Source organism: Capra hircus, chromosome 19 (genome assembly GCF_001704415.2).
Source record: "Capra hircus breed San Clemente chromosome 19, ASM170441v1, whole genome shotgun sequence".
Classification (NCBI taxonomy): Eukaryota; Metazoa; Chordata; class Mammalia; order Artiodactyla; family Bovidae; genus Capra; species Capra hircus.
Window position 1 is genome coordinate 32,623,922 of NC_030826.1, and position 114,463 is coordinate 32,738,384.

General features: G+C 46.9%; 3 protein-coding genes across 3 annotated transcripts; all 3 read right to left on the reverse strand.

Annotated features, from left to right (window-relative positions):
- On the reverse strand, positions 37,386 to 46,900 carry LOC102177467 (Golgi apparatus membrane protein TVP23 homolog B). Its single transcript, XM_018064683.1, has 7 exons — positions 46,750 to 46,900; positions 46,034 to 46,116; positions 44,701 to 44,845; positions 42,513 to 42,602; positions 41,223 to 41,354; positions 39,895 to 40,023; positions 37,386 to 38,550 (listed from the first exon to the last, which is right to left on the reverse strand). The coding sequence occupies exons 1-7, from the start codon at positions 46,759 to 46,761 to the stop codon at positions 38,515 to 38,517; spliced, it is 627 nt and encodes a 208-aa protein (XP_017920172.1). The 5' UTR covers positions 46,762 to 46,900; the 3' UTR covers positions 37,386 to 38,514.
- On the reverse strand, positions 49,573 to 80,263 carry CDRT1 (CMT1A duplicated region transcript 1). The gene is made up of 14 exons (XM_013972619.2): positions 79,587 to 80,263; positions 76,750 to 76,926; positions 74,736 to 74,930; positions 74,514 to 74,641; positions 73,591 to 73,713; positions 72,417 to 72,526; positions 70,417 to 70,617; positions 66,590 to 66,711; positions 63,681 to 63,829; positions 62,544 to 62,686; positions 54,948 to 55,106; positions 52,911 to 53,176; positions 51,662 to 51,814; positions 49,573 to 50,427 (listed from the first exon to the last, which is right to left on the reverse strand). Exons 1-14 carry the CDS (start codon positions 80,086 to 80,088, stop codon positions 49,613 to 49,615), a joined length of 3,243 nt encoding a protein of 1,080 aa, XP_013828073.2. The 5' UTR covers positions 80,089 to 80,263; the 3' UTR covers positions 49,573 to 49,612.
- Positions 86,829 to 102,801, reverse strand: TRIM16 (tripartite motif containing 16). The gene is made up of 6 exons (XM_005693592.3): positions 102,081 to 102,801; positions 95,572 to 95,667; positions 92,647 to 92,880; positions 92,153 to 92,318; positions 91,591 to 91,686; positions 86,829 to 88,433 (listed from the first exon to the last, which is right to left on the reverse strand). The coding sequence occupies exons 1-6, from the start codon at positions 102,582 to 102,584 to the stop codon at positions 87,850 to 87,852; spliced, it is 1,680 nt and encodes a 559-aa protein (XP_005693649.2). The 5' UTR covers positions 102,585 to 102,801; the 3' UTR covers positions 86,829 to 87,849.

Here is a 114,463-nt window from a genome sequence, read left to right on the forward strand (position 1 = left end):
TCCTTGGGAGTCTAGGGAGACTGTGGACACTTGTGTGCAAAGGCCTGGGGTGGTGGCTGGTTTGCAGCGTGGAGGGTGGGCAGGTAAGCACAGATTCACAAGAACCTCCAAAGAACCAGTCCGTAAAGCCGTCTGCAGCTTAAGGTGGCCCTCACAGGCCTAGCACTGCAGGTGACAGGGACCAGGCCCTTGGACCAACCAGCTAAGGAGCCTTTTGGGAGTGACCTCAGCCCTACAGCCTGCCAGCACACAGGGGGCCATGATGCTAGTGACGCTGTGTCTGTGTTGTTTGTGGCGAGGCTGCAAGCCCTACAGAGGAAACCTACAGCCCGAGTTCTCTTCCTCCCACTGGGCCTGCCTGGCCTCTGATTGTCCCCTCTTAGAGAGGTGCATTTTTCCCTCCTCTGTGGGCAGAAAATTCCCCGAGAGTCAGCACGCTGTGCCTCTGCAGTCACCCACTGCTGTCACCTCAAGAGGGACCCCTAAGGGAACGTGCAGGGTGAGCCATGGGCCTCCCGGTGCCCCAAGGCTTGCAGCGTGCCCCCATGGGGGAGGGCCAGCCTCATCCCTGGCTCCGCTGTGATCGCCCTGCAGCACATGCTCAGCCCCACCCTCCCTTCACTGGGCGCACAATGAGTTAGGACACCCAGGGGTCAAGCGCCAGCTCCGGGTACATGCCTCCCATGCCAGGGACTGTCCTCAACTCACCAGGGCCTCCCCAATCCACCATTCAAAATCTTCTCCACGTGCTAACAGGCAGGTTTCACTACTTCAATCCCCATTTTACAAGTGAACACAATGAGGCACAGAGCTGGTAAATAAGTTGTCTATGGACACACAGTCTATAAGAAGAATCAACTACAGAACATACATGGATAAAGGCTATGTGATAGTCATAAAGACAGCATATGCTGATTCCATTTATACGAAACATCCAGAATAGATAAATCCATAAAGACAGAAAGTAAAGTGGGGTTGCCCTGGGCAGGGGCTGGGCAGGATGGAGAAGTTGGGGGCATGACAGCTAAAAACTATGGGGTTTCTTGTTAGGGTGATGACAATGCCCCCCAAAAATTGACTGTGGAGATGGTTTCACAACTCTGTTAATTACACTGAAAAAAACCATTGAACTGTACAATTTAGACTGATGAATTCTATAGCATATGAATCATATTTCAATAAAGCTATTTTTAAAAAAGAAGAAAACCACCTTCTGAGTTATTTTTCCAAGTATATGCCAAAGATTAGATAAGAAGGAGAATACATGAAAGTTACAGTTAATAAAAAAAAAAAAACAGGCAATGATAGATTAGCTAGCAAGCCACCTAGACAGACACCTAGATAGGTATATAATAGACATGTTTCCTGGCTATGTTCTCCCTCCTGTCCTACCTTTCGAGATCATCAGTGTAAGAAAATGGAAGGCTCATCAATAAATCATGAGAGTCGCTAAGTTATTAAGAAGATAGCAAACAGCAGAGAGTACATTAGACACCAAGCCACATACACACAACGCTTTCGGACCCGTCCCGGCACCCAGCGTGGTCCGGGTAGACTGCTGCTCTGTGCTTCGCTGCCCCCAGCTCGGAATCGTGTTATCAGGTCAGAGAACAAGACGGATTTCCCCCAGTCAGCCCTCACTCTCAACTCAGGACAAAGTGCTGTGTACAGTGCTCCAGACCCCGGCAAGCCCACAGGAATTTTTCTCTTTGGAACACTGCATAATTTATTTCACAAGAGATCCACACACCTAATTCCACCTCTTATTGTATGTAGTCACTCAGTCATATCCAACTCTTTGCGACCCCATGGACTGTAGCTTCTGTTCGTGAAATTCTCCAGGCAAGAATATTGGAGTGGGTAGCCATTCCCTTCACCAGGAGATCTTCCCAACCCAGGGATCAAACCCAGGTCTCCCGCTTTGTGGGCAGAGTCTTTTGGTGTCTATTAATAGGAGTTCCCACTGCTCCCAGGTGAAACTCTGGAGCCACAGCAGGTGCCAGGTGGAGGGGACGGAGGAGAGATGGGGAGGGAGCTGAGTCCACAGTGGGAGTCCCGCAACCCTGAGAGCAAGGGACTCTGGCCAACCTGATCTCAGCTGTGGACCCTGAGTGACCCATCAACTACAGACACCCACCATCCAACAGCCCCCCACAGTCCAGCAGGAGGAGAGACTCAAAAGCCTCATGATGGGTTGGGGACATGAAAGCAAAATCTTGCCCTGTAGAAATCAAGTGGAAATTTGGGGTGGGGACTGGCTTCCTTTTGAGCTGAGCCAGTGAGGCTCCAGAATGCTACCCATTCCCAGCTCCATCGGGTGTGTTCATGCTGGGCCCTCCACCCAAAAAGCCCTCTTCTCTACATGCAAAACCGCTCATTCTTCAAGGCTCACTTCACCTCTATGAGGCTTCTCATCCCACCAGGCAGAGCCCCTAATGCCCCCTGGGAGGTTCCCGATGTGCCATGCATACTTGTCTCACGGTAGCAGCATCACCTCTTCATAGGCATGTTTACCCCCAGTGGCTCAATGGCTTCTTCCTCTTTTCTTTCTTTTTTTTTTTTTTTTTTGGCCATTATGTATTCATTGGTCTTGGAGAAGGAAACAGCAACCCATTCCAGTATTCTTACCTGGAGAATTCCATGGACAGAGGAGCCTGGAGAGCTACAGTCCATGGGGTTGCAAAGAGTCAGACACAACTGAGCGTCTAACACACACACATATTCATTGGTATATTAGATCGAGCAATTCCCTCCTAATAGTTACAGAAGTGTGTAAATACAAATAAATTACACATAAAAAAATATAAAGGCATAAAAACAATATTATAAATATAATCAAAGTATTTACTACACAATAATATTTATCAGAGAAGTTAATTTTGCCTTTATCTTTTTAATTAACTTTTATTGGAGTATAGTTGCTTTACAATGTTGCATAGGAAACTCTTCTCAACGCTCTGTGGTGACCTAAATGGGAAAGAAATCCAAAAAAGAAGAGGCACATGTATACATATGGCTGACTCACTTCGCTATAAGGTAGAAATGGTCAATGGCTTCTTGAGGGTAGCAGCTGTGTTTTAGTTGGCAGCTGCATCTGAGCCATAAAGGGCTGGCGATGTACCTGGCACACTCCTGCTGTACATTACTGAACTACTATTTCTTAGAACCCTGGAGAAGGAAATGGCAACCCACTCCAGTATTCTTGCCTGGAGAATCCCAGGGACAGAGAAGCCTGGCAGGCTATATTCACAGGGTCACAAAGAGTCGGACACGACTAAATGACTGAGCTCATTTTTTGGAAATCCTATAACTAATTTAACATACTGCAATTGTATCGCACTGGGACTTAAGTATATTGAAAAGCATTACCTTTTTTAAGATTAATGTATTTATTTTAATTGGAGGCTAATTACTTTTCCAGTGGTCATGTATGGATGTGAGAGTTGGACTATAAAAAAAGCTGAGCACCAAAGAATTGATGCTTTTGAACTGTGGTGTTGGAGAAGACTGTTTGAGAGTCCCTTGGACTACAAGGAGATCTAACTAGTCCCTCCTAAAGGAGATCAGTCCTGGGTGTTCACTGGAAGGACTGATGTTGAAGCTGAAACTCCAATACTTTGGCCACCTGATGTGAAGAGATGACTCATTGGAAAAGACCCTGATGCTGGGAAAGATTGAGGGCAGGAGGAGAAGGGGACGACAGAGGACGAGATGGTTGGATGGCATCACTGACTCAATGGACACGGGTTTGGGTGGACTCCGGGAGTTGGTGATGGACAGGGAGGCCTGGCGTGCTGCGATTCATGGAGTCTCAAAGAGTCGGACATGACTGAGCAACTGAACTGAACTGAACTGAATTACTTTACGATATTGTGGTGGTTTTTGCCACACATTCACATGAATCAGCCATGGGTGTACATGTGTTCCCCATCCTGACCCTCCCTCCCTCCCACCTCCCTCCCCATCCCATCCCTCTAGGTAGTCTCAGTGCACCAGCTTTGAGTGCCCTGTTTCACGCATTGAACTTGGGCTGCTGATCTATTTCACATATGGTGATATACATGTTTCAATGCTGTTCTCTTAAATCATCCCACCTTCGCCTTCTCCCACAGAGTCCAAAAGTCTGTTCTTCACAACCTTGTCTCTGTTGCTGTCTTGCATATAAGGTCGTTGTTACCATCTTTCTAAATTCCACATATATGCATTAATATACTGTATTGGTGTTTTTCTGACTTACTTCACTCTGTATAATAGGCTCCAGTTTCATCCACCTCATTAGAACTGACTCAAATGCATTCTTTTTAACAGCTGAGTAACATTCCATTGTGTATATGTACCACAGCTTTCTTATTCATTTGTCTGTAGATGGACATCTAGGTTGCTTCCATATCCTAGATATTGTAAACAGTGCTGTGATGAACATTGGGGTACACGTGTCTCTTTCAATTCTGGTTTCCTCGGTATGTATGCCCAGCAGTGGGATTGCTGGGTCATAAGCAGTTCTATTTCCAATTTTTTAAGGAATCTCCACACTGTTCTCCATAGTGGCTGTACTAGTTTGCATTCCCACCAACAGTGTAAGAGGGTTTCCTTTTATCCACACCCTCTCCAGCATTTATTGTTAGCAGACATTTTGATGACAGCCATTCTGACCGGCATGAGATGGTACCTCATTGTGGTTTTGATTTGCATCTCTCTGATAATGAGTGATGTTGAGCATCTTTTCTTGTGTTTGTTAGCCATCTGTATGTCTTCTTTGGAGAAATGTCTGTTCAGTTCTTTGGCCCATTTTTTGCTTGGGTTGTTTATTTTTTTGGTATTGAGCTGCACGCTGCTGCTGCTAAGTCACTTCAGTCGTATTAGACTCTGTGCGACCCCATAGACGGCAGCCCGCCGGGCTCCTCTGTCCCTGGGATTCTCCAGGCAAGAACACTGGAGTGGGTTGCCATTTCCTGCTCCATGAGCTGCATAAGCTGCTTGTATAATTTTGAGATTAATTCTTTGTCAGTTGCTTTGTTTGCTATTATTTTCTCCCATTCTGAAGGCTGTCTTTTTACCTTGCTTATAGTTTCCTTCATTGTGCAAAAGCTTCAAAGTTTAATTAGGTCCTATTTGTTTATTTTTGTGTTTATTTCCATTACTCTGGGAGGTGGGTCCTTTTTAAATACATTTTTTCGTTTTTATTTCAGTGGAGTTGCTTAAAACTAAAAAGCACTGCTTTTTATTGCTTAAAGCTATAAAGCAAAGTGAATCAGCTATACATATATGCATATCTCCTCTTTTTTGGATTTCATTCAGTTTAGGTCACCAGAGAGCACTAAGTAGAGTTCCCTGTGCTGTATAGTAGGTTCTCACTATTTTATACACAGTAGTGTATATGCTGGAGAAGGCAATGGCACCCCACTCCAGTACTCTTGCCTGGAAAATCCCATGGACGGAGGAGCCTGGTAGGATGCAGTCCATGAGGTCACTAAGAATTGGACATGACTGAGCGACTTCACTTTCACTTTTCACTTTCATGCATTGGAGAAGGAAATGGCAACCCACTCCAGTGTTCTTGCCTGGAGAATCCCAGGGACAGAGGAGCCTGGTAGGAGGCCGTCTATGGGGTCGCACAGAGTCGGACACGACTGAAGCGACTTAGCGGCGGCGGCAGCAGCAGCAGCAATGTATATGCGTCAATCCCAATCTCCCAATTTATCCCACCCCCACTTTCCCCCTTGGTATTCATATGTTGGTTCCCCACATCTGTGTCTTTATTTCTGTTTTGCAAATATGATCATCTATACCGTTTTTCTAGATTCTACATATATGCATTCATGTATAATATTTTTTTTCTCTTTCTGACCGACTTCACCCTGTATGTATGTGTGTGTGTGTGTTGTCCCTTCAGTCATATTCACCTCTTTGCGACCCTGTGGACTGTAACCCACCAGGCTCTTCTGCCCATGGAATTCTCCAGGCAAGAATGCTGGAGTTGAGTTGCCATGCCCTCCCCCAGGGGATCTTCCCCACCCAGGGAGCGAACCCACATCTCTTAAGTCTCTTGCACTGGCAGGTTCTTTACCACTAGTGCCAGCTGGGAGGCCCTCTGTATAAGGACTTTATTTTCTAGGATGATTTCCTGTTTAAACACACTGGTGGTACAGAGTTCCCATACACCCTCAGCCCCCACATATGCATAGCTTCTGTATAATCAGCGTCACCCTCCAGAGTGAGACATGCTTCACCCAGGATGAATCGACACTGAGACATCAGAATCCCCAAAGTCCATAGTTTACCTTAAGGTTCATTCTTGACACTGCACATTCCATGGGTTTGGACAAACGTAGAGAGGACCTGTGTCCATCATTATAGTATCATATAGAATATTTTCACTGCCCTAAAAATACTCTATATATTCACCTCACTCCCCAGGCCCTTGGAAACCTCTGATCTTTTCATTGTATCCATAATTTTGCCTTTTCCAGAATGTCCTATAGTTGGAACCATACAATATGAAACCTTCTCATGTTGGCTTCTTTCACTTAGCTATAGGCACTTAACATTCCTCTGTATCTTTTCATGATTTGATATATCATTTCTTGTTAGTACTGATGGACCACAGTTTTCCCATCCATCTACTGAAGGACACCTTGGTTGCTTCCAGGTTTTGGCAATCATGAATAACAGTGCTGTAAATGACCACGTGCAGCTTTTTATGTGAATAAAGATCTAAGTTCATTGGGATAAGTACCAAGGAGCACAATGGCTGGAGGATGAGATGGTTGGATGGCGTCACTGACTCAATGGACATGAGCCTGAGCAAACTCTGGGAGTTGGTGATGGACAGGGAAGCCTGGTGTGTTGTAGTCCATGGGGTCACAAAGAGTCAGACACAAATTAGCAACTGAACAACAACGACACAGCAAAAGTGTTCCATTCTATAAGAAACTACCAAATGTCTTCCAAAGAGGTTGCACCTCTTTGCATCCCCACCAGCAACCAATGAGAGTTCCCTTGGCTCCACATCTTCTCCAGCCCCTCTTGTTGTCTGTGTTCTGAATTTTGGCCATTCTAATAAGTGTGTGTTTTAATTCACAATTCCCCCCCGATGACATATCATGCAGAGCATAAAATCTTTACTTTTTCCACATAAACATGAAAACTCTCACAATGAATCTAGACACTTGCTTTCTCATTTCTGGTTTTTATAAGTCCAGGAAGCTGGAAGTGGCCTGTGGCTCTCCTGACCTCCAGTGGACCTTGTGCCCACATCAAAGTCCATGCAGAAGATGTTCAGGAAATAAATGCTGGTCATTGGCTACTCTATTGCAAACTTCCGTGAGATGGACCAACGCCAGAAAGTGGTAGTTTATCATAGGAAGACAAACTTGATATTATTGATTTGCCTTATGGAACTTGATTTGCTTCGTGAAACATTAACTGTGTAAAGCTCCCAGCTGCAAGAGATGAGCTAAGGGCTGAATCATGTCCCTCCCCACCCCCCCAGAAAATGTTGAAGTTCTAAGCCCTAGTACCAGTGTATGTGACATCATTTGCAAATACGGTCTTTACAGAGGTAATCAAGCTAGAATTAGGTCATTAGGGTGGGCCCAAATCCAAAATGCCTGGATCTCTAAGCCAACCAGTTTGAGGTACTTTGTTATGACAACTCTAGAAAACTAATACAGATGGACACTAGCGGAAGCAGAAAAAGCAATGTCATCAGAACTCAGTGATTCTCAGTTTCTCTAAGCTCTGCCATCCTCAGTCTGGGCTCCACTCCCAGGCAAGCAGTCACTACATGGTGGCCCCAACAGCGACAGCCTTCCCATTTCACGTCCTCAGGGGGGAGAGCTTCTCCTCCCAGGAAATCCAACAGTAGACCTGGGATCCAGTCTTAACAGCTTGAGTCTTAGGGGTAAGATTAGCCTTCTCCCTTGGGACTTTTCTTGTGGCCCAGTTATTAAGTACCTGAGCTTAAGAACCCACAAGAGGCATAGGTTCAATCCCTGGTTAGGGGAACTAAGATCCCACATGACATGTGGTTCAGCCAACAACAACAACAAAAAGATTAGTCTCTTTCCACACCCTAGAGTCTGAAAGTGAGAGGATTTTTCCTCATGGAAAACTAGGGTTCGCATCCCAAGTGGCAGTGGGTGGGGGGCATAGATGCTGAGTGCTAGACAGGTAAAACATAAGAAGGCATCCAGAGCATATTTTTTTAAATTTATTTTTGGCTACATCAGGTCTTAGTTGCACACTTGGGCTCTTCATTGCAGAGTGCTGGCTTCTCTCTAGCTCTGGCATGTGGGCTTAGTTGCCCTGCAGCATGTGGGATCTTAGTTCCACAACCTGGGATTGAACCCAGGGCCCCTGCATGGCAAGGTGGATTCTTAACCACTGGACACCAAAGAGGTCCCTGGAGCACATAGTAACATGCATCCATTCAGTCAACAAGTTTTTCTTGAGTGCAAGGCGTTATTCTAGGTCCTTAAGGTATGTCAGTGAGCAAAGTGGACAAAGATCCTGGCCCTCCTGGAGCTTACACTCTCGTAAGAGGGGGACTAAGTCATCAAAGGCCAAGGAAATCACTGTGGCAAATTTGGAGCCAGTCATCCATCCTGTGGGCTCTGAGTGTTTGCTGAATGAATAAATGAAGGGAAATGAGGACAAGTGACTCTGCCAAGTGAATGCTGGCTATGTCTGAAGGCCCACGGAGACGGGGTTATAAGGTTCCCACAAGCTAAGTGGGAGGGGACTTCTGTCCACAATCAAGCAGGTCAGAGATGAAAATGCTTAACTTCACCCAAACTGGAGCACCCAATGCCTGGTGCTGTGATGTTCTGTGACAGACACATGGGAACACGATAAACGTGAACACAAACACACACACGCAATGAAATGCCATGTTACAATGGTCCTTTTAAGGAGTGAAAACAGGATACTTCTGAAACACTATTTTCCTGTTCTTTCGGGGAACCCTTGCCAGGCCTCCCCAGTGTGAAGAGAACTGGGCTTCTGAGGAGAAAAAAGAAGACCGTGAAGTCACCCTGTTTTGCAATCAGGGTTCTTCAACAGCCAAACGTGTTTAAATCCAAAACACTCCCTCCCTAATGAGATCACGGAGGGAGTGAGAACTGGCAGCTGGGTTGGTGAGCTTTCAGAAAAAGCAGAACTCTAAAATAATGGCCCCATCATATGCAGCTCCTGCTGAAATTCTGAACCGTTGAAGCAGGTCCTGCTCCCCGAGAGAAGGACACAGTCTCTTTGTTTGCTTTAAGCCAAGGGCAAATGGTGCCACTGGCGACAGCTTTAGTGGAATCCACCACCTTTCAAACTGTCAGTGGCATTTTACTCATTTATGTATTTGCTCATCAACTCAGCTTTTTCTGAGCACTGTGTTCCAGCATGATGAGCAAAAACAGACCCAGTCTACCCCCACGGAGCTTACGACCTACCGTGACTTACAGTTTCTACAGCCTATAGACTCACACCAACACATCACAAGGAAACATACAATCTCAAGTTGCATGGGGCATAAACATGGAGATGTGAACCAATCAAAGGTGTCAGAGAAGATGGCTCTGAAGAAGTGATAACTCAACTGAAATGCAAAGGATGGAGTGGAAGATCCATGATGACAAGAAAGAGAAGCAGTCATTCCAGGAAAAGGAACAAAATGTCCCAAGTTAGTAGTGAAACAAGGGGCCCTAGTCTGCCTGAAATACACACAAGGGTGTGGAGGTAAATGAACTGGAAAAACAGGGAAGCGCAGACGTTGGAGAGAAGCCAAATGAAGAAGCTTTGTCTCCCTCCTAAGAGCGACAGGAGGGCGTCAAAGAGGGACGCATAGGCTCAGATCTGTGTTTTGAAGCAGTGATGGATCCAAAAAGGGACTGCAGGGAGTCAAGATGGAAGCAGGCAGAACTTGAGGAGGCTCTCGAAGTTTTCTACAATGAATATGCATTACTTACGCAGTCAAGGGGAATGTTATATAAGGGGGAAAAGAATCCCGCCACTGCCTTCCACGGTTCATAGGATGAAATCTCCAGCTCCTCAGGAGATCCTGGTTTTTCTAAAAGGCCAGCTCCCCCTCCCCTCTGCCACTTGAGGCTGGGATGTGTCTGCATGGCTCTGGTTTCCCCGAGATAAAAGTAGATGTTTTCTGGGACTTCTCTGGCAGTCCAGTGGTTAAGAATTCACCTTGCAATACAGTGGACGTGGGTTTAATCCCTAGTCAGAGAACTAAGATCCCACATGCCTCGGAGCAACTAAGCCTGTCCACCACAACCAGAGAGCCCGTGAGCCTCAACGCAAGATCCCGCATGACATAACGAAGATCCCAAGTGCTGCAAATAAGTTTCAATCCAGCTAAATAATTAAAAAAAAAAAAAAAGAAACTAAGAAGTCTGAACATGGAAGAACTGATGCCTTTGAATGGTGGTGCTGGAGAAGACTCTTGAGAGTCCCTTGGACTGCAAGAAGATCAAACCAGTCAATCCTAAAGGAAATCAACCTGTTGCTGAAGCTCCAATACTTTGGCCACCTGATGTGAAGAACCAACTCATTGGAAAAGACCCTGATGCTGGGAAAGATGGAAGGCAGGAGGAGTGACAGAGGATGAGATGGTTGGAGGGCATCATCGACTCAATGGACCTGAGTTTGAGCAAACTCCAGGAGATAGTGAAGGACAGGGAAGCCTGGAGTGCTGCAATCCACGGGGCCGTAAAGAGTTGAACACAACCTAGTGACTGAACGAAGACCACAGTTATACAAAGTTTGAATAAAATAAAACAGCCAAGAATTCCTTTTTAAAAAAAAGTAAATGTTTTCTGAAACGATAAAGGGAGGCTCCTTTGCTTATAAACAGTTAAACAGGTCATGTCTCCTTTCGTTTGTTTTGCCAAGAGGCTTCCATTCACTTCCTTGTGTGGTGGAGCCTGTGACCATGTGCCCCTTTGGTGGGGGGTGGGGAGGTGGTGGCTGGCCTCCAAGGATGAGTTCCAAGGACTAAGCCTTAGAGGCACCACCCAAGGAGAGGCAAGCAGGGCTCCTGCCATCCAGAAGCATCTCATGGTCTCTCAGGAGGATGCTGTGGGAACCCTGATGACGATATAGGTCTGATGCTCCATGGTCTCCATCACCATCAATAAGAAAACTCAGATAGGATTTTCACCCCTTCTCTCTAGCCCCTTCCAGGATGGACTTTGAGGAGGAGTGCAGTCATCCTCTACCTGATGGGACACACGTGGTTGGGTTGGAGAGTTGGGCTACGACTTGCACCCACCCTACAATGCCTCCCTGTGGGCAAACCTCGTCCAGAGAACCCATCCAGGAGACTAATTTTCAACATGTGTGGTGGTCCTATCACCCCTTCAGCACTCTTTCTCCATCCAGGCCTCCTGTCCTGATTGAGTCTGGAAGCTAATGGTTGCTATAGCCATCGCTCTGTCCCCCGCGGCCAAGAGCTCATGGGCAAGTGAGTCAGCTCTTCCCGGACTTCCAGCAGCCTCCGAGCAGAAGGAGGAGGACACGGAAGCAGAAACAGAAATACTGGGGAGACAGTCACCACGCCTCGTCCTGGGGGCGCTCCTGGCAAAGCCCAGCTTTGCCTCCTTTCCCTGATGTTGACCTGGCTGGGGGAGGAGGTGACGCCACTTGGTGATGTTGTGGGCGAGGAAGGCACAGATGTCCTTGCTGGCAGCGATAAGCAGCTTCTCAGGAAGCCTGAGTCACCTGGGACAGAGTGTCTCTGGAAGCAGGGGGACCGCCAAGCTTGTGTAGCCTGGGCTTCCTCCCAGCCTAGGGGCCCCGGGAGGCAGCATTTCCTGTTGGTATCCCTTGATCCGGGCAGCCAGCACCCCTGGGAGGTTTCCAGCCACCCTCACCCTGGCACTGTGAACCTGGTCCTCAGAGGTCTTTGTCCCTCTGCTCATCTTGCGGTTGTTTCCTCTGGAATGTTCCAGGCCCCCTGGAGTGCTCCTTGACAGGAATCTGAACATTCCAAAAGTGGGGAGCGGCTTCAGGGTATTCATCTCTGTATGGGATTTCCCGATGAGGAAGCAGAGAACTGAATTCTGGTCCAGGTCTGCAAGGTCCTGATGCTCGCAGTCAAGCCCCCACCCCACGCCCGGCCTCTGCAAAACCTTATTTCCTCATTTACCTAATTGGAGGTGTGGGGCAGGATGGGACAATCTGGGGATTTTTAGCAGTGGGGTGATACTAAGACCCTTACGCCTCCGGCAAATGATTCGTCACCTGCTGGCTGGTAGCTGCCATTCCATCACTGAATAGAAAGGAAATACTTGAAGCTGTTTTCCTTCATGGGTTCTTTTTATTTTATTTTATTTACTTGGCTGGGGTCTTAGTTGCAGAGCTCACGGGCTCAGGAGCTGCGGCGTGCAAGCCTAGTTGCCCCAAGGCATGTGGGATCTTAGCTCTCCGACCAGGGATTGAACCCAAGTCCCCTGCATTGCAAGGCACACAGACTCTTTACCACTGGACCACCGGGGAAATCCCTCCTTCATGATCTCTGATGGAAGCAGGAGCAACTAAATTCCACAAAGGTACTCGTTCCTTGCCCCTCCGTGGATAGAGGAAGCCCTGGGGAACCCTGGGGAAGGAAGGAAGCTCAGAAAGAAGAGTCTGCTTCTTGCATTTTTTAGGATATGGCCCAAGGAAAGGGACTTTCAGAAATTAGGACATAAGGGGATGTGTGTGAGAGAAAAAAAAAAAAAAACAGTCACTGAAGGTCAACTAACCCACCCTGAATTTTCCAAGTAGGAGACCATGACGTCAGCCTTAGGAAAGTTCCCAAAGCCAGGAACAGTACCCAGAAGCTCAGCTCAGCGGCTCAGGACTCTGGGCCAACACTCAACCTGCCAGGTGGCAGGCTGCTCAGTTGTCCAGTGAGGGTGACAGGAGGATTGTGGGGGTAAGCAAGACACGGCATGCCGCATCAGGCAGGTATCAGTGCAGCAAGCTCTGGCGGGATGACAACAATTGCAATAGCAGTGAATAAGGCCACCCAGCTCTCCTGACAAGATCTCCCTCCAGAAGCATCCTCCTACCTGCCCTTCTGGTCCTTCAGTAAATTTTTTTTTAATGGAGGTAATACGAAACTGAAGCTGAAACTCCAATACTTTGGCCACGTGAATTGACTCATTGGGAAAAAAGACCCTGATGCTGGGAAAGATGGAAGGCAGGAGGAGAAGGGACGACAGAGGATGAGACGGTTCGATGGCATCACTGACTCAACGGATATGAGTTTGAGCAAGCTCCGGGAGTTGGTAATGGACAGGGAAGCCTGGCCTGCTGCACTCGATAGGGTCGCAAAGAGTCGGACACGACTGGGCAACTGAACTGAACTGAATATGAAATTGTTCTTGGAACTTTACTGGTGGTCAGTGTCTAAGGCTCCTCACTCCCAGTGCAGGGGAACCAGGTTCTATCCCTGGTCAGAGACCTAGATGCCATGTGCTAAGACCCAGCAGAGCCAAACAAATAAATAATTGTTCTTAAATGAACCTAACTTCATTTTTTTACATCCCCCACCCAAGCCTGGTCCTGGCACAAAAGCGGGGGCCGGGGCGGGGGCTGCTGGCGGGGAAGACAGCCTGGTGCCTCCAGGGCCCCAGGAGAGGGGTGCGGGTCCAGAGCCCGCCCTGGGTGGCGGTGGAGCCACTGCTGGGGCCAGCCACCACTGCTGAGCTGTCCTTCAGCCCAGAGTGCTGGTCTTTGTCAAAAGCAGGGATTTGTGTGGGGAAAACCCCCATGGCCTAGCATTGTGGAGCTGTCCAACTGCATTTCAGCCCTGGGCTTCACCCTCTGCTGAAACCAATCCCATCACCACACATCCAGAGCAGAAACAACAGCCTCACCCTTTTCTGCCAAGAGTTTTGTGTGATCTGGGGTGGGGTGGAGTCGGGGGGCAGTGCTCCCAGAACTGGACACCTCCCCCTGCCCACAGGTCCTGCTGTCCCACCCAGAGAAGGACCCCTGGGCATCTGGAGTCTTTCTCCCTCTACCAGCCTATGAATGCAGAGAAGGCAATGGCACCCCACTCCAGTACTCTTGCCTGGAGAATCCCATGGATGGAGGAGCCTGGTGGGCTGCAGTCTATGGGGTCGCTAGGAGTTGGGCATGACTGAGCGACTTTAATTTCACTTTTCACTTTCATGCATTGGAGAAGGAAATGGCAACCCACTCCAGTGTTCTTGCCTGGAGAATCCCAGGGACAGAGGAGCCTAGTGGGCTGCCGTCTATGGGGTCGCACAGAGTCAGACACGACTGAAGCGACTTAGCAGCGGCAGCAGCCTCTGAATGAAGGCTGCTGATTTGAGCTCAGTGTTCCCTAAACAGGGCTGAAATCCACCTGTCCCCAGAAGCACCTGGCAGGAACCTGAAGGTGGGAATGCGGATGCTGCTCTTCTGGGAAAACTCTGATGCAAACCTCCTTCACTGCATGTCACACGTTTGACAGGTGACTCTAACATAAGGGTGTGCTCCTAGTTGATGTTACAACGGAAATCACTGCAGGGAAGTCTGAGGACAAGTCACACCACGGCACCAGGTCACCTGTCCTGGCTAACTCTCACCTGGCAAGGCGTGGTGTACCTCAACCAACATTTTCTCATTATTTGCAGGTTATTTCTCATAATGCTTAGGTTTCCTTTCTACTGCAGTTTACAATTGTCTCAGGCAATAGTCCCAAAGTACAAAATGGATCAAGGATCCAAAAGCAATTCATGGTGGGATAAAGGCAGGACTGAAAGCAGAGCACGGAGTACACTCAGAATAAAGTAATAGGAACATGGACCACATCTCAGTATAACATAATAGTCATGCATCGCAAGCAGGACCTCGGTGAGAATACAGATGGAGAATCTATAAGCACTGCAACCAGTAAATCTGCAAATTCACTAATTCCCAACAGATTGCCAAAAAAAAGAGAAACACATGAATAGGAATTAATCTCATAATTGAATGCTCTGGGACAATGATTCAGCCAATCTCCTGCAGACTGGCAGTCAAAAACACTCTATTAAATCACTTCCAGGTAAATCAATTAATTTTTTGTAGAAAAAAATGTGAGATCATGTTTCCCAAAGAAAACAAACATTTCACTCATGGTAGAGACCCAAAACACAGAGACACCATTCTGAGTGATACTAGAGTAGCAAAAAACAGTTTGCACTACTTCAAAGATGCTGAGGGAGGGGGGCAGGGAAGACCAGAAGATCATGACAGATGTCAGGCTTGGAATAAAAGCATGCTTTCATCAATAAGTTCCTTTATCAGATGATCCTACTGGACACAAAAATGTCAGTGATTATGTGTAAGAGCAATTACTGCTGAGTGTGACAGCAGATACTTCCATCTGTGATTTGTCTAAACTGGTGGTTCTCAACTGGGGATCAGTTTTGCACACCTCCGCCTCCCCAGGGGAACATTTGGCAATATCTGGAAATATTTTGAGTTGTTATCGCCAGAGAGGGGAGGAGTGCTACTGTCATCTACATGTAGAAACCAGGGATGCTGCTAAAATCCTAGGATGCAAAGATGGTCCCCACGACGAAGAACTATCTGCCCAAATGTCAGTAGTGAAGATAATTGAGAAGCTCTAGTCTAAACCCCTAATATGCAGAAAGGAGGGTCAGCTATGTGGGCAGATGGAGAGAGCGGAGGAGAAAGGAGATGATGGAGGGGAAGAGGGAGGGGGACGGGGAGGGGAAAGGGGGGGTACAGGAAGAGCTCGAAGACTCTTGGTTCTGTCTTTTCTTGCAAATCCATCCTCCAGATAGAGTGGTATTGTTGCTAAGACGTTTCTGTCCTGAGCCACAATGCTCCGCTCCAGGGACAGCCTCTGCTGAGTGAGCCGGCCAGCGTCCTCCCACCGCGACTCAGTAATGGACATAAAATCATGAGTATGGTCACCTTGTGGCCACTGAGAGCTCACCTTTCCAGCATATCTTGTGAGGAAATGAGCCCAAGTACAAGGTCCTCCTTGTGCATCCTGCAGAATGAAGGCACTTGGGGAAGAAGCACTTTCCTGAGGTTTTGAAAGGAGTTTTTGCTGCTCTGTCACTAACTCATGTCCCACTCTGCGACCCCATGGACTGCAGCACACCAGGCTTTCCTGTCCTTCACTGTCTCCCGGAGTTTGCCCAAACTCATGTCCATTGAGTCTGTGATGCCATCCAACCATCTCACCCTCTGTTGTCCCCTTCTCCTCCTGCCCTCAGTCTTTCCCAGCATCAGGGTCTTTTCCAATGACCAAGACTTGAGCATCTTCTAGTAACAGGAGGAAGGTGCCGGAGGCTGCTCGAGCATTTCTGTGGGTTTTCTCAGTGTCCCTTCCTGGTCATCACTGATCCATCCCCAATGACTCATTTTAACTTGGCACTCACTGCAATCACTGGATCCTTTTCTTCTGTCCTCTATTCTGCTTGGAGTTCATTCTGACCACTTGGATATTATTTAATTCCACAGACATAAAGCCTTCCTCCCCAGTCTTGGGCTGACTTTGGTGACCTATTAACGGTAGTTCCTATTTCATTCAGCGTGTCACCTAGGGACATCACATTTGTGTGCAATAGGCCTCCGATCCGAAGCCTCCTGCTACTTCCTCGGGGAGCCCTTGGGGAAGGGGGGCAGAGAAGAGTCTCACAAGAAGCCAGGTTGGCGCGGCCTGGGGCTCTGCTCAGAGTTCGGAACACCCTTTCACATGCCTCTGCCAAAACACAGCCTTCAGGTACAGGGAAGGAACCTTGAGGCTGTGCACTGAAGTGAGCAGCCAGCTGCAGGGGGCTTCAGCTGGAAACCACCTGGATTAGGTGAGAAAGGATGCAATGACCTGATTCTGGGGGCCGCGGCCTCCTGAAAGCAAGTATACCCCCTCAGTGGGCAGGCTTTTAGATGGAGCTCCCGTCCACCTTAGTCAGGATGGCGTCTCTGACCCCCAGGAGTGGGAGAGAGAACCAGACCTCACTGCCTACCTCACTGTCACAACGTCCATCCTGCTGGGACCCCCACTCCCAACCCATCACCACTGGCTAGTGGATCACACGGCCTGTTAGCTGCTGAGCAGTAACCACTTGTCACAATCACAGCCCAGAAAACAGTAACTGGGGGAAGCAACTCAGAGGAGGGGTGACTGAGGGACAAGGATCGTTTCTGGAATTGGACCCCTCAGCCGTACCCATTAGTCACCCTTAGACGCGAAGATACTTCCGGCAGGGGAGGAAGGTGGCCGGCCTCCACCCTTCCCTCTGGGTCCCCTCCTGGGAGGGTCAGCCGTGCCGGGAAGAAGGGGGCTGGCAGGCCCAGCGCTCTGGGACCCTGTCTTGTCATCCTTTGTTTGGAACCCTCTGGCTCACCGCTTCCTTCCTCCGGCCATGCACCCCGTGCCCCCTGTCCACCCCAAGCGGACGTGTGGGGGTTGGGGAGCCGCTGGACGGCCCAGCGAGGGCAGGGCCAAGCCCTTCTCTCCACTACGCAGTTCTCCGTCTCTCTCTGTCTCTCTCTCTCTCTTTCACTCTCGGAGATGAGAGGCAGAGCCAGGGCGTCGGCAATGCGGTCCAGATTGCCGGAAGAGTTCCGGGCGCAGCCTCCGCAGCCCGGTCTTCGGACCTCCCCCGGCCCCACGCCAGGCGGCTAGCGCCACCTAATGTCCGCAGCCTGAAGCTCGCGGAGACGAGGGGGACCTTAGGGTGGGGCCGGGGGTTCCAGTAACCGGCTCTGGTCACGTGTCCTGGGTGAAGAAGAGCGCTTATCTGAGGATACGTCCTCGAGGCAGAAGATCACAGAAACTATTAACAGAATGCCTCAGTCCTTAGAAATGAGCAGTGAAGAGCTCTGAAAATGTAGGGTCCGGCGGGGGTGGGGTGCCCAGAAAGCTATCTTTGCCTCATTTGCAGCCCCCTTAGTTCTATTTGGCTTCCTCGGTGGCTCAGAGGTTCAACCCCTGGGTCGGGAAGATCCCCCGAAGGAGGAAAGGGCAACCCACCCAGTATTCTTGCCTGGAAAAGTCCATGGACAGAGGAGCCTGGCGGGCTGCAGTCCATGGGGTCTCAAAAGAGTGGGACTGGACTGAGCACCTGAGCACTGCGCACTGTGTAGAGTTAACGCGAGTAGTTGGTACCTGTCTTGCCCCATGTCCAGCACAGTGTTTGCACGCAGTAGGTGTTCAGTAAGTAACTCTGTGCTCCGAAGGGAGTGGTGGAGCAGAGCGTGGGTAAAAGAAACGGAGGAAGCCAGATAAGGGGAAATCTGAGGAGCCCTCCCCACATGAGACAAGTCTGGTCCCTGTAGCTCAGGGAGAGAGCTCAGGGCTGAGGGCCCAGTCACCCCCACCAGAGCTGCAGCTCTGTGATGGCATGGCTGTCCCTAGAAAGCCACTTCATTCCTCTGTCATGCCCCATGTTGAGTGATGACAAGTTAGTAACCACTAACCTCTACCAGGGCTTCCCAGGTAGCAGTAGTGGTAAAGAGCCTGCCTGCCAATGCAGGTTCGATCCCTGGGTCCGGAAGATCCTCTTGAGAAGGGCATGGCAACTCACTCCAGCGTTCTTGCCTGGAGAATCACAGGGACAGAGGAGCCTGGCGGGCTGCAGTCCATGGGGTCGCACAGAGTTGGACACAATTGAAGCGACTTGGCACACACAACCTTTACCAAATCTTAACTACACCAGTGCTTTTTCAGATATTAACATAGTTTCCTTAAAAATGGAAACAAGGGTCGTCGGCCCTTTTCATTTTAAGAAGGGAAGATCCCCTGAAGGAAACGGCAACCCACTCCAGTATTCTTGCCTGAAGAATTCCTTGGACAGAGGAACCTGGCGGGCTACAATCCATAGGGTTGCAAAGAGTCAGAGTCAGACATGACTGAGCCACTTAAACGACAACAAAAAATGGGCGGGGCAGCCCACAGATTACCTGACCTTGAACAAACCACCTCTTGCGCTTCACAGCTAAGGAAATGGGATGACAGTGAAGTGAAAGTTGCTCAGTCGTGTCCGACTCTTTGCGATTCCATAGACCATACAGTCCATGGAATTCTCCGGGCCAGAATATTGGAGTGGGTAGCCATTCCTTTCTCCAGGGGATCTTCCCAACCCAGGGATCAAACCCAGGTCTCCTGCATTGCAGGTAGATTCTTTACCAGCTGAGCCACCAGGGAAGCCCCTAAAAGAAATGGGATGGCAAGAGTTAATCACAGGTACTTCATCTCCATTAGGGAAGACAAAATACAAGACTGGATGTCAAAGAGCTTTGAAAACCACAGAGCCAGACAAATGTGAGGGGTTATTCTGGGCAAACAATGACATTACAGAACGGGAAGTGCTCACTGCCCTTGAGAACAAGGGTCCTGTTTCACTCCCTGCATCACCACGAGAGAGACAATCCCTGATCTCAAGACATATATCTGCCCCAGTGAAGCCTTCAGTCTATAGAGTATGCCAATCTTAAGTCCTTAGTAAAAATCATCCTAAATGTTTCTACAGACTCCAGGAACCCAGAGGAACTGATGAATTAGAACCATTAAGAAACATACAGAATATAATAGAATAAAATATATAGAAACAATAGAGATCCTGGCCCTACAGAGACAGAGGAGCTTTTAATTAGTCCCATTTTCCCTTTTCTCTTTGTTCTAATCAGAAAATCACTTCAATCCCCCATCTTTCTCCCAATCAGAATAGCCCTGAGTTTACAAGTGGGCTTCCTTTCTTCACCTGATAGCTCAGGACCCACCATAATCTTGTTCATTTCCCCTTTTCAACAATATGTGTGACTTTGGAGAAATAACTTACAATAGCTAATATGTAAAAATTCAGAAGTCTGATATAGTTAAATAAGCTAAAGCTTTGTATCAGACTTAACTCACAGAAGGATAAGGAAGACTCGAAGAGTTGGAGAGTGTGGCTTCATCGGTGGTCCTTTAGAACAGTGATTCTCAAACCACAGTGAGCACCAGGACCCCTGAACCATTTGTTGAACACAGACCTCCTCTGGGCCATCCTCAGAGAACTGGGGCAGGATCCCAGACATAGCTTTGCCCTGATGTCTCTAAGTCAGGTTGTAGGTGCGCCCTGGCATTTTCCACCGGTGGGCTAGACAGCATGAGATTTAAGGTTTTTCTTTAAAGACCATGTTCTGTCTGTCTACCTGGAAGGGACTTTTCCTGATGTGGCTCAGAGAAGCCAAGGCTCCAGGGGGAATTCTCCTGTATTGGTAACCATGACAGCCCATACAACCCCTGCAGTGCTCAGGGGCTCATAAAAAAAAAAAAAAAAAAAAAAAAAAACTAGAATATGTTGTCCCAACTGTCAGTACCCAGCCCCTGAGAGGGAAGTGATCTATGTCACTACAATCTGAAACTGCTGGGAGCATTCCCTCTCTGCTGCATATTGATTATTAGATAAACATTATAGATTATAGATAGACATGGGGCTTCCCAGGTGGCGCTAGTAGTAAAGAATCTGCCTGCCAATGCAGGAGACACAAGAGTTACAGGTTTGATCCCTGGGTCAGGAAGATCCCCTGGAGTAGCAAATGGCAACCCACTCCAGTATTCTTGCCTGGAAAATTCCCTGGAGAGAGGAGCCTAGCAGGCTATAGTCCTGTGCTGTGCTGTGCTTATCACTCAGTTGTGTCTGACTCTTTGCAATCCCATGGACTGTAGCCCGCCAGGTTCCTCTATCCATGGGATTCTCCAGGCAAGAATATTGCCATTTCCTTCTCCAGGGGATCTTCCCAACCCAGGGATCAAATCCAGGTCTATTGCAGTCCATATTGCAGACGGACTCTTTACCATCTGAGCCACCAGAGAAGTCACAGAGCTCAAGTCCCTGGGTCACAAAGAGTCAGACATGACTGAGCACAAGCACAAGACAAGCCCTTGATAGATAGACAGATAGATGATCAGATAGATAGATGGATAGATAGGTGAACAGATGGATAGAGGAATAGACAGATAGGTGAACAGATGGATAGACAGATAGATAGGTGAATAGATGGACAGATGAATAGATAGATAGATTGTACCACACTCTTTGTTGCAGTGGCTTCTCTTGTTGGCAGAGCTCAGGCTCTAGAGCACATGGGCTTCAGTAGTTGTGGCACACAGGCTCAGTAGTTGCAGAACCTGGACTCCTGAGCACAGGCTCAGTGGTTGTGGCTCACTGGCTTAGTTCTCCATGGCATGTGGGATCCTTCCTGACCTGGGATGGAACCTGTGTCCCCTGCATTGGCAGGCAGATTCTTTACCACTGAGCCATCAGGGAAGCCTGAGATATTTTTATTAATGCAACATAGTTCAGATTTGGAAATAGTGTCACACTCTGTCTTACCACCTCCTAAAGCATCCATGTGTGTCAAGTAAACCACCATTACCACCATGACCAAACCTAACTGCACCAAAGGAAGGAGCCCCACTGAATCAAGGGGGAGCCGGCACACCCACTCCCCTCTCAGGTGGCCAAGGGGAAGGAAGTAAGCAGGCAGCAGGCAGTCTGGACAAGCGCCTGGCCATCCCCGGGCTCTCGTTTCTTCCTCTGCAAAGTGAGGATGCTGACCTGCACTAGCTCTGGAGCCCTGGCGGCTCTGGCTGCCGTGAACACAGTAAACTTCTGTTCCTTCTCATGCCACCATAGGCCCCCTTTACCCTGTGCTATGCCCGGAACTTGCTCTGTCATCAGATTTGAGTTGGGGGTGTTGGATGCTCAGATACATCCCCTAGGAAACCAAGGCCGACTTCAGGCTGTACGAGCAGACTGAAATGGTAAGGAGCTCAGACAATGTTACATTGTGGGGTTTAAAAACACGCATTTTCAAGAGCCTGGGCTTACTGAGTCAGCGATCTGGAACATTCTCAAAATGCTAAAAATATCCCAAGAGTGAACTGAATTTTAAATTGGGCTTTAAGAAACATTCTATGTGAAAACAATCAGGCATTTCTTCTTTAAAACCGTTATGCATTTTCTTTATTTAGATTTTTCACTACTGGAAATAATAAGAAATAGGGTGTTTGAGCCTCCGATGGGGGACCGAACATCAAGGCCCAAAAGGTCATCCAGTCCTAAGAGTCTATCCAAATAGCTAAGATTCTACCCAGAGGACCTTGACGTAAAATCTTCAATCTCTCAATTTACATTTTCAAAGTAAAAAAGGGTGAAAGGCTTCTCTCCCTTCTGACTAACAGTTTGATGACTCACAGGTCCTGGCCTTGGGGATGTCCCAGCTGTAGGAGCTTTGCCCCCACCCCAGGGACCCCATCATTGTATGGGGGCATACTTTACCCAACTTCAGGGTTTTTTTTTTTTCCTTCCAACAGCTTGCAAATGCAAGTCTTTTTTGAACAGCTGCCCTTGGGCTACTGGAAGCAGTCAGAAATGGTGGGGTGAACCCCTTCCTCACTGGTGGGGGGGCATACTCAGTGACTGACGGGAAGGAGCAGAGAGAACCCAGCCTCCCATCCTTTGCTCCTGGGCACTTAAAAACCCCTTGTTTACAAACCCCCTGCAGAAATAGGCTAAAGTCACTTCCTTGGAATTCAGTCTGAAGTCACACCCTCTCCCACCCAGCTCCTCTCATGCTTCTCCAGGAACCAGGAATACAGCTTGCAGAACTATCATCTCAGTGTCCCTCGTGGGGTGAAGGGGGCCTGGAGCCAGGCTCCATGGAAGACTTGCCACCCAGCCTTGCAGTGTCTCTCCACCCAGGAGGCCTCCTCGGGGCCTGAGCAGTGAGATGCCAGCTACGTGGAATTGCTCCACACGGTTTCCCTGGTGGTTCAGATGGTAAACAGTTCGCCTGCGGTACGGGGGACCAGAGTTTGATCCCTGGGTCAGGAAGATCCCCTGGAGAAGGAAATGGCAACCCACTCCAGTATTCTTGCCTGGAAAATCCCATGGTTGGAGGAGCCTAGCAGGCTACAATCCATGGGGTTGCAAAGAGTCGGACACGACTGAGTGACTTCACTTCACTTTTGGTCTACAATATTGGTCTCTGCCATACATTAATATATGTACACATGTGTCCCCTCCCCCTTCAATTTCCCTCCCTGGATGTGACTTTCATGATGAAATGTTACCAGGGTCACTTGGATTCAGAGGAGAGAAAGAATGGAATTTTTTTTTCATACTCATTTTTGTTTGTGGAGAAGCAGAATCCAGAAAGGCCAGGTCATAAAGACACGAGCCTCTCAACACCACTCCAAGGGGTTGAGACCGCAATTATCCTAAAATCCATCTTTCATCAGCCTCTCCCTTGCTCTGGGGTCTCCAGGCACAGGGAGGCTCAGGGATGCCCACAGCAGGTCATCAGTGCAGAGGCAACAGCAAGAAGAGAGAAGATGGAGAAGGGAATGGCAACCCACTCCAGTATCCTTGCCTGGAGAATCCCATGGACAGAGGAGCCTGGTGGGCTGAAGTCCATGGAGTCACAAAGAGTCAGACACAAATGAGCAACTGAGCATGTCAAATAATCTACCCGCGGAGATCTCTGAAAGGACACTGAGTTTGCCAGTCATTTCCGTAGGACCCTTCTTTGCTGCTGTTTGGGTTTCTCTCTCCCATCCCATCACCCTACACCAATTACAAGCTTTCCATGACCCCAAAACCATATCCCACTCAACTTCATGTCCCCATTCATTCATTCCCAAATATAACATTAATATTTGTATTTCCCAGCACCTAACACAGGTGCTGGCACAAAGCTGGTGGTCAATGAATACGAGTTGCTGGCCATACTGTGGCGAAGGGGACTGGCCTCCACAGGGAGAACAGTGGCTGAGAGTGCAGGCCAGAGGTCAGAACACTCAGGTCTCTAGCAGAGACCAGCTGCGTGACCCTGGGCAGAACCAACCGCTCTGAGCTCCCCTCACCTTATCAAGTTATGATGATATTTATAGAACCTCACAGCATGAGCAATGCCATGAACGTTAACTGAATTAGTCCAGTAGTAGTAGTTGTTTAGTCGCTAAGTCGTGTCTGACTCTTGAAACCCCATGGACTGTAGCCCGCCAGGCTCCTCTGTCCATGGGATTCTCCAGGCAAGAATACTGGAGTGGGTTGCCATTTCCTTTTTCAGGGGATTTCCCGACCCAGGAATCGAACCCAGGTCTCCTGCACTGCAGGCAGATGCTCTGAGGGAAGCTACCTCACAGCGCAGCACACAGTAAACAGTATGTCAGTGCTGCTCGTGTATTCATTTATTCGGCTGTGGCAGGTCTTCAGTGCGGCACTAGAGGTCCAAAGGTAAGCTGCCTCAAGGCATGTGGGATCTTAGTTCTAGTTCCCTGACTAGGGAGGGAACCCACATCCCCTGTATTGCAAGGCAGATTCTTAACCACTGGACCCCCAGGCAAGTCCCAGTGCTGATTATTTTTAATATCCACTGTGTGCTTCATATATTACCTACTTTGTCTCATTAAATCTCCAAACAACTTCCTGAGTTGATGTCGCCAACCCCTCCTTAGAGATTCATGTTACGGTTTGACAGAAAACAACAAAATTCTGCAAAGCAATTATCCTTCAATTAAAAAAAATAAGTAAATTAAAAAAAAAACAGAGGTAGAAGCTGGACTGCTTGGCCGGTAAGCGGCAGAGACAGAACATGAGTTCCGAGCCTGGTCTCACACCCAGTCTCTTTCTATTCCGTCTGCAAATTAGGCCGAGATAATCCTCAGCCGAGAACAACTGCAGGTGCTCACAGAGGACCCCTCAGGCACTAAGAGTCCAAAGCAGGGGCCAACATCACATCAGGATCCACCCCCAAAACAAGGGGTTCAGAGCTGTGATCAAGTCCCAACTTCCACCCGCCATGGTTGCAACCCTGGACACTCTGTCAGCACCCCAGCCAAGCTCAAAAGCCTCTTCATTCCATCAGCCCCAAGGCATCCCAAGCCTCCAGTGCCCCCAGAATGTCTGCCTCCCCCCACCCCGCCGCCGGCTCTCAGCCAGACCGCCAGCATGCCAGCCGTGCCCACGTACTGGAAAGCAGATGACAGCTGGCAGAAAACTTAGACCATGTCCGGGACAGGATGTTACTGCGCCTTTCTGAATCCTAAGCGTTCCTTCAGGCCCAGGATGCCAAACAGTTAAACACTGTCAGCACTAATGCTAGTGAATTAGAAGCAACCATCTATTAATAGAACCTATTAATAGAACCCTGGCTACAACCAAGCTCATTGGGGAAGTACTCCAGGCTTGACTAGTGATGTCTGTCAGGGCCCAGGAAGGTGGGCAGCACATAGGTACACATTTGCCAGCCCTTCTTCAGGCCAAGGGTCTACACATGAGGAGTCAGGTATTGAGGAAACACGTGGTACCCAAGGGGTTTGTCATGGGGGGGTGGGGGGAGACGCATGACAGTGGTCTCTGCCTTCAACAAGGAATGCAAGGAGGTGAGAAATCAAATAAAAATATAAATGCCAAAGATGTGTAGGGAAAATTGCTCTGTTCCTTTGTACTTGAATTTTTTACGGTGTGGGTTTTTCAGGGACTTTTTTCTAGTTTTCTCAATATGCGCTTTTTTGTCTCTTGGTTTCATCGGGTCTTAGTTGCAGCATGTGGGATAGTGAGCTCAAGTTCCAGAGCACGCAGGCTTAGCTGCCCTGAGGCTTGTGGGATCTTGGTTCCCCTACCAGGGATGGAAACTGTCCCCTGCATTAAAAGGTGGACTCTTAACCACTGGACTACCAGGAAAGTCTGGGAGGGATTGCCTGCCTCTCTCTGGGTTCCTCCTCCCCATCTCAGCATCAGAAACTGCCTGCAGGTGGAAATCCAAGGCAACTAAAAGGCTCACTTCATTTTTATCCCTTTTCTCAGGCACCACCATTGTGCACCATTTGTGGTACGATGCCAAGGTAGTAGAGGAAATTATTTTATGTATCTTGTTGAGCTTTACCATTGTTTACAATGAGAGGTTCAGTCCAGTCCTTGCTACCACATCATGGAAGTCCCCCACAACATGTATTTGTAGTTTAGTCTGTGTTTAGATCAGCACAGTCAATCCTAAAGGAAACCAACCAACCCTGAATGTTAACTGAAAGGACTGATGCTGAAGCTGAAGCTCCAGTACTTTGGCCACCTGATGCAAAAAACCGACTAATTGGAAAAGACCCTGATGTTGGGAAAGATTGAGGGCAGGAGAAGGGGGTGACAGAGGATGAGATGGTTGGATGGCATCACCAACTTAATGGACATGAGTCTGAGCAAACACTGGGAGACAGTGAAGGACAGGGAAGCATGATGGGCTGCAGTCCATGGGGTCACGGGCAGTCAGACACAACTTAGCGACTGAACTACAAAACAACAACAATAGTTATTTCTGAGCATTTTTAGAGGTTCATCCAGTTGAGAGTCCCACCAGTGATGTGTGAGAATGCCTGGTCCAGGAGCATGTGTAAATCAATCCTATGTATTGAGGAGGCTATACCAGGCTCCTACCAGTCTCCTCTGTCCATGGGATTTTCCAGGTAATAGTCCTGGAATGGACTGCCATTTCCTTCTCCAGGGGATCTTCCCAACCCAGGACTCAAACCCGGGTCTCTCACATTGTAGACAGACGCTTTACCGTCTGAGCCACCAGGGAAGTGGCTGGCACATAAGTTATCATTTAATTCCCACAATTCTGTGAGGTGGGTTTTATTGTCCGAGTTTTTCAGACAAGGAAACCAGGCTTGAAGGGATTGTTGTTGTTTAGTCACGAAGTTGTGTCTGACTCTTTGCAAACCCAGAGACTGTATAGCCTGCCAGGCTCCTCTGACAATGGGATTTCTCAGGCAAGAATACTGGAGTGTGTTGCCATTTCCTTCTCAGTGTCCAAATTCCTGCCTTGTGGTGTGGGGCCTCATGACTTTTTGTTGTTGTTGAAACTCACTTTATTTTTAAAAAGTCATGAACAATAAGTTATCATTATTTCCCCTTTTTATATCTCCATCACTTTTAACCTTGCTAATCCCTTCAAGGGCTTCCCAGGTGGCTTAGTGGTAAAGAATCTACCTGCCAATGCAGGAGACGTGGGCTTGATTCCTGGGTTGGGAATATCCCCTGGAGAAGGCGGGACCCAATAAGATGCAGAAAGAGCTTCTATTTTGTTCCTGGAGCTGGAAAAGCCTTCATGAAAATTAGTGTTTCCTTCCTTTATGCTTCTCTGGCTCATTTCACATCCTCTATGAGACAAGCTTTAAAAATACTACTGTTCATTCCGGTTAAGACTGTAGCAGTCAGCTTGGGCTGCGGTAACAAAGCAGCATAGACAAGGTGGCTTAAGCTAATAGAAGTTCACCTCTCACAGTTCCAGGAGGATGGAAGTCCAAGATCAGAGTGCCAATGGATTCAGCTGGACCTGCAGACAGACAGTTTCTCTGTGTCCTCACATGGCCTTTCCTCGGCGTGGGCACAGGAAGTGATCTCTCTTCCTGTTATTATAAGGCCACCTATAAGGACCCATCCTGCCTTATTTAACCTCTTAGTTACCTCCTAAAAGCTCTGCCTCCAAATAGTCACAGTGGTTAGGTTTTCAGCATAGAATGTGTGTATGAGCTTAGTCACTCAAGTCATTTCCAACTCTTTGTGACCCCAAAGATGGCAGCCCACCAAGTTCCTCTGTCCATGGGGTTCTCCAGGCAAGAATACAGGAGTGGGTTGCCATTTCCTCCTCCAGGGGATCTTCCCAACCCAGGGATGGAAACTGCGTCTCTTATCTCTTCTGCATTGGCAGACAGGTTCTTCACCACTAGCGCCACCTGGGTAGCTCACGTTTATATCTCCTGCTGGTCTGTTTCTCTGACTGATACAAGCAGATACACACATACACAACGAATTACTAGGCAGTGTCCTATGCGCTATGATTGGGGAAGCATCGCACATGGTACCTGGCAGTGTAACTCAAGCCTCAGTCAGACTCGCCAGATCTGAGTCTTGGCACCATCATATACCAGACACACCATGAACTTGGGTGAATTCCTACATTCTGCAGGCCTGTTTCCTTATGTGTAAAATGGTGAGAGTATCTCCCTCTTGAGGTTATCGCAAGGGGTCAAAGAGGTTCTTATCTTGCTTGAGAACACACCACCAGTAAGGACAAAGCCAGGTTTTACACTCAAGACTGTCTGCCTCCAGTGCGTGTTCCCTTAGCCCTATGCTGAATCACCTTCTCCTTGGGAATTACACTTCAGCTGTTCTTTTTTTTCATATTTATTTATCTGGCTGTCAGGTCTTAGTAGCGACACACGGGATTTTCACTGCAGTGTGCAGGCTTCTCTAATTGTGGCTTCAAGACTCCAGAGTGCATGGGCTCAGTACCTGAAGCTCTGGGCTTATTTGCCCCACATGTGGAATCTCAGTTCCCTGACCAGGGATCAAACCTGCATCCCCTGCATTGGAAGGCAGATTCTGAGCCACCTGATGGCCAGGAAGTCCCACAGCTGTTTGTCCTTCAACAGGCACGTTTGCCAAAGGCAGCCCATACATTGTTATGGCTTCAACTCTGCTCTGCAGAGAGGCCTCATAAATTCCTAGCTTTTGCCCAGTCCTAATGGAAATCCATCGTTCCATTGCATCCTGGTACCTGGATGTAAACACTGGCTTCAAACCAAACACATCTTACATTCAAACTCATCATCTTCCCCTGACACTGACCAGTCCTGGCTTCACCTGTCTCTAGTTGTATGACCCAGGGAAAGCTGCTGACCTTTTAATCCTCAGAGTTCCACTGTTCAACCGGGGGAGAGGGCGTTGGTGATATGAGGAAAGCAGACATGTATCATGTATGGAGTGCCTAACTCGGTGTCTGGTACGCTGTAAGTACTAAATAACTGCACTTATTCATCCAGCATCTACTCATTCATAGGCACTGGTTTTAATTAATTTCACAACAGGAAACATGGATTTAGTCCTAACTCACTACTTGCAGGCTAATTTTCCAGGAAAACTATTATTTCCCACCAAATCAAGTAAACAAGATGCTCCAGTCTGGCTCTTTTCTTTGCATTTTACGTTGATGTATTGCCATCTAGTGGACCCTGCAAAAGTTACAAGCAAAAGAGGAAAAGGGCGCGCAGAGAAAGGCAATACCCTAAAAGAAATGTTCACCATGAACACTGGTCCATAGCATTGCTGAATTTCAGTGACTATCTGAAAAACTTAAATAATAATATGTGTTCTAAATATAAGCTGTAAATAAACACTATAGTAAGTTACCAGCTTATCTTACAATCTCTAACTTGGTCTAAGCAAAATGAAAAATAGAAGAATCAGCCTGCAAAAGAATCTTTCCTTGAGAGCCTGTTTGGAGGTTCTCACAGGGAAGTGCAGATACTCATATACCCTTGACCGAAGACTGGTCCTCCTCTGTCGGGGACGGTCATCCTCTTCGACCAAGCACGCAGCTTCGGGAGGGACGCACATGGAGCAGTGACGGAAAAAGGGGACACCCGCCTAGATCAGCCGAATCAACCCTGGCAATCAATGGGGTGACAGATGTCACAACCAGATCACCCTCACATCCAAAACACTCTAACACCATACACAAAAATAAACTCAAAATGGATTAAAGATCTAAATGTAAGACCAGAAACTATAAAACTCCTAGAGGAGAACATAGGCAAAACACTCTCTGACACAAATCATAGCAGGATTCTCTATGACCCACCTCCCAGAGTAATGGAAATAAAAGCAAAAATAAACAAATGGGACCTAATTAAACGTAAAAGCTTTTGCACAACGAAGGAAACTATAAGCAAGGTGAAAAGACAGCCTTCAGAATGGGAGAAAATAATAGCAAATGAAGCAACTGACAAAGAATTAATCTCAAAAATATACAAGCAGCTCATGCAGCTCAATTACAGAAAAATAAATGACCCAATCAAAAAATGGGCCAAATACTAACAGACATTTCTCCAAAGAAGATATACAGATGGCTAACAAACACATGAAAAGATGCTCAACATCACTCATTATCAGAGAAATGCAAATCAAAACCACAATGAGGTACCCTCTCATGCCTGTCAGAATGGCTGTTATCAAAAAGTTTACAAACAATAAATGTTGGAGAAGGTGCGGAGAAAAAGGAACCCTCTTACACTGTTGGTGGGAATGCAAACTAGTACAGCCACTATGGAGAACAATTCCTTAAAAAACTGGAAATAGAACTGCCATACGACCCAGCAATCCCACTGCTGGGCATACACACTGAGGAAACCAGAATTGAAAGAGACACGTGTACCCCAATGTTCATCACAGCACAATATTTAGGACATGGAAGCAACCTAGATGTCCACAGGCAGACAAATGGATAAGAAAGCTGTGGTACACATACACAATGGAATATTACTCAGCAAGTAAAAAGAATGCATTTGAATCAGTTCTAATGAGGTGGATGAATCTAGAGCCTATTATACGGAGCGAAGTAAGTCAGAAAGAAAAACACCAATTCAGTATATTAACGCATATATATGAAATTTAGAAAGATGGTAACAATGACCCTATATATGAGATAGCAAAAGAGACACAGATGTGAAGAAAAAACTGTTTGACTCTGTGGGAGAAGGCAAAGGTGGGATGATTTGAGAGAATAGCACTGAAACATGTATATTATCATATGTGAAATATGTCCAGGTTCGATGTATGAGGCAGGGAGCTCAGGGCTGGTGCACTGGGATGACCCTGAGGAATGGGATGGGGAGGGAGGTGGGAGGGAGGGTCAGGATGGGGAACACATGTAAACCCATGGCTGATTCACGTGAATGTATGGCAAAAACCACAATACTATAAAGCAATTAGCCTCCAATTAAAAATTTTTTTTAAAAATTTGGATATATACAGTATAGCTCTATTATAATAACTTCCCTATGTTAGAATATGGAATCATGTATCAATAGTATAATAAATTACAGAATATAGGAAAAAAAAAAAAGAGTCTTTCCTGCACCTGATGGCTTTTCTCCACTTGAATTCTCCATGCCACATCCTGAATGGGAATCCAAACCATATAGTCACTGAACTAGGGGTTAGGCCTCCTGACTGCTCTACTTTCAACTAGCTAAGCAACTCTGTTTTTCTGAGTTTCCATTATGGAGTGCTTACTGAGTATTTGGGACTATGCTGAATATTTTACATGCATCATCTCACTTGATCATTAAATTATTAATAGTGAATCATCAGTAATGATTACTGAGTTTTCCCTTCAATCCTCTCAGCTTTCGCGTCATGCATTTTGGAGCTCTGACACCAACTGCATATATGTTCATAATTGTCACGTCTTCCTGATGGATTGACCCTTTTTTTTCAATATGTAATGTCCTTGTCTCTTGTAACAATTCATTTTGTCTTAAAGTCTGTTTTGAAAGTCATCTGACCTCATGGTTTTGATAAGAAGCAAGCTTTTAAGTTCACCGAGCATCCTTTACACGTGGTGGATTATTTTCCCTTGCTTTTAATATTCTCTGGCGTTGGCTTTGGACAATTCAACTATGAATGTATTTAGATGTGGCCTCTTTAAATTTATCCTACTTAGAATTCGTTACACTTCTTGGAAGTGCAGATTAATGTGGGTTGTTTTTTTTTCCAAAATCTTTCATGAAATTTGAGAAGTTTGCAGCCATTAATTCCTCAAATATTCCGCCTTTCTCCTGGAACTCCCCTAGGGTGTGTTTGAGGTCCACAGGCTGTATTCACTGTTCTTCAGTCTTCTTTCTGCTCCTCGAACTGCAATATTTCAATTGCCCTATTTTCAATTGTTCTTTCATCTGTTTAACTTCTCCACTGAATTTCTCATGTCAGTTACTAAACTCTCAGTTCCAAAGTTTCTTTTTGGTTCCTTTTTATAATTTTTATCTTTACTGATACTCGCATTTTGTTCATAGATCTTTTCCCTAATTTCTTTCAGTTCTTTGCCCACAGTGCCGTTTAGCTCTTTGAACATACATGACAGCTGATTTGAAGTCTGGGCAAGGTTTCTGTTGAATTCTTTTTCTGTGTATGGGCCATACTGTCTTTGTTTCTTTGTGTGTCTTGCCAATTTTTGTTGTTGCTGTTGTTGAAAACTGGACAATTTCAGTAATATAAGGAGACAACTCTGGAAATCAGATTTGTTGCCTCTTTCCTTTAATGCTTGTTGTGGTGGAGGTTGCACGGTCTTTCAGTGACTTTTCAGAACTCTGAACATCTGTAGTATTCTTTGTCATGTGTAGTCACTGAAATCTCTACTCAGCTAGGTTCATCTTCAGCTAATAATCAGAGGTTTCCTTAAGCATCTGAAGTAAGCCTTTTGCTGAAGGGCTCATGTGCACTGGGGTGCGTAACACTAGTAATTTACATCTCTACCTGAGCTTTGATTTCCTGTTTGTGTAGAACCAAGAGATTAGCGCCTTTTCAGGTCTTTCCTGGACATGCAGACCCTGTAAATGCACGTGGCACAGTCAGGAGCTTGCAAATACACATAAAATTCCTGTGAATGTGGCCACAACAAAGCAGACTAATGCTGCTGCAGTGACTTTAACTTGCAATTCAAAAGGTTGTTTCTATGCTCCAACACGATTACACAGGGTCCACATTTTTGTCTTGCTCTCTCAGGGCCACAGAATGACCCTGTCAGATGTCAGTGTCATAGAGGACTACCTATGTTCAAGGAGAACCCCAGAGCCTAGCGGTCAGGGCCAGGTCAGTGTTCAGCTGACAGCTGTCAGGGGTTGCTTTCCCCTTCTCTTTAAAGGAGGATTTGCATGTACATAATTTTCCTGGGGCATATGGAAGCTATAGAGATGCCAGACAACTTGGGGTTGTACAGAACTGTTCTCTACCCATGAAATAACCCATCACTGTGCAAACCAATGATTAATGTATTTACAAAAACACCCTCCCCTGGGGGTGGCACCACCTCAAGAGAACTCTTGAAGGAGCAGGCTCTGAATATTCTAAATCCAACCCCCAAATCACACTGAAGTAAGAATACCTATGTAACAGCACAGCAGCCTATGCCCTCACAGACCTCACCAAGTTGTGCTTCAATAGCTTTGCAGCAAAAGTTGGCATTTAAAAAGCTGTCCAGATCCAATGCAGCAACATGCTCACCTACCTATTCATTAAAGAAGCAATGCTGACAGCAGCAGTGTGTCCCCTACATAAAGCTCCCATGAGAAGTGTGTGGTGGGCACTGCCAGCTCCCTACCCCGTGTCCCTTTCTCCTTTGAACGTGTTAGTCACTCATGTCCAATTCTTTGCAATCCCATGGACTGTAGCCCACCAGGTTCCTCTGTCCATGGACTTCTCCAGGCAAGAATACTGGAGTGGGTTTTCATTTCCTTCTCCAGGGGAATCTTCCCGACCCAGGGATTGAACCTGAGTCTCTTGCATTGCAAGCAGATTCTTTACTGTCTGAGCCATGGGGGAAGCCCTCACTTTTACTCAAGGAAGCAATGTCCACCTACCTACCTGCTTTTCCAGACTTTACACACCTGAGCAACACCACTCTGGCCAATGAGATGTAAGCAGAAGCAAAACCCTACTGTGATTGCTGAGAAAGCTTTTGATTTTCTGATAGAAGAGGACAGACAGGACCAGAACCTCCCTTCTCCTTCCTTGCTTATAAACAGATGAGTCATCTTCAGCTGTGACAGTCATCTTGTGACCCTGAAACAATAAGCATGGGGACAAAAACCAGCTTTCTGAGAACTGTTTAGTAAGTGCATCACCACCACCAAGTGCCCACTTTTAGACCTCCTTTGTAGAAAACCACACAAACTCTTTTTTTTAAGCCACTATTATTTATAATATATAAATATTTATTTGTAATATAATAAGCCACTATTATTTGTTATTTGCAGTTGAACAAATTACTAACAGAGAAAACTAACTTTACCTTCGGACAACTTAAGGAGTTAGCAAATGGAGGTTTATGTTAAGCCTGTAATTTTACAAACAACTAGGGAAAAAAGTGCTCAAACTATGAGAGGGAGGTGCATACTGTGTGCCAAGTCACTTCAGTAGTGTCTGACTCTGTGTGAGCTATGGACTGTGGCCCCCCTGGCTCCTCTGTCCATGGGATTCTCCAGGCAAGAATGCTGGAGTGGGTTGCCATGACCTCCTCCAGGGACTGTGGCAGGCAGGTTCTTTACCTCTAGCACCACCTGAGGGGTGTGAGTTAAATCTTCATTTTTCATAGTAGGAAGCCAAAAGCTAATAGAGACAGTTGGTAAGTCAAGAAACACTGTAAAAACAATAAGCATTTTATTCAGTATGGAGGTAAATACCCCCAAATACAAAAACTGTCGCAGCTAAAGATGTCTACTCCTTGAGAGCAGAACTGAGCGTGGGCAAGACTTGCATTTCTTTGTAGCCCTTCGGTACTATTTGATTTTCTGACCATCGTACTTTAATTATTATTTCTTCATGAATTAAAAGTGGGTACAGGTTAGATTACCCTTTTCCTTGGTACATTTAACCTCTTCAGGGAATGACAGGCTTGCTCTTTTCCTTCTAGAATAACAATAAAAAGGATAGAAAGAATGCTTCCTGCTTCTCACAAGAACTTATTATTTTGACTTTAGTTTTAATTGAAAATGTATCTGACACATGATTTGAGAACGTGTTCCTCAAAACCACGCAGACTTTGGCTTCATGTTCCTAGCAGTGGTTTGCAAACAGTGGCTTGCGGGCTCCTCGGAAATCGGTGATTAGGGCAGAGTAGGTGATGGCCGAACAGCTGTGCTCATTACAGACGCTCAGCTTTGACTCAAGACTCAGAAGAGAGAGTCCCACTAGTGTGAACACGATCACACAACAGCAAAAGTTAGCACAGCTGAACTTGTCCTGCAAACAAACTGTTTGGCTTCATGTGTTCTCTTTTTTCCTCTTAACATTTAATTTACAAGCATTAAAAGACTAGATTTCATACAAGCATCCAAATTTTCCATTTCTCTTGAAAAACTGAAAACCCTAGGTACACAGGGACCACATGCCTAAGGGGGCAAGCAATGGCTGGAAATGAGGAGTTTCCGGTTCATTCAGACGCAGGTGGACTCTCCTACTTTTCACTCATTGACTTTACCTGTCTGGTATGACCAGAACTGGCAACCCTGCACCAAGGGACCAGAATCCAACAGCAAACTGGGACTTACAAGTTTTCTGAGTATTACTTGTCAGTTGTGCACCTATATTCATCAGAACAGGCTACTGTGTTGTGTTGTTATGGAAACAAATTCACCAGGAGATCAAGTGGCTCCACCAGGAGCTTACTCCTCACTCACACCATTCATCTGATAGCAGCAGGTGGGAGATTCTGCTCGACAAGCCCCCCAGGGACCTGGCTGGCTGAGGTATGACTTCGAGCACCTCTGGCTGCCTCGGAAGGAAAAAAGATTGGAGAATCCCACATCTGCTGTACGTTCTTCACCCCGAAGTGACACAGGTCACACCTTCACTTGCATCACAAGGGCCACAACTGACCTCATGGCTTCTGTAAAATAGGGGGTTGCTGAGAAGCAGAGGAGAACCAAAGGAATAGCAGGGGAACATCATTTGTCTCTACTACATGCAACTGTCAGTAACACAAGGTTTTCACGGTCTCACCTCCCTCTCGAGGTTACAGAGGGAGAATCAAATGAGGTTAATAGACATAAAAGAACTCTGAATTAGTTCTAAAGAGTTTTACTAATTTGACGGATGATAGTATTGACACCTCAGTGGACTTACTGTGCCGTAAGCTCTGCACAACACACAGCTTTCAAAGGTGTGGGTCAGGGAACAGGTACGGGGGGGCTGGGGAATGCAACGCTGCTTTCACGTTAACTGCACCAGTCAGCCAATTCACTTGTGCTCAAGGCTGACCAAGCAAGACAAAAGGGAAAGCAGTATTTGCACCCCATAGTCTCTTCCAATTAGCTTTCAGTCTTGAAATGATTAAAGTGTGTGGGGGGCACAGATTTTTAGCTTCCAGAGATGGTTGCTATGTCCCCTCTCTGTGAATGCAGGGGGAGTTTGTGGCTGCTTCAACCAGAGTGTAGCAGAAGCGACACTACGTGAATCCCGAGGCTAGTCATAGAACGTCACGCACTTCTCTGGCTCCCTAGGGAAGCCTGTCTGAGACCCCAGCTGCCAGGCTGTGGAGACGACCTCAGATGAGCCTCCATGGAGAGAAAACCCAGAGGTTGCAAATATAGATGTTCTAACTGCAACCTGGCTGCGGTCCAGCTGACAGCCAGCATCAGCTTCCAGACCCAAGAAGACACCCCTAGATGCTTCCTGCCTCCTGGAGAGCATGCAAACCCCGGCCTTCAAACCTCTCAGCTGAGCCTAGACTGTGCAGCAGTGAAAGGTTGTTTCTGATGGGCTTCACCCAGACCCCTGATCCCCAGCTTGTGTAAGTGTCATGAAATGACTACTCTGCAAGGCTTGGTTTCGGGGTGAATTTTTATGGAACAACAGCATCTGGAAGGGCTAGACTTGTTAGCTTAAACACTTCAGAGTGGAAAGAGCAAACGTGTGTCTGCTGAACTCCTACATCTCAAATTCCACACTAACAGAAACTGTGGGGGAAGCTAAAAATACAGACTGGTAAGAATTCAGTTAGGCTGCAGCAAAAGGAAAACAGCAGTAACACTTAAAAAAGAGAGAAGTTTGTTTCTCAGTTAAAAATTCAGACGGGCACTTCAGGGCTACTGTCCCCACCAGAGGGAACTCAACCTCTACTTCTCTGCTGTTCACAAGACCAGGCTTCCACCCCATTGACCACAACAACTATCCAAGCACCATCTGTTCCATGTACATTTCAGCTAACAGCGGTGGAAAGGAGAAGAGACAGGCATACCATCCTTCTAAGGACACTTCCTGCAAGTGCAGCCACAAAACAGCAAAAAAAATCCGGGAAACACTGTCTCTGTTGCCATGTTCTGGCTAATAAGTGGGAAATGAGCAGAAGGGAAAAACTAATAGTGGGGGATAAACAGCAGCAAACAGCAGGTGCTGCCACATGCACATTCTGAAAATCAGTATGGTTTAGGATCGCAGCCTCAAATAACAACAGCTGCCTCAAGAACGACACCACTGGGTCTCCTGCTAGACTCCCAACTCAACAGACTGACGTCAGATCTTTCAGGTTCAATAATATCATGTCTTGACACAGCATTCACTTTCCTCACCAGATATGTATAAATAAAATGGGAAATAAGCACTTACCAAATTAATGACTAAGTTAATGATTCATAAGAAAGGAAAGGACATTTAGAGACAAAGATTTCCTCAAAACTCAGAGCCATGTCCTGATGGCTCTTCCTGCAATCAGTGGCTCCTTGGACAAGTCACTCAGTGACCTGAGGTCCCGCTCTGTCACCAATACACTGGTGTCACACAGAACAGGTTTGCCATGAGGATCAAATGAGATCACAAACGTCACGGTGCTTTGTAAACAGTAGAGTTTTATACAAATATAAAGTTATGCACCTTCAAAGCTCTCACTCCAATAAAGACACGCATTCAATTAAACAAAACATCTTCAAAAAATTTTTAACAAGGTATAAATACAATCACAAAATAATCCATTGATTAAAACAAAGTTTACAGTACCTACAACAGAATTCAGATGCCTACAGCAGTTTGCAGATTGTTACATATGTTGTTTTAACAAATACCGTTAATACAAATGCATGATTTACAATATCCCCATTACAGCAAGACAAAAAAAATAGATTCATAAAATAAAACATCTTTTAGGCATTTACAATGCCAAGTACTGAAATAATTATTCTCACTATTACATAAGAATAATACTCTTTTAGTGGAGAAAGACTTCATTAGGCCGAGGATCACTGAAGAGCTTCTGGGGGTTTCGAAGTAAAATCTGGCTATTCTCCCCCAAAAATAAATAGAACAGCAGCCATCCCTAGGAATCCCATGAAAATAAACTATGAATGTTCCTGTTATGTTAACTGGGTCTTGAGTACAAGACTCATCAGTAAACCAAATTTTAGAAACTAGTTAACACCAACAGCCCAAGTGTGGTTTGTACCTGCCTGTGAATGCCTAGGATAAGAAGTTTCACCACGAAAGTATATATAAGTGTAAAATTAACCATTATTTCTAACGTATACATTAGCCAAAGTGCTCACTCTTACCATGGAAGCAAAAACTTCTAAAATAATCTACAGAAACAGTGTGTAAACACAGAGAGTTTTGAGATAGACTAAGAACATCCTTCTGTGTTCTATGGACCAAGATGCAAAGGTCTCCATTTACATGGACGTGAACACAAACACGTTAACTTAAAAGACACAGGGATCTCACAAGACTATGGACAGACGCCTATGTATACCATAAACCAAATGCCGACAATGTTTCTAGCCATACCACACCTTCAAGGCCCTAGTGCTAGAAAGAAGACAATATGAAAACCACTTTTCCTTTTTCTTAAAGTAAATTTTTAAATGGAAAAACAAACCCCACACTCCTCTTTGCAGTAGCTTCTGAGTTCTGAAGGTTTAGTCAAGACCCCCTTGGGCGGTTCCCCATGAAAAAAGCACGCAGACTTTCACTCTCCTGAGGAGGTCTGAGTGTCGCCAGTGGTCTGCAAAAGAGAAACAATTCCTTAATGCCAAAAGTGATTTACAAAATAAAGAAAAGCTATTTTACATAAAACACCAGATTCAAAGCACTAGGAAAACATTTCCTATTTGTCAGCAGATGCAGTTACTACATGGCCCCATTATGTTAAAAATTACTGTCATGCTGGAGAAGTAAAGCAGTGAGTCCACCCGGATGTTCAGCAAGCAATCTCACTGGAGCAGAGCATCACTGGCTGCCATGTAAGTCTACCATGTAGACTGTCCATGTACGTTAGGCTCAAAGTTCAAAATCTGAAGGGAAAAACCTATTGAGCGCACACTTGAAAATTACCATAAGGTGGACTTCACCCAGCAAAAGTATACTAAGACTCTACCAAAGCCGTCAAGCTGAGTCATGGCCCTGCAAGAATCCTTGTTTTCCCCACTTCTTAACTTTTCTACAAGAGAAACCATACAGGAAAGAGCAACAAATTTCAAGAGAGGAGAGCTGGGTTAAGCCCTCACTTTGAACCACTTAGCCGCTATTTATTTCTGAGACGCCACTTAGCCTCTCAGGGCCTTAGTCACAAAGGTAATCTCCGGACCAGCAACATAAGCACCACCTGGGAACGTGTAAACATGCAACTGGTGAGACCTGGCCCCAGGTTATCAAGTAAGTAAGAAACTTCGGGGGTGGGACCCCAAGATCTGTGTTCTAGCCCTCCAGGCAATCCTGATGCAGGGCCAAGGCTGAAAACCCGTTAACTGTCCTGCGCATCATTACCTGCCCAACCTACTGCACAAACACAAACGTGAGGCGTCACTCACACAAAGACCTAATCAATTTCCTAAAGATTTTACCAGCAACTATTTTTACCTAAGAATACTACTGATCCCACTGAAAAGTCTAACTGAAACCTTCACATCCAGAAACTACAGTAATAAAACTTACATGTTCTTAAAAAAATCTGAGTACTTTTAAAATAATCTTTAATGATACGGTCTTATGTTTCTAACTTGCTCTTACTATAAACCCTAAAACCATATAAGATACATTCTTTAAGACTGCCACCAGAAGTAATGGAAAGCAACTGAACTTCAGCTAAATTTTTCTAAAAAAAAAAAATGTCAGTGAACAGTTTAGCCCTCTGGTTTTAAAATAACTTTAGGACACTGACATTTTTGGAATGTCCTAAAAGCTTCCAAAGACAAATTAAAATAACTTGACTATCATCATTTCATACTTAAATATACCCTTTAAAAACTTCAAGTATTTCATAGAAATTAAACTCTACAAGAGTTAGAAATCATCACTGCATTAGTCACTGACCACATCAAAATGATCCTCACATCCAGAGAACACTTACTTGTCTTAAAAACTGCCTCCCAAGGTACGTGGTGGCCATGCTGGTTAGGTTCTTCCTGCTGCCCACTTTGCACCTGATGTAGCCATACAGGTTGGCCCCTTGCAGCACCACGCCCATGATAACCACCGCCTGGGGGAAGGCAACAATCAACAGTTACAAGCCTGACGGTGACTGACCGTTTTCTCTGCCATCAATGACACATAGAGCCCAGCTCGCCAAAGAAGAGGAGGAAGCTTTGTGAAGGGTGGCAGAGACTCCTCCCGTCTCCCTTCCAGAACAGACTCATCCACCACGAGCTCTGCACTGTCCAACAAGCAGCCATCAACATACGTGCTGTGTGTCAGACCCAGGGGTACAGTGGCGGGACCTCCCTACTATTTTCCATGGTTCAGTGAGTAGACATAGAAAAGTAACTGAGACCCAGGAGTGCAAATGTCAATTATTTCCTTAAGAATTCCAAAAGAATGGTCAAGAGAAAGACAACATGGCCCTAATCCCACATGACTGATGTCCTTACAAGTAGAGGAGATTAGGACACTGACATGTACAGAGGGAAGGCCATGTAAAGACACAGGGAGAAGACGGCCAATAAGCCAGAGAGACCTTCGGGATTGGGAGAAAACACAGTGCTGCCGTGTCAGCCCCCGGTCTGAGTACTTTGTCAGGGCAGCCAGAGCAGACAGGTTCAGCTGCACCAGGTACCTCAGCACGTGCACTCCAGCAGTCTCACCTGGAGCTGCGAGCCTCGAGTAAGCAGTCTTACTGCCAACCAGGCTGTGAGGAAGCCCCAACTAGCCGTGTGCAAAGTCCACGTGGGAGGCCATGGGACCTCATAGAGAGGGGCCATACCAGCCCCCAGCCACTGTCTGATCCAAAGAACAAAAGATCCCAAGCCAGAACTTCCCAGACAAGCCCCTTCCAACCTCCTGAACCAGAGAAACTGAGAGAGACTGTACAATGACTGCTGCAGTAGATGACAGGACAGGTCACCACCAGCACTTTCAGGAAGGACCACCGTCAGCTGCAAACTAAGCTAAGCACGTCGGGAGTATGCGGACCACCCACACCGGACAAGGTCCTGGGACCAATGTGGTAATCCCTTAGATGGGCTAAGTCAACACACTGCTGGGCACCTGGAGAACTGGTGAGACGGGGTCTTTCACAGGACTGTTTTCTAGTGCTCAGAGGAAAGCAGAGTTGAGAATCCAAACTCAGGAAATACAAGATGAAGCTGCCTGTTTGAGACAGGACCCTAATGTTATTGATAAGACTGGTGGTCACCTATTGCGATTACCCACTGGCCACCTGGGTGGGTCACCGACACTCACCAACCACTTTACTCTGAAAGAGAAGAGAGCACTGAAGGCAAAGACCACCCACAGCACAGGACAGGCAACGAGTCCCAACCAGAAGATCCTTGATTCAGCCTCGGAGACGGTTTTACCCTCTTGAGGGGAGGCCTACAAAACAACACAGATTTAATAACCAAGGTTCTGTGATATTTATTGGCAAAAAGTTAAAACATTTTTAGTGAAAAACTCCTTACCCTCAAATTTAAATAAATTAATACAGACAACCCAAGTCCCAACTTTGAACCCCTACTCCCTGCCCTGTTCAAACAGTAGATGTACCACCACTGTGATGTTTAGAACTGGTCTTAACGTGCTTTGTTTTAAATCGAGAATGTTTTATTTTCAAGGCAGAGTGGACAGTTTGTCATCACCCAACACAGTAAAGGTGGCCTCTGACAGGCTTCTAGTCATGCCTCTTGCACTTACACTGGTTATTCATAACCAACCCTTTAACAACACCTTCATGGTAAGCATTCAGTAAATCAAAGCTGTGGTCATCCTGGAGACTCAAAGGTGAGGTCAGGGTCCAGGAGTCAGGACCCTGACAATGACCACCACATCTTAGCAATATCCAGGAATGTAAAAGGTTGTGTGCTGTTCCCCAGGTGGGTTTTATAACATAAAGGTCTAGGGCTCACTGAGCACACACTGCTTTCTGAGAAGCACTAGTCAGGGCCCTTCCAAGCAGAAGGCGAGAGATTTAACCCATGCTGTCTTCAAGAATGTTGTCCTCTGCTGCCCAAGCTGATTCCACTACAGGGAAGCAGGCTAAAACCCCAAAGAGACTAGTGTCCCCCAGGGCTTCTGAAGGCAAAGCCTAAAGAGCAAACTGCTTCCATCAACTCAGATTTTCTATGCAGTTGCAATCCTCTTTCTTCCCTGCCCAGGAATGGAGAAGGGCCATGGGGGCAAGAGGGAGCCATTGGAGGCAGTTACCCCTGGCAGAGCCCACAGAGCCAAGGGGCTCAGAAGAGATCCTGCAGCAGCAGCCCCCAGGGGCCAGCTGGGCACACGGCATACACTCGGAGCCCAAGCCGTCTCTCATGATTCTTTCCTGGACACACCATTTTCAGCCTGAGCCGGCCAGAGAAAATGGGGAGTTCAGAAGGCCATCCAGTTTAGTGCTGCCCCGCCAAGGAATCTGGGGTGGTTCTTTGTGAGTTGATTACGTCTACATAGGTAATTTATCCTTAAATATTCAAATATTATCTATACAAAATATATTAAATGACATGCAAGAAAACCAAAACACCAGAGGCTGTTTACCTTCCGGGACTCAAACACCCAATGGCTTTTTCCATCTTCATCAATATGATTCCACCAGCGCAGGCCAACCATTAGTCTACCTGTGACATTCTGGTGAAGATTAACACACATACACACATTTTAAAACCACCACCAACAGATCTACCTTAACATCCTATCTTAGTGTAACATTTCACAAACAACAAATCATCAGCTTTCCATCCATAACACCCAGTTAAGACCAGCACATGTGAGGCCTGGACAAAAGAGTAACTACAATGGCCACGCAGGCCCAGCAGGACAGAGGTGACAGGGTCGGCACATCCACAAACGTCGCCCTTCTTTCCCCTCGTGAGCTCTCGCCCTTTCTCTGGTTCCCTGTTTCTAAACCCGACTCTTTAGCCACTGGGACCTACTTTTGGACTGAATACTGAGTTCCCCCAAATTCATGTGCTGAAAGTCTAGCCCCACACCATCGCCCAGTGATAGTGTCAGGAGAAAGCCTCAGGGAGGTGACGAGGGTGAGACGAGGTCAGGAGGGGGGAGCCTGTGCAGATGGGATTAGTGTCCCCCTTAGAGGCAGGAGAGTTTCTACCCCCTCTCTCTGCTCTCAGCTGTGTGAGAAGTGAGCAGTCTAGAACCCGGTGGAGGGCCCTCGCCAGAAGCTGAACATGCTGGCACCCTGTACCTGGATTTCCAGCCTCCAGAATGTGGAAAATAAATCCCTGTTGTTTGCGAGCCACCCAGTCTCTGGTATTGTGTAAGCAGTCCATTTAATAGTTTCCCCATTCCTGACTTAATTTCATATCTCAATTATTTGTGTATCTGTACGTAATCCTGCCACACACAAAGAGTGACTTTCTTTAAGCTTTTTTTTTTTTAAGAGTTCATCAGAAAATATATTTTCTGGCCATATTTCTTAAAACTCTAAACCCACAAGGTTCTAATTATTTAATTTTTAGAAATTACCAGGAGGAACTGACTAAAAGTCAAAAGGTAGTGTTCTATCTGGCTAGGCAGAAATAACATGAACAACAAAAAGAAACATTCATCAAAACAAAACTATGACCTGGATACAGTAAACACTTTAGGACATAAAGCAACAAAAGGAATTCAAAGAAATTCAAGCCAAAGAAGACTGTACAAAATAAGTACCTACAGGAAACAGACCTTTGTAATTTTTATTCTCTACATTTTGTGGCCTACAGAAACTGGCCACCACCAAGCCAAAGACTTCTGATTATCTCTAAGAATCAAAAGATCTAAAATGGCTGGGCTGGTGGGCATGAGTAGACCCGTAACACCTTATTGGTTTTTGAATCAGTAAACACATCTCTGAAAGTGCAAAACTAGTTTTTGCATTTTTTCCCCCTGTATTCGAAATTTTAAAATTTCCAAACATACAAAAAAAGCTTTACAGTGAATACGTATATGCCTAATCCGGGAGTCTACATCTCATATTTGACCACAGTGACTTCCTCACACGCCCCTCTATCTGTACAACTACCGCTCCACCACCATGGCCTCTGGGTCTATTTCTTACCTTCTCAGTATCCCCTATGACATGGCTCCTCAGGCCCAGCACTATCTGCACTCGGGGCCAGATAATTCTCTGACATGGGAGGCTGTCCCGGCTATGCACCTTAAGATGACCAGCAGCATCCCTGGCCTCCACCGTGATGCCAAGAGCACACTTCCCCACCCCGAGCTGCGACAACCAAAAATGTCTTCGGACGGTGACACACAACAAATGCCCGCAGGGGTCGGGGGGAATTGACCCTGGCTAAGAAACACTGTCCTGGAGCTCCCATGGGAGCCTTCGCAATGGTGGGGACTCCTTCAGTTATCTGTGGTCAAGCTATCCAGGGGTCTTATCTAGAAATCACACATGGCACAGCCAGAGGTGACCCCTGAAGCAAAACCAATGGTGTGGACCAGAAGCAGTATGTGTGTGGTCTGTAGCTGCTGGTCGCATTTTTGTGTGTTTCACTTTAAAGCTGATGCAGGTTAACATAACACACAGACAAGTCAGTAGAGTAGTAACCTACTGACATAACTGGCACTTGTACACAGATGAAACCTAAGGTAACAAAAAGATAAATTAACCCCAATCGAAAATGCTAAGTCTCTTTTTTTTTTTTTTTACTGTTTATACGTCATTCAATCTCATCACATTAAACGATTTTAAAATAAAAACAATCAAACCTACCTTGACTGCCCAAAAGTCACATGACAACAACAAGATAATTGTCACCATACAGGCAATAAAGCTGCTGCTGAACAATTCACAGAGAAGATAGACTATAATTGCACTGACTCGAAAGAATAAATGGAAAAATGATGCCACTGGGTGTCTGAAAACCAAAACATAACAAAAGAAATGCAATTACATTTTACGACAGATACTGCAGATGTAGATGAAAATGTTTCAGCCACAGAACTGTGCAGAGTCTTGTCAAAATAAAAGGTGACTTGAGGAAGAAGCAAACCAAGTACCTCTCTTTTTTCCTAAGTCCCATTATTTGACTAGGCCCTGCTGTCACAGAAAATACACTATGTAAACATGACTTTACACCTCACTGACTATAAACTTTCACAAGGAACATAACAAGAAACCTTACCAAGGATGGAGAAATAAGGGACACTATACTCTTAGGACCAACTCCTATTTTCACCTGTCTAAAAGGCATGCCCTCAGAACTCCCAGGCCCTCAGAAATCCCTTCAGGCATTAAGACAAAATACCTATCAGGCAGAGTTGGTGTTTTATTAACAGCATCATTGAGCTATAACCACATGCCATACAATTCACCTGTTTAAAGGGTATAATTCAGTGATTTCTGGTATATTTACAGAATTGTGCAACTATCACACAATCAAGTTTAGAACTTTTTCATGATTCCCCGCCCCCCAAAAGAAATCCTACACCTGCGGGCAGTCACGCCCCCATTTACCCCAATTACACCCCTCCTCCAGCCCCCGGTAACCACTAATGTACTTTCTGTCCCTATGGATTTGCCTGTTCTGGACACTCCACATAAATGAAATCATATAAAATGTGGTCTTCTGCACTGGTGTCTCTCACTTGGCGTAATGTTTTCAAGGTTCAGGTAGAGTTTTATTTCATTAAGTGAATTTCTTTAGAGAGTATTAAGTTTGGAACTGAAATTTGGCTTGATGTTTTCATATTAATTGACACAAAAGATACAGTACTGAAATTTTCACAATAAACCCAAATGTATCTTTAGAAATTATCTTTAAAAATGGTGCATCCTTGGTACAAAAGTCAGAATTAAAAACACTGGTGTTCAAATAATTGGCTTTGCAGATTTGAAAACTCAGTACTGAGTCAAATTCCATATGTCAACTATTCCCAGAGAAAACGTTAGATGTCATCTCATCTCAGACTGAAAAGCGAACTGGCAGTACACAATCTTCACCAGCATAGTCACAACCACTCTGCCCAGAAAACCAGTACTGGCACCAGTCAACAGACGAAACAGCACCAGACGCTGACCCATCCCTTACAACTTGTCCTTATACCTGATTTTGGATTTTTTCGGTCTGTTAGTTGTCTCCTCTTCCGCATCAAACAGTGAAACATCTTCAGTGTCGTCATTACTGTCCTGATAGGAAAAGTAGACACTCATGAAGCAAAATGAAATCCCGTCTTCCACTAGTCAACACGGAAAAAACGGAAAGACACGGTCACAGCCACCTAGAACTCACAGCCCAGGTCTCACCCTGGCTTTGTTATCACTATGTGAAAACACCTTTAGTCTTGTAACTTATCCTGTCTCCGCGCCCCGGCCCTGGACCAGCCCCTACCCCGGCACAGTCCACTTCACCCTCCCATTCAGGGCAGGAAGCATTCCGCGTTGTGCGCAGCTCTTTCCCAGGGCCTAAGACGGTGGCCTCGACCACGGTAACTCCTCAACACGAAAACACCACCTACGATAATCTGAGCAAAAGTGTAATTTTTCCAAAAACAGAAGATGCCCTGAGGGCAGATGTGGTCACGGGAGTGGACCAAGCGTCCATCACCTCCAACGCCGCTTCGACGGCATAAACTTCACCGCTAGGCCCGGGAGGGCAACTCCTCTAATCCCACGTCCAGAGCGGCGGCCCCCTCCCCTCGCCCGTCCACACTCGGCGTCTTCGCTACTGCCCCCTTCAAACCCAGCAGGCCGGGCCCCTCCAGGCCCTCACCTGGCAGGCCCAGCCGCCGAGGCCCTCTCCCGGCGCCCACAGCCCCTCACCTGCTGCAACATGACGGCTAGGCGCCAGCCCCACTTCCGGAAGCCACGTCAGCGCCGCAGCCGCGGGGAGGGACCGACCAGACGCGAAAAGCACTCCACCAGCCAGGGGGAGCCGAAGTAACAGCGGAAACCCGCCCCTACTTCCGCATCCGGGCTCTCGGGGGAGGAGCGAGTGGGGTGGGGCGAGTGTGGGGACTGGGCGACTCGGGGTGGGGCGGGGGTAACGAGTGGGCGAGACGAGAAGCCCGGACTCGGGGTGGGGCGGGGCTAGCAAGTGGGCGGGGATTCGCGGACTGGTCCAAGCAGGAGCTGAAATTAACCGTGCAGCATATCGCCGAAAGCTTCGCGGTTTATCACGTAGAGATGTTGCTTGTACCTACAGGGTGTCCTTCCCATCATTGTGGACGGCCTCAGGGCAGGTTTGGGGACGGGGTGTTCCATAGTTTTAGTCTGAGTGTTCTACGATGATCTGTAATCCTGTACAGCATTGCTTTTGTGCTTTAAATGGTGGAAACAATTGAAAAAATAAATGTGCACTTACCAATTATCTAACTGACCCCTGTGTTCCTTCCCTTCTTCAGGAAGGTGATGAAAGGGTGTCCCTACAGGATGGGTACCTACTCAATAGCAGATGTTATTCTTATTATGGTTTTAAGTTTAGCGGCTAAGGATGTGGTCTTGCCCCTTGAAGGAGCTGAGTTCAGGGACTTGGCATCTTCTCTGAAACTAAGATGGTAACAGTGTTCTACCTGCTAGACCTATGTGAAACTGCTCTTGGAAGACTCATGGAATAATATGTAGAAGCACGTTTCCTTAATTGAGGGGATTCTTTCCATACAAATCACAATTTTGTATGGCTATTGGCCAATGCTACTTTACACCTGATATCTTGATAATGGAGAAAAATATTCTCCAAGGAGAGAAAGGCTGCCAAACATTAGTATTCATGGACTTGGAGGTGAAAGTGGAGGCTGGGAGCAGGTGTCTCGTGCATCTAGTCTGTCATGCCAGGGTTTTGGTGGCCCACCCAGTGTGTGGGTTGTGGGGTTGGTGTTTTGTTTTGTTCTGCTACTGTTTGAATGGTTTCCATCCCACAGCCATGCTGGGCTAGTGGAGTGTACCCCCTTCGGATGGGGCTTGAGCTCTCTGATGGGCCAGAGGCCCTGTGCTGGGCTGCATGCTTCTAAATTACCTGCCTGGCCCCTCAACAGCTTTAAGTAGCAACATTGACACACGCTATCAGTGTAGAAAGGGTCAGTTCAGTTCAGTTCAGTTGCTCAGGTGTGCTGGATTATTTGCAACCCCATGGACTACAGCTCGCCAGGCCTCCCTGTCCATCACTAACTCCCAGAGTCTACTCAAACTCATGTCCATTGAGTCGGTGATGACATTACTTTGTCAACAAAGGTCCGTCTAGTCAAGGCTATGGTTTATCCAGTAGTCATGTATGGATGTGAGAGTTGGACTATAAAGAAAGCTGAGTGCTGAAGAATTTATGCTTTTGAACTGTGGTGTTGGAGAAGACTCTTGAGAGTCCCTTGGACTGCAAGGAGATCCAACCAGTCCATCCTAAAGGAGATCAGTCCTGGGTGTTCATTGGAAGGACTGATGTTGAAGCTGAAACTCCAATACTTTGGCCACCTGATGTGAAGAGCTGACTCATTTGAAAAGACCCTGATGCTGGGAAAGATTGAAGGCAGGAGAAGGGAATGACAGAGGATGAGATGGTTGGATGGCATCACCGACTCAATGGACATGGGTTTGGGTGGACTCCGGGAATTGGTGATGGACAGGGAGGCCTGGCATGCTGCAATTCGTGGGGGTCTCAAAGAGTTGGGCACGACTGAACGACTGAACTGAACTGAACTCTGCATATAAGTTAAATAACCAGGGTCACAATATACAGCCTTGACATTCTCCTTTCCAAATTTGGAACCAGTTTGTTGTTCCATGTCCAGTTCTAACTGTTGCTTCTTGACCTGCATACAGATTTCTCAGGAGGCAGGTCAGGTGGTCTGTTATCTCTTTAAGAATTTTCCAGTTTGTTGAGATCTACACAAAGGCTTTGGTGTAGTTAATAAAGTAGAAGTAGATGTTTTTCTGGAACTCTCTTGCTATTTTGATAATCCAACAGATGTTGGCAATTGGATTTCTGATTCCTCTGCCTTTTCTAAATCCAACTTGAACATCTGGAAGTTCATGGTTCACATACTGTTGAAGCCTGGCTTGGAGAATTTTGAGCATTACTTTGCTAGCGTGTGAGATGAGTGCAGTTGTGCAGTAGTTTGAGCATTCTTTGGCATTGCCTTTCTTTGGGATTGGAATGAAAACTGACCTTTTCCAGTCCTGTGGCCACTGCTGAGTTTTCCAAATTTGCTGGCATATTAATTCTTCTCCCTAGGAGTTAGCCCTGAGAAGGAAACACAATTTGAGGGCTCCTTTTTGATACTTAATTGAACTTACTGTGCTTCATCAGGCTTCCATACAAAAACACCAGGGGACTCCAGTGCATGATTCTGATATAATCCCTTTGGTCCATTTGCTAGAAGAAATGGCACAGGAAATTGGTAGCGATAAGTGGTGTTAAATTTCCAAAAACCACTTCTCCATCCCCCATCAATGAAACAGGGTTTCCATGCATCTCATTAAATGGTTTTCAGTGGGAATACAGATACCAATCTCTCTTAGTCTCTGTTTCCTTACTTTGATAAGTATCAGTTCTTTGACTTATAGGAAGATAATGAAGAGTCCCCATGGTAAATGCCAGGGAACAGTTGAAAACAAACAAAACAAAAGAGGCCAAATATCAACATCTACTTGGTTTCTTGTTTATTATAAGACACTGTAATTTCCCAAGGCTGGTTCAAATAAACACATTTTGTCCAAGTTCAGGGGCCGCGGTTTTCCCCAGCTTCATGAAGTTGTCGATGGGCAGACCTTTGATCTTCCTGATCCATGCAGCTCTGCTGGCCTTTTCTGGATCGACCGCTCCAACTGGCTTTATGGCCTGAAACTCTTTCATCCTGGCCTCCCTATACTCTTTCTGCTCCTTCACAGTCAGCAGCATGAACTCTGTGTTCACTCGTAAGGGGTCAAGGGCAGAGCAGAAGCGGGGCCGTTCTTTCTTGGCAGCCTGGGCTGCGGTGCTCGCGAGCGGAGCCAGCATGCGGTTTGGCTTGATGACCTGCGTGCTGGTTAAGGGGCTGAAGTTGCGCACTCCATCAGTTGAACTGGTCGCCTGGTCTTCGCCCTTCGAGCCACCACGGAACCTGGGGCAGATAAGCACCGGCTGGGGGATGGTGGACTGCACTCGGGGGCCATGTACAGACTTCTTCAGGTTGGGCTGAAGCTTCTGGATTTTGAGGGGAATGTTGGTCTGCTTCACTTCTATGGGAGGAGTGCTGAATCTCAGTCGGTCAACTGCTTGTTGGACCACTTGGCCCTTCAAACTCAAGACTTTCCTTGGGTATGGAATGGAAGGTCCCCAGACATCGATGATCTGGGCCTGGGGCCTCCGGGGATAGGCAAACTCCCCAGAATTATGGGCTTTCTGCAGGGCATTCACAGTCAGGAGGAACTGGTCAGGTGACATGGGAATGCCCCAGGACTTCTTTGAGCGACTGATCAAGTCTCCTGAAATTCCCAGATACCTTTGTTTTGGTAATTTCTCCATATCATCTGCTTTTTCCAAAAACAGAAAAGAAAAGCAAATCAGTGTTCCATGAAAACTATTAAATACTCATGCATGAAAATTAAATCCATTCTAACTATTATGCAGACTAAGGTCGCTGTTGCCCAATGGACACGCCACCATCATGTGAACAAAAATCCTCTATGAGATGAGCAATCAGAACATATTTAACATGAGCTTTTAATAGATATGCTAGTATTTGTGTCCAAGGGTGCATTAACATCTAGATATGCATATTTTGGAAGGAACATCTCTCTTCCACACATTCTTGAAATTCCCCTGTGGGAATGAACTTCACACCCCATTTATGGGCCTTATAAATTTTTAGTGAAGTGTTAGTTGCTCAGTCATGTCCAACTCTTTGCGACCCTGTGAGCAGTAGCCCACCAGGCCCCTCTGTCCATGCGATTTTCCAGGCAAGAATACTGGAATGGGTTGCCATGCCCTCCTCCAGGGGATCTTCCCGCCCCAGGGAACAAACTCTCATCTCTTACATCTCCTGCACTGGCAGGCAGGTTCTTCACCACTAGTACCACCTGGGAAGCCCATAAATTTTTAGTAACATACATAGATTTTTAAATAAAACTTGTATAGCAAAGCTTGATCTCCGCTTTATTATAATCAAATTTGATTCCAAAAGATCTTTGGATGTTTCTTAGAATCAAAACTGCCTTCAAAAAATATGTCTCCACTGCAAAATGGAAACTATCACATGGCCAAAAAGCAATTCCTGAACAGGAGACTCCAAAATGTTTTGAATGATAACAGGTCCAAAAGCCACTGATAAGGACAAAAGATTCATTCCAGCACACTGGTGGCTCAGGGGCAAAGAATCTGCCTGTCAGTGCAGGAGATGCAGGTTCGCTCCCTGGGTGGGGAAGAGCCCCTGGAGAATAAAATGGCAACACACTCCAGTATTCTTGCCGGGAAATCACATGGACAGAGGAGCCTGGCGGGCTACAGTCCACGGGGTGGCAAAGAATCTGACACGACCGAGTGACTAAACACTTTCACACTTTTCTGTGTGGTCTCAAGTTAGTAGGGGATGATTAGGGGAAATCAGTCACTAAACCAACACCACAGTCATTCTTAGGAGGAGCTGGGCATTTATCTGTTCTGAATCAAAGATAAACAAAGCTATTGGCCTGGTGAAAAACTGGACTGAACAGAGAGAGAAACAGGGGCTGAATCCTATCACACTGATTCAGAATAAAGGATCACCCGTCTTCTGATCTCCGGCGACAACAGGTTTTGCTTCCAAATTCTCCTGCTCGGCACCCATGCCATTTGCTTCCTGAGAACCCAGTCTCTTCCTGCCATCTTTCCAGGGTGACTTTGGCTTTCCTGGACTTGGAGGTGTTTCCGTTAACACACCTAAATTAAGATTGAAGAGGAAACTGTAGTAATTCTGTGATTCAATCAAGGATGACTACTGGGGGCACAGCTGATAATTCAACTGATCTTCACCCAAATTATCACTTTATTGTTTGATGTTTCTTATTCCTTGAAGCTAGGCAGTCACCTAGAACCAAAGGTCCATTTGGGTCACCAGCTGAACCCCACCCCCAATCTGATTTCCTACTGATTATGAAGCTTTAAGTGTTATCTGAAATTTGTAGTGCTCTGTCCTAGCTGATCATTTGTGGTATAATATGCTTGGAAGTGATCTATTGATCTAGTATTTTCCAGGTACGCATGTTATCAACCAGAGGTCTAGAGAGAAGAGAGCAATATATCTCGTCTCTGTCTTAAGGAAATAATCACGTACTATGTGTTTGGAAAGTAAATCATGAACGATATGTTTGGAAAGTGGCTTCCCAGATGGCTCAGTGGTAAAGAATCCACCTGCCAAGCAGGAGACACTAGAGATACAGGGTTGATCCCTAGGTTGGGAAGATCCCCTGGAGAAGGGCATGCCAATCCACTACAGTATTCTTGCCTGGGGAATCCCATGGACAGAGGAGCCTGGCAGTCTACAGTCCATGGGGTCAGACACGACAGAGCAACTAACCCAACGGCAACATACGTTTGGATCAAGGGCATGGAGGAGGGTGTTGGTAGCTTGTTTCTTGTTTTAATGGCAAGTATGAAGGGCTCAATGGACATGAGTTTGAGTAAACTCTGGAAGTTGGTGATGGACAGGGAGGCCTGGCGTGCTGTGATTCACGGGGTCACAAAGAGTCGGACACGACTGAGTGACTGAACTGAACTGGACTGATGAAGGGCTAGCGTCACCTCCTGTAGAAAGAGTCTAATACATTTGGAAATTAGGCCTTGAAATTAAGCAGCTTCCCTTGAGCTGCCTATTAGATTGTCATGTCAAAGAGAACGGTTCCCACCTGCCCTAAAGAACTGGATATACATCATTAAGAAACCACTGGCCAAAATATCCCACAAAGAAGCTGGTCCTGGCAGCCCCTTGCCTGCTCCAATGGATACCACAGAGGCTGCCTGGGTTCAGCTGTCTCACCTGTAGGTAATCTGGATGTCCTCCGGAAGATGCGGGACCTGTGAGGTTTGCTTAACAGGGACTCCTGGGCTGTCTGCTTGCTGGACACAGAATCCCTTGGACTGTAGACCTGGGTGCTAGACTTGGAGAGGACTTCTGCAAAGCTGTTTTCTTCCCTGTCCTCCTCTCTGTCCTTCTTCTTTTGTTTGGCCCGCTCCACTGAGTACTGCCACTTGATATTCTCAAACTGAAACAGGAGGATGTTGCTCTCTGTGTTGATCACCATCCTGGAACCAAAGCAACATGATTGCCCACAAAAGGGGACTTCCCTGGTAGTCCAGTGGTTAAGACTACACCTCCCAGTGACGGGGAGCGGGTTCAATCCCTGGTTGGGGAACTAAGATCCCACACACCCCTAAAAGGAACGTGGAGGCTGCCATTGCCCCGGCTTCCAAATATGCATTAGGATTACTGTCCCATTGGATCCTGAGCCAAGAGATCAGTGCTGGGGCAAAGACCACACAAACAGGGTGGTGTAGGTTGTTGTAGGGTCTAGAGCAGAGAAAGGTAGCAGGCCGTGCAGCAGAACTCATTAGCTCTGTAGCTGGTTTCTTTAAAAATGAGTTGTGAGCAAAGCACACATGTCCTGATTACTTCGCTTCTCGAGTTAAGACATTTTTAAGTGAATTTCTGTTCCCGGAGTAAGTGCTAAGGACCTGAGACAGAAAGCTTAGCTACTCTGCACACAGATGTCTGGAAGTTCACTCCTTTTTTAAGTACAGCATCCAAATGCCACATGTCTATCGTCATGATGGGATGAGAAAGCTCTCTAATGGGGGAAGTCTTCAAGCGCTCGCTGATCTTCTACCCCAATCTTCACTCCATCACTCCAGGATCTCTGTGCATACTCTATGTCCAGACAGGACATTTTGTATTTGAAAAGCAGGAGGGTTTCCATCTTACCTAATGCCCCCTGAACCCAGAACCCCAAATATTACCTCCCACCCACTGTTCCTGGGGTTCACAGCATTCACAGGGCGCTGCTCCCCAACCCTGGTTCCTAGGTTGCCTATAACTGTAAACAAGAGAAGGAAATGCTGTGTGCAGGCTCCTTTCTGCTCCAAAAGGCTGTAATTTTAAGGCTATCAACAGTCAGCATAAACTCTCCATAAAAGTGACTGGTTATGGTAGGATATGCTGGGATGGAATTAGGGAACCACCCCAGTTAGAAATCTTTCAGACTCATTTTTACTCAAGTTGACATCTCTCTTTGGATGTCCCGAATGAGAAAAAAGGTCAGAGGTGACCTCTCTTTATGGCTTTCTGACTTCATGACTGAAAGAGTATTCATTTATTGAGCCTTATTACACAGAAGGAAGACAAAGTAGTTCAGAGCGACTAGGTTATGTCTCAAGTGAGCCTGTGCTACAATTTAAAAGTCTAGTTGGGTATTTTTACATAATATCACGTGAACCTAGTATATAACAACACAGTGCTATATTCAGTTAGTGCCACCATGGTTCTGTTTCATAAACTCCTCTGCTCCCTGGAGAAGGGAAGAGCCACCTACTCCAGTATTCTTGCCTGGAAAATCCCATGGACAGAGGAGCCTGGTGGGCTACAGTTCATGGCGTCACAAAGAAAAGACTTGACTAAGTGATTGAGCACACACACCTCTGCTCAGTTCTGCCCCGCTGGACATGGGGCCACCTGCCAATGCCACCCCAACCCTCCTGCAAGTCTCCTTGCATCAGAAACGAGACACAGGGAGCTGAGGAGCGCTCAGGCTGGACACGGGATCAGGGGGCAGGTGGAGGCTGCCTGTTGGCAGAACCAGGTCCCTGCAGCAGAGCTGTATCATGCCCATCATGTGATCAGATCTGACCCTGGAAACAAATGAGCCCCTGAGCCTATCATCCACCACAACCCAAAATGCAGGTGAGCACAACCTGTGCTCTCCTGCTGCCAGCAAATCCGGGGCCAGTGTCCCAGAGGAGGGTAAAAGAAACCATCTAAACAGACTCGCTCAGGACCCTGACCTCCACAGCGACCACCCACCTGTTGCCCTGAATAAAGAAGGACAGCACAGGATCACCTCTGCCATTGGCTTTCATCACCTTCAGACAGTTCCCGTTTAGGAAATTGTAAATGCGGATCTTGCCATCGGCACAAGCACTGATGACCCGGAGGAAGAGAAGGGCCACATGGAGAACCTCCCTGGAAGGGAACAGAGCAACGGGCAGTACCCACCTTCCGGCAAACCACTCGGATGTGTCTGCAGTCAGGGACTTTGGTGTGTGGTTGGAAGGGGGTGGGGGGCTCATGACTGTCCTTGAAGCAATGTTTGCCTCATTTTGTGATTCTGGATGTAAACCATTAACCCTCAAGATGCAGCTGTACTCTCTCCCCTCTCTCTGCAGTTACTGTTCCTACAACTTGGTCACAGTGCCACAAGGCAGAAAAACAAAAGGGCTTATGTCAAGATTTTGTGTGTGTGTGTCAGATATATAGATGACTGTGCTTCTCTCTAACAATTTGATTTCTAGCTATCAGACTTCTACAAATGTCATGCTCAGAATCATTTGACGTTTTGAATCTTTTTAAAAGTAGCATTATTATACAAATAAAGAAAAAAAAACAGACGGGAAAATGGTTATCTTTATAAGAAGCAAAAACCTGGTATTTGAGCAGGTTCTCTTGGTCCTTAAATTAGTGGCTTTTATTCTTTCAGTGAAACATCCCATAGGTAAACTGTACCCAGCAGCTGAGATTTTTGAGCTCTCTTTTGTGATTACCAGCAGGAGAAAGGGGGGTGGTGGGAATCGGGAAAAGATTTAGATAAATGCCTCTAACAAAATCCCCCTGACAACAGTTGGGTCCTAGCTGGGCTCCAGATAAGTGGAGTATTCAGATCTGACAAGTGCCATTACCCCACTGCCATCAATGCTACTGAAAAATGGAACTTGATGTCACCAATTTGTTAGACCTTGTGTGCAAAGCAGGTCCATTGATCTCTGCCACCTCCACCCATCCAAGTCCATCCATGGCCACATTCATATGTTACTTTCTCCATAAAGCCATCTCTCACCTCCACTGCTCCTCTCACCCCACTCACATACGTAGACTTCCGGTATATTGCCAGGTCCTCGGGCACAGCGCTTGTCTTATCCACCTTTGCACACCCAGCACCCAGTACACGGCCCAATCCCGCAGCAGGTCCTCAAGAAATATTTATTATAAAAGTGAACGTTGGCTCATGTTTCAGTGTATGATCATTGCTGAGGTATGTTAAAACAATGACATCCAATATAGGGAGTTGGGATGGGCAAATACACACTGTTCTACTTAAAATGGATAACCAGCAAGGACCTACCGTGTAGCACAGGGAGCTTTGCTCAATGTTATGTGGCAGCCGGGGTGGGAGGGGAGTTTGGGGGGAGAAAACATGTATATGCGTTCTCTGTATATGGCTGAGTTGCTCTATTGTGCACCCGAAACCATCTCAACATTGCTAATCAGCTGTGTTTTTGTTGTTCTTTAGTGGCTAAGTCATGTCTGACTCTTATGTTTCAATATAAAATGAAAAGTTAAAAAACAAATAAAAGAATGACATCCACCACATATCATCTGGACTTGGTTAGATTCCAAGGTGACCAAGGTACCAGAGTCATGCTGAGACTTTTCAAGGCTCCAACAACTAGCAAAACAAAAATAACAAAGACTTTGAAACACAGAAGACATTCAAAGAACAGCAAAGAAGTCAATGTGGCTTGATGTATCACGTGATGAACACATGGATAGATGGACAGATGGATAGATACATAATAAATGTAAGGTATAAAGTACACGTAAGAAAGTTCAACAAAGTTCTCATTTTTTTCCAAGATGAAACTGCAATAAATTTATTGGTGCCCTAAGTGCACCTCAGTCCACCTATGGCGAATCCAGCACTGGGAGAGATGCCTCGTGATTGAAGGCTTTTCCTCCTTGTGTGTCTCTTTGGATCTTGCTATACAGTCAACAAAAACAAGACCAAGAGCTGACTCTGGCTCAGATCATGAACTCCTTATTGCCAAATTCAGGCTGAAATTGAAGAAAGTAGGGAAAACAACTAGACCATTAAGGTATGACCTAAATCAAATCCCTTATGATTATACAGTGGAAGTGAGAAATAGATTTAAGGGACTAGATCTGATAGATAGAGTGCTTGATGAACTATGGAATGAGGTTCGTGACATTGTATAGGAGACAGGGATCAAGACCATCCCCATGGAAAAGAAATGCAAAAAAGCAAAATGGCTGTCTGAGGAGGGCTTACAAATAGCTGTGGAAAGAAGAGAAGTGAAAAGAAGAGAAGTGGAAAGCAAAGGAGAAAAGGAAAGATATAAGCATCTGAAAGCAGAGTTCTAAAGAATAGCAAGAAGAGATAAGAAAGCCTTCCTCAGTAATCAATGCAAAGAAATAGAGGACAACAACAGAATGGGAAAGACTAGAGATCTCTTCAAGAAAATTAGAGACACCAAGGGAACATTTCTTGCAAAGATGGGCTCGATAAAGGACAGAAATGGTATGGACCTAACAGAAGCAGAAGATATTAAGCAGAGGTGGCAAAAATACACAGAACTATACAAAAAAGATCTTCACGATCAAGATAATCACGATGGTGTGATCATTCACCTAGAGCCAGACATCCTCGAATGTGAAGTCAAGTGGGCCTTAGAAAGCATCACTACGAACAAAGCTAGTGGAGGTGATGGAATTCCAGTTGAGCTATTTCAAATCCTAAAAGATGATGCTGTGAAAGTGCTGCACTCAATACGCCAGCAAATTTGGAAAACTCAGCAGTGGCCGCAGGACTGGAAAAGGTCAGTTTTCATTCCAATCTCAAAGAAAGGCAATGCAAAAGAGTGCTCAAACTACCGCACAATTGCACTCATCTCACACACTAGCAAAGTAATGCTCAAAACTCTCCAAGCCAGGCTTCAGCAATACGTGAACTGTGAATTCCCAGATGTTCAAGCTGGTTTTAGAAAAGGCAGAGGAAAAAAAAAAAAAAAGAAAAGGCAGAGGAACCAGAGATCAAATTGCCAACATCCACTGGATCATCGAAAAAGCAAGAGAAGTTCAAAAAACAAAAGAAAAAGCAAGAGAGTTCCAGAAAAACATCTATTTCTGCTTTATTGACTATGCCAAAGCCTTTGACTGTCTGGATCACAATAAACTGTGGAAAGTTCTGAAAGAGATGGGAATTCCAGACCATCTGACCTGCCTCTTGAGAAACCTATATGCAGGTCAGGAAGCAACAGTTAGAACTGGACATGGAACAACAGACTGGTTCCAAATAGGAAAAGGAGTACGTCAAGGCTGTATATTGTCACCCTGCTTATTTAACTTCTATGCAGAGTACATCATGAGAAACGCTGGGCTGGAAGAAGCACAAGCTGGAATCAAGATTGCCGGGAGAAATATCAATAACCTCAGATATGCAGATGACACCACTCTTATGGCAGAAAGTGAAGAGGAACTAAAAAGCCTCTTGATGAAAGTGAAAGTGAAAAGTGAAAAAGTTGGCTTAAAGCTCAACATTCAGAAAATGAAGATCATGGCATCCAGTCCCATCACTTCATGGGAAATAGATGGGGAAACAGTGGAAACAGTGTCAGACTTTATATTTTGGGGCTCCAAAATCACTGCAGATGGTGACTGCAGCCATGAAATGAAAAGATGCTTACTCCTTGGAAGGAAAGTTATGACCAACCTAGATAGCATATTGAAAAGCAGAGACATTGCTTTGCCAACAAAGGTCCATCTAGTCAAGGCTATGGTTTTTCCAGTGGTCATATATGGATGTGAGAGTTGGACTGTGAAGAAAGCTGAGCGCCAAAGAACTTATGCTTTTGAACTGTGGTGCTGGAGAAGACTCTTGAGAGTCCCTTGGACTGCAAGGAGATCCAACCAGTCCATTCGGAAGGAGATCAGCCCTGGGATTTCTTTGGAGGGAATGATGCTGAAGCTGAAACTCCAGTACTTTGGGGATTGGGGGCAGGAGGAGAAGGGGACGACAGAGGATGAGATGGCTGGATGGCATCACTGACGTGATGGACGTGAGTGTGAGTGAACTCTGGGAGTTGGTGATGGACAGGGTGGCCTGGCATGCTGCGATTCAGGGGGTCGCAAAGAGTCGGACACTACTGAGAGACTGAACTGAACTGAACTGAGCTGAGCCTACACTTCTTGTGGGTTCCTGTGACATTTGGTGGTTCAGCCTATATACCAGTATAGCCTGGTGATTTAAAGCACAGACTTTGGGATCAGAAAATCTGGGATCAAAACCTGATCGTATCTCTTACTGACTGTATAAACTTGAGAAAATAACCTCTCAGTCTTCAGTTTTCTCTTCCATGAGAAGGGGAACTGCTTCAGAGGATTCCTGTCGGGATCAAATCAATCAAGGTATTTTTAAAACTAAGCCTAAACTTCACACAACAGTGGTTTTCATGGTTCTGGCATAATCCAGTCTCCTTTCATATTTTATCTCTGCCCTAGAAATGTCACTTGTCTCTTTCTTTGTCCCTCCTTGATCAAAAAAATAAAAAAAAAAAAACACTGCAGAAGCTGATGTCAGTGAAAATGGTGGCGTTCAAAGGAACTCCAAAATTCCATCCTTCCATAAAAGCAACGAAAAAAACTGGCAAAAACTGTCAGAATCAACTATTTGGAACTCTAGAAAACAACCAAAGGCTTGCAGCAACCCAAGGGAAACCACTAATAAAGTAATTCAAAAATATATAGTAAAAACATGATGACAGAATTAAAATGATACACTGTTAATATCTAAATATCCATTCAACACCCCAAAAGACCACAATAGAAGACTTGAGAAATGAAACAAACAAAGAAACAAAGACTATAGAAAAACAAAGAGCCAAATGGTAGAGTTAAGTTCGTTTTACACTTAATGTAAATATATTAAATTCTTCCATTAAAAGGCGGACATTGGGAGAAACGATTAAAAACATGATCCAACTAAATGCTGCCTACAGGAGGCTCACTGTAGATTCAAAGACACAAATATGTTGAAAGTGAAAGAGTGGGTAAAAAAGATACTCCTTGCCAAAGGAACACCAGAGTGTCTATAAAAATACAACACAAAATAGATTTTAAGACAAAATTGTTAATAGAGACAAAAAAAGAACATTACATAATAATGATAAAAGAATGAATTTACCAAGGAGATATAACAATTACAAACTCTTTGCTTAGACTGCCCCCCAAAAATAAGAGATAAAATTCAAATTACTAAAATCAGAAATGAAACAGAGGACATTACTACTGACTGATAGAAATATTGAGTAATCAGATAGTGGGAATGGCCACATAACATTATGAACATACTAAAAAACATTCTATTGTACTTCATGAAACAGTGAATTTTGTGTCATGTGAATTATCTTAATTTTTAAGTTGTAAATATATATATTCAATTTACTTAATATATTTTAAAATGTTATATATAATATATAAATATACATTTAATGTATTAAATATATAATGTATATAAATATACAATGTATACATTAAATGGAATGAAGGCATTCAGTGTACTTGATAGTCATATTTCTTGCAGTAAATTAACAATTTGGCTTCTTTGTACAAATCAATAGCATGAATTTGCTTTCTTAACACTTCATTATGTCCAGCTAAACTACCTACCAAGGAGATCAAACTGCCCAGCAAGATCAAACCAGTCAATCCTAAAAGAAATCAACCCTGAATATTCATTGGAAGGACTGATGCTGAAACTGAAGCTCCAGTCCTTTGGCCACCTGACGCAAAGAACTGAGTCACTGGAAAAGACCCTAGAGCTGGGGAAGGTTGAGGGCAGGAGGAGAAGGGGATGGCAGAGGATGAGATGATTGGATGGCATCACCAACTCAGTGGACATGAGTTTGAGCAAACTCTGGGAAATGGTGAAGGACAGGGAATCCTGACTTGCTGCAGTCTATGGGATCGCAAAGAGTGAGACACAACTTAACAACTGAACAACAATCAAGCACTTATATATACACAGTGCTGCTACAGATGAGTGAGAGAAAGGGCCCTACAAATGAGAACACTGCCCATGTCCTCCAAATGTACTACAACTGTCTATGGATTTGCTGTAAGTGTGCAAGGCATCAAAAGCCAACGTGGATGGTGTGTTGGGCTGTCATTCAGTGGAAATGGGAATGGTTTAAGAAGGTCTCATAGCTGAAGTATTAATAGAATGGGTTTGATGAAATGATGAACACACTGCTGAGTTTGCTGGAAACAATTATCTTCCAACAACTAAATTAAATCCTACTGAATCATGCTCGGAAGGTTTTAAAAACGTAGCGTTACCATTTTAATGTGACATCACAGAGTTTGAGTCCCTCCTTGAGGTCAAGTTTGGACAAGCCAGATGATAAATGCTGAGAGGTTTATCGATAATCACCCAAGGGTTGACTAAATCACTGAACACTGGCCCTTCCTGATACTACCCACCTGTCAACAATGCAATTATACACCCCAGATAGAGAATATACAAATATAGGCCCATATCCCCCTCTACTGCCCACAAAGCCACTCTGCCTGCTCAAGAAGTTCCTGTGGATAACCAAAAAGGGCCTATTGTATAGCACAAGGAACTCTGCTCAGTGTTATATGGTAGCCTGGATGGGAAGGGAGTTAGTTTGGGGGAGAATGGGTACATTCTCAGCAAAGGCTGAGTCCCTTTGCTGCACACCTGAAACTATCACAACATTGTTAACCAACTATACTCCAATATAAAACCTTTTTTTAAAATTTAAAAATTAATTTTTAAAAAGAGGTTCCTGTGAGGGTACAGTGAAATCTAGGACCATATTTCATTAAATAACTATCCCTGACAGATCCTCCTGGAAGACTCATTTACTCTCTCAATGAATTAGGATAGCAGTTAGCTTCCTGGCGTCTCTTATAATGCACTCAGGGGAAGAAACAATATTCATGCAGTACAAGAGTGGCATAGAGCAGTCTGTAAAACCCACGCTTATGGCAGAACCATTAACTGACCACAATGCCCTTTCCAAATAAACTTAGATAACCTCAGAGTACTTCTTAATTGGATCCAAGCAGGCACCATCACTAAACTGGGATTGGAAATGCAAAACGAAATCCATTTGCTGTCCCGGAATAGAATTGAGCCCATAGGCTTTAAGGGAGCACCTTCTTTAAGCCCTTAGTTATTTTTAAACCTTCGGCACCTGGGTCATTTAAAGCTTTCACAACCACAATATTCCAAGAACTTAAGTTTACTGAAACTGGCATCATTGGGGACAGCTCCACCAATATTCTTAAGCTTGGTAGGTAACAGATAAAATTTATCACATGTGCCGTAAGTGTAAATTTTCAGTAACTTCTCAAAATCTGCACACAGTATTGTTGTTTCTTAAGAGAAGCAAAGGAGGGCAGGAGAGGGGGTGACTATATTGGGCAACAGGTGGAAGAAGAGGAAAGTGGAAATGCGTGAGGAGCAGAGGCGAGAGGGTCAGCAGAGAGCAGTAGGGACTGATCTAAAGAGTGAAGTCTAGGTTCTGATGGGAAAATTGGGTTCAGGAGCAGGGACCTGACCAGGGTGTCCTGAGCACCTACTTTGGATGCTTGAAGGCCATGAGGCACCGCTCGTACTTTCCCACCATGCTCCAGGCCATGACCAGGCCATCAGTGCTTCCCGACAGGAGATGCCACTGGTCGAAGTATAGACATTTCACAGCCCCCTCGTGGCCGTTGAGTGTCTGCAAGAAAAGATGCCTCTGTTCTCAGCCCATCTTCAGCCCGAATCATGACTCCTCAGGAGCAGAGCTGGAGGCTTCTTGAGATGGATCCCAAAGCCATGCTCCACCAATCTGGGGCTACCACACTGGGAGTCTGCCTGAGCCCACTCCATGTCTGCTCTAAGAAGGTTGATGAGGTTCAGGCAACCTGCTCTCCAGAGCTCCCTCCCCAGTTAAGAAGGAAGGAGATCAGAAGAGGCCTTGTACCCAGTGGGTCTGTGTACTCCGCCTTCCTGGAGTACCTGAGAGGGACACAATCTTCCTTCCTCCGCTGCCAGAAGGGCAAGGCTCATGTGTCAGTTCCCTGCCAAGACCAGAGGCAGCTTGATATCCAGTAACTGCTGCTTAGACCACGGTAACATCACTGGTGAGAAAAGCCCACCAGCCACTTCTTGCTGTGATCCTGTGTTCTCAGCACAAAAGATATCTCAGCACCACTCACCAGGGACAGGGGCTGCCTATCTGGCAAGAACACTTCTTGTGTTTGAACATTCGATCACTTTCTAGACAGCCAACATTCTCTTCTCAGAAGAGAGGCAAGAGGAGATCACTATGGTTTGTTCATTCCCAGACCCCGTGCCAGAATCAGGGTCAAATGTTCCAGAAGAAGAAAGGTACTTTACCTGTGCTGCTGTGAAAAGACCCCGCTGAATCCACGTATCTTGCAGAGTCAGAACGTAGCCTCTACCACCTCCACCCATGACAACATGGCTCACGTGGGCCTTGACCTTCAACCAGCTCAGAATGGCCCCTTCTTAGGGGGTCTTCCCCTTCCCTTTCTCAGGACCACCCTCTTTTGGTGACTGCCTCTCAACCACCCTAGGGTGGTCTGGGGAGCTACCTGTCTCTCAGTGTCGGTCAGTGTCCTCCAGCCTCTCACCCGCAGCACTCCGATCCCCAGTCCCCATCCCTAGCCCCTCCCCCTAGTCCCCTCCCCCCAGTCCCCACCCCTCACCTTTACCAGCTGGGCCGTGACCATGTGCCACACTTTGACCAAGCCTTTCTCACAGCTGCTCACGATGTAGGTGTCATTGATCCTGGTGTCCAGGATGGGGTCTTTGTGTTTGAAGGTCTTTAGGCACTTCCCTGTCTCTATATCCCACTCTGAAAGGGAAGGGGAGAGAGAAAAGAGGGTGCATGGAGAGGGTAACAAAGGGGATCCATACCCCATCACAGAGGCTGAGACCAGCCGAGCCCATCATGTCAGATTCCAGAAGGCTTCACCTGGTCCAGCACCCCCACTGGCTCACCCACAGTCAATGTACATGCAACCCAGGGCTCCCCTCTCATAGCCCTTGGGAGATCCAGCAATGCATAGACCTTGGCTCTGACCCTGGAACTTAGCCTCCTGGTCTAAGAGGTGGACAGCTCATCTCCAGCAAGCCTCCTCCTCAAGCCTGAAAGATGCTAGAGTAGATTTCAGGAAAGTCATGGCAGGTGTTCAGGGCATGATTCCTCCCAGATGCTGTCTCCTGACCCTCACCTCCTACCCACCCCCAAAGAAGAGAAAGCTGTCTATCTCCATTTACATTTTAAGATATTTCTGAATCTGACTTTTGGATTTTACTTCTAAGAGATTGTCTAAGAGCTGAGTGCGGATCTACTGCTGCTTCTACACAGATGGTGCTGGAGCCCCCACCTCTCATATCGTAAATGTTGGGTGGATATGAGAGTCCATGGTGGTGGGAGAACTGAGCTTGAAGGAAGAGACTGAAAGTGGGCATCACAAATTCAGTGATGAGAACATTAAAGCCCCTCATAGAACCTACTTCTTCAGGCAATGCAATGAGTACCACGGGACCAAATACTAACCACAGTGCACACCCACCCCACACTAGCCATGAGGCAGGCACCAATCAAAGTGCTTGCCATGCATTAACTCATCTTCACAGGACAAAGCTGTTATTACTCCTTCCTGTACAGATGGGGAAACTGAGACCCAGGGAGGTTCAGTAACCTGCTCAAGATCACAGGGGTGGTGAGCAGATTGAACTGGGATTTGAACCCAGAGAGTCTGGGTCCAGAGACCATGTTTCTAACCATTAACCCAAACTATGTGAGTAAGCTTTTCTACACTGATTTTTTGCCCTCCCCTGGGCATCTGCGGGAACTCCGCACTCAATGCATTAGCTTCCCATTGCTGCTGTAACAGATTACTATCAGCTTAGAACCTGAAAATGACAAATGGATTATCTTACAGAATCATTGCACAACCTCACAAGGCTAAAATCAAGGTGTCAGCAGGGCTGTGCTCCTTTAGGGAGTCTCAGGGGGGCGGGGGGAGGAATCCATGTCCTTGCCTTTTCCACCTTCTAGGGTCCCAAACACACCTTGGCTCACAACCCCCTTTCTCCATTTTCAAGGCCAGCAACGTTCCATCTCTCTGACCATTCATCCACAGTCAAGTCTCCTTTTGGTCACACATAAGGAAATGTCTGTTTTTATGGATCCAGGTGATGACGCATGGGCCCACACCAATAACCCTGGGTCATCTCCCCATTTTAAGGTCCCTGACTTCAGTACATCTTCAAAGTCCTTCTTGCCATGCAAGGAGACACAGTTACTGGTTTCCGGGATTAGGATGGGACCATCTTTGGCTGGCTGTTCTTCTGCCTGCCACACTCAACGTGTCCAAAATACAAGCTATCATCTTCTCCTCCATCCCTCCCCTACCCTGCTCTTCCTCCAAGGTCGCATTTCCATCAGTGATACTTCTGTGTACCCAGTGGCCTGAGTTATAAAGTCTGGCCTCACCCTTCTCCCTTCTTTCTTGCTTTTCATCTCCTGTTGGTGCTGAAGTCCTGCCAGTTCTCATTCTGGAAATCTCACCACCACCACCCCGCCCCCACCCTCTGTATGTACCATCTCCTAGAAACTCAGATCTATCCAATAACTTCACACTTGCCTGTTCTCAAATATTCTGAAGACATACTGTCCCCACAGAGTTGCCATCTCTCCAAATCTTTCTTCCACAATATCACTAGAGCAGTCTCTCTAAAATACACATTTCATCATATCACTTCTCAGCTTAGAATGCATTTACAGCCTCCTACATCTTACATAATAAAGTTTAATTTTCAACACAGAAGGCCCTTTATAATCTGTCCCCAAACAAACATACCTGCCTGATCGCCAACACCATACACATCAGCTCAGCCAACTGAGCAGAGGGAAAGTCCCTCAATTCTTCATTTTCTTTCATACTCTGGGATTTGCCTGAACTGTTCCTTCTGCTTGAAATGCCCAAACACTCCCTCTGCATGTAGAACTACTCATCCTCAGGACCACATTCAAACAGTACCCTGCCTTCAGTACTTTCCCTTTTATTTTTATTTCTATGGTGACTTAGCCCTCCACTAACTCACTGGAGTACACGTTTTAGAACCAGACAGCCCTGGGTTCAAATCCCCACCCAACCACTTAGCAATTTTGACTCAGGGCTAATTGTTTTTCTCTCTGAGTCACGGATCCCTTATCTGCATCCACGCCATAGAACACTTATGAGACTGAAATAAGATAATGTAAAGCACCCATCACAGTCCCAAAGTTAGTACTCAATAAAAGGCAACTGAAGTCATTCTCATATTTACTCTTCCCTCCATGATGTATTTATGTATCTGTCTCCATTAGGAGACCACGAGGCTCTTGCGGAAATAGAACGCCACGTCGAAAGGGCCGCGGCATATGCTGCTTTCCTTACACTTAAGCTCCTAGCATTCAACCAATAGTCATCGAGTGAATGGATCAGTGGATCCATAGACAGATGGATGAAGGAATAAGCGACTGCCTGTAGAAATGAGTAAAACAAGTCTTCTGGCAACCCATGGGCTTAGGGAAACAGAGTCTGAGGCATTTCTTTCTCACCTTTTACCTGGCAATCTTTTGCTCCAGAGGCGAGCTTGTTCTTATACACATCCATGCAGGTGATGGTCCCCTGGTGGCCATTGAAGATGCGTATACAAGCCCCACTTTTCAGATCCCAGTATCTGCAGGAATCAGACCACAAAAAAGAGATGGTTTTGAGACTTTCTGAGGGCCCAAGGGTTCAACAGTATAGAGTTCCTTCAGGTTGATAGGTAGTTGGAAGGCATCAGAGTTTCATGATTAAGCTCAGAGTCCAAGGGTTGGATTTGAATCCCACTGGCAGCATCTCTTAGGCGTAACTTTAAGAAAGCTACTGAACTTTGGTGAAAACTTCATTTACTCCTTGATGCAATGGAAATGATAATAAAAATAATTATCTCACAGGTTTATGAAGAATTAAATACAGTAATGCAGAAGTTGTCAACTAGGGGTGACATCTGCTCCCAGGGGACATGTGACAATGTTTGGAGACATGTTTGGTTGTCACAACTTGGGCTTCCCTGGTGGCTCAAATGGTAAAGAATCTGCCTGCAATGTGGGAGACCCAGGTTTGATCCCTGGGTCAGGAAGATCCCCTGGAGAAGAGAATGGCTTAATTCCATGGATAGAGGATCCTGGCGGGCTACAGTCCATGGGATTGCAAAGAGTCAGACACAATTGAGTGACTAACAATTTCACTTTTCATCAGATGGAAGGGTCCCTAGAACAATCACCAGGCTAAGAATCCAGGACACTGATTCAGTGGTAGAGCTGATCTTCAAACAAGAACAATAGAACAATTGACACATGCCACTTGGATTCAGACTATTTTATGTGCATTTCTAAAGCATATCTAGGGCTTCCCAGGCGAGTCTGTGGTAAAGAATCCACCTGCCATGCAGGAGACCTGGGTTCCATCTCTGGGTTGAGAAGATCCCCTGGAAGAGGAAATGGCAACCCACTCCAGTATTCTTGCCTGAAGAATCCCATGGACAGAGGAACCAGGTGGGCTACAGTCCATGGGGTCACAAAGAGTCAGACACAACCTAGCAACTAAAGACACACACACAAAGCATATCTAAGAGATACATGGGAAACATGTATGAGTCATACTGTTTTTTAATATACAAACCTGCCTGAGGTCTCTCAACCATCATTCATACTGACTTTGTGACAGGACAAAGTATAATGTCAAGAGACTGGGCTCTGGAGCCAGGCTGCCTGAGGTCTACTCCCATATCCATCACTCACTGGCTATGTGATCTCAAATAAGTTACTGAATCACCTGCTATCTCAGTTCCCTCATTTATAAATTGGGGATATTAATGGTACTTATCCCATAGAGTTATCAGAAGACTTGGCACATAATAATAAGTAAATGGTTTTTTTGATTTGGGGGGGGGGGCATTGTCAGACCTTTCCTTCTAATATTCCTAAAGGTCCCATGGCCTTTATCTGTTCATCAGAGCCTGCTATGTATACATAGTTGAGTTTAACAAGGTCCCAGTGGTCTGAAAAAAAAAGCATGTTTTGAATTTCTACTTCCTAGCAGCATGGTTGGCCACATACCCAGGCTGTTTTTGTAATTTATGCAGAAAAGATATTCGATAAACGCTTTTAGAAAAATAGGAATGGGGACTTCTCTAGTGGTCCAGTGGCTAAGACTCCATGCTCCCAATACAGGAGGATTGGGTTCAATCCCTAGTCAGGGAACTAGATTCCACATGCTGCAACTAAAGATCCTACATGTAGCAAAGAAGATTCTGCATGCTGCAACTAAGACCCATTGTAGCCAACTAAATAAACAAATATTTTTTAAAACTTGTAAATGGATGTTTATAGCCATTTACTCATAACAGACAAAATGTAGAAGCAACCAAGATGTCCTTCAGTAGATGAAGAAATAAATAAACTGTGGTCCATCTGGACAGTGGACTATTATGAAATGTAAGTAAAAAATAAGCTATCCAGACATGAAAAGACATGGAGGAGCCTTAAATGCATATGACTAAGTGAAAGAAGATCTGAAAAAGCTACACACTATATGATTTCAACTATATGACATTCTGGAAAAGGCAAGACTACAGAGCCAGTAAAAAGATTAATGGTTGTCAGGGACTGGGAGAAGAATGAATAGGTAGAGGACAGAGGATTTTTAGGGCAATGAAAATACTTTGTATGATACTATAATGATGGCTATGTGTCATTATATATTTGTCCAAATGCATACAATGTACACCACCAAGTGTGAACCCTAGATAAACTGTAGACTTCAGGTAATTGCATGCATGCTCAGTCGCTCAGTTGTGTCCAACTCTTTGTGACCCCACAGACTGTAGCCCACCAGGCTCCTCTGATCAAGGGATTCTCTGGGCAAGAATACTGGAGTGGGTTGCCATTTCCTCCTCCAGGTGATCTTTCCAAGCCAGGGATCAAACTCGCATCTCCTGTATCTCCTGCATGGCAGGAGGATTCTTTACCCACTGAGCCATCAGGAAAGCAGAGATTATGATATGTTAAAGCAGGGTCATCAGCTGTAACACATGTACCACTCTAATGGGGAATCTTGAGGACAAGAGAATATATTCATGTGTGGGTGCAGAGGGTATATTGGAAAACTTTGTGTCTTCCTGTCAATTTTGCTGTGAATCTGAAACTGCTCTATCAAAACTGTCTTTTTTAAAAAGGTGGTTTTGATGCAAGAATAGAAAAGCAAGCCAACAACACTGTGTTGTATTTTTGAAAGTTGCTGAGAGTAATCTTGAAAGTTCGCATCACAAGGAAAAAAACTGTCACTCTGTGCAGTGACGGATATAACGAAATTCACTGGGGTAATCATTTTGCAATAGATGCATATATCAAGTCATTATATTATACACTTAATATATTGTATGTCAATTATACCTCAATAAAAATTTTTTTTCAAATTTGTAGGTCAATAAAAATTTTTTTTCAAATTTGTAGGTCAATTAATCAACAAAAAAATTTTTAAACTCATACACATGGGTACCAGGAAACACATACAGGAATGTCTATGGCAGTGAAAGAATAAAGAGCTAACAACAGTGCAAATATCCACCAACAGAAGAGTAAATAAATGAGTTATGATGATGTATTCATCCAATAAAATACTATATCTCCGTGAAAAGAAGTTAATTACTGCCATCTATATCATAAAGATGAATCTCAAAATTAGTGCAAGAATCAAGTACACATGAAGTTTTAAAATACAACTACATTTATGTTGAGTTCAAGAAAGGACAAAGGTAGTGAATATATCTGGAGATATATAAATAGGTAGCAAAACTATAAAGAAATTTAAGTATAAAATTTATACTGATCAGGAGGAAGAAGAAAGAAAACATAAGAGAAAGGCACATAATGAGATTTGGGGAATGGTAATGCCCTACTTCTTGACCTGAGTAACAAGCACATGAGTGTTTTATATTATTTAAAAATATTTGTATATATACACTTTTATCACTATTTGGCTTCCATACCAGGTTTCACACCCACAAAAAAACTACTTTCCCCTGAAGGAATCTGTGAAAAGAAATATAAATTATGCTTTCATATAAGAATACTAAAGAAAATACTTTCCGATTCTTAGCCTTCTGCTAGAAAATAGATCTAATAATTGCTATAAATCTATCTCACTCAAAGTTAAACAATATACAAATTTTTGGTTTTTATCTTGCCAAAAAAAGTGTGGGTTATTCTAGAAGTCAGCATCATTTAGGATAACTTTTGCATAAATACAAAAAAAACATAAAAGCACACATGCTTTTTCCACAAGCTATGTTTAAGCCTGGGCAAGTTGAGGACCACAACTTTCTTGGACCACTTACCTGATACTCAGGTCATAACTCCCACTCAGGAGAAAGTTTTCTTCTTCACACAAGAAGAGGGCCCGGACACTCCCAGCATGGCCTCGAAACCTGATGGGTATCTCCTTTACACGTATGATGTCCAGAAGCTGGATCTTTCGATTGGATGACACAGCTAACAAATCTCCCCCAGAATAGTGGATGATTCTGTTTCGGTCCCACCTGAGTTGCCAGGAAAAAGATGCACCATGAGAGAAGAGAACCATGGAACAACTTAGTACAGTGCCTTTCGCCTATAGCAATGCCATCATGGAAAATCCATCCAGCAAGGGATGTAGCAGAAGGCAAGGCCTAGCGTTAATAAGCCCAGATGGATCTCTGCCTCACACTGTAACAAAAATGCATTTCAACTAGATTTAAAACCTAAACACAAAAGGCACAACTATTTTAACAATTTCTGCTAATGTATAATAAATCCCCAGGACAGAGAACAGAGTATGCAGCATTTTCTGCTTTATTTGACCATGGAAACCTTTTTTCACAGAAAACCTCAGAGGAACACAGCTGAGAAGCCCTATACCCACTGCATATCCCACTGCTGTCACTGTTTCCCTTAACCAATATCCAGTGAGCATACTACATTAGGGGCAAAGTCTTGTGCCAATAGGTGCTCATGGGAAATACAAAGATGAGTAAGATATGGATGGACCCTGCCTTCAATCAGTATGAAATCCAACAAAATAGAGTGAGTTGAATTAATTTTCCAATCATAAGATTATTAGCAAATAGATTAAATATGAGCAGGATGACCAAAAATTTTATTGTCCAAACTGAGATTTTTTTTATCATGAAAGGGGACACTATTACTAATTACTCGAGGACCACAGAGAAAAGCAGGGTTGTTTGGATAAACAGGGATGGATAGTCACTCTAAATACAAGGAGCAATTCCTGACATTTTTGCCCTCATTCCATTTGTCGTATCTAGAGTTCAACTTGTCATTCTCTCTGCTAAAGAGCACGTATCAGCATACTACTCATAAACACTCAGCTCTGCCTTTTCCCATCTGCTCTGTCCTCCCCCTATTTGGTCAAGATGCAATTTGTTAGTAAGGTTCACAGCCAAAAATAGAATAAAAGATGTCCTTCACAAAACTTTTTGAGTAAAGAGTGAAGTCTTAGATCTAAAATATGTCAGGAAGTTGACATTATGAAAGGATCTTCTTCTGGCATACTCAAATGATGTCACACTACATAGTTACCATAAATGCCATTTTCATATTTAACATGAAAAGACACAGTACTTTGCTAGAGTGGGTTACCAAAATATGTATAGCATAGCCCCATTTCTATTTAAAATATGTATTTATACATGCCAAGAAAAAATTCTATGATAGACATCAATGTTAATGGTAGTTATCTCTATATGACGAGATTATAGAAGAGATTTCTTTTTCTCTATACATTTTCTGGCATTTAGTGTATATTTTTTCCAATGAGGATATATTACTTCTAAAATAAGAATTAAACAGTAAAGATAGTTTTAAAAGATTTCATGCATGTGAATTGTGCAAAAGGTTGCTGGTCAGTGTACCCAAAATTTGAAGGGCAGAGTGTCCTCCACCAGCTAGTTTGTTGTTGTTTAGTTGCTAAGTCATGTCCAGCTCTTTTGCAACCCCATGGACTGTAGCCTGCCAAGCTCCTCTGTCCGTGGGATTTCCCAGGCATGGATGCTGGAGTGGGTTGCCAGTTCCTCCCCCAGGGGGTCTTTTTCCATCCAGGGATCAAAACCATGTCCCCTGCATTGACAGGCAGATTCTTTTACCACTTAGCCCCCAGGGAAGCCCACCCTCTACTGAGAATGGTGCAAAAATCAAGCACCAAGTCTCCAGATGGGCTTGGGGCTGGAGTTTCAGGTGAAAAAGGATTGCTTTTCCAGTGAGCAAGGGTCATGGGAATCCTCAGATGCTTGCATGGGTAGTCCAGGGGCCCTGGGCCCTCGATTCTGAGCCTAGTACCTACGTGTCAGAGAGGATGCGGATGTTGTAAGAGCCACAGAAGACATTCCTCTCCTCCATCTGCACCTGCTGAGTCTCCTGGTTCTGGTATGCAGTCCACAGGTTGTAGTCATTCTAACAAGGGAATACCCGCAGTCAAAGGACAGCAGCGACCTGACCCAGGGTCCCAGACATGCACCTTGGGATTCCCCCCTGGCAAGGGTGCAGGGGTCCATGGCCTCCTCCTCTTCAGGCCATGGCAACCGCTACGTGGTGATGGGGAGGGGGCCGACCAGTGAGAAAAGGAACCCCTGAGTGCGAAAATACTGAATTGAGGGTCCTGATTCCTCTTCTACCTCTGATTCTGTGAACGTCCAGTGCTGCTGATAACACAACTTTTTTAAACTGAGCTCAGGACCAAGAGGCATGCAAAATAAAGTCACTGGTGCCCCTTGACTGACCATTTCATGGAACCCGGGGATTTATGTTTATGTTGTGTACATGTAACAGTACAGAGCATACTTGCAGGAACTCGAGGCACAAGTGAAATCACTGCTGCACGTTCTGGGCCTTGTGTGTCGAGGTCTTCATGCATCAGCAACCCTCATCTCCTCACAGCTGCGTCACACAGCATGTTACCTGCCCCACCAAGTATTCTCATCATTTCACAGATGAGACAGCTGAGCCTCAGAGAGGGTAGCCTCAGAGAGGCCCTGCCCCCATGTCCTTCCCCATCCCCAGCCACAGACTTCTGCGGCCATGAAATGCAGGGACAGACCAGTGGTGGGGACACCCAGTGATCCTGACATTGCTGCTGGCTCTCAGCTGCCCACTAGATGCTTGGTGTCATGGACGTAGGACCTGATGTGGGAGCTGCAGTCAGGAAGGACTCCAAGAAGACACCCAAATGAGCCCTCACTTAACAGATGAGGAAGATAAGGCTTAAGGAGAGGAAATCACTTGCTTACGGACACACAGCACAGGACTCTGGCCTCCTTCTTGGGGTACGTTACCTCCCATACCCCACATCCATATGCTCTATTCCATATCCTCCATACCCCACATCCATAATATGCTCTATCCTGTACCCTCTGATGTCTGACATCCTTATGTGAGATCCGAGCCTGGACTTCGGCCTTCCGTGGCCAGTAAGAAAGGACGCCCTACAGTCACTTACCCCAGATGCCATCAGAACCCACCTTCGTTCTCAGTTTCCACTTCTGATTTTTCACACGTAGGCGCTTCCCATCATCTGTCATTTTCGGGATTGGGATAATAATCTTGCTGGCGTAACTAGGGTCTATTCCCCTGGTGTAGGACCCCTGGGGGAAATAACAGAAAACAGTTATTCTTTGTCCTTACACTCCAAGAGAAAACTAAAAACTAGTGCTTGGCAGAGTCTGAAAGATGGACAAGCACTGGCCCAGGAAGGCCTGGGCCTGGAGAGTTGGGCCAGTGGTATGGGCAGACTGGCTCGAGGAGGGTAATGACATCAAATGTCCAAGGAGAACCAGCAAGAACGGTGGGTGGCATGGCTGATTCATGTCAATGAATAGGAAAAACCACTACAATATTATAAAGTAATTAGCCTCCAATTAAAATTAATTAATTAATTTAAAAAAAACAGTGGGTGGTCCCCAGCCTCCAGCATATGGCCTGCCTCAGGGCCTCCTCATCTGTCTCCTGTCCCCTCCCTCTGCTGGGAGAAAACCAGACTACCAGGAACCCCTGATTTAGAGTCAGGCTTCAGGCAAGAGACAGAACTGTAAATGCCAGAGGTGGTTACTAGCCAGGGAATAATGCATCATAACCTAAAAATACACTTTGTGGCCCTGTAAACGTCTGTGTACATGAGGCTCTCTTATGGCACAAGCTCTGGTAAGGCTCCCTGGGGAAAGCTCACAGCTCCATGGGGTGTGGGGAAGGCTCTGCCTCTCTCTGCCTGCGGGGCTTCTAGACGGGGTGCTCCCCACTAGAGAGTCAATGGTGATCGGGAATCTGGACATGAAAGCAGTGAAGAAGCAGCCCACGTGGAGCTGGAGGCCAGTCGGGGGCCACCACAGACAGGAAGGCTGGGCAGAAAGGAGGCTGGTCTGACCTGCCCCTCCCAGACAGGCCATACCTGCAGGAAGGTGATCTGGTGCTGGATGAAGGAGTGCATGGACAGGTCGGTCTTGACCTGCTGTGCTAGCGCCGCCCAGTGCTGGCTCACAAAGCTACACCTGTTCAAGGTGCTCCTATCCAGCAAACCTGGAAAAACAAGAGGTGGGCCTGGGAACCTCCCACCTGGGCCACGATGAGGGAGAGGGGGTGCTTGAGAAACCCCCCAACAGGCCCCACATACTTAGAATATACTTGGAGAGGTGGATGGGCAGCTGGCGGATGAAGTCGCAGTACCTGCTGACCCCAGAGGACAGTTCTCTGACGGTATCCAGCTCCAGCAGCACATCAGGGGCCGGGGCCAAGCCTGATTTGGCTTTTTCAGAAAATAGCCTGTTCATCTCGGAAATACACTGGAGCGAACTCTTCCACTGCATTTCTAGAGGGAATCCGGGGAAGGGGGCACAGCTGGGGCATCTTTGGGATGGGTCCAAGCCCACCCAGGGACGTGTGCTTTCTTCGAGCACTTATGGGCTTCCCTGGTGGCTCAGCCAGTAAAGAATCTGCCTGCAATGCAGGAGACTCATGTTCAGTCCCTTGGCCAGGAAGATCCCCTGGAGAAGAAAATGTCAACCCACTCTGGTATCCTTGCCTGGGAAATCCAATGGACAGAGGGGTCTGGTGGGCTACAGCTCATCCGTATGTGTACTTAGTCGCTCAATAGGGTCCGACTCTATGCGGGGTTGCAAAAAAGTCAGACACGACTTGGCAACTAAACTACCACCACCACCAGGCCCAAAACAAGTCCTTGCCAAAAGCTCCCCCACCAAAACAGAGCTCATCAGAGTCTACCCTGAGGCCACTGACCTTTGGTCATTTCTTCTGCCAAAGTGAAAATACCATTTCCCCTAACCAAGCTGAGAACCAAGCAGTTTTCAGCATTCCCAGCTCAAGGTGACATCTGCAGCATGAAAACTGCCCTGCTGGTGAAAAGGCATGGTGTCCAAAGTTCCCTTTAAAGGGTCTCAACAAGAAAAAGCCTCAGACAATTTCAAAAGAAAGGGGTGGGCGAAATAAGATGGACAAGATGGTGACAATTACTGAGCCTGGAAGACAGTTAACATGGGTGACAATTACACTGTTCTACCTCCTTGGAACAGACCCTGATGCCAGGAAAGATGGAAGGCAGGAGGAGAAGGGGGCAACAAAGGATGAGATGGTTGTATGGCATCATCGACTCGATGGACAGGAGTTTAAGCAAGCTCCAGGAGACAGGGGAAGAGAGAGGAAGGAGCCTGGCGTGATACAGTCCATGAGGACACAAAGAATCAGACACGACTTAGTAACTGAACAACAAAAACAAACCTATTTTTTGAAACTTCATATTTTCCGTATAAAAAGCGTTTTAGAACCTATGCTTTGTGTTTCCTATATTTATTCCATGTATGTGTCTTGATTCAAAAACCAACTGAGGACAGCCTTAAGGTCAGAGCCCAATTCCCCACTGCTCTTATTTCCACCTCAAGACTGAATCCAGAGACAGCCCTGGTGGCCCAGTGGTAAAGACTGCACTCCCACTCCAGGAGCCCGAGTTCAATCCCTGGTCAGGGAACTAGGTTCCTCATGCCACAACTAAAGATCCCACATGCCACAACTAAGACCTCACAGAGCCAAACAAATAAATAAAAAGGCTGAATCCAGTGCTGCAAAAATAGCTCCTGGTGGGCTGGATCCTGGAGGTGCCCCTCCCCCTCCCTGTACCAGAAGTCGGGGGACTAGACCAAGGGGTACAGCCTGGTGCAGAGGAAGACTTAGGATCGCACCGACTGATTATCATCCTTGTTTCTCACCCCAGCAGTGAGCGTGTGCACGCTCAGTCGCTCACTTGCGCCCGATTCTGTGACCCCGTGGATTAGCCCACCAGGCTCCTCTGTCCATGGGATTCTCCTAGCAAGAAGACTGGAGCGGGCTGCCATTTTCCTCCTTCAGGGGATCTTCCTGACTCAGGCATCAAACCTGCGTCACCTGTGTCTCCTGCATTGCAGCCGGATTCTTTACCCACTGAGCCACTGGAGAAGCCCACTTACCAGACATGGGATTAAATGAGGGAATAAACACCAGAGTGCCCAGCCCACTTTGTAGACAACAAATGAGTGTGAGTTGCCCACATCTGTCCTCCTCAGATGCCATCACCTGCCAGCCCCTCCAGGTCCTTGGGGACCCCTCCCCTTGGGCTTTCCTGCCACCAGCGGACTTACCAGCAGTGGCTGCTCCCCGCCGCACAAGGTCATGCAAGCTTGCTTTTCCTGCAGCTTTGGACAACGGGAAGGTTGTATGCCTGGTTCTGGCTGCCCAGCAGACTTGTGAGGTGTCGCACGAGTGTACGTGGCCTTTCTCAGGGATTAAAAACATGTTGGTAAAGTCTGGGTCAGTCCCTAAAGAACAAAAGACCAAGACGAGCGGCCCTTGAAGCAGGTGCATGGAGAGGAAGTGCTGAAGAAAAGTGGCTTCAGGTCTACCGGTTTCTCTTAAATCTACACAAAACAGACCAGTCCAGTCATGTCTGTTTTTATTTAGGGGCCTCTGAGTTTCTACACAAAAGTCACAGAAAGCCTCTGTTAGCCTTTGCCACCCTGCCTGCACTGTAAACCTCATCAGTTTTCTACATACATGAGGATAGAGACTGAGAGAGAGGGAAGGAGGACAAGAGAGAGAAAAAGAGGCAGCAGTTGAAAGAGGGATCGCTTTTTCGAAGCACTTTTAATTTTCTTCGGTGATATGAATAAATGCCCTTGAGTCAAATTAGAAAATTTCACTTTTAAGAGAGAAGCTCCCCTAGGAGAGGGAGACCTGTAAATACAAGGAGCTGATTCCTACGGTGGGGGAGGACCTCAGAGCAGGGTATGTATATGGACAGATCTGCTTCCCTGCCTGGAGGGCAGCCTTGCCCATGGGAGATGCTTAGGATGGGAGGCCTGGTTTTCACCCCCCAACCGGATGACCACAACCAAGTCACTCAGATTCGCTGAACTTCAACATCATTACCTACAAAAATAAAGGTGCTGGACTGGTCAATCTCTAACCTAACTGATGGGATTCTCTGACTTTCTCCACCACTTCTTCATTCCATATGATTATTCTTTTACTTCCTGGACACACCAAAGAAAGCAAGTGCCTTTATCAGGTTCTAATAGCCCTCTGCGTGCATGCTTAGCCTCTTCAGCCCCGTCCGACTCTTTGTGACCCCAGGGATTATAGCCCGCATCTATTCATGGGATTCTCCAGGCAAGAATACTGGAATAGGTTGCTATTTCCTTCTCCAGGGGATCTTCCCAACCCAGGAATTTTTACCCACTGAGCCACCTGGGAAGCCCCTAACAGTCCCCTAGGGAGCTGTAAAGTTTCTTGAAATTCTATGAGTCTGCAAATAGGACCACACTGCAAATAGGACCATGGACAGCAGGAATCCCCCACTCTCAAGAGCACAACCTCTGAATCTCTCCATCTCTTGCCCCCTTCCATCCTTCTCCCATGCCGCTAAACCTCTGCTTGCCTTTCTAGACACCCCCCTGCAACCCCAGTCCCTTGCCTCCTTTCTGGCTGCTTTTGCTGCCCTAGTCCAGCTGGCCAATACCTTCTCACCAACAGACTGGACCACTGGCTCCCAAAATGAGGCGCACAGACCAATATCAGCATCTCCTAGCAACATGTTAGCAGTGCAGACTCATAACCCACATCATATCTGCTGGGTCAGGAGCTCTGGGGGAGGACCACAGCCACCTGGGTGTTAATAAGCCTTCCAAGTGATTCTGATACAACAATAATGGAGAACTCCTATCCCAGCCTTATTCAGTCCTTTCATGCCTTCAGAAGACTCTTGAGAAGTTCCTTGGACAGCCAGGAGATCAAACCAGTAAATCCTAGAGGAAGTCAACCCTGAATATTCATTGGAAGAACTGATGCTCCTTGAAGGTGAAGCTCCAATGTTTTGGCCACCTGATGTGAAGATCAGACCCGCTAGAAAAGACCCTGATGCTGGGAAAGACTGAAGGCAAGGGGCTGGGAGTGGCAGAGGATGAGATGGTTAGATAGCACCATTGGCTCAAGGGATATGAATTTGAGCCAACTCTGGGAGATAGTGGAGGACAGAGGAGCCTGGCATGCTACAGTCCATGGGGTCGCAAAGAATTAGACACAACTTAGAGACTGAACAACATCTGACCCAGCTTTGGGTAAACTCCACATCCAGGTTCGATTTCATGTCCAAGCAAGAAATACAGTGGAATGAATGGAAATAGGGCTTCCCTGGTGGCTCAGGCGGTAAAGAATCTGCTTGCAATGCAGGAGACCCAGGTTCGATCCCTCAGTCAAGAAGATCCCCCGGATAAGGGAATGGCAACCCACTTCAGTGTTCTTGCCTGGGGCATCCCATGGACAGAGGAGCCTGGTGGGCTACAGTCCATGGGATCGCAAAGAGTAGGACACGACTGAGCGACTAACGCTTTGACTGAATGGAGAAAAGTCCTAGGTTTGGACCTCTTGGCCTGGTTTCCGTGCAGTAACCTTAACCCCCTCCCAAACCCACTTCAATCCTGAATGCACTGAGGCGGGAACCAGCCTGGCACTCATGAGCAGAGACAGAGGGACCAGCCACTTCTGGGCTTCAGGGATGAAGAAGTCCCTGAGCCACACTTGACAGCTGAAAGTTCCTTCTGCATGTGTCATTTCTCATTTTCCAGAAGGAAGTCACATTTCAGCAGCTTCTCCTTCAGTCAATAGGACCAGGCACCAGGATGGTGGCTCAGTCGGTAAAGAATCTGCCTACAATGCAGGTGAGACCTGAGTTCTATCCTGGGAAGTTCCCGTGGAGAAAGAAATGGCAACCCACTTCAGGATCCTTGCCTGGAGAGTCCCATGGACGGAGGATCCTGGCAGGCTACAGTCCATGAGGTCGCCAAGAGTCGGACATGACTGAGCAACTAGCCGACCACCACCTGCCATCTGGCAGTGCCCCGTCAACCTGAGCTCGTCCACACCTCCCATCCCTTCATAGTCTCCAGGGACCCCCGGTCTCTCTACCTGTGGCCTCGCTTACCTGAGGCGTCACCCCACTCTCTCAGAAACAGGACTCTGATGACATCAGTGGCGGTGAGCAGCAAGCCGGGGTCACACATCTGCAGCAGCAGGAGCGTGTAGTTGGCCTTCGTCCGCTGGCTGCTGTTCTGGAGCCAACGCAGAGCCTCCCGCATCTTCTGCTCCACCGTCTCGTCCAGCGTTTGATTCCAGGACTGGATCATCTTGCCCTCCTTCCTGCTCAGGTCGACTCGGGTCCTGTGGTAGACCAGGTCCTTGCCCTGTGTGGTCTGCAGGAGGGTTAGGAAGTAGTGTAACAAGTACGGGCTGTCCAGTTGCTGCAGGACACTCACCAGGAACCTCCTCTGGAACCCAGCACCCACCCTCCAGAACCACTCTCGCGTGGAGAAGATCTTCCAGGCCAGGATGCACGTCTCACACTTCTGGCACACAGGGAGAGAATCATTCCCCTTCTCACAGCGAAAGTACGGGGCATTCTTGAGCCTGGACTCCAGGTTTGCCATGGCCCCGAGAAGACTGGCTCATTTTATCCTTGCCAGACGGACAGTAGACGCTGATGAGTATCCCAGTTGAGCCTTTTCCGACATGAACATCTCTCGAAGAAAAGGTACACTGCTCCAATGGGGTGGAGAGCTCGTCTCTCCCAGAAACTGCCGGTTGAGTCTGGCTTTCAGTACTGACCTCCTAGGAAACATGCCTTTACCGTAAATCTCCTAAGCCTGGTGCTGCTCAGAGGGAGGCAGTTGCTGTATATTCTGAAAGAGCTGGTCATCTCATTTCTAGAACAGCAGGAAGAGAGGTGGTCAAATCTAGATAGTGGATGGACCCCTTTTAAAGAGAAAATTATATGGTGGAAAATTATAAGCCTGGTGTTGAGGCTTCCATTGTTGTTGTGAATGAATTTTAAATATTTATGAATATGAAATGAGATAGAGGCTTCTGTGGATGGCTGTTTAGCTAGAATGATCTTGCATGTTTATAGCTATCTTCTTAACATCGAAGTGAAAACACAAATGCTTAATGTATGTTTGCCTGGTAGGCTACAGTTGGACATGACCGAGTGACTAAAACTTTTGCTTCAGTTTCACTTCACTTTTCAAGTTACTTAAGTGTTTCAGAATGCTAACCAAGGGACTTCCCTGGCTGTCTAGTGGTTAAGATGCTGCCCATCCAACACAGAGGGTGTGGGTTCAATCCCTGGTCCGTGAACTACAATCCCACATACCGAGGAACAACTAAGCCCATGTGCCACAACTACAGAGTCTGTGCACTGTGATGACAGATCCCTGATAACACAAGGAAGATCCTAAGGCCTGCGACCAAGACCCAACCACAGCCAAGTAAATACAAATAATAAAGTGAATAAATAACAACAAAGACCCAACCACAGCCAAGTAAATAAATATATTACAGTAAATAAATAATAATTTAAAAAAAAAGAATCCTAAATGGAAATCTCTGCAGGTAAAACTCCTTAGTGAAAAAAAAGTCATTGGGCCTGAGCATATATTTGGGGTCTCTTCAAGCTTCAATCACATGCCAACCCTGGTGTCAGGAGACACCACAGCTGAGTGGAGAAGAGCGGGGAGTCTGGGGTCAGACCCCTGGGTTTGGACCCCAGCCCAGCTGCTCACAAGGTCTGTGAACACAGGTGGATTACTTAACCCTTTATGCTGCAGTCTCCTCATCTGTAAAAGGGAGACAACTGTTCAGTTCAGTCACTCAGTCGTGTCCAACTCTTTGTGACCCCATGAACCACAGCACACCAGGCCTCCCTATCCATTATGAATTCCCGGAGTCCACCCAAACCATTGAGTGGACTCAAATGCCCATTGAGTTGGTGATGCCATCCAACCATCTCATCCTCTGTCATCCCCTTCTTCTCCTGCCCTCAATCTTTCCCAGCATCAGGGTCTTTTCCAATGAGTCAGCTCTTCGCATGAGGTGGCCAAAGTATTGGCGTTTCAGCTTCAACATCAGTCCTTCCAATGAACACCCAGGAATGATCTCCTTTAGGATGGACTGGTTGGATCTCCTTGCAGTCCAAGGGACTCTCAGGAGTCTTCTCCCAACACCACAGTTCAAAAGCACCTTCGGCGCTCAGCTTTCTTTATAGTCCAACTCTCACATCCATACATGACTACTGGATAAATTATAGCCTTGACTAGACGGACCTTTCTTGACAAAGTAATGTCTCTGCTTTTTAATATGCTATCTAGGTTGGTCATAACTTTCCTTCCAAGGAGTAAGAGTCTTTTAATTTCATGGCTGCAATCACCATCTGCAGTGATTTTGGAGCCCCCAAAAATAAAGTCAGCCACTGTTTCCACTGTTTCCCCATCTATTTGCCAGAAAGTGATGGGACCAGATGCCATGATCTTGGTTTTCTGAACGTTGAACTTTAAGCCAACTTTTTCACTCTACTCTTTCACTTTTATCAAAAGGCCCTTTAGTTCTTCTTCACTTTCTGCCATAAGGGTGGTGTCATCTGCATATCTGAGGTTATTGATATTTCTCCCAGCAGTCTTGATTCCAGCTTGTACTTCATTCAGCCCAGCGTTTCTCATGATGTACTCTGCATAGAAGTTAAATAAGCAGGGTGACAATATACAGCCTTGACATACTCCAGTTCCTATTTGGAACCAGTCTGTTGCTCCATGTCCAGTTCTAACTGTTACCTCCTGACCTGCATACAGATTTCTCAAGAGGCAGGTCAGGTGGTCTGGTATTCCCATCTCCTTCAGAACTTTCCACAGTTTATTGTGATCCACACAGTCAAAGGCTTTGGCATAGTCAATAAAGCAGAAGTAGATGTTTTTCTGGAACTACCTTGCTTTTTCAATGATCCAGCAGATGTTGGCAATTTGAGGTCTGGTTCCTCTGCCTTTTCTAAAACCAGCTTGAACATCTGGAAGTTCACGCTTCACGTATTGCTGAAGCCTGGCTTGGAGAATTTTGAACATTACTTTGCTAGCATGTGAGATGAGTGCAACTGTGCAGTAGTTTGAGCATTCTTTGGCATTGCCTTTCTTTGGGATTGGAATGAAAACTGACCTTTTCCAGTCCTGTGGCCACTGCTGAGTTTTCCAAATTTGCTGGCATATTGAGTGCAGCACTTTCACAGCATCATCTTTTAGGATTTGAAATAGCTCAATTGGAATTCCATCACCTCCACTAGCTTTGTTCATAGTGATGCTTCCTAAGGCCCACTTGACCTCACATTCCAGGATGTGCAGCTCTAGGTGAGTGTGAGTGATCACACCATCGTGATTATTGGGTCATGAAGATCTTTTTGTACAGTTCTGTGTATTCTTGCCACCTCTTAATATCTTCTGTTTCCATTAGCTCCATAATATTTCTGTTCTTTATTGAGCCCATCTTTGCATGAAATGTTCCCTTGGTATCTCTAATTTTCTTGAAGAGATCTCTAGTCTTTCCCATTCTATTGTTTTCCTCTATTTCTTTGCATTGATCACTGAGGAAGGCTTTCTTATCTCTCCTTGCTATTCTTTGGAACTCTGCATTCACACAGGTATACCTTTCTTTTCTCCTTTGCTTTTCACTTCTCTTCTTTCCACAGCTATTTGTAAGGCCTCCTCATACAGCCATTTTGCTTTTTTGCATTTCTTTTGCTTGGGGATGGTCTTGATTCCTGTCTCCTGTACAATGTCATGAACCTCCATCCATAGTTTATCAGGCACTCTATCTATCAGATCTAGTCCCTTCAATCTATTTCTCACTTCCACTGTATAGTCATAAGGGATTTGATTTAGGTCATACCTGAATGGTCTAGTGGTTTTCCCCACTTTTTTCAATTTAAGTCTGACTTTGGCAATAAGGAGTTCATGATCTGAGCCACAGTTAGCTCCTGGTCTTGTTTTTGCTGACTGTATAGAGTTTCTCCATTTTTGACTGCAAAGAATATAATCAATCTGATTTCGTGTTGACCATCTGGTGATGTCCATGTGTAGAGTCCTCTCTTGTGTTCTTGGAAGAGGGTCTTTGCTATGACCAGTGCGTTCTCTTGGCAGAAGTCTATTAGCCTTTGCCTTGCTTCATTTTGTATTCCAAGGCCAAATTTGCCTGTTACTGCAGGTATCTCTTGCCTTCCTACTTTTGCATTTCAGTCCCCTATAATGAAAAGGACATCTTTTTGGGGTGTTAGTTCTAGAAGGTCTTGTAGGTCTCCATAGAACCATTCAAATTCAGCTTCTTCAGTGTTACTGGTCGCGGCATTGACTTGGATTACCATGATATTGAATGGTATGCCTTGGAAACCAACAGAGATCATTCTGTGTCAGCATCACTTCAATGTCAGTGTGAGGATTAAATGAGGTATTATTACATGCGAAGCAGGGCTTCCCCACTGGCTCAGACAGTAAAGGATCCCCCTTCATCCTTTACTGGATGGAAGGATGATCCTCTGGAGAGGAAGGAAGATCCTCTGGAGAAGGGAATGTCAACCCACTCCAGTATTCTTGCCTGGAGAATCCCATGGACAGAGGAGCCTGGCGGGCTCCAGTCCATGGGGTAACAAAGAGTCAGACATGACTTAGCAACTATAACACCATCAAAAGGCAGGCAATGGCATGAGCATTTCTAGCACCCACATTTGGAAACTAGCTACTCCCAGAGAAAGGCGGTGGAGGTCATGGCCAGGCTGGTCTTATAAAATGTTAGGGTGAAGACAGGACCCAGAAGGAGATCAGTGCTAACAGCTCAAGCCTGGAGAAGAGGCAAGAGTGGATTAGCTTCTGGTCCACCAGGAAGGCCAGATAGAGCAGAGAGGCCCAAAGCACCTGTATAGGGGGCATGTTACCCCTGGATATGCTACAGACTGGAAGCAGCTTGTTCCTAAAGGTCTAAATAAATTAGGGTTTTAATCTGTGGGGCAGACATACACCAAAGAAGCAGTTTTACAATCCAATTTGGCCTTGACTTCATGTTTGAAGGCCCAACCTTGGGAGTTAGAGATGGGCTGGAATCCCCCACAGTTTTCTTACTGGAGCTGTGGCCTTGGGCAAGCCCTACCGCCCCTCCGGGCCCCGTTCTCATCATAGAAGACAGGTGCTTACCACTGACTGGTGGGGTGTCCTAGTGTGAGGCCTACATTCCGTCTGTGCTTAAGGAGCTGCCAGAGACAGTGGAGGCTCCTATATGACATACAGCTTGGAGATATATATACCAAGCTTGGAAAAAATGACAGAGAACATAACATTGGCCTTTGTTATCTTTTTATTTTTTATCTGTTTGTTTTAGACAATTTTCAGTTTTGGACCAAGTAAAAGAAGATATGACTGTCACTTGAGGCAACAATAGAAAGAAACTAAATGTTCCTAACACCCAGTTTTGCTGTGATCAATCAATTTTGATCACAGAAAAACTGAGTGTTACTAAAATTTAAGAAGGGGCTTCCCTGATACCTCAGTTGTTAAAGAATCTGCCTGCAATGCAGGAGACCCTGGCTCAATTCCTGGGTTGGGAAGATCCCCTGGAGAAGGGATAGGCTACCCACTCTAATATTCGTGGGATTCCCTTGTGGCTCAGCTGGTAAAGAATCCATCCGCAATGTAGGAGAACTGGGCTCAATCCCTGGGTCAGGACGATCCCCTGGAGAAGGGAAAGGCTACCTGCCGGGGTCCAGCCCCGGTGGATCCAGGGAATTCGAAGGGTGGACGGCGTTGGCGTGGAAAGACTTGTTTATTTATTAACATAAGATTAGATTAGGAACCTATAGTGTAGTAAGAATATTAAGTGGAGGAAGAGGGCTGAATAGCTTGGTTTACGCGGAAGGCCAATAAAATTCCAGACAAGGAATTTGCACCATCTACGTTGGGCCACCGGCGCCCGCTTGAATATTTAAGGGTGCCTCGCCTTAAGCTCCCTTTCGCGCGGGTCTTAACAAGCCGGGGCAAGTAAGTAGACCTGGCGAGCCTCCGCGCCCCAGGTGGAGATTCAGCCTGAAGTTAAAGTAAAGAGCAGAGAGAGGGAAAGGGAGAAAAGAAAGAGAGAAAGACACGGGGGGAGCCAGAGTCCCAAGAAACCAGGCCAAGAGACTAGTTCGAGAAACTGGTCCGAGAAACTGGCCCCCTCCTTTATTGTTCAGAAGGCCTTTTATACTTTTTATAAAACATGGAGATCAATGGGTAACACAAAATTATGTAGCGTTCGCAACCCAGATTCTTTCCGTATATCATTTTGTATACAAAAGGTCTCAGGTGATTTACATTATCTTCTGGCCAAGAGGCTTGTTAACACCTTTTGGCTCTCTTCCTTAATGAATGTTAATTTTGTTTCCCCTGAAGTGTTTTTCTTTAATCTGCATCTCCTTAAAGCATTAAAGTTACATCTCTATAGAACAAAGGTGCAGTGGGATATAACAAAGAAGGTACTTAACTCGAAGATCTAATGTTGCTAATACCAGGTCTACTACTTGTTTTTCTATATACCAACTATATCTAAAAATAAAGGATATGAAAATTTGGCAGCACGCATTGACTCAACAAATGAAACGTTTAATCAGTCCTATTCTAAAGATTTTGACTCCTCGGAAGCTCCTACATTCCTAGGATGTTTTAAGCTTCCTGTGCCTCCTGCGGTCAGGAGGCCTCAAACACAAGCGCAGCTGTACGAGTCCTGCAGGCAGGCTAGAAAGCCATCGGAGGAGTTGTTGGATTGAAACACTCTTTCAAATGCAGAAGACTAAAGCCCTGAATTGACTTTTTCCAGAAAATGTCAGAAGAGTGGAAAAGCAGAGCACAAAAGCCGGCAGATTTTTGTTGGGGTACACGCTTAGGAATTTCCAGAGGGGTCCCTGAAGTCTGAGCACGCCTTGCGTATGTCAGCTTCCTTCCTCATGACCTTGTCACGGGCGGGATTCCTCACACTGGCTCCCGGCAGCTACCCACTCCAGTATCCTGGCCTAGAGAATTCCATTGTACAGCCCACGGGATCACAAAGAATTGCACACAACTGGGCAACTTCTCGGAGAAGGCAATGGCGCCCCACTCCAGTGCTCTTGCCTGGAAAATCCCATGGATGGAGGAGCCTGGTGGGCTGTAGTCCATGGGGTCGCTAAGAGTCGGACACGACTGAGCGACTTCACTTTCACTTTTCACTTTCATGCATTGGAGAAGAAAACGGCAACCCACTCTGGTATTCTTGCCTGGGAAATCCCATGGACAGAGGAGCCTGGCAGGCTACAGTCCATGGGGTCACAGAGTCAGACACAATTGAGCAAGAATATGGACTAAAGACACCTTTAATTTTAGGGAACAATCTGTCAAAAGGAAGACAAAGTGATCAGAGAGGTAAAAAATCTGGAAACCACAAGGAAACTGGGAAACAGGATGTGAAAACACGCATATTCCCAGGGGACCTGTGAGAGCTACTCCTCAGTGTGTAGACAACTGCCCTTTGGATAAGGAGCTCCCCACCGTCCAGGTGGCTCCAGAAGAGAGGTGCTAGGGCCACATGCCGAGGTCATAGGGACTAGGACATGGACCCTACGAAGACAGTCCTACAGTTCTTGCTGTGCCCAAGCCAGGAGAGCTGCCTGTGAGGTAGTGAGCTCTCTGTCACAGCACAGCTGCAAGGCCCATCAGACGTGGGCAGGAAAAGCCACCGAGGCTGTCAGACTCTCCATGCTCACAAATGCAGTTCAGCTTGTAGTTTATTCCCTTACACACAACACCTGTGATCTAAGGAGGAGGGCAGGGTTGGGTAGTGGTTAGAAGTTCGATGTCAGGTTTGAATCCCAGCTCGGCCACTCACTCGCCACGTGACCACAGTGACCCTGAGTGAGTTCACTAACCCCCTAGACCACAGCCTGTCCATCCGCCAAGTGGGGGTGGTTGAGCACCTCCCCATGGGGCTGCCGAGAAGGTCACGAGGGCTGAGGCCCAGGAGGCACTCAGAACAGGGGCGCGGGAGTAAGACAAGGTTAGCGATTGGTTCTGATTCCTCTGCAGTCTTTCTGATAGCTCTGAGGTTGCCTGGTGACCACCTCTGGGCACAGAATGTCGTCCACCCAAGCAGACAGGGAGAGTTCATAAGAATATGGTGAGGGGGACCTAGGGTTTGAGGATTACTGCAAACACGGGGACCAGCGCAGTGAGGAGCCCAGGGCGGCGACCAGAGACCTTTCCCCTCATCCTCACATGATTTCTAAAGCCAGCAGGCGCTGGTATGGACCCCCGTCAGTCTCCCAATAGAAACTGCCACCTGTCTGTGTGTCAGCACAGGTCTGAGACCTGGATCAGCGTCTAGGCAGCAGCCTCCACCGGGGCCAGCCCTGGCTTCTCGGGTTCCTCTCCCAGATCCGCAATCCGGATGGCACTGTCCTTCTTGGAAAGCCAGAAGGCTGGGTAGACGGGCTCCGAAAACTTACACTGGAACCTGTGCAGCAGCGTCAGGGTCTCAGGCTCGATGCCGTAGAAGGAGAGGCCCCCGCCGGGGAAGTCCACATAGATCCCCAGCCTCCGGCAAGCGCTGGCGCTGAGCAGGGTCTCCGCATCGCTGTGCCATGCCCTGAACCCCTTCCCGTCCCAGTGGAGGCTCCAGGAGAAGTCGTTCCCGGAGATACAGCTGTTGCGCTCTTCGCCCTTGCGGTCAATGCCCTGGCACGTCAGGCCCACATAGATGCCCGCTCCCGAGAGCTCCACCTCGAAGTAGTACCTGTGCAGGTACAGGCTCTGCTGGGCCAGCACCTGCCGCCAGTGTGAGAACCTGCTGGGCAGGTCGGGGTAGGGGTGCTCCCAGGGCGCCGTGTTGGTGACCTTGCGGTTGTCCTCCTGCAGCCGGAGGTACCTGTGTGCCGTGTCGGGGTCGAAGACAATGTCACAGGCATCTGAGGGAGACACAGAAGGTCGGGGGCTGACAGCTGACTCACATCTAGCCAGCCTCCAAGGGATGAGAAGACATCCATCCCTCTGTTCCCTGTCTACCCAAGTTCTGTTCCCTGTCTACCCAAGTTCTGTCCCCTGTCTACCCAAGTTCTGTCCCCTCCCAGAGAAGAGGTGGGTGAAAACCAGGAAACAGAACACAAGCGGGACTCCGTGACTTACAGTAATTGTAAACTTGGTCTCTGCCCCTGGCTCCCACCACAGAGTTCCCTGTAATTTCCTGAGTGGTAACAGCACTAGCACCATCTTTTGTTCTAATGTTTGGTCTTTCACAGGCTTCCCAGGCAGTTCAGAGGTAAAGAACCTGCCTGCCAACACAGGAGACGCAAGAGACTAAGTTTTGATCCCTGGGTCAGGAAGATCCCCTGGAGCAGGGAATGGCAACCTACTCCAGTATTCTTGCCTAGAAAGAATCTGCCTGCAATGCAGGAGACACAGGAGACACAGGTTCAATCTCTGGGTCAGGAAGATCCCCTTGGAAGAGGAAATGGCAACCCACTTCAGTATTCTTGCCTAGAAAATCCCATGCTGAGACCAGTTCCTGACACAGAGTTCCTGAAACTCTTGTAACTTCCTGGGTTAAACAAATGTCTTTTTTCTCCTTAAGAGGTAGAGTTTGGAGGGTTTCATTTTGTGTTTGTTTATTTATTTATTTGGCTACACCAGATCTCAGTTTTGGCATGTGGGATCTAGTTCCCTGACCAGAGATTGAACCTGGACCCCAGTGCCTTGGAGCTCGAAGTATTAGCCACTGGATCATCGGGGAAGTCGCAGTGTCCTTCGTTCTAACAAAGTGACTCTGTGTGTGGGGATTGGTGGGGGAGGTGTTGGCTGGTCACCAGAAGGACCAAGTCATAACCAAGTTCTGCTTGGATCTTGCAGCCCTAATTCCTCTTCTCTTGGGAAGAGAGATGGGCTGGAAGTGGTTCATCATGCCTGTAGGATAAAGCCCCCATAAAATCCCAGGAGTGTGGGGTTCTGAGCACTTCTAGGCTGACAAACATCCACATCAGGCAATTGACCCCACCTCCACGGGGACCCTCCCAGCCCTCGCTCTGAGCATCTCTCCCTTCCTCTGGCTGCTCATCTGTGTCCTTCATCACACCCTTTGATGAACTGGTGAACATAAGTGTCTCCCTGAATTCAGTGAGCTGTTCTAGCAAATGCTCGAATCCAAGGAGGGTCCTGGGAGCCTCGGATTGCAGCCAAGTCGGACAGAAGTTGTGGGTCCTCTGGGGGCCCCATAATTATGACTGGCATCTGAAGCGGGGTCCATCTGGTGGGCTCTGACACCATCTTCAGGCAGATAGCATCAGGACAGAGTTAAATCCTGGGATGCCCAGCCATGTCTGGGGGAATTGCTAGGTTGGGGTTGGGGGAGGGGGTCTCACTGCCACACATGTGGTAAGTGGTCCCAGACACCTTTTAACAAGTCACCCCCACTTCCTTCCTTCCTTCTTGAAGCTCAAACTGCTTGCCATTTACTGTATTATTTGTTGAACTGAATCAAGAAATAAAATTTACTGATGGGCTCATGTTTTCATTCATTCGACAAACACGTCCTGAATTCAGATGCTTTTCTATGCAGTGTTGGCAAGGGTCATACACCCACATCTGATTCACTCATTTGTTAAAATATTTGGCCACTATTTAGCAGGGGAATTCTCAAGCAGTTCCCCCCACATGTACACAGATATTCTTTTCCTGGCCCCAGAGGACACCTCCACACACCCAAATGCTCAAGTCACACTCCAGGTTATTTTGACATTTCTCTTGGCCCCATCCTCCCTCATTTTGCCCCTCAACTCACATTGGAAGCCCCAAGTCCCACCTAGAGACCCCGTTCACCCCCATATAAGCCACTCCTGAATCTCCCCTAACGCGTGCAGCAGCTCCACATCAGCTGGCTTCTTGTATCAACTACATGTGCACATGCTAAGTCACTTCAGTCATGTCCTGCTCTTTGCAACCCCCACAGACTGTAGCCCACCAGACTGCTCTGTCCATGGCATTTTCCAGGCAAGAATACTGGAGTGGGTTGCCATCCCCTTCTGCAGGGGATCTTCCTGACCCAGGGATCAAATTTGCATTTCTTATGTCTGCTGCATTGGCAGGAGAATTATTTTCCATCACGCCAGCTGGGAAGCCCCTATATTAACTGCATTGTCTGTTTGTAAAACATAGATATGCTGCTGTCAGGAAGCACAAAAGATAAATAAAGGAAACTGGAAACCAAGAGGTCCTGGGGGAGACGAGGAGCTGTGGCAAGAACAGGGTCATCAAACCCGAGGCTCCACGTCAAGACCAGAGAAAACGGGGTTCAGGAGTCAGCCAGCCAGAGCTCACCCCAGAAAGCAAGCAGAAGCAGGGTTGAACAGTGAGTTCCAAAGAGATGAAAGTCAGAAAAATTAGCCTTGATTACCCAGACATGTCCTTCCTCTCCTGGGAGACAAGACCTCCCTGTCTTGCTAACCATGAGCAAGTATTGATTGGAAATAAGTGTTTCTAAAAATGCCAACAGACCAGGACACTTCGATGCTAGGACAGGACAATGGGCTAGGTAATTCCAGACAAGCCAGACTTAAAAGGGAACCACCTGGTAACCAGCCAGGATCTTTAAAGGGGCCAAGGTTTTGAAGGACACAGAAGGACTAAAGGACTGGACACAGACTGAAGGAAGCTAAAGAGACCAGAAAACATCTGTGACTCTGGACTGGACTTCCGACCAGAAAAAGGACACTGGAAGCAACCCTGGTGAAATCTGAATAAATTCCAGCCAGCAATGCTCAATTCCTGATTTGGATCAATGGACCATATTTATGTAAAGTGCTCACGTTTGGAAAAGCTAGGTGAAAGGTGTATCAGAATTCTTGGTCCTCTTTTGTGCAATGTTTTTTTAACTCTGAAATGGTTTCAAAATTAAAATTTCTAATTTTTTTGGAAATTCAGCTTATTTAAAATTTAAATATACCATTTGGGGATAGACCTGAAGTTGCAAGAACCTGAAACCTGCTGAAAGATGGTATCCTTGCTTCTGAAGCATCACATGCACATCCCCCCCCCCGCCCCCCGCCCGGGAAAGCAGAGCAGCTCATGACTTACACTGGAGGAACTGCCGCCTGGTGCAGGGCTCAGGTTTTGAGGTCCGATGTCTGTGCTCAATGACAGCACACACCTGAGTTCTGATGTCGTACTCCTCTAGAAAATCAAGAGTTGTAAATGCTCACCTGTCCAGGTGGGCAAGAGAATCTAAGGAACAGGAACCCCCCACTTCAGTTGCTCTTCCCTGGGCCTCCTGGGGAAAGTCAGGACCAGACACTAGTCATGCTTCAGAGAATCCTGCTCAATGGACCACATCGAAGTAAAACCCACTGAGGAAAGATCCCAGCCTAACCTGGGTTTCACTTGAAAGCATAGGCATCAGTGACCTTGGAATTTAGTCTGCACTTGAGTGGAGATGCGGGCCAAGCGCATACCAAGACCATGTTTTCTGAAATCAGTTGTAAGTTAACATCATCAAGGTACATGTCCACCAGCTGCACGGTCCAACCAGAGGACGGCTCTGAAAATGGGACATTCTCTCCACCCCTGTTCTGTTCTCCTTCCCTGACCCCTGCCTCCCTTGCCAACCCCTCCAGAGATGTCACAAGGCCTGGCGTCTCACCATCCTTGGAGAACTCCTGGAGCTTCTCTTTGTAGCTCTGCAGCAGCTGGATCAGGTGGGCAGTGGAGTCTGTGATGACCTTGTGGATGCCTGATAGCTTGTCCTTGAGCCCTATGTAGACGCTGGGGAAGGCACCATCCTCCGTGTTCTTGAACTTGCAGTACTCCTGCAGGAAAAGAAACACAGCGGAACTTGCCCTGGCTTCTGTGCTTCCTAAACAGGGCTGCCCTACTCAATACAGAACCTTCTGCATCTGTGACACGGGCTGATAGGGGCGTGTACTTCACAAAATGTAATGGGTCCAGCTCAGCACCTGACCACATAGAAGTCTTCCATGACCTGGTCTGGCCTCCCACTCTGGGCAGCCCTCCCTCCTACTCCTGTTCTCTGCTGCTCTCTGCCTCATTTATCAACAGGGTGGTTGCCTTGCCATATCCACTGCGGACCTAGCAGAGTGAGGGTCTCTCAGGCTACGGCATCGCAGTGACCCATACCTCCAGGAATAGCACAGGACTGCCAATGGCAGAGATCCTGTCCAGCTCCTGCCTGGCCTTCTCCATCTCTGCACTCCTGTACTCCAGGTGGGTCTTGATGCCGTTGGCCTGGCCCAGGGCAGCTTGCTCCTTCTCCTCCAGGAAGAGCATCACGTCGGCCTGGGCCTTCGTCACGGCAGCACGGAGCTCCCCGAACTGCTCCTCCACCCTGGCCTTCACCTCCGACACTGACACCTAGTGGCAAGGGGGTGGGGGAGAATCAGTGAAAAACCCATTAGTGATTAGTGAAGCATCAATCTTATCAAAGCTCAACACACAGAAATGTAAAAAAGCATGCATGCATACTCAGTCATGTTCAACTCTGACCCCACAGACAGCAGTCCGCCAGGCTCCTCTGTCCATGGACTTTCCCAGGCAAGAATACTGGAGTGAGTTGCCATTTCCTCCTGGAGGGGATCTTCCCCACCTAGGGATCAAACTTGTGTCTTCTGAGTCTCCTGCATTAGCAGGTTAATTTTTAACCACTAGTGCCACCTGAGATTCCCAATATAAACCCAAGAAACCCTCAAATTAGGGAACAATTTCCTACTATAAAAGAAAGTCTTTATTCTCATTTGAATCCTGGGTTCCATAAAACAAGGACCCCCCGGGGTGTGAGTCCTTATTTACTCTTCATTAACTTTGTCTCTCATCCGTTGGACGAGACTGTGCATTGTCTGCTGAGTCCAGATCTGACAGTCAGGTTCCTCTTCAAGTCTGTGACATCAGTCTTCCTGCCTGGACAATGGGCCTGTTCAGTGTACTTGAGAGTCATATTTCTTGCATAAAATTAATAATTTGGCTTCTTTGTACAAATCAGTAGCATGAATTTGCTTTCTCAGCACTTCATTATGTCCAGCTAAACTACCCACCAAGGAAATCAAACCGTCCAGCAAGGAGATCACACCAGTCAATCCTAAAGGAAATCAACCCTGAATATTCACTTTAAGGACTGATACTGAAGTTGAAACTCCAATACTTTGGCTACCTGATGTGAAGAGCCAAATCATTGGAAAAGACCCTGAGGCTGGGAAAGATTGAGGGCAGAAGGAGAAGGGGACGAAAAAGGGTAAGATGGTTGGATGGCATCACCTACTCAATGGACATGAGTTTGAGCAAACTTCAAGAGATAGTGAAGGACAGGGAAGCCTGGTGTGCTGCAATCCGTGGGGTTGCAAAGAGTCGAACACGACTTAGTGACTGAACGACACCAAACTGCCCACTGGATCCATCTGAGCTGAAAGCACATCCTCTGGTGTCTGGGCCAGACACAAAACGTCTAGGGCATGTGAAGGCAACCACAGCACCTGAGCATTGCAGGACAAGCCTACCTGTACGGAATGGAATGCCACATTCAAAAATATATACAACTAACTCCACGTGATGAACAGTAGGGATTTGCCTGATGGCACCTGTGTATGTGGGAGTCTGTCCTTCCATATCTTTAGTAAATGCCTTAGTCAAGGTCATATTTACAACTTCAATCCACGTTCTTTTCAACAGTTTCCTCTTATCTTTGGTAGTTCTTAGGTACTGGTGCTGACAGGTGAGTGGGTGGATGGATGGATGGATGGATGGTTGGGGGAGGGATGGATAGATGAGTGGATGAATGGATGGAGAGGTAGAATCATTCTTCATATGCAAAGATGCCGCTGCTCCTAACTGCCAATGTGTGCATGTTTTGCATTCTCCTCTGAGTTGTGGTTATTGGCTTGCCACTAGTGAGAAGCTTTTGTGAAACAGTTTGGGTCCACTTAGAGTTTATTATGGAAAGTGGTCAGAAACCAGAGAGACTAAAACTAAGTAGCCTGGCATACCGTTATGGGACTTCCCAGATGGCCCAGTGGTAAAGAACCCGCCTACCGATGCCAGAGATACAAGAGACTTGAGTACAATCCCTGGGTCCAGAAGATCCCCTGAAGGAGAGCATGAAGAGCCACTCCAGGATTCTTGCCTGGGAAGTGCCATGGACAGAGGATCCTGGTGAGCTAAAGTCCATGGGGTTGCCAAGAGTCAGACTGGGCACACACATACACCACTGGCCTTATCAAGTTGCTATTGTTGTTGTTTAGTCACTAAGTCATGTCCGACTCTTTGCAACCCCATGGACTGTGGCATGGCAGGCTCCTATGTCCATGGAATTTCCCAGGCATGAATCCTGGAGTGGGTTTCCATTTCCTTCTCCAGGGGATCTTCCTGACAGAGGATTCAAACCCGAAGTACCATCCACTAATCCAGCCGCTCTCGCCTCTCTTTTCTGTCTGCCAGGACTTAGGACAGGCGAGAATCGCATGCGGAACACCCTTTCATGGTGGAAGAAGCCAAGATTATGCATAATTTCTGGAGCTCTAGCTAACCACCCCCCTCCATTCCCACATATACTATTTGCTCCTAGTCAAAAAAGCATATGCAAATATACAAATAAGCCAGAGCTATCACAGGACTGGAGGAGGGCATGGTAATCCACTCCAGTATCCTTGCCTGGAGAATCCCATGGACAGAGGAGCCTGGTGGGCTAAAGTTCATAGCGTCGCAGAGTCAGACACGACTGAAGTGACTTAGCATGCACACACATCACAGGACTAGTTTGCTTCTATTCTCTATTGTTAAAAGTGAATCACTTGCCAGTTTTCAACCTTGAACTAACTTCACAGCAAATCCCAGAGACAAGGTGATGCCACCCTACAGTGTAGCCAACCTGATCTGTACCCACAGTTTCCATCAGATGATAAGACCTAAGGGGCCTGTAGACACAGAGGCCGGGCCTGCAGACGTGGAGGTCAGGCCTGCAGCCGAGTCCCACGGTTCCGGGTGGGCCTGACTGAACCAGCAGCAGCAGCCAGCCAGGTGTGTCAAAGCCTGGCAGGTGACTCTGGCCAGACTTACCAGGACAGATTTATGGTTAGCCTGGAGCCTGGAGATAGCATTTTCATTCAACTTGAATTTCTGTTCCAGGTCTAACTGGGTCCTCCGAAGCTCAGCCTAAGAAGAGGAAAGGTCAGCAGCGTTAGGGAGGAAGGTGCCCAGCGTACCCAGAAGGTCCCAGGGAGCAACGGTGCCACCTGCCCTTCTTCCACAGAAAGGAGAGTTTGCCTCGGAAGCTGCTCTCAGGAGCAGGCTGGGTGCCCTCCATGGAGGCAGAGAGGGTCCACTGTGCACCAGCATTACCAGCTGAATCTCCTCCTGTCATTGAGACCAAGCCCACAGCAGGTAAACACGCTGTCTCCATAGCACAGGTGAGAAAACAGAGCCACGAGGGTCACGTAGGTGTCAGTGGTCTAGAACAGGCTGACAGGGAGCACAGGGGCTTGGAACTGGCAGTGGGGGGGACCCCAGGGTTTCTACTTAGCAGCCAAGAGTTTGGGGCAAAGTTGACTTAAAGCTTCCCCACTTGCATTTCTTCACTGTGAGGTGGGGAAAGCTAGTGTCCAATTCACAGGGTTCCTATGAGGATGGGAGGCAGCAGGAAGTCTGCACAGCAGCTGGCACCTCGCGGGTACTCCATCAGTGGCAGTGGCATCATTGACTTCATCATTTTACTGGTGCCTCTTTGGTTGCTTTCCATCACAGAATCTTCTCTCCCGAACGCAGGCAGGGCAACTCCTCCCCACCGAGGTGAGTGCCCACATGAGAACTCTGGGTTTGCCTGCTTTGACCCCCACCCCCCGCCCAGCCCCACTCCACCTCCCTAAGCACTTTCTGCCCAGAACCTGACAAGACAGGAAACCAGAGCCTTTGTGAATTTCAAAGGCCACCATCACTTTCTGCCTCCACAAGGGTGTGAGACAGTGGCAACAGAAAGGACAGCTTTCGCTGCTTTTCACAGCAGCGTGTGTCAGCACTGAGTTCTGAGTCACTTGCCCTAACAGGTCTTGGACTGGCGGGGAGCACCTGACGTGTCTCCCCTTCCTCCCACCAAAGTTCTTGGTAATCCCAGGCCCCAGGGACAGAAGCCCAGGCGAGCAGCGGACCCGCCTCACTCTGCCAAAAACTGGGAACTTCTGATGAAGCTCCAGGGTCCTGACTCAGAGCTGATGGGAGTCCACTGACTTCCCACACCTGAGACCTGATGTCCTGGAGTAGGGGAAGTGGGGGAGAAGGAAGGGATCTGACCTGTTTGGGGGAGATTGTGGAATCCTGGTCTATCAGAAAGGCTTACCCAGTGACCTCTCCAGGTTGGGCGGGGGGAAGGACATGAGGTGCTTGTTTAAAAGGTGGTGGGAAAAAAAATAAATAAATAAAATAAAAGGTGGTGGGAGACGCAACAGGACACACAAGAGCAACAGCACAGACATGTGGACATGTTAAAGGGGCCAGCCCCAACATGACCCAGGGACCCAGGAGATCCCCGGAGTATATAGGGAGGGGTTTCTCCCCACTGTCTGCAGACAGCCATTAAAGGAGAAAAGGACTCCAAAGTGCCTCATGGGGACCTCTGAGTCACCCCACCAGCGGGCACTCCCACTTCCCCATGACAGGCGGGACCACTTGGGCAACCAGCACCTCCAGTTATTCCTGTTCCTAGAAAATGACGGGGTGCCTCAGACCCCGGCTCCAGGATTTCCCAAGACTTCAGCCTCACACACATCGCAGGCCAGGGCAGGCTCTGCACCAAAGCAGAACAGGGGTGCCAGTGAGCGTAAATGCCCCACATCCAGGGGCACAGAGAGCCCCGCCCACCTTGGCGGGGAGAGGACAGATGCTGTGCAAAGGACACCGTGTCTGTGATCCAACACCTGCCACTGGCGGGCTCCACGGCCCTCGTCAGGCCCTCTAGCATCTCCTCTGGCACCTCAAGAAAATGTTGACAGACTGTTTCTTGCCTCTTCCTCCAGGGCACAGGCGGCACCCAGCTGGGTGGCCGGGATCAGGTTAGAGACGCAAACTGGAACAGCAGAGGGAGTGAGGAGAGAGAAAAAAAGACATTCTACGTGGTGTCAGGCACTCTGTGTGTCCCTCTGGGAACACAAGAGTCCCGCCTGGGCCCTGACTTCGCTCCTCAGGTGGCTGGTTGGAACCTACTACATGTCAGTCCAGTTACATAAGGCAGCCTCCCTGCTCTTGAAGGCAGTAGAATGTTTAAGAAAAAAACAAGTTAGATAATACTGAGTCCAACACACTCTTCAGAAGTTCTAGAAGAAATTCTTCTGAACGGCCTCAAGCCATCCACCTTCTGGCAGCAGACGGCCATGAACAACGCTGGTTAACTGCTCCCCCGAGAACTGGGGACACTTGTGGCTCTCAGAACCTGGCTCTTGCTTCACCTTGAGACTGTGTCCACGTCCCTACCCTGTCCTTAGCTTTCTGGAACCTGTGCCGAGGTTGGATGCAGTGACCTACCACGAATGGACCTAAAGGTCTAAGACAGGGTCCAGCCCAGGCCTTCCCTCCTCCCAAGACCCCCACCCCTCACCTGCCAGGGGCTCCCTCCTCGGAACACACGGCTGAGCTTTTGTGCTGTCCCAACCCTTGGACGTCTGGGGAGCCAGGGGCCTGCTTTGGCTTCCTGATTACAGCCCACACTCCCTGGGAGGGTGCAGCACACTGAACCCACAAAAAGCTCTCGGTAATGTTTGATAAACACAGCGAGGAACAGAAAAGAACAGAAAAGCAGTCACAGAAGTGGTACAGACTTCACATGCACACATGCACGCAGGCACGCAAGCATGCAGCCTCACTTCCTGGCAGTGAGCCTGAGTTCTGAGAAGGTGAGAGGAGTTAAGACCAGCTGCTCTTGTGAAGGCTAAGGGAGAGGGATAGACTGGGAGTTTGGGATTCAGTTCAGCTCAGTCGCTCAGTCATGTCCAGCTCTTTGCCACCCCATGCACTGCAGCTCACCAGGCTTCCCTGTCCCTCACTATCTTCTGGGGTTTCCTTGAATTTATGTCAATTATATACAGGATGGATAAACAACAAATCCTACTGTATAGCATAAGGAACCATATTCAGTATCCTGAGATAAACCCTAATGGAAAAGAATATTTTAAAAAGAATATATATATATGTTAAAACTGAGTCACTCCATTGCTGTACAATGGAGATTGGCACAGCATTGTAAATCAGCTATACTTCAATTAAAAAAAATTTTTTTTAAGTTAAGGGGCCCTGGGAAGTTGGCCCCAGGGAGGGGAAGAGGTGAGTCCCCAGAAGAAATACTCAGAGAACACCTGGAATTTCCAAATTCAAGAGTTTTTGCCCACAGGCATAGCTGGAGAGCATAGGAGCCACAGAAGAGGCTCAGTCAGAGAACTGAGAAGCCATTTGCCCTGCAGACCCTGTGCAGGGTCCTGGCTGCGCTTTGTCGCTGTAGCTGACCCTGCCGTTCTCAGCTTCCTCTGCATGATGGGCTTGCCTGAGCAAGCAGCCCTAAACCATCCAAAGTGACCTTCAGCAAGCAGCTCCAGCAAGTTCAGGCTGGCTGAAAGAAAGATGGAACTTCTGGAGCCTTACTTAGGTCTGTTAAGGCTTTCCAAATAATCCTGGTGGAGGTTGCAGCCTTCTCAAGGAACTGTGTCTTCTGAGCCAGTCTCCTGGCAAGAAATCTTTCAGCTCCTGAGCAGTGAGGACCACCGAGAGAGAGCGCACTTATTGGGCACACTCGCTCTGAATTGAAAGAAAGGACACAGGGCAGAAAAGCAGAAAACTCAAACAAGCAGAACCGCAAGCAGAGGTGGTGAACAGGCCAGAGCCTAGATCTGGGGCCGGGGCTACCGCACTGCTCCTATAACCACCACTGCTTTCAGCACCAAAAACTGTCCTGAGTGTCTTTGTGTTACCTGACACAGCTCCCTCCTGGGATGTCCAAATTTGGGGTTCTGCACATGTACTATATAAGCAGTCCCCAACTTTATTAGCACCAGGAACTGGTTTCATGGAAGAAAAGTCCTCCGTAGATAGGGGGATGGTTTTCTGGATGATTCAAGCACATTACTTATTTTTATTATTTATTGTGTACTTTATTTTTATTAATGGTAAAGAATCTGCCTGCAATGAGGGAGACCCAGGTTCAATCCCTGGGTTGGGAAGATCCCCTGGAGAAGGGAATGGCCACCTACTGCAGTATTCTTGCCTGGATAATCCCACGGATAGAGGAGCCTGGAGGGCTACAGTCCATGGGGTCTCACAGTTGCACACAACTGAACGACTAACACTTATTTCTATTATTACATCAGCTCCACCTCAGACTGTCAGGTTAGATCCCAGAGGTTGGGGTTCCCTGCACTAAACAACTCTCCCTGCTCAGAATGACAGCTACTCAATGTCTCTGTAACGCACCAGCTTACACTACATTTAAAATTTATGTTGTATCTATGTTGCTACAGGCACAGAATTTTCTGAAAGGAACAAGGAGGAAAAGTATATGATGGTGTTTACCTCTGAAGAGGAGCTTTCCAGGTGGCTCCGAGGTAAAGAATTTGCCTGCAGTGCAAAAGATGCAAGTTTGATCCCTGGGGATCGATGTTATTCCCATGCAGTTATTCCCCTGGGTTGGGAAGCTCCCCTGGAGAAGGAAATGGCAACCCACTCCAGTATTCTTGCCTGAAAAAATCCCATGGACAGAGCAGCCTGGAAAGGCTGCAGTCTGTGGGGTTGCAAAGAGTCGGACACGACTTAGTGACTGAGCATATTATACTTCTGAAGAAGGAGATGGGTGGATCCAGGATGGGAGGGAGACCTTTTCTGGTAAAATCTATCGCAGTATTTGGTGATTGTTCCTCTGTGTGTATGTACATGCATTCCTTTTCCAGCTAAACATGACAGAATTCAGATATTATACCCTGAACAAGGGAAATGCACTCTGCCTTCAACTCTTTACTACATGTATGGCAGGTTTTTGGAGCATTAAAAAAAAAAAAAGGTTATAATATGGTGACCTTGGAGTTCTTCCTTGTGTCCTCCAGTGGGTGGCCTTCCAGAAGCTCCCATCCCTCACTCCATGACTTAGTCATCTGTATGCGCTTAGACAAATGTGGTGGGAATGAAGAGTCACCACCTCATAGAGTTATCCCAGGACCAAATGGGGAAATCCCAGGGAAGCATGTTGCACATGGCAACGCTCCAAGACCAGTTTCCTCAATTACCTGGAGCTTTGTCCTCTGACCTGTCTGTTGATCCAGAGCCTCCTCGTGGCCGTGAACTTGAGTGGGTGGAAATGACCAGCTCTCTCCTGACCAGATGTTTCCTGGCACTAGAGACGCTGGGAACAGTCGACAAGTGGATTCTAGAGCTGGAAATGGTGACTCACTGACATCTGGGATACAGAACTTTCCAGAATTATTCCCACTAACACCAAATAAAATCCATACTTAAGGGAGGACGTGGAAGAGGGACCCTGCTAGGAACCTGCCCATCCCAGGAAGCTCCTTCTCAGCTGTCTCGGAACCCTGGGCCAAGGCGCTGTGCTCAGTGCCAACAAGGGAGCTGCCCAGCATCTAGACACAAGAAATGTGGCACGGGACTTCCCTGGCAGTCCAGTGGCTAAGAATCCACCTTTCAACACAGGGGACAAGGGTTCAATCCCTGGTCAAGGAACCAAGATCCTACATGCAACTAAGCCAGCATGCTTCAAGCAGCTAAATAAATAAACATTTTAAAAAGAAAGAAAGAAATGTGGGACAAAGTTCAACTGCACGGCACTCCACCCCCCAGAACCAAAGTGCTCGTAGGAAGTCCAAGTAAGAGAAACAAAGCATTTAAGTCCATTCCCAAGAATTCTCCAGGCTCTCAGCTTTAGGGCAGAGAAAAGCCAGTTGTTCCATAAACAGTTTCCCTATCTGATGGGAATAAAATTACAGGCTATGAGCACAGTGTTTCTGTCTCTCCTGATGCTTCTATCTGATGAGGAGGTTTATTTTCCCTAAGGGAAGTGGTCCTTGACATTATCCAGGAGGGACGTTCCCAGTTCTATGTTATCTCAGCCCATCTCAAGGTCTTGAATTTCATAGCTGGCACTTCCAGAGGGGCCCTGTCTCCTGATATCTCGTTTGGGGTAAAGGGAAGAAGAGAAATTAGGGGAAATTTTTTGCTCTTTCCTCTAGAATTTCTGCCAAGATTTACATTTCATTCATTGCCACTCAGACCTGACCAGAGGGGAACACCGCTGTCCTCAGTCATGCACCTTGTATACCCCACCCCCAGAAACAGATCAGCACTGAAAGCTGAGTGAGAAACAGCAGGAAACTAGCAAGAGGAGCAACAGACAGACAGGGAGCATTTCAGGGACAGTGGGGCCAATGGGGATAGAGTGAGCCACTACAGCATCCAAAGCCAAGTGCAAGAGACATTCAGGCTGGGTGTACCGCCAGGTAGCAAGGCTGAGAGAACGCAGCCCCAGGAGCCTCGGCAGAGGCCTGGCAGCCTCCCCACCTCCCTCTCCCCTAGACCCCAGCACTCACCTCCTTGTCCCTGCGGGCGGCGTCCAGGGAGACCAAGGCGTGGCCCCTGTGCTCCGCCTGGCTGCACTCCTCGCAGATGCACTGCCTGTCGGGGTTGCAGAAGGCGATCAGTGGGCTGCGGTGGGCGGGGCACACCCGCAGGTCCCGGTCCCTGGCGGGCTCGGTCAGCTGGTGGCCGTGCAGCCTGCTGTTCTCCTGGTGTGGCCGCAGGTGCTCTGGGCAGTAGTTCACCATGCAGGTCAGGCAGGACTTGACGGCCTTCACCCTGCTGGCCCCGAGACAGAAGTCACACAGGACCTCCTCCTCCTCCTCCAGGCCCTCTGCCTCGGGAGCTCCCTGCCACTCAGAGCCCTGTCCCCCAGTTTCCCCTGGGGGGCTCCCCGGGGAGCCCAGGTTCTCTTCTTCTGCGGGACTGGCCGAGCCAGAGTCTGGGCTGCGAGTGGCCGGAGGGTGAGCGGGGATCCCGCTCAGCGGGCCTGGAGCCATCAGATCCAATTCAGCCATGTAAACAGTCTGCCACTTCGGAGCTGGGCTTCCTCTGCCTCTGGGCCCAGGATCCGGAGCCCCAGTCAGACAGCAGAACCACGCCCAGAGGACTGCAGCTGTGGCAGGACTTTAACTGTTTCCTCCCCCAGAGGCAGCTCGGTTGCTCATTACTCCACTGAGCTGGGAGGACGGCCAACTGTGATGGCCACCAGGGAGCCCGGGTCCTCGCGCTCAATGGCCCAGGCTCCGGCTCCTCCTCCAGCCCAGAACCGAAATAGCTATTCTTCTGTGAATGATTCATACCACCATCCCCACCCCATAATCTCAGCCAAGGCAGGTCAGTCTGGAAAGGACCGGAGATTGCTGAGATCTGCAGTCACAGCCGATGTTGCTTTATATAACTTGACAGGTTCGACCTTTTTGTCTTCAACTTTTTCTTTCCTGGGGCCACGCCACATAGCATGTGTTCAGTCGCTAAGTTGTGTCTGACTCTTTGTGACCCCGTGGACTATATCCCACCAGGCTCCTCTGTCCATGGGATTTCCCAGGCAAGAATACTGGAGTGGATTGCCATTTCCTCCTCCAGAGGACCTTCTTGACCCAGGGATTGAACTCGCATCTCCTTTGTCTTCTGCATTAGAAGGCAGATTCTTTACTGCAGAACCACCTGGGAAGCCCGCTAGATAGCATACAAGATCTAAATTCCCCGACCAGGTATCAAACCCAAGCCCCCTTCAGTAGAAGCACTGGACCGTCAGAGTGAGAGTGAAAGTGAAGTCAATCCGTTGTATCCCATTCTTTGTGACCCCACGGACTGGAGCCTACCAGGCTCCTCCATCCATGGAATTTTCCAGGCAAAAATACTGGAATGGGTTGCCGTTTCCTTCTCCAGGGGATTTTCCCAACCCAGGGATCGAACTCGGGTCTCCCTCATTACAGGCAGACACTTTACCATCTGAGCCACCTGGAAAGCCATCAGGGTGGTCCCTTCTTTTCAATTTTTAAAGGGACCCAAAATGTAAGGACTTAAGTAATAGGACAGCCCTTCATCCCTTCCCACCTATTAGAATAGGAGGGACACAGTTGAGAACAAGATCTGTGTCTCTGACCTTTTGTATATGACCTTCTCCATTCCAGGAGAAGGGTTTAGGAGGTGGGCCTAGTGGCGATCAGGAGGGTCAGGAAGAACTTGTCCCTTTCCACATAAAACTAAGCAGACAGCCCTCTCGGGCTGCACAACCTGCCCAGGGGCTCCTAGAGATGGCTGGTCTCTTTACTCACTTATTAAGGTTTTCCTAGATATGATGAGGGCTTCCCATGTGTCTAAGTGGTAAAGAATCTACCTGCTAACGCAGGAGACATGGATTCGATCCTTGGGAAGATCCCCTGGAGAAGGAAATGGCTACCCACTTCAGTATTCTTGCCTGGAGAATCCCATGGACAGAGGAGCCTGGTGGGTTACAGTCCGTGAGGTCACAGAGTTGGAAAGGACTGAGCGACTAAACAATAAGATGCGGTGATGGGTTTCCTCCAGCTACACAGATTGGCTGATTTAAGCAACAGAAGCTTATCTTCTCCCAATCCGAGAGGGCAGAATTTCAAGATCGAGGTCTGAGCAAGGTTGGTCTCTCCCGAGCCTCTCTCCTTGGCATGCAGATGGCTGTCTTCTCCTGTGTGTTCACATGACCTCCCCTCTGTACACACCTGTGTCCAGATCTCCTCCGTTTATAAGGACAGCAGTCAGATTTGGATGAGGGGCACCCTCATGACCTCTCTCTTACCTTAATTCCCTCTTGAAAAAGCCCAGTCTCCAAATTTAGTCACATTCTGAAGGTTAGGACTACAACATATGAATGGAGGGGACACAATTCACCGCGTAACAGATGCCAGAGGATAAGACGTGAGCATTTAGCTCCTTAGGAGAAAGATGGGGATAGACAGCAGACGAAGCGTCTACCAGATGGGCATCACAGAACCAGGATAGTCCAAGGCGCCTGGCCCCCATCTGTATCTGTTCTACAGCTCCCCCGTGCCCAAGGATTTCTCCAGATACACTCAAGGGATTTGGAACGTTAATGGAACAGAGACAGAATGGGGTGGGGATGATCTGGTTCGCCCCTGAGATTAGCGTTGGGGTAAGTCCAAGTCATGGCACCACCCCCCGGCCATGGCTCTCCACCCATGTGAGTTCTACAGGATCCAAATAAAAGCAAATAAACCAAGAAGTCCTGCCTCGTGTAGGAGGACAGGCAGGCAGTAAAAATCTAAGTCAGGCACAGCCCTGTTTTTTGTCAACATGTACAGAGCATGCATGTTAAGATGGCCTAGACACACTCCTTTTCAGCAACATGAAGGTTCTTCTCCCCTCTCCACTGGTGAAGAGACCCAAGAAGAGGTTTCCCTGCATTTCATTCCATGGGTTTTTCCCTCATCATTCTATTCATTTATTTATTTTCGGCTGCACTGGGTCTTCGTTGCTGCACGGGCTTTTCTCCACTTGCAGTGAGTGGGGGCTACTCTCTAGTTGCAATGCTCAGCCTTCTCATTGCAGTGGCTTCTCTTGTTGCAGAGGTTCTAGGGTGCTTGGGCTTCAGTAGTTGCTGTTCCTGGGCTCTAGAGCACATGTTCAGTAGTTGTGACACAAGGGCTTAGTCTCCACGTGGCATGTGGGATCTTCCTGGACCAGGGATTGAATCCAAGTCCCCTGAATTGGCAGGTGGATTCCTCACCACTGGACCAGCAGAGAAGCCCCATTTCATGGCTTTAAATCTCCAGGTGGGAGGGAAAGGAGATGACTTCTCCTGGCCCAGACCATTCCTAGAATTTTAACAAATAGGGTTGCTTTCCTTTCTTTCTCTAGATGACCTGGTTCTGGAAACTGAACTGGTCTACTCACATGCCAGGAGCCTCTGATTTTTCTGGGGAGGAGGAGGGGAGGTAACTGCCCGGCCCGACCTGTTCCACAACCTCGGGCACCAATCCGAGGGCACTGAGCCAGCCTCTCCCTCACGAATGGTCACCTTGCCTGCCCCTTCTCTCCTGCTGACCAGAGGGCAGCCCGCACGCTTGGTGCCCATTGGAGTCCTGAGCCTGGAGACACTCCACAGCAGCATGGAGAACAGGACACCTGACATTCCGATGCCAACCTGACCCGGGAAAATCATTTGTCCTGTCTCAGCCTCAGTCTCCTCATCTATGAAGTGGGCAGGCTGGCAAAGCCAAGGCCAGTAAACACATTCCTGGCTTGGCTCTCGGGGCAACTGTGTTGCTGTACCTGAGATCTGCCCAAGCTTGTGGGAAAGAGCACTGTGGTCTAGTTGAGACGTCTGGCCTGGGCTCAGGCCTGGAGAATGCTGACCATCTGGAGGCCCCTGGCCCTCTAAGGACCACGAAATCCACCTCAACTTCTAAGCCCCCTTCACTGCCGGCCTGATGCAGCTTCTTCCAGACAACACTGCTACCTGAGCTCCAACCTGACCTCCCAGGGCTGTAGCGCATCTCATCATGCCCCAGGCCCCCTGGTGCAATGCTCCACACTGAGGTGGAAGTCCCCCATCACGAAGTCCAGACCACCCTCCAGCACTCTCATCACACCTGCTCCTTTGATGTCAGATGGAACCCCACATATTTTTCTGGGCTCCAAAATCCCTGCAGATGGTGATTGCAGCCATGAAATTAAAAGAAACGCTTACTCCTTGGAAGGAAAGTTATGACCAACCTAGACAGCATATTAAAAAGCAGAGACATCACTTTGTCAACAAAGGTCCATCTAGTCAAGGCTATGGTTTTTCCAGTGGTCATGTATGGATGTGAGAGTTGGACTATAATGAAAGCTGAGCACCGAAGAAGTGATACTTTTGAACTGTAGTATTGGAGAAGACTCTTGAGTCCTTTGGACTGCAAGGAGATCTAACCAGTCCATCCTAAAGGAAATCAGTCCTGGGTGTTCACTGGAAGGACTGATGTTGAAGCTGAAACGCCAATACTTTGGCCACCTCATGCGAAGAGCTGATTCATTTGAAAAGACCCTGATGTTGGGAAAGATTGAGGGCAGGAGGAGAAGGGGATGACAGAGGATGAGATGGTTGGATGGCATCACCGACTCAATGGACATGGGTTTGGGTGGACTCCGGGAGTTGGTGATGGACAGAGAGGCCTGGCATGCTGTGGTTCATGGGGTTGCAAAGAGTTGGACACGACTGAGCGACTGAACTGGACTGGACTGGAGCCCCACAACTCCACCCTGTCCTGTCTTCCACACCAGCCTCTGACCGTTCAGCCTCGCATAATACTAATGTTTTTCTTCTTCACAAAACAAACATAATTTCCTTCTTCCCTGAATCACATCTGCCATTGGGGGCCTCAGGGCCAAGCTGCAGCTTGGTTTTCCTTTCTGGAATTGAGGGAGGTTTCCTGCCCAGAATTTGAGCCCCGGTGGTAGGAAATGAGTCGGCAGGTAGGTAATGGTTAATCTTTCATGAGTGACTCTGTGATGAATAACCCCACAACCTTACACTCTCCCTCAGGGCCACATGAACAGTAGCGCCAACACACCCCTTCCTGGTTTCTGGGTTTAAGGTCATCCCCTTGAGGGAAGAACTCAAGAGGAACTTTCTCCACCCGAAGACTCTTGTCTGGCAGTTTCAGGATAAGGAAGCCTCTCAGCCTTTTCCCTAAAGAAACAGCTTCCAAACTCTCACTCAGGACTTCCTGGGTGGTCTAGGGGGTTAAGAACCTGCCTGTCAATACAGAGGGCGTGGGTTCGATCCCTGGTCTAGGGAGATCCCAAATGCTTCGGGGAGACTAAGCCCATATACCACAACTACTGAAGCCCGTGTGTCCGAGAGTCTGTGCTCTGCAACAAGAGAAACCACCACAGTGAGCTGGCCGTAGCCCCCATCACCACAACTAGGGAAAGCCTGCACATAGCAACAAAGACCCAGTGCAGTCAAAGACAAAATAAGTAAATAAACACATCTTTTAAAAACAATCTCACTGAATGTTTCTCATCTTTGTCTGCTGAGCTGTGATTTATAACCTAGCTAATACTTGTCTGTCAAAAATTAGAAAGGGGACTTCCCTGGTAGTCCAGTGACTAAGACTCCACACTCCCAATGCAGGGGGCCCAAGTTCAATCCCTGGTCAAGGAACTAGATCCCACATGCCACACTAAGAGTTCGCCTGTCCCAACTAAAGATTCCACGGCAGCAAAGATGGAAAATCCTGTGTACCACAACTAAGACCTGGCGCAGTTCAATAAATAAATATTTTTCAAAAAGAAATTAAGAAAAAGCAGGCATCAGACTGAGATAAATAAGGATAATATAATAAACAATTATACATCTGAATTTGACCCATCTCTAGGGATAATACTTAATTGAGGCTGTGTCCTTTCCCCTTTTCTGGAACTGGCAGTCTTATCTTTAATAAGTGGGGTAGAGTTATCTGGAAGAGTTACACCAGTCCTCCAAACTCACTTTGCAGCTTTTCTGGTGAAATCCCAGGGTCTGAGAACCACAGAGGTGGAAGCAGCACCATCACTCCTCCAGACACCAGCCCAGACTTCTCCTGCCACCTGGGGATGTGGGTCCAGTGGACTTTCCAGCCTATGGTCACCATCAGCAAACTGGTCCCCAGCCCTGCCTTTCTCTCAAGATGAAAAGACTTAGATCATTCTGGTAATTTGCAAACTAAAAGAAAAAACTGAAGAAGAGAATAGACTCAAAGAGTCTTTGCTCTAAGTCTCAGAGCTGGATGGCTGTGACTACCCCAGCCCCTCCCCAGCCTCACCCCCAAGCCCCTGGTCCCTTTGTGGGGTAGTGACTGTTCCACTTGGGAAGGAGGGGTGGTCCCAGGGTGCGGCACATGCTTGCTCTTCACAAAGATGGGGGACACACATGTTGGTTCAGGAAATAAGACTGTGAACCCGACAGGGTGCTCTGGCTTGCTCATGAGCACCTACCACAGAGCTTACAAAACTCATGCTGATGGACAGAGAAAACTGGCCGAAATCAGCTTTCACTGTGCCTGGAGTGACAGACCTCTTCCAACTTAAGGAAGCACATGGGTCACTTCCTGCCTCATCCACAGAAGGTCTGGCCCTGGGCTGTTTCCAGGTCACCCTTGTTTGCCCATGAGGTGTGGTCACAGTGCACCCCTTGATCAGCAATCCTCAAGCCACCCAGGCTCTCAGGGCCATAATTAGCTGCTGGACCTGCCAATAACTCCCATGGGAGCTTTCAATGCCCTGGAAACAGGGAGCCCAGGATCCAGGCCACACACTCCAATCATTCCTCATACATTCCAGACATACATCCCAAGAGCATAACGCTTTATGCGGCAGGTGGCTACCACATGCCTTAAACTGTGCCCTGTCCAACCTACATAACAACTCTAAGAACCATGTGAGAAAACCCAAAGTAACTACACAAACTAAATGCTAGTCCCCTTCACAGCTTAGGCATAAAACAGCCAAACAACCTATTCTGACCAAATGAGTAAATCTTTTAAAATATAGAACAAATGCTCTTTCCCACCCTGGGGATGGAAGATGGGCTCCAACTGTGACTCACCCCAGAGGTCTCAGGACAGCTGCAGCTTTGGCCAGTTTCCTGGACCTGGGACAGCTGCACAGCCCCCAGTCAGAACAGGCTGGGGCACCACACATTCCAAGGAGCCCTGTTCACTTTCATAAAGGTATTTCAGGCCAAGAAGCCTTTCTGGGACTTCCCTCGTGGTACAGTGGATGGGAGTCCACCTCCAATGCAGGGGACACAGGTTCCACCCCTGGTTTGGCAGGATTTCCATATGCCGCGGAGCAACTAAGCCCGTATGCCACAACCACTGATGCCCTCACGTTCTAGGGCCCGCAAGCCACAACTACTGAACTGTGTGCTGCTACTACTGAAACCCACACGCCCTAGGGCGCATGCTCGGCAACAAGAGAAGCCACCACAATGAGAAGCGCTCGCACCACAAGGAAGAGTAGCCCCTGTTCACCGCAACTAGAGAAAGCTCACGCAGAGCAACAAAGACCCAGAGCAGTCAAAAATAAAATTTAGAAAGTTTTTTAAAAAAAGAAGTCTATCTGTTTACCTCACCTAAACAGTGTGAAAGAATGTAGAGCGAGGGCCTGTTCCAGGAAGGGAACTGTCACCAGAGATAACTACAGTGAGAACTAGGTGTGGGACAGGGAGGAATCCAGCTGAGTCTGTTTGTTGGAATTCCACTCAGCATCCTATTGACTGCACTGGCCCAGCAAACACTTGTTTACCAAACATTCACTTTTCCGTCTTCTTGTAAACTGACTTCCTTCCCTCTGAAATCCCAAACCACTACCCACAACATCCTCTTTTTGTCTTTAACTTAAAAGTGTTGGTCACTCACGTGTCTGACTCTTTGCAACCACATGGGCTATAGCTCTCCAGGCTCCTCTGACCATGAGATTTTCCAGGCAAGAATACTGGAGTGGGTTGCCATGCCCTTCTTGAGAGAGTCTTTCTGATTCAGGGATCAAACCCAGGTCTCCTGCATTGCAGGCAGAATCTTTACCATCTTAACCACCAGAGTTGAAGATGGTATTTAGAGTGAGGGTTTCGACCATTTTGGTAAGTTGCTCAGTTTTCCTGGGTGTCTCCCAAGTACACGTATTGTTATTAAACTTGTACTTGATCTCCTCCTGTTAATTTGTCTCATTTAACTCTCACACCAGCCAGAAGAACCCAGATCAGTTCAGTTCAGTCGCTCAATCATGTCCGATTCTTTTTGACCCCATGGATTGCAGCATGCCAGGCTTCACTGTCCACCACCAACAAACTCCCAGAGTTTGCTCTAACTCATTCATGTCCATTGAGCCGGTGATGCCATCCAATCTCACCCTCTGTCATCCCCTTCTCCTGCCTTCAATCTTTTCCAGCATCAGGGTCTTTTCAAATGAGTCAGTTCTTCACATCAGGTGGCCAAGGTATTGGACTTTCCACTTCAGCATCAGTCATTCCAATGAATATTCAGGACTGATTTCCTTTAGGATGGACTGGTCGGATCTCCTTGCAGTCCAAGGGACTTTTAAGAGTCTTCTCCAACAACACAGTTCAAAAGCATCAATTCTTTGGCACTCAGCCTTCTTGTATAGTCCAACTCTCACATCCATACATGACTACTGGAAAAACCATTGCTTTGACTAGATGGACCTTTGCTGGCAAAGTAATGCCTCTGCTTTTTAATATGCTGTCTTGGTTGGTCATAGCTTTTCTTCCAAGGAGCAAGCATCTTTTAATTTCATGGCTTAAGTCACTATTTGCAGTGATTTTGGAGCCAAAAAAAATAAAGTCTCTCACTATTTCCATTGTTTTCCCATCTATTTGCCATGAAGTGATGGGACCAGATGCCATGATCTTAGTTTTCTGAATGTTGAGTTTTAAATCAACTTTTTCACTCTCCTCTTTCACTTCCATCAAGAGGCTCTTTAGTTTTTTTGCTTTCTGCCATAAGGGTGGTGTCATCTGCATATATGAGGTTACTGATATTTCTCCTGACCATCTTGATTCCAGTTTGTGCTTCATCCAGTCCAGCATCTCTCATGATGTACTCAGCATGTAAGTTAAATAAGCAAGGTGACAATATACAGCCTTTCCCAATTTGGAACCAGTCGGTTGTTCTACGTCCAGTTCTAACAGTTGCTTCTTGACCTACATATAGATTTCTCAGGAGGCAGGTCAGGTGGTCTGGTATTCCCATCTCTTTCAGAATTTTCCACAGTTTGTTGTGATCCACACAGTCAAAGGCTTTGGCATAGTCAATAATGCAGAAATAGATGTTTTTCTGGAACTCTCTTGCTTTTTCAATGATCCAATGGATGTTGGCAATTGGATCTCTGGTTCCTCTGCCTTTTCTAAATCCAGCTTGAACAACTGGAAGCTAACAGTTCACATACTGTTGAAGCCTGGCTTGGAGAATTTTGAGCACTACTTTGCTATCGTATGAGATGAGTGCAATTGTGTGGTAGTTTGAGCATTCTTTTGCATTGCCTTTCTTTGGGATTGGAATGAAAACAGACCTTTTCCAGTCCTGTGACCACTGCTGAGTTTTCCAAATTTGTTGGCATATTGAGTGTAGCACTTTAACACCATCCTCTTTTAGGATTTGAAATAGCTCAACTGGAATTTCATCACCTCCACTAGCTTTATTCATAGTGATGCTTCCAGATGTCTTCCTCCCTGACGATGCTAAGATGGGGACAATAAATACGAGAGTGGGAGGAGAGCAAAGGTGATAAAAAGCGTAGATGAATGTAAACTGGGAGCAAGGGCAAAGGTGGGAAAGTTCAGCCTGAAGAAATCCAGACAGACGTCGAGGAGGACCTGCTCTGACTTCTTACCACACACCCTGGGTCTGTTCAGACTTCTGGGCTTTCTCCCCAGCATGACATCTCAGTCCTTGCATCTCAAAGCTGGACAGACCACGTCCTAAGAAGACATGCACCAGGGACACTTCCTAGGTCAGGCAGGAGTCTCAGGATCTAGGTTGTTGTTCATTGTTCAGTCGCTAAGTGGTGTCTGATCAAGGCAGAATGTGCCTTAGGTCTGCAGCTCCGACCACGAACAGGCAAACAGGGCTTCCACTGACCCTGAGGTTATGTGCTCCCCTCCCGCTCTGGCTTTGTGTGGGTGCCTTCTGGATCGGTGTCAGGTTTGAAACTGGATCCTCCCTGGGACCCATCCTGACACCCATATGAACCTATCTTTTTGTTCCCTTGAACTGAGCATAGGGGTTTCTGAAGTTTCGTCTTTGAAATACAGTGTGGCTTCCTCTTAGGGACCAGGGAAAGGGTGTGTTCATTCTGCTCCCATAAACTAGAAACCCATGTGGACCCACAGGGCCAGGAACATCATGTCAGGCCCAGGCACAGAACGCATGCCCTCCAGGGTTGCATAAGAGCGGTGGGGATTACTGATGTGAGCCATGGAGACTTTAGTTCCGGAACCGCTGTTCATTCCAAAAAGTGAATGCATATGTTCCATAGAAAGTATATAAAAAGATCATAGGAGCTGGGTAGGACTGAAGGTCATCCACCCAACAAGGTTTGTTTGCTTCTGCCAAGCTGTTCTATTTGCTTTTCTAACTCATTCAAAATCAGTTACTCATTATTTAAAGGCATGAGGAAGGATCACAATATATTAAGTTTCTTAAAGGTTATATAAAGTGGATTGTACACTAGGAGACTATGTCAAAAAGAACAGCTTTAGTATATGTGTGCCACTGCAGGAAACACAGGTTCCACCCCTGGGTCAGGAAGATGCCCTGGAGGAGGAAATGGCAACCCACTCCAGTATTCTTGCCTAGAAAATCCCATGGACAGAGGAGACTGGTGGGCTACTGTCCATGGAGTCGCAAAGAGTCAGACATGACTGAATGAATGAGCAAGCAGACCACATCTACATGTAGACAGCACGAATGAAGTTATTCCAGGTACTCCATCCAGAGATGCATGAAGTTCTTCCAGGTAGTTGCGCTTTCCACCTGGAATGTGCTTTCCCAAATTATCCAACTTTTAAAATAACAACTCATACCATACATTATCATAAAATAGTATTAATAACTTTAAAAAAAATAAACCTGTTTGTTGACACGTCCCCTGTGGCAGCTCAGGGGTCATCTTCCAAGGAGAGATGTCCAAGAGTCGGGAATCAGAAGACAAGTCTGCACTCAACTCAGCCACTGGTTCATTAGCCACTTTTGCATGTCATTTGTCATCCAATCCTTTAGTTTCTTCACCTGAAAAACAAGAGTAGGACTTGCTTTGTCTAACTCTCAGGGTTATTGTAAGATTCTAAATTTTAAATCAAGAGAGCGTAGCCGGTAACACCACATTGTAAATCAACTACATTTCAATAAAATAAAATTTAATAAGAAACAAGATAATGTAGTAGAAAACTGGATAATGACTAGACAGCCTTCAAAGGACACTCCCCCTCTTTCTCCTGACTGCCCCGTCTCACGGCCACTACTTTCCCTTCTGCTCTTCTTGCTCCTCTCCCTCTCCCTGGCTGTAAAGACAAGAAATTCTTTGCAGTTGAAGCCAAGATCACTTTCTCTCCCAGCTGATGCTCTGCCCTCAATGAGTACATCCCTTCCTTAAGCTTCAGTTACCAAGTGGACAAGTTGACATCTCCAGCTCACACTTTCGGATCTGTATCTCCAACTACATTCTAAATATAAAAACTTGGGATGTCCCTGGTTGTCCAGTGGTTACAACTCCACACTTCCATTGCAGTGGCCACAGGTTCAATCCCTGATCAGGGAACTAAGACCCTGTATGCCATGCACTGAGGCCAAAAAAAAAAAAAAAAATCACTCTAAAACCAGCACAAGATTAGATATAACAGAGTCCAAAATTAGACCCTGGGGATGCATGCATTTCATTACAATGGAAAGGCAGGAATTACGTAATAAAGGTTGTTAGTTCAATTGGCTAGCTGTTTGACAAAATATTAAGTTTTATCCCTAACTCACCCCTTACTCTAAAAGGTCTTATAGGTCTTCATAGAACCGTTCAACTTCAGCTTCTTCAGCATTACTGGGCAGGGCATAGACTTGGGTTACCGTGATATTGAATGGTTTGCCTTGGAAACGAACAGAGATCATTCTGTCATTATTGAGACTGCATCCAAGTGCTGCATTTTGGACTCTTTTGTTGACTATGATGGCTACTCCATTTTTTCTAAGGGATTCCTGCCCACAGTAGTAGATATAATGGTCATCTGAGTTAAATTCACCCATTTCAGTCCATCTTAGTTCGCTGATTCCTAGAATGTTGACATTCATTCTTGCCATCTCCTGTTGGACCACTTCCAATTTGCCTTGATTCGTGGAGAAGGCAATGGCACCCCACTCCAGTA

Coding starts and splice junctions, on each gene's coding strand:
- LOC102177467 (XM_018064683.1), bottom strand. Junction 41,355..42,512: donor GGGTGTTTGAGTCCCGGAAG/GTAAACAGCCTC, acceptor GTTGTTTTGTAG/GCCTCCCCTCAAGAGGGTAA. Junction 38,551..39,894: donor GGAGGCAGTTTTTAAGACAA/GTAAGTGTTCTC, acceptor TCTCTTTTGCAG/ACCACTGGCGACACTCAGAC.
- CDRT1 (XM_013972619.2), bottom strand. CDS start 80,088: ATGGCAAACCTGGAGTCCAGGCTCAAGAATGCCCCGTACTTTCGCTGT. Junction 76,927..79,586: donor AGAGTGGGGTGACGCCTCAG/GTAAGCGAGGCC, acceptor TTTGTTCTTTAG/GGACTGACCCAGACTTTACC. Junction 50,428..51,661: donor CGCCGGAGATCAGAAGACGG/GTGATCCTTTAT, acceptor TGGAAAAAGCAG/ATGATATGGAGAAATTACCA.
- TRIM16 (XM_005693592.3), bottom strand. CDS start 102,584: ATGGCTGAATTGGATCTGATGGCTCCAGGCCCGCTGAGCGGGATCCCC. Junction 95,668..102,080: donor CCGCCCGCAGGGACAAGGAG/GTGAGTGCTGGG, acceptor TCCTCTTCTTAG/GCTGAGCTTCGGAGGACCCA. Junction 92,319..92,646: donor GTCCTGTGCTATTCCTGGAG/GTATGGGTCACT, acceptor CTTTTCCTGCAG/GAGTACTGCAAGTTCAAGAA.